The 108,293-nt window shown below is 41.1% G+C and overlaps 5 protein-coding genes and 1 long non-coding RNA gene across 9 annotated transcripts; 1 reads left to right on the top strand and 5 right to left on the bottom strand.

Moving 5' to 3' along the window:
• Positions 1 to 4,530: 4,530 nt before the first annotated feature.
• On the bottom strand, positions 4,531 to 6,594 carry LOC116053611 (phosphoinositide 3-kinase regulatory subunit 6-like). Its single transcript, XM_031304695.2, has 4 exons — positions 6,440 to 6,594; positions 6,255 to 6,344; positions 4,802 to 5,138; positions 4,531 to 4,660 (listed from the first exon to the last, which is right to left on the bottom strand). Exons 1-4 carry the CDS (start codon positions 6,570 to 6,572, stop codon positions 4,546 to 4,548), a joined length of 675 nt encoding a protein of 224 aa, XP_031160555.1. The 5' UTR covers positions 6,573 to 6,594; the 3' UTR covers positions 4,531 to 4,545.
• A 5,087-nt stretch (positions 6,595 to 11,681) lies between these two features.
• On the bottom strand, positions 11,682 to 60,995 carry ncapd3 (non-SMC condensin II complex, subunit D3). The gene is made up of 35 exons (XM_031304693.2): positions 60,805 to 60,995; positions 59,082 to 59,254; positions 57,964 to 58,126; positions 56,000 to 56,166; positions 52,742 to 52,906; positions 52,590 to 52,651; positions 47,895 to 47,982; positions 47,518 to 47,651; positions 47,186 to 47,258; positions 46,417 to 46,542; positions 41,152 to 41,404; positions 40,823 to 40,861; positions 40,142 to 40,228; positions 39,902 to 39,975; positions 39,608 to 39,742; positions 39,233 to 39,450; positions 38,761 to 38,952; positions 38,548 to 38,645; positions 35,645 to 35,754; positions 34,180 to 34,287; positions 32,192 to 32,306; positions 31,082 to 31,177; positions 29,514 to 29,752; positions 28,090 to 28,169; positions 25,339 to 25,476; positions 25,082 to 25,215; positions 24,578 to 24,786; positions 22,652 to 22,762; positions 20,948 to 21,115; positions 19,990 to 20,102; positions 18,186 to 18,244; positions 16,662 to 16,709; positions 14,129 to 14,191; positions 13,921 to 13,969; positions 11,682 to 11,921 (listed from the first exon to the last, which is right to left on the bottom strand). The coding sequence occupies exons 1-35, from the start codon at positions 60,854 to 60,856 to the stop codon at positions 11,852 to 11,854; spliced, it is 4,209 nt and encodes a 1,402-aa protein (XP_031160553.2). The 5' UTR covers positions 60,857 to 60,995; the 3' UTR covers positions 11,682 to 11,851.
• On the top strand, positions 28,933 to 44,474 carry LOC118493226. The gene is made up of 3 exons (XR_004895215.1): positions 28,933 to 28,943; positions 41,031 to 41,038; positions 44,306 to 44,474. It is a non-coding gene; the product is annotated as an uncharacterized LOC118493226 (long non-coding RNA).
• Positions 60,996 to 65,670: 4,675 nt separating the features above from the next.
• On the bottom strand, positions 65,671 to 73,411 carry LOC116053632 (calcium homeostasis modulator protein 2). 3 transcript variants are annotated; one of them, XM_031304724.2, is made up of 3 exons: positions 71,665 to 73,411; positions 70,840 to 71,453; positions 65,671 to 66,527 (listed from the first exon to the last, which is right to left on the bottom strand). In XM_031304724.2, the coding sequence occupies exons 2-3, from the start codon at positions 71,383 to 71,385 to the stop codon at positions 66,114 to 66,116; spliced, it is 960 nt and encodes a 319-aa protein (XP_031160584.1). In that variant the 5' UTR covers positions 71,386 to 71,453; positions 71,665 to 73,411; the 3' UTR covers positions 65,671 to 66,113. The 3 variants fall into 3 exon arrangements, with proteins under 3 accessions (XP_031160584.1, XP_031160583.1, XP_035848575.1); XM_031304723.2 differs by having other exon boundaries at positions 71,712 to 73,411; XM_035992682.1 differs by having other exon boundaries at positions 71,849 to 73,411.
• Positions 73,412 to 74,164: 753 nt separating this feature from the next.
• calhm3 (calcium homeostasis modulator 3) lies at positions 74,165 to 76,101 on the bottom strand. Its single transcript, XM_031304725.2, has 4 exons — positions 75,815 to 76,101; positions 75,475 to 75,602; positions 75,226 to 75,353; positions 74,165 to 75,095 (listed from the first exon to the last, which is right to left on the bottom strand). The coding sequence occupies exons 1-4, from the start codon at positions 76,099 to 76,101 to the stop codon at positions 74,646 to 74,648; spliced, it is 993 nt and encodes a 330-aa protein (XP_031160585.1). The 3' UTR covers positions 74,165 to 74,645.
• Positions 76,102 to 80,473: 4,372 nt separating this feature from the next.
• Positions 80,474 to 103,004, bottom strand: hells (helicase, lymphoid specific). Of its 2 annotated transcripts, none has more exons than XM_035992439.1 (23): positions 102,616 to 103,004; positions 100,330 to 100,427; positions 97,957 to 98,075; positions 97,226 to 97,348; positions 97,076 to 97,117; positions 96,959 to 96,986; positions 96,741 to 96,799; positions 96,614 to 96,655; positions 96,241 to 96,462; positions 95,111 to 95,293; positions 94,521 to 94,664; positions 93,906 to 94,102; positions 91,760 to 91,853; positions 90,916 to 91,077; positions 89,319 to 89,461; positions 88,025 to 88,169; positions 87,207 to 87,290; positions 86,370 to 86,489; positions 85,096 to 85,212; positions 84,815 to 84,974; positions 83,325 to 83,421; positions 83,114 to 83,190; positions 80,474 to 81,260 (listed from the first exon to the last, which is right to left on the bottom strand). In XM_035992439.1, exons 1-23 carry the CDS (start codon positions 102,621 to 102,623, stop codon positions 81,172 to 81,174), a joined length of 2,553 nt encoding a protein of 850 aa, XP_035848332.1. In that variant the 5' UTR covers positions 102,624 to 103,004; the 3' UTR covers positions 80,474 to 81,171. The 2 variants fall into 2 exon arrangements, with proteins under 2 accessions (XP_035848332.1, XP_031160547.1); XM_031304687.2 differs by having other exon boundaries at positions 96,241 to 96,468; positions 102,616 to 103,003.
• Between the last annotated feature and the right edge of the window lie 5,289 nt (positions 103,005 to 108,293).

The following is a 108,293-nucleotide window of genomic DNA, read 5'->3' as shown; positions in this document are numbered from 1 at the left end:
GTGCTAGCTGGCTATATTAGCATTAGATTAATCGTCTATCTATACAGCTAACGTTAACGTTACTAGTGAACTTATTTGCTGCTTTTATCCATGGTCAAAACAATTATACTACTAATAACTTTATGAGCATGATGAAACAGATGCTGACAATACCATCTTATTACCGTACCGTAATATGCAGTGCTACCCATATTCACATTTAACAAGCTGGAATCAGAGAATTTTTAATAGTTGACAACTAATCGAGGAATCTTGGCAGCTCTATTCACAACGCTGTGTGAGAAAGAGAAGCAGCAAATCCTCATAATTCAGACTCTAGAACCAGAGGATGGTTTACACTTTTTCACAAATTTTACTTTGAAAAGTATCAATGATCAAAGTAGTTGCAGTAACACAATGCTTTGTGCACTTCAAAAAGTGTTTACCAGACCCTGTCAAAGCCCACACCACAGCCCTCTGTAGTCTGTATTTTTAAACCTAAAAGATGAATACATATTTTTAATTGCACGAATTTACTTTTTTTTTTACATTTGTTTTTAAATAACGTGTCATTGATAGAATACAGTATACGGTATATACAGCCTACACAATACACTTGTGGTAAAAAATAATTTGTTCTACTTCTACTTTCGACTAATTCTCTTTTTGTGCGACGGCTACTCTGCTTAATTCTTTCTTTGAACGTGTGGTGCATTCACTGGAAGAGTTTAACTTCTAAAACAGCAGCCTATCCACACACACACACACACACATACACACAGAAAGAGATTCAGAAACATACTTGAGAACCTTTCTTTAAGGCGTCTGAACTCTGGGATGTCGGCCTCCAGATGGGACACAAACACCTCCTCCACCACATCACAGCTGGAGCGGGTCATCTAAAAACACAAACTGTAGTCAGTCAAACCAGGAAGTGCATGTCTAGCATCAACAAATACAGAAACACATTTAAATATATGTATGACCCTTGCAGAATTAAGATAAACTGCAGAGTCGGGTGATAATTCTCTGGGGATTCCTCAGAACTACAAGTGATCCTTTTTACACTACTCATGCTCATTTAAAAGTATAGTAAGTGATGGTAATCCAATACACGTTTTTGTCACATTCAGTGAACAACCCCTTGACGGTCATCTAGCTCTTTATTTTCTGTGTGCTAATACACAGCCCTGGCTGTGTAAATGGAAAACAAACAGAAAGGAGTGCACAAAACAAACAACACTTTTCCAGCCAATCAGCATCAGGCTGCGTCAGTTGATGGGAAGGGGGGAGGGGGGGCGGTATGGTGGATACCCGAACCAAGCCCGTCGGGACCAGGTCGGGTTCGGACAGATATTTAGAAATGCTGTTCGGGTTCGGGTCGGGCTCGGTCACATCAGCGCGATAAGGCATTGAACATTTTAAATTTAAAAAAAGCTTATTATGTAGGTGCGCGCCTGTGTTGACGTGCGCTTGTTGGTCAGTGTGCGCTGATGCGCTCATCTGTTGACATTTCTGAATGCCTTCCTACAGTTGCTTAATAAAAGCTTTCCACACAAACAAACTTACGTGTCATTAGTATGAGAAAAAAACGAGATCTTAAACTGTTGTCAGGCTCGGTCGGGCTCGGACATAAATATCATAATGCCTGTCGGCCTCGGGCCGGGTTCGGTTACTGCTCTGTCTAATGTGAATGTGCTGGCAGCCAGTATTTATCTATCCGTGAATCTGGGGGGTCGGAGCTTCAACAATCTTTGCGCAGCATCGCTTAATGCACCTTTAATCAATTGTTAATATAAAGAATATGTGATTAGTGCAGTTTTAAGTAAAAGAGCACAATATATAAACACTGCATTATATGTGATAATTTGATATTTCTGCTGCCTATGTTGACATATGAAAACCCAACTTTACTCGGTGTCTTCGATATTTGCATGCATGTAAAGTTTAATATCTGTACCACTGTACCTTAACTGAATAGAGCGGCAGGTTAACTAGCTGCGTCCCACAGCGAAGATAGTAACACAGGCTGTGAAGAGGTTTTGCTCCGCTGGCTCGCTGTGATTCAATTGCTGCAGTAGAGAGACATCACGGAAGGAAGAAGGTATGGACATGAACACGGTTAACATTATGTCGCTATTCGGATCAGCTGAGAATCCCGACTACACTGATGGGGTACCATCTGCAGTGGAGAACTAAAAGAGAAAAGTACTGGAACCAAAAAAGTGAGTCGAGTTGAGCAGAGCTGTAGCATGCAGTGGAACAGGGTTTCTGCAGGTTTTACCAAGTCAAATTTAAGACTTTTTAAGACCTTTATGAATGGAATTTAAGACCCACTGTATATCACGACGAGTCACGAGTCACAAAAGTACTTGCAAAGTAAATAAATGTATTCAAATTGAATAAAAGTGACACAGAGTAATAATAATCTGTACATATACCACTAATTATATTTGAACGAGCAAAAGAAAGAACTACAACCACAGAATTAAAAATAACAAAAATTTCAATGAGCATTAGAGATAGTGTTACATTGACATAGGAAAATTAAGACCTGTCTAAAATTATTTAAGACCTAGAACACAATACTTCAGCAAATTTAAGACTTTTTAAGGCCTAACATTTAGAAATTGTGGACTTTTTTAGACTTTTTAATAGAGTTGAGCCGGATACTCGGCTGAAACAAGTATCCGGTACGGATAAAGCACTTTTGCCGAGTACTAGTATTATACGAGTAATACGAGTCAATATCTGTGCTCGGATTGAATAAAAATCCTCGTTTGGTAGCTGACTGTGTCTGCGTTCTGTGATAGGCTAGTCGTCACAGCGCCCCTCCCCTAAACACATACAGATGTATTGTGTTGCTGTGTCCAGCTCTGCTCACTCACACAGAACAGCTCTCTCTCTCTCTCTCTGTCTGTCTCTCCCTCAGTCACTCAGGTTCACGGGTCTTTTCCGTTAACGTTTAGGGTTTCTTCAGCTTCAGGTTTGTTTTTTACTTCGGTTTGTAGTACTTACTTATTAACCAGTAGAGTTCTGGTAAACGTGGGGTTTGTTCAGACGTGGTGCTTGGTAGAATGCGACTCGCGTTGCGTCTCTGCCTGTCGGAGATTTTTTTAAACCATCAGCTGGCTCTAAACAGATCTGAAAAACAGCGTCGGACTATTTGATCTGTAGAACACAGTCCCCCCCGCCCCCCTCTCTCTCTTTCTCGCTCTCTCTGTCTCTCTCTTACTCACACACACACACACACACACACACACATACCTGGTGTGGAAATACAAAAAAAAAAAAGAACCAAAAAAAAAAAAAAAATCACACTGATCATAAAAAAATTAAAAGTTAAAAAAAGAAAGTTATGTTGAGTATGAAAACTCTTGTTCATTACATTTTACTTCATAATTGCAACCGCATGTGTTGTATTCATTGTTGCAAAACTTGTTCTGTATATATAGTTTGTTTGTTATCATGATCAAAACCATTGATCTGAAGCTCAATGCTGATGCTGTCATGTAAATAGTTTTCTAATCAGCAATAAATATAACAATTTCTGATCAACCCATATCAATTGCATGCTTAAAATAACATACCGGTTAAAGCCCCGCCCATTTCAAGACAATCCGACCCACTTCCGGGTTAGGCCCCGCCCAGTCCGAGTACAGATACAGATAATTCATATAGTTTACAGATACAGATACAGATAATGCTGTACTCGCTCATCCCTACTTTTTAAGACCCAGCAAAAACCCTGTGGAAACACGGCATTAGTCTTATTTAATCTACAGTTACCGTTTCAACCAGTTGTGAGATTGCAGGTCCCAGACTGTTGATGTTGCTGTTGTACCATGGATCCACTCTTCCTCTGAGGAAAAACAGCTGTTGCAGGGTTATATAGTCTTCTACATTCATACCAATCAGTCAGTATCGCTTTGAGTGTAGTCTGGATGAACAGAAGCACATTTTCCAGGATAATTGCCTGACATGCGGCATTTGATGTCCCTCACCTTCCGCTCTCGTCGTGTCGCCGTTCTCAAAACCCGTTCCACTTCGGTAAACAACAAACTTCGAAGCTAGCAAGCTACACGCTGAAAATGGCAAGTTTTAAAGTAAATTTGGATCGTGCAACAAGGCAGGTTTGCTTGGTTCTTTCGGGGAATGATTGTAAAGATTAACAAAGAAAATGTTTACGGCATTACTCTCTAACTGGGACGTTTTGGGACCGATTGGTGGGATTGCTGGGGATGTACACATGGCGATACACTGGTAAGCGCTAATGACGTTTAACCATGTATCCACCTAATTTAAATCACTCACATTACTGTGTTGTGGGAACAGTTAACTTCAATTAATTTTGAATGTGGCATTTATTTTGCGGGGTGCACATGTTCCTTCCTGATTTTGCACAGCCACCGTCGCTGCGTCCGGAGCTTAGCGCTGCCCAGGACAATTGTGATTGGTTTAAAGAAAGAGCATTTTTTCCTCCTATCCCAGAATGAATCTGTGGTGTAGCCAGACTTTACTCCACAGCGCTGTGGAGATAGAGCTGGCAATGTGAGACTACCTAAGTCAATCAGTGTAACTTACAGCTGAACTGAGCGAAGGCTGCACATCAGTGACTGGGATGTAGTACAATCGTAGGTTCAGTTTCTTGGTCAAAATAAGATGTTTTGACTCTCTTTCTCTGTTGGGAAATACATGGACAATGAGTTTACTCATTCACAAGTGCACACACACAATGCAAATGCAGAAAAGGTTTGAGGAACATACACTACTTTGCTGTAACATCCATTGAAAGAAGATCCATTACAAACCAGCTGCTCACCGAATCGAGTAATACGCCCTGGCAAGTCTTCCCATCGCACGATCGTCTCCCAGTACCACGACCCGTGCTGTGTGATGCCTTGTGTCTTCTTTAATGACGGTAGAGCTTCCATGAACTTTGTTTATCTTCTTTATGGACGCCTTAAAAGCATTTCTCCGTGTGAATGCCGGCACAGGGTTTTTGACTGGAGACTTCACTGTGTCATGAAAGTCACTGTCCTTCAGATCTCTCTGGATCCCACTGTCGTCAGCGCGAACTGAATCTCTTTTGTCCTTCTCTTCGTCATCAACACTAGCTGAGTTACAGGAACTCACGACGAAGTTTGCCAGCAGAGTCCCTTTAAGGTAAGGTATTTTTTATTATCCCCGAAGGGCAATTTGTGATACAGACAGCAACCAACACATACAAAGATTACAAAAGACAACAATTAAATAAAGATGAACTATTAAGTGCATGTATGGATATGTTTTTAAATCTGTTAGTTCTGCATCTAGGAAGTTGAAGAACTGAAATGCCTGTGACAGAGCAACGCATTCTCATGAAGGGGTTTGTATGAGGTATCGTATGAAAACTTTTGCACACCCATTCGTATAATATTCTACGAAATTAGGCGACTGCTGGCTGGTCACATGACACTGGTCAGGGGACGATCACACACAATGACGGTTAAGTTTAGCGGTGTTTAGAGTTAAATTTAGCCCACAAAAGGTAGCTAAGGTGGCTGTGAGACGGCTACAGAGCACCATGAGCTGCTGGTCATTTCAGCGCACATTACAGTTAAGTTTAGCCGACAAAAAGTGAGCATCGTGCAGCGCCGACAGTTAAGTGTAGGCACCAAAACGACTAGTTAAGATTAGTAAAAAGATCGTGGTTTGATCAAAACACTCCAGGGAAACGAACACGTGTTTCCTGGGTCAAAGTATTTTGTTTTCCCGGGGACATGAACTCCACTCTAGGGTTGAAAGTACTGTGTTTTATGACCCACCCGTCAACCTTGACCTCCTGTGCATTACTTTTCTTAGCTATATGTACGAATGGTTCATGAGAACAGCCTGGACAGAGCGTGGTTGTTGTCTGCTGAAACTGACTCCGCCTTCTGAAAAACTCTCACTTTAAAAGAATTGGAAAGATCTTTCAGAGTAGTGCCTGCAATTTTCCTGCACACTTTCACTATCCCCTGAAGTCGTTATATTATATATTTTTGTTTGAGTAAACCATACCGACTTACAGTATGAAGGTAAAAGCAAGAAGCGATTCAATGAAACAACACTTAAACATTCTCATTAGAGTCGCATCCACGTTAAAACTTCTAAGCTTACAAAATACAGGCGCTGGTTGGCTTTCTTACACACCGGGTCGACATGATACACAAAGGTCAATTTTAATCCAAAACTTTGGGGAAACATTTAGTGTACGTGTAAGTGTAGTGGCAGCTTTTGTTTGGCTGACTCACATAGATCCTCTTTGTCTTTCCACAAGAGGAAGTTGATCTCTGGAAAGGGCATTGAAGTGCTGCACGCAGAACCGTGATCTAGCTTGGTTCCTTTTGAGAGATCAAGGTAAAGGTAACGTATCAATCTTGTCACAATCTCGGCTGCCACCAATCTGTGCTACAACAGCATTGTGCAGAACACACACCTTCTTTAGAGACAGTCACGATGTCTCTGTATATGTGTTGTAGTTTTTTCAGATAGTTTGCACGACCACTTGCACCATGCTTCAAACTCTTCTCCACGGCTAGAACCACTTCCTGGAAATATTTCTCTACCATATGTTCCTGAGCCTGAAATACAGAAAAGACACATGGTCTGATTTAAAAAAAAAACAACAAGGAAAAATACTGAATACAGATAAAAGTACAAAGTACAGCAGTTATTTGGGCATTAGCCAAAAATATTGGAGTTAAGGGATCACCAAAGCTATCATTATTCATGAGGGCTACATGAATGTCTGTACCAAATTTCATGCCAATTTATTCCATAGTTGTTAAGACATTTCACAAGACCAAAAATGTCCCCCTCATTGGGCGCTAGAGGAAAAATCAGGGGAGCACCAAACCAAAAGGATCCCTCTTCTGGGAACCATGAATGTCTGAAAAAAAAATGTTAAGATAAGTTAAAAAATGTACATACTGGTTGTGTCAGATGTAAGGTTAGGGGATCACTGAAGTTATTAGGACTCATCCTCTCTGGGGACTATGAATATATGTTCTAAATTGTAATGACAGTTCATTCATGTCCAATAGTTGTTAAGACATTTTAGTCTGGAAGAGATCAACCGACAGTGGCCATCAGCGTCAGATACCGACGCACAAATCACCCTTCAGCGTCTGTATGGAACACACCGGGCATAGCAGCAGCTTGTCCGCGGCTCTGTAAGATGATGTAATATGAAGAGTGACAATGGTAGGGAGTAGTATTAAAGATTGAAACTCTGCATAAGGATGGTTATCTGGTATATCTGATTATATGGTTGGTTGGGGTGGTGGATGGGTCAAACAACACAGGACTTTCACCCAGGAGACCAGGGTTTGTGTCCCGTTCTTGTCCTGTGTGTCACTTAAACATACATTTTGTAACCCCACCCACAATCTTTTCCTAAACCTAACTAAGGGTTTTACCCAGTACATTGAAAAATTATGCCAAATCAGTCACAACCCAGAGCGTCGAATATCTCCACGAATGGGATTACATTACGTTTACCTTTTATATTTTCATCTTCTTTCCTCATCGTCAGATTTTCTTCCCACGTAACGTCAGAATCAGAAAAAGGATTTATTGCAAAGTTGAAACTGTCGTCCCCCAAAAAATGCTCAAATAGGTCATTTGTTCAAGCAGTAACTATGACTCATACTTACGTTAGTGGCGGCGCCCTCTAGGGGCCGTAGTAATTATGACGGGAGCAAAGCACAAAGTAAGGTGACGAAGTAGAAGAGCACGAAAATGTCAACATAAAGAGGCAGGTTGGGGTGAAGGACGGGTCAAACAACCACAAGACTTTCACCAAGGAGAGCAGAGTTCGAGTACTGTTAGAAAGTAAAAGGCGATTTTTTTTTTTTTTTACTTTACGAATGTCACGTTCGGCTTCACATGCATAACAGGAAGTGAAGTAACGTTTTAACGATTTAAACCCAAACCACAATCCTTTTCTAAACTTAACTTAGTAGTTTTTGTGCCTAAACATAAAGACATGTTTAAATCACGAGTCCTTACCTAGGTACTGTCAGGGCATGCCCTCATACTCTGCTCCTGACTGGCTAGTAGTCCTTACCTAGGTACTGTCAGGGCATGCCCTCATACTCTGCTCCTGACTGGCTAGTAGTCCTTACCTAGCTACTGTCAGGGCACGCCCTCATACTAGGTGGCTAGGAGGTGAAAAAGTTGTCGCACGTGACGTTGCGGGGGCCCGCCAGCCCCTTGGTCAGGTCCAGCACCACGCAGGCGCCCTGATTCCTCTCGGACGCGCTGCTCTCGGACTTGCCCGTGTACATCTGCATGTTCCACGCGTAGCTGGACCCGGCGTCGCAGGCCACCCACGCCTTGAGTCCGTACCTGGTGGGTTTGCTGGGCATGTACTGGCGGAAGGCGCATCGACCTTGGCAGAGAGCACGACGACGTTTAAAAACACACACACAGGCACGCACGCACGCACACACACACACACACACACACACACACACACACACACACAGGCACAGGCACGCACCTCGAAAGGGAACCAGCGAGGCAGCCGCCACACCCAGGCGTCCCACACGTCTCGTACGGCCGCCAGTTTGTCTGTGGCTCGTCTGGCGGCTCTCGTCTCGCGGTCGTTGAATCGCAGCAGTCTCGAGAACGCGTGGAACCGTTTCAGCGGCATCGTGGCGCGGAAAATGGCCCTGCCGCTCTCCTCGTGCCACAGGCTCTCCAGGGCCTCGTTTCGGGAACTGTACACGCCGGCAAGGATCAGCAGCCCGAGGTAGCCGCGCAGGTCCGTGGCGTGCATCGTTTTCCAGTCGTCACCGCGTTTCCTCAGGCCCTCGAGGTTCGTGGCGGTCACCACCATCTCTTCTATTCGCCACGTGACAAACAGGTCGAACGCGGAGACTATGTCGTCGACGTGCGTGGCAGCGTACTCCGTGGGTCACGGGAGGTCCTCTGTGGAGGAGCAGCGCGTCCGTGGTCTCGCTCTTGTTCTTGTTCCCAGGTCGACGGGGATGATACGTTTCCGAGGACCATTCGATTGTGCCGTTTTTTGACACAAACGTTTGCTTCTCCTCGTCCTCCTCCTTGTGCTCCTTGTGCTCTGCTTCTCCCCTTTCTTCTCCTTCTCCAACCTCTTCTTCTTCTTCTTCTTGTACTACTTGGTCGACTTTCTCGTCGTCATCGCCGTCGCCGCCATATTTGTCTTCATCCTCTTGTGACGCACACCCGCCAGATTCACCTTTGTGGTCCTTGTCGGAGTCATGGTGGTCGTCTTTTTTTTTTCTTCTTCCTTATCTCCACCCTCTTGTTGTTGTTGTTGTCCTCCTTCTTCTTCTTCTGGGACATTGCGTGCGGAGCCAAAGATGAGCTGATGCAGGTCCAACTTTAGAGTCGACCAACGGGCCACGCTGGCTTCGCACCTGGCTGCCGCACCCAAAGATCCAAATGAAGACAAAGTAGAACAGGGAGATTGTTTGTCAAAAACAAATCAGTCAGACATGCAGACACATGGGTACAGTATGTGTGTGTATAATAAGTAGGTCGAGGTCAATGCCTTTGCCTCCCCCCCTTATCTCACTACTACAAGCCACTGGCCAGGGTCCCCCTAACCCCGAAGGCCTAGGCGAGTGTAGTGGGAAACGCGTTCGACTGCAGCGCGGGTCTCTGGGACCCCGAAGGCCTAGGCGAGTGTAGTGGGAAACGCGTTCGACTGCAGCGCGGGTCTCTGGGACCCCGAAGGCCTAGGCGAGTGTAGTGGGAAACGCGTTCGACTGCAGCGTGGGTCTCTGGTACCCCGAAGGACAACACAAGGGTTAATGCCTGTTGGGCTCGGTTACTGCTCTGTTGGGACGCGGGACGGGCTCAGACAGAAAAATGCGGCCCGATCCGCACTCTAATATATATATATATATATATATATATATATATATATATATATATATATATATATATATATATATATTAATATATATATATATATATATATATTAATATATATATATATATATATATATATATATATTAATATATATATATATATTAATATATATATTAATATATATATATATATTAATATATATATATATTAATATATATATATATATATATATATATATTAATATATATATATATATATATATATATATTAATATATATATTAATATATATATATATATATATTAATATATATATATATATATATTAATATATATATATATATATATATATAAATATATATATATATATATATATATAAATATATATATATATATATATATATATTAATATATATATATATTTTAATATATATATATATTAATATATATATATATTAATATATATATATATATATATTAATATATATATATATATATATATATTAATATATATATATATATATATATTAATATATATATATATATATATATATATATATATTAATATATATATATATATTAATATATATATATATATATATATATATATATATATATATATATATATTAATATATATATATTAATATATATATATATATATTAATATATATATATATATATATTAATATATATATATATATATATATTAATATATATATATATATATATATTTATATATATATATATATATATATATATATATATATATATATATAATATATATATATATATATATATATATATATATATTAATATATATATATATTAATATATATATATATATATTAATATATATATTAATATATATATATTAATATATATATATATATATTAATATATATATATATATATTAATATATATATATATATATATTAATATATATATATATATTAATATATATATATATATATATTAATATATATATATATATATATTAATATATATTAATACATATATATATATATATATATATATTAATATATATATTAATACATATATATATATATATATATATTAATATATATATTAATACATATATATATATATATATATTAATATATATATTAATACATATATATATATATATATATATATATATATATATATATATATAGATATATATATATATATATATATATATATATATATATATATATATATATATATATATATATATATATATATATATATATATATGTGTATAAAGAACGTAAACAGAAAATAAAGGATATACTTTGATGAAATCACATGCTTGCTTGGGTGCTTAGTGAAAAGTTTCCACTTTCCTCTCCTGAGGAGCACGGGGGGTTTACGATGCAATGTGTTGAAGCACCACCTCCTCACAGCAGAGGTGCTTTCCTGTCCTTATTATCAGGCATTTGGATAACTAACATACACGTTAGTTTAAGTGTGAACATCAGTGTCTTTTGGATCTAAATTAGAATCTTCAGTTGTGTCCTCTGATGTAGTCTTTACTCTTCTGAAATGGAAGAGCATTTAGCAGATCTCGGGGTGTTAGGGGTTAAAGAGCTTGTAAAGAGGAGTTCCTGTCCTTTCAAGGTTTTTAGAGGACGCTTTGCCCATTTCTGGAAGGGTTTAGAAACTTATCAGGAGTTTGCAATATTTCCACTGAATCTCACTTTGAAAGTTGTGGAGCTGAAAAATGAAACAGAGTAGGAATAATATCTTGGCACAAAAGTACGGCAAATCTTGTTTTTACAAGTGTACACGTGCAAGAATTTGGCCACAAAAACTATTCTGAAGTTGAGGTCACCTTTATTACCAAAGCGTTAAAAGACAAACAGTAACACAAACATAATTAAGATGAGAGCATATCAATTGGGATCACATAGATGGAAATGAATATGTAAGGAGTAGTAAGTAGTTGTAATAAAGACAAAAACAGAAACAAAGACATGAAGCTGTTAACTAAACTCTGGATGATTTTTTCTTCTTGTGGAGAGGAGACTGCACGTTCCACTGCCTTAGTCCAGGAGCTCTGCAACACACACAAGAGAGCTGAATCACAACTTTTCTACAGAAAAACTCCTAAAACACACCTTACACATGGACTATAAAACATATTAATGCAATGTCATTCTGGACAAGAGTCACTATTTAAATCAAGATACAACAATTAAAAAAAAAAAAAAAAGAATTAAAATGTCTACGACTCAAAGGGACCCAACAGAAAAAAAGTACTGTGGGCACCATAAACTAAATGCACCTCCCTTGTACTGTGTAGACATAAATCTCATAGAAAGATCTCTCCACTACTGGAGGAATACAACCAGAACTATTTGCATGGAGAGTTACCACTGGAGAGAAAAAAAAAATACATATATTTTTGTTTGTAATTTGGGTGAACGAACCCTTTAAGGCTGGTGATAATTCATATTTTTTTATTATATAAAAACACAAAATAAACAGGATAAAAATAAATATATGCATGCATTATGAGGTGTCACAATTAGTTCCACCTTGGCTAGATAAGATACATACATACATACATACATACATACATACATACAATATGTAAATGCCAATTGCCTCAGTGCTTGTTTTAGTTTTTTTCAGAACCAAATTGTACCCCAAAATTACTTACAGAAGGACCCCAAACTACTTAATATGCAACTCCACTGTATAGCCTACTACTGACTTACAGTGTAATTCTACATCAGAGGAAGACATTGTACTACCACATTTACCTGACAGAGAACGGGCAGATTCAGAATGTAATCACAAAATATCACAATAAAAATGTGGAATACTCAGACATTAGCCTCAAGGACTCATGGCAGTGTGCTACCCACCCGGCCCGTTTTTAGAGCTAATCAGCAAAAAGCTGAGTTAATCAACAACCAGAACCGGACGAGTAGCCAACAGAGACAATCTCACATTTAGCCGGGCTCCACTGTGTGTGTGTGTGTGTGTGTGTGTGTGTGTGTGTGTGTGTGTGTGTGTGTGTGTGTGGGTGTGTGGAAAAGAAAATGTTGAAGGCAATGCAAATAAACATTTTAGTGTTGTCTTTTTCGTCAACGATGTTGTATGTTGATATCCTATAAATGAGCAAGATTGGTGAAAAAAACGTGGCCGCCATCAATTAGAGTTACGCCAAGGGTGGGGCTTAGCAGTAAATTGGCCATAACTCACTAATGGTTTGACCAATCATCATAAAATGTGTTACTGTGGGCTGGAACGAGTTAGAGACATGAAAATTGTCACCATAACTGATGTGCTCATGCTCCCCAAAAAATATGATGCCAGTCGGCCTGATGGTGAAGCTATAACTCAGGCCAAAAGTTTTAAAGGCCACGCCCCTCACACGGTGAGTCCAATTGACATGAAATTCCTCACACAAGTCCAGCTCAATGTGCTCTATAAAAAAGAATCTTGGACCATAAACATCCGCCATGATGGTATTTATCTAAGTTGCATAAGGTGAAAAACAATTAAACAGCTCACAAATGTATAGCCTCATTTTTAAAAAGAGCCCTGTAATTTCCTAAAACTACTGGTCACTGTAGTAACTAACATTACTCAAACATGAGGAAAAAGAGTAATTATTGGGTTGTGTTGTGAGTGTTATGCGGCAGATTGAGATTCATTCACATTTGGTACTCAAGTGAGTATTAATATTGGTAATATATTGGGCAACAGGACAGTGTATGCGGGATTAAGTAAAAATAAACTTTTGTGTGTGTGTGTGTGTGTGTGTGTGTGTTCATGGTAATAAAGGACATGTCAACCAGTGCAATAGTGTGGCTCATTGATGTGTTTTTACAACAATGGAGCTCTGTGGCACAGAGGAAGAAGATATATCAGGCTGTGATACACACACAACACTAGAGTACTAGTAGATACATTCATAGTTTAATTTTAAGGATGGAATTACAAATGTTTAATATACCATTTTAAACTACGTTCGAAAGTGTTTGCAGAACTACAACTGTGACTGATTTAAAAAAAAAAAAAAAAAAAAAAAAAAAAACACTCACTGCTGCTCATTTGACCTCACATGAAGAACACTGGGCTCCCCGACAAGACCTGTAAGTACACAGTAGACACAGATTCATGTAAACCTAAATCACCTGTAAGAAAATGCAAACTCAAAACCTGTGTACCTCACAGTTTGACAGACTCCTTAATTCTGGAGGAATTGATTTCTAACGAAAAAGGAGGTCCTTAACCTCATTAAATACGTACTTGTTCCTCTGTCACTGAAGATTGCGCTGAATCCTTCCTCAAAAGTTAAATTGACGTTGACACCTGGATTACAGGGAGGACAGATAAGATATTCTCAATAAAGTAACAACACAAACATAACAAAATCTGCAACACATCAAGATTGAACTGAAATGTTAGATTTCTGTTTGTGAACAGATTAACAAACGAGACTGTGTGTAAATCAGTGAGTTTTAGAGCTGTTGGTAGGTGTAATTTTCAACTTTGAACAGAACCAGGCTAGCTGTTTCCTCCTGTTTTATGCTAAGCTAGGCTAACTATGTCTTGACTCTTAACACACAGACAAGAGATTGATATCCATCTGAACATCTCCGTCTTATGCACTTCAAAGGGGCTGTACTCAAAGTACTGGCGATAAAGTGGGCTGGGGTTGAAGTACTAAAGATAAAGTGGGCTGTGGTTGAAGTACTAAAGATAAAGTAGGCTGGGGTTGAAGTACTGAAGATAAAGTGGGCTGTGGTTGAAGTACTAAAGATAAAGTGGGCTGGGGTTGAAGTACTGGAGATAAAGTGGGCTGTGGTTGAAGTACTGGAGATAAAGTGGGCTGGGGTTGAAGTACTGGAGATAAAGTGGGCTGGGGTTGAAGTACTGGAGATAAAGTGGGCTGGGGTTGAAGTACTGGAGATAAAGTGGGCTGGGGTTGAAGTACTGGAGATAAAGTGGGCTGGGGTTGCCTCTACACAGCTCAGCCTGTTCCCCAACTTGTCAAATACCGACGCTTTGTCCCAGCTCTCGGCGTCTGATTCCAGAGCCCATTCCACCAGACTGGCAAACAGCTTCATTCCCCAGGCATGAAGCTCAACACCCTCCCCCTTTCTCCCTCACCTCACCTCACCTCTGCCCCCAAGAACTCTGGACCCCCCCCCCCCCCCCATCAGGATCAGCACCGGCCACTTCCTTTTATATTGCACATTTCAAGATCTTTATCTTTATTTTTCTGTACTGTTTGATTTTGCTTTACATTTGCACTATTTAGAATGTATTACTGTATTGTACATATTACTTATATTTTTTAAATTGTATATATTATCTTTCTTTATCCTATTTGTATATATTTCTTATCTTTTACATTTGTTGTACATGTCCTTATTGCACTGTGGGTCAGAGAGAAACGTATTTTCAATTGCTCTGTATGTATGTCTGGCACATATTGTAGAATTGACAATAAAGTTGACTTGTCACTCAAGGCACTCACATGCACTAAAATGCACTAAAATGAATGTGTGGCCCAGCTTTCGAAACAAAAAGGATAGAGAAGTTCGGATTACGACACAGACAGGGAGTGTGATTCTGCTTCGGACGCAATCACTCCTACTACCTAGCTACCTCTACTACCCGCCGACCAAGCGATCGATGGGGAAAAACAGTTCCCTTTAGATTTACTAAATCAGCCACAGAATGCAGTCTATCCCGGCTGAACGCTGACTGTAATGGCAGTTTTTGTTTTCTGGCCACTGAGCGCTGATAAATGCTTTACTTTAGGTAAAACGCTGCACTTTTTACTCAGCTGTCCAATCACAGTGGAGGGGAGGTGGGAAAAATTTTAAATTGCTGGCCACATAGACCAGCGGGTCCATCTTTTCTCCCCATGTGCTTCAGCCGTCCCTTTATCCAGAGCTTGTGCCAGCATTTTTACTTCCACTGATATTCAGTATCATAGCAACCACATGCAACCAAAGCATCTTAGCTAAAACAACCCTGCCTGCTTCCAAAGTGCTGCCAGCTGGACACAGGGTTCATACACATTTTAACCAATACTTTTCCATGACTTTTTGGCAAATTTCCATGACTATGTATTCCTGAAACTGTCAGTCGACATTATACAATAAGAATAAAAATCTGTGTTAAAGTTTACCCTCAGAGGTTTAACAATAAAAATAAATGACAATTTATGTGGTTCATAGTGAGAGTCGTAATATCGCGTCCCGAATAGAACATTGAGGTTAGGACGACGTGAAATACATTTATTAATCACATATTATACTGTGTTAAAATAAAAAAATCCATGACTTTTCCAAAACTTTCTGGGTCTTTTTATGTTTCCAAAACCTTTCCAGGCCTGGAATTTGCATTTTATTTTTAATTCCATAACTTTTCCAGGTTTTTTCAAAACGTATGAACCCTGTGGACATTTCTTGTTTGTTTTTTGGTGTGAAAACTCTTTGGTGAACATACAGCCTCATGAAAGTAACACCAGCTTTTGTTCAACCAAAGAGAATTTGGTTGGACAAGAGCGCATCGACCAACCGACCAGAAGGTGTCAGCCCTAGACGAAATACTGTCTGGAGTCTGCAGTCTGGAAATAGGACCTGGATAGATTTTCGGTAAGGATTAGCAGTTGTTTTTTTTTTAAAACAGTTCATAATTGAGTTCCATGGCTTGAACAAGACACGAACACAGCCAATGGTTGTGTGTTCAATTCCAACTGGGAGCATTTATGTGGATGACAGCATGCATGTGTTGAAGAGGTTCAGTCGGCGCTGTGGAATCGTACCTTTTGGTGTGCTGATGGCTCTGTCATTCATAGCTCCTTTGGGCATCACTGGAAAGTAAAAAAAAGACAAGTGTTAGAATTAGACAGTAAAATCAAACACGCTGAAATGGAGATTAAGCAAAGAATGTCCTAAGAAACCTGACTCAATTAAAATTCCAATATAATAATATTCTATCTCAGAGGGTTGAATTAAATTTATTCAGGGCAATACAAAATTATTTTGAATTGGGCGACAAAACAGGAAAATTACTCGCTAGATACATAAAACAGAGTGAATCAGCTTCCACTATTTCTGCAGTTAGTTCCAATTTTGGAGATGTTTTTACAGCAACTGTAGATATTAACAAGTAGGGATGTCCTGATCACAGAATCGGATCAGAGCCGATTTTGGCAATTTTTCGACTGATCAGGGATTGGCATTCACCCCATTTACCTTACTCAGATCATGTACATCAGCTTGTAGTGATCGCTGCCTTTAATCACACACGCCCTGCGCCAAAAACGGACCACTAGACTACCTGGATGCTGGCACCTTCAAACCAACATGACGCGCGGCCACTAACCAGTGTCTGTTTGGAGAGTGTCCCGTAGCTTGCCAGCCTTTGGCAACAATTAAAAAAAGTGTCTTTCTTAGGGGGCTTTCACACCTGAAAGTCCCAACCATGGTTCATGTTTTTGTTACATTGTATACATTTGTTTCCGCTAAGTTTTGGCTTCACACTGCAGTTATGCAGGCACACTAAAAACTATACATGACAAAACTACGTCCTATCATCATCACATACGTAAGCTGCGTCTCCCGACAGTTGTAATTGATTGGTTTGTAGACGGACTTCCCCGTCCTCTCGTATCTTCTGTTTTTTTCAACTGACTGCTGCTCTCCCCGTGCTACCGCGGCTCTTGTTGTTTTGTTGCGTTGTTGAGAAACAAGAAACGGGAACTTTACTTGGGCATTAAGGAGCTGCAGCATTTATTCAGATACAAACTGAAACCTACAACGTACATTTACTACCACTTAACAAGTAAACTGCTGATTTATTCTCTGCTCTGAGTGCATTCACCGCCACACTCTCTCACTACGTACACACTAAGCACTGAGCTATTCCTTAAAAAGGAGCTTCCCAGGTCTTATAACATGAACATAGCCTGCCAGAGCTTCCTGTATTTGGTCTGAAAGTCCGAACAATCCAGAAAACGCTTTCACACTAGAAACAAACCAGACCACGGTTCAGCTTGATCCGGACCGAAACTACCTCTTTTGGTCGGGCCAGATTTGGGCTCTATGGTCCGGACCGTGGTCTGGGGGAGGTTTCACACCTGTAATTTTGGTTCCAATCAAACTGAAAAGTCTGAAAGCCCGGACCAAACGAAGTAGGTGTGAAGGGGGTGTTTGGTTTATTCTTTTTCTGGGTGTTTTGACCTCTGACCTTTGAAATCCTCACTAAAAGTTACACCATTGCTGTTCTCGTGAAAGTTCAGTTTCTTTAAATATGTAAATTGTAGTTTTAACCTCCAGTGACGTACCTGTTTGTTCCAGAGCGATTGACTGAGCGTGTTCCTCCTGCCTGGATCTGCGCACATGCCTGATAACAAACACACAGACAGAGACAGAGACGGAGACAGAGAGAGAGAGAGAGAGAGAGAGAAACCAAAGGAATCTTACAAAGTGGAAGTGGACTGGGCACCCTGGAGACTGAGTGTAGACGCCTATAACTGCAATGTCCCTGATTCAACTGTTGCATGTCGTACTCCCTCTCTCTTCCAATGTTTCCTGTCTGTATCTGCACTATGAACTAGGGGTGTCACGTCATGGGTGTCATGTTTTTTTCGGCACTGACGGCTACATTGTTGTTAGACTATCAAGTCTAGATCATATAAGTGTAAAAAATAGTTGTCATGAAGGAGGAACTTCTAAAGCTATGGAGACAAAACCGTTTTTTCTATGGGGATTGACTTCCTTTTGGAACCAGCTGCAATTTGTCACTCGAACTGAAGTTTTGGGCACTTCCGCTTTGGCTTCACTGTTAAGCACCAGAGGTTGCCGCTTGGTCTTGCTTTGTAAAGATTAACAGATTGTTGTTTTGTCATTTACATACTTTAAAAAGATAGGCTGTAAGTGTCCAAGTGTGATATAACCTCCATATATTTTTTGGAATGTACCACACTAATAGCCTGGCATAGCCATAGAAGCAGGAAAGAAAATGGCAGCTGGGTCACAAACCGGCTGCACTGTTGAGCAGCCAAATTACAGCTAAACAGTGCACTAAAATGTGTTTCTGAAACCATTTTAGGCAAGAAATAGGCAATACAGTAACAGAATCTTGATTCATATTTGATCTCAACCGCCTTGTTTGACAGATTCTGAGCCTGGTGCGTTGCGCTGGACAGAGAATGCCAGTTACGTCCAGTAAGTATGTTTAAACATGACGCTCCTCTGTCAGTCATTGTCTTAAACCCGTCCCATGTGTGATAAATGGTTGCGTTTTGGAAATCTGTTTTAATTTGAATGGAAGAGGGGCCAGACGTACCTGCCAGAGCAAAAGAAACAGCCTAGCCAAGCCTCGTTTTCAGGCTACTGCCATATGGTCAAATTGAAACAATTCATTTAAAAACGTAATAACAACTTATACAAAAATGGAAAGCCACTACATAGTAGAAGAGTACTTTACAAGAGCCTGCAAAAAGCCACCAGATCCTGCTCTAAAGGAGGATGGAAGAGTTAATGTTCCCAGTCAAATATATTTGTTTATGATGCCTGTGAATATGCCCTGCCATATTTGTCGTGCTGCCTGTGGGGGCATATGGTACCTGTAGGATAGCCTACAAACTGTACTGTTTGCAAAACTCTTCAGTAAGGCAAAATAGTACCACTCCGGGGATTTTAGGGAAGCAGAAGGCCATGGTATTCCAAAAGTGCAGCAGCAGGCTACCACAAAGCTACGTTGTGCTATCTACACATGTCGGTTTCTTTTAGTAAAGAACAAAAAATGACTGGGAGAATCGCTGATCCTGCTTTTTTGATTGATTTTCAATTTAAATTTGTGACACCCCTACTTTGAACTATCTGGCGTAGTCCTTTAACTTCCTTGGTATATCCAAGCTGAACTGTTCAACAACACCTGAATACAATACTGAAGTCTGATTCAGTTTGAGCAAAATGTAAATGCTTCAGTCTGCAATTACGTAATGATTATTGGACACATTAAGTCACTGAACTGAACTCTGTGACCGACTAAAGAAAATGGATAATCAGTAGTCATCAATCAAAGGACAACAAAACCCTGCAGTGAATCCTTCGTATCGACCAGCTGCTGGGATGGATACCTACCTGTCAGTGTATACCAGCCTGGCAGACATGGGGTTTGGACGTGGCAGCTGTGGCGTGGCAAAGTTAAACGGGAGGAGGGGCCTGGACCTGATGGGAGAGCCCTGGACTGAACACTGAGGAAAGAGCAAAATCACCATTTCAACTTTACTGTCTTGACTGTGGAGAGCTCCGATACACTGGCCTACACTGTTACTGTAAGAAAAGAAAATCAATCATTCTTAAACATTATAAAAATAATGCTTCCAGAAACAAAACTAAATAAATCACAATAGCGAATGTAATATTATCATGCATTGTATTTATTTTTCATTCAATCTAAAAAAGGTGCTATATACGTCATTCAGAGTATGGGCCGGGATTGCATGCCTTGCTCACGAGCACATTGGCAGTGCTCAGGAGGTGAACTGGAATCTCTCCAGCTACCAGTCCACACTCAGTATTTCGGTCTGTACGGGGACTTGAACCAGCGACCCTCCAGTTCCCAACCCAACTCCCTAAGGAACTGAGCTACTACCACCCTTAATTTGTATTAAATCCATTTTTAATGCTGTTCTGTGTACTTCTGCACTACATTTTCATATTTGAGATAAAGGAGTTTACCTTGAAAAATAATTAGTAGCCCTAAATTTTGTACTTCTGACTCAAATGGTTAGACTGCTACCTTTTTAAAATCTTGTATTATGTTTTGTCAAATAAAATTGGAGGTCTCACCAGTCGATAAAAGCTAGTCCATATCTTACCCATGTCTAAATGGGCCAGATCTGGAATCAGTCTACTGGGTCATTTGATAAAATTAAGAGTGAGTATAATCTTGGTCAACAGGATTTTTGGTTTTGATTATTTTTTCCCATACTTATCTAGACCTGGAAATTACTAAAAAAAAAAAACTCCATACTTTTCGATACTGCGTAGGAACCCCGTATTATAAATACACATTTTGTATGTAGTGTGAACTGACCTGTGCAGTTGGAGCCATGGCTTCTCCTGTCAAGCTGCAGTTGTCCATCTGCTTCTCCATCTCTTTCTCCTTATCAGCCATCTTCAGAGCAAACTCCACCTCAACTGCCAGCTGCTCATCGCCAGGGAAAAAGTCCTTGACCTTGTTACGGTAGTCTTGCATGGTCACCTGATGGGAACAACGGCATCATGGAGTTTAGTTCCATTATCTTTATTGTGACTAGAATTGCCACTGCTCATCGTACCCCCAACCAACTATAAATAAAATTGAATTGATTAAGCTGATGAATTAAGCGGTTTTGTTCTAGGCTACAAAAACCTGCATGCAGGCTGTTTTGTCGGGATTAAGCTATAAGCAGAAGTAAACTCCGTTAGCTGCTAGGCTAACGTTTACAGTGTAAAGCGCAATGGTACATCACTGCAGCGGTAATGTGTCCACCTCAGCTGAGAAGTGAGAAATGTCCTTCCCTACCATGTATTATACTAAACATTACCTGTAGATATCACAAGTACTCAAGCATAGAAATAATTCATTATAAATCGGACACACAAAATAAAGTCCCTAATATAGTTAATAGACTGTCAAAAATAAAAAAAATTCTTTCCATACTCTCTTTAATGTAGGCTAGAAGACAGCCAATGATGATAACTAAACAACGATTATTGTGTTCATTATATTTCACATCATATGACATATGTACTACGGTAACTTTCGCCAGCAAAAATTTAAATAAATAAAACATGCGATGATGATGTCATCACCGCGGTAGTGTCACGTCACCGCCGGTATTGCGGTAATGCGGTTATCGTCACAGCGCTAAATAGGAGTATAAACTCCTTTGGTCTTTTTGCAATAACACTGCTTAATTTGCGCATGTAATTTTAGAATTTTGTTAGAGATTGCTGCTGTTGTATTGTGTAAAATTGTGCTTGTATATTGTATGTACAGGAAACATTTTTGTACTTTGTTTTTGTATTGTTGTCTTTTTGTTTATTTGTACATTTTGTATGTTTGTCTTGCACTCCTGACTACAGATCAAGTTTCCCATCTGGTATAATAATATGACTAAACAGTAGTGGTGCAACGGATCGTCATTGATCCGTGACCCGTTCGGATCAATATCTTCGGTTCGGCACACACGTGATCCACGGATTGATTTCTGAAAATAAAAAAGTTTTGCACATATTCAGTCCCAACACAGCGTGGTCATGGCGAGCGGAGGAACGGAGGAGCTTGAATGCCCCGCGTCATTTAAATCCCCTGTATGGGAGCATTTTGGCTTCCCTGTCAAATATAATGATGAAGGAAAGAGGTTAGTGGATAAAACCGTGACGGTGTGTAGGCACTGTGGCACAAGAAAGCCATATGACAGTGGAAACACATCAAGCGTGGCCACGCATTTGAAGCGACGTCACCCCGGTGTTTCACTGACAGGAGTGAAAACGAAAGCTGCTCAACAACCGCTTATCACCGCGGCATTTAAGCAGCCCCTTGTTGCACAATCAGACCGGGCTAAAGCCATCACAAACGCTATCGGTGTGTTTATAGGTTAATAAACAAAAAGATCCAATCCAATCCGTGACTCTGATCCGAGAAACGATCCGAACCGTGAGTTTTTTGATCCGTTGCACCCCTACTAAACAGAACTGAATTAATCAAATGAATATGAAAGAAAGCATCCACACGTCCATGCTGTGGTCTTACCTGAAGGTAGGACATGAGTTCTCTGAGCACAGGAGAGCGTTTCTGCTCCAGCAGACTCTTCAGGCTGATGATAAGAGGAACGGTGTTCTCTATGAAGGCCTTCTTCTGGACCTGTGGATTAGAGCGGTTAGCTTAATTTGTATTGATAGCAGACCAATTAGCAAGCAAGCGAGCAAGCTAACATTAGCCACCAGCTAAAACCACAATAGTTTTCAGTACCGGGGGGAAAGGGCTTTGTTGTAACGTTACTTCGCGGGTGCGGGTGGCTGGCTGAAATTCCGCGGCGGGGGAGATGTCCGAAGGCCGACGTTGTGCAGTAGAGCACCCCGCCTCTCGGAAATATCTCCCCCTTCACTTTTTTGTAATCATAACTAGTTGTTTTGGTGCCTAAACGTAGCGGTCGTCGCCGCAGGACAAGTTACCTTTTGTCGGCTAAATTTAACTGTAAAGACAGCTAAACGTGAACATTAAAATGTCAGCATCGTTAGCAACCAGCGCTGGAGTTTGTGTTGGCTGGGATTCGGATTGCTGTAATGATAGTGGCTGGGTGCTAGCTGGCTGGGGGCTAACGTTAACTATGTGTCCCGAGGCTGTTGTCCACTCTAATCCCATAAACTGGATCGATCGATATTGAAATGTATCAATAAATCAGGTCTCTGCTGTAATACTATGCTGCAAAGTGGCGTGTCATTAGTGAAAAAATGATGCATGTGGCAGAAAAAAAGCTGTACTACGAGTACAATTCTGTAAAATATTTACAAAATTTACAATTATTCTCGAACGTCCGTATCGCGGTGCACCGATTCATATCAACACCCCTAGCAACTAGAGGTGTCAAAGGTTATATGATGCCACTGACAGGCAACCAAACAAAACGTTCCGTGTCATTGATATAAAATTTCAGATTTCTCTGGGGTTTGAACATTGTTGAAAACATTTGGGATAATGTAGTACAAAACTCAACCAAATATATACATACCTGCAAACTCAGAAGGGCTAAAAAGGGGACACATCTACACGATTCACGTGGATGACATTTTCCCATTCAAAACGGCGATTTTTGCCGAAAAGCGACTAGTTTGCAGGTATGTCTATAACATAGGTTTAGTCGTTTTTAGACATTTAAATGCAGAAATATTATTTATTTTACCTTAAGATAAAATACAATTTCAGTTACACTTTTGATAGGAGGGCACATGTTTAAGCAGTTTGAAAAATATTCCTGTATTTATATAATCATTTTTCTGCAGCTCATTCTGTTAAAAAATCGTTCCGTGAACTTAAAATCGTGAATCGTAACTAATCGTAAGTTGATCGCCGTAAATGACGTCCCTGCTATCTAACCGAGAGCTATACGTAGGGTTAATGTTAGTTTGGTCTCTCTGCGTTCAGTGGACAGACCGGTCCAGGACGTGCTAACTTTGCACAGGGGCTTTAGGTGGAGGGAGGTAGATAGCCTCTGCCAAAAGAGGAGACACGTGACTCCTGGTAATTCCAAAGTAGTCTTACTCAAATGTTGTGTGATCTTAGCTGTCTCGCTAACGTTAGCTACCGGTACGCCTAAATTCACACCGTTTTTTTTTTTTTTTTTTTTTAAAAAAGCTGTGGAGAGCGTGTGAACCTAGCAGCAGGTCAGACTACTGAAGGGCTGTGTGCCGTCACCAAGGCTAAGCTAGCTGTGGCTTGATGGTCAGTAAATCCCTCCAAATTGTAGGTTGGCTGCTTGTTTTCTATTTCAACACGCGTTATATAGAGAAGATGTGACGTGTGGGTGTGGAGGATTTGAAGTTGTAGGCAGCTAAGAAATTAAAGTAGAGTAACGAGTCATGTAATGCTACTTTTGCTGCTGAGTAATTAAAGTAGTAAAGGATAAAATAAAAAATGGATAAGTAATGTATTACAAGTAACTTGGCCAACGTCGCTTACCTGCGACACCACCTTCTTCTGTGCGGCCTGCAGGACAACCTTAGCCATAGTGGCCATGTTCTCCTCCTCAGGTTCCTCCCCTGAAGCGCCCCCTGCTGGAGTAGATATGGCCTGCAGCTTCATCTCCTTCAGACTCAAGATGTTGAAGGTCTCTGATAAAATTTCAGCCCCATCTGCATCCAAAGGAAGCTCCTTGTCTGCAAAGCATGCTGGGATAGGAAGACGTTACAAGTTTTTTTTTTTGTTTTTTTTTCTAGGAGCAAATTGGTTGTTGTTAACAGTCTAGAATTCACAAAGAAAATTGGTTAAGATGCCCCAAGATGTTTAGTGTTCATTAACCAACTTTAATAAAGAAGAATTTCAGTTAATTTTATCACTTAAAAAAAATCATCAGCAAAGAAAGAAAAACATTTAGACCACACAGAGCTGGAAAATGAATTGGTGGTTTTATGCATGAGAAGCTTTCCAGCTTTGGTTTACTTCTCAATCTACACACATGTTCACCTAAAACGGTCTGGTTGATCTTGAGACTGATGTTGAAGCGCTGGGTGTCCGTGAAGTGCTCCAAAAGAAAGCGGTAGATCCGAAAACGCTTCTCGCGGTGCTGAGCTCCTTTCAGGGAAAATTGAGCCTTTTCTCTGAAAAAAAAAAGCCCAAAAAAGAAAAATACATACAAAAAGTGTCATCTGGGAAAATAATCAAAGCAAAATGAAGTCTAATGTGAACTGCATGACAGAAACAATATCCACACAGCTTCCTACCTCTCACTTTGAGGGAACTTGTTGTAGGACTTGTGTTTGTTGTAGGAGTTGAAGTGAAAGATGCACTCGATGAAGTGCTGGCTGAACATTTCGGAGTTCTTCTTCAGCAGCAGGTGGACCAGGCAGTATTCACACAGACTGGGACAGGAAACAGGAGGCACTTAGTTTTGATATTATGGTGGACTGTAGGTGCTCAGAGCAATATTAGATCAGAGCGCTGGGTGTTTGCTCATTTGTTCATGTGCAATGCCTGTGGAAATCACAGTATGCACTGCAGATAACACGGTATGACTGGAGAATGTGTGTGTACTATAATCTTTGTCTTGGACATTGCAATGGTAAAAACTGTCACTGTGCTTGTTGTACATTCTACCTAGAACCCAAAAAATAAATACACATATGCTCCTTATTACAGGCTGTTCTCATGAACCATTCGTACATATACTGTAGCTACGAAAAGTAAAGCACTGTAATTCATATGTATTCAAAGAATTTATTGCTGTATAAACCACATTAACTGCTATAAGAACGCTGTGGACCGCGTAGGGAGGAGGTCCCTAAACTTAAAGCGTAACTCTCGCCAAAATGCAACCTAGGGTCTTTTTGTGAATGTACCCGTCAAACTTTCGTTTAAAAAGCATATTTAGGACGCAAGCGTCACTTTTAAAATGTACCGTATTTTCGTTTTTCAGTCAAATGGCCTTTTGAATGGGAGTGCTAGGGGCACTTTTATGCTAGCTTCAAAATAGCTATTTTTAAACCACTAAGAAGACTCGACACAACATGAGACTTTGCTCCAAGTATCACCAGGGTCTCTACACATGAACTCCAGCATTGACAACATAGTTTGTGTACCCAGAGTTTACTAAAAAGAAAGGTTTTGACAACTCACCGTAGCTCTTGTTGTTTCCGGCCGCTACCACCTCGGCAGTGAAAACGAGTCGATATCCGAATGCGAATGAACGGACTTCATATGAGGCTCCTTTTTCAACTACGAGGTCAATATTGTTTTTCAATAACGATAAAATAAGAAATAATCTGTGCATTTATATGGAACTAAGTTTTAGGAGCTTTCCATCTTTACTCTCCTCCCTGTTCTGTTGCATTCGGAAATCGATTGATTTTGACTGACAAAATGGCTGCGGCCGGAAACAACAAGAACTACGCTGAGTTGTTAAAAACTTTTTTAGTAAACTCTGGGTACACAAACAATGTTGTCAATGCTTTCGTTAAGGTGTAGAGCCCCTGGTCATACTTGGAGCAAACTCTCATGTTGTGTCGAGTCTTCTTAGTGGTTTAAAAATAGCTATTTTGAAGCTAGCATAAAAGTGCCCCTAGCACTCCCATTCAAAAGGCCATTTGACCGAAAAACGAGAATACGGTAAATCTTAAAAGTGGCGATTCCGTCCTAAATATGCTTTTAAACGAAAGTTTGACTCAGGTACATTCACAAAAAGACCCTAGGTTGCATTTTGGCGAGAATTACGCTTTAACTGTCGTTGCATGACATTCACTTTTTTATGGGTTGAACTCAACTGCCACGGCCCCTGAAAGTACGGCCATCTCACGGTGCTCTGTACTAGAGGGCTGCATTGGGATTGGGTCCCGCCGGGAAATACCCAACGCAAATCTCGCGGGAGCGGGCGGTTTTAACTTTGCTGTGGGCGGGAGCGGGCGGCTAAAAAAAACACTGCGGGATCGGGTTGTAGCCTGGAACCCCCCCACGCCAGCAGAAACCATAGATATACATATATACTGACTGAGTATATACTGTATAGGCCATCTATGAGCAGACACCAGCGTGTCTGAGCCTCCCAGGACGGGGGAGCTCCGAGCCAAGGCTCCGTCCACCGCCTGCTCGCTCCCTCATCCTCGGCTCCTTCCTCCCCCTCTCTCCTCTCTCCCTCATCCTCGGCCCATTCCTCCCCCTCTCTCCCTATCCTTCTGCTCCTTCCTCCCCGTCTAACAGCAGCAAGCACCTGCCTTCTTTGCCTTCATCTTCTCCCTATTAACCTATAAAATCACGTGTTTTCTCATGCGGGACGGGAGAAGACACAACGTCAATGCATCTCTATTATTGTGCGGGCATAAATTCTCAGAGTTTTGCGGGTGCGGGCGGGAGTGGACGTACACATTGCGGGAGCGGGCGGGAGTGTAACACACATGTTGCGGGTGCGGGAGCGAGATGAAGAAAACAGTCCCGCGCAGGGCTCTACTCTGTACCTGGCTCAAAGTCACCTTTTGTCGGCTAAACCCGGCTAGCAACGGCCTCTGAAACGGCCAATAGCGCATGCTTTATAGCCGGCTCCCAGTAACCTAGTGTCGGCTAAACTCAACTACCAACGGCTGCGGATAGGACCGCCAGCGTCACGTGACCGGGTTGGTCGGTTGGTCGCCTAATTTCGTAGGATATCATACGAGTTGGTGTGCATATTTTTTTCTTGCTATATCATACGGACTTGTTCATGAGAAAGAGTTGCTTATTATCATGTCATGGATATCCTTCAAAACTGCCATTGTGATATTACAGCCCTATGCTATGTTTTTATTTTGGAAAATCATACAATGCATCATGCATTGCACAATAAAGAGATACAGAACAGGATGTTGCTGCTGATTTCCCAAACACTGCACACTACATTGCCTACAGGTATCTTAAGGTCAACATAGTTTTAAAACCAGATGGTTATATGTTAAGTCCTAAAATTATTTTCTTATTCATCACCTTTCTATCTATGCAGTGTGGTTTACCTGGCGATGGCAGGGACTGGGTCAACCAGCGCCACCATGAAGCGAAAGAAGAGGGAGCCCTTCCATTTCACGAATTCCTCCTAGAAATAAATAAGAAAGGCGATTATAGATAAACAATGAAAACACACCGTGCTTAAAGATTCCCAGAGCCGCCTAGCAGCATGAAGGAGGAATGCTGAGTCGATCGATGATCGCTACTGGAGCCCTATTGTTTTTGTTCTCATTACGACCCAAATTTGGTTGGCATAACCCTCAGACTAATGTGATGTTAAATTGCAAAGCAATGGTCTATACAATGATGTCATAGGTCATGTGAAAACATGCCATTTGAGTCAAGTCTCCCTAGAGGATTGAACAGATCTCTCTAAATTGGAGAAAAGAATTTATGCAGGTGGGTGGATGATTTTAAGCCTACACGCAGATTCGGATGAACAGCCGATCTAAATATCAACAATGGATGGAGCGCCTTTGCATGTATACTCTACAAATGTTTGTATGAAAAGAATTATCCAAATATAGTGTTTTACATATACACAGCGTATAAATGCTATATATATATATACACGTATATTAGCCTATCTATTGTGTATGTACATTATAAATGTGTTTGTGTGTTAAATACGTCAAAAAAAGCTGGTGCTTTCTCCTGTTTTTGGCCACCTGTTGTGAAGTGTTGTGGTTTAAAAGTTGACATGCCATATCTTGTGCTTCTTCATCAATTTCCAAACTCAAATTCCCAATCTCCTGTGACAAATCTCAAGAATAAGTTTAATATAAATCGGAAAGTAATTATTCCACTCAAGAAACTCAAACTTCTTAAGCATGTCCCTGGATCTGATCTGCTCAGTAGCCGAGTTGTAAGGTGGTTGTCTTTCAAAGGTTGAGTTCAAATCCTGTTTTTGCCATTCTGCACGTGGTTTGGATCTTTGCATTTTTCAGGATAAGTTCTGACACTTCTCACATCGTAGCAGTATTACTATTTATAATATGTATAAATTAATGGACATGGGATGCCTTCCAGATCTTGAACAAAATAAAAATTCAATACAAATGCAGACATGTGGAACACTTCTTCACAGAAGGTATTAAGCTACATCAAAGATGTATAAATCTGAACCAAACATCAGCATATAGTTGTGACCCTGATGAATTATTTTATTTATTTATTTATTTTATTTATATATTTTTTTTTTTTATTATATTTATTTATTAATCTGCTTGGACCCTGATCATTGCCGCTAGCGTTTGTTGGTATATTAAGTCAACTGAAAAAAAACCCTGTTGTATTTGTGGGTGCAAAAATAGCTTTGGACATAATTATATATGTTGATATCATCCCTTTTCTTTTTTTTTTATGAAACTACAATGAAATACATTTTTCAAACTATAGCCTAGTGAAGAAGAATGTGTAGAAGAGTTCCCACCTGGAGCAGGTTGGTCAGCATGATGAGGGTCTGCTCCCTGATGACAGCCTCATTGTCCCGCAGACAAGCAGAGATGTTGGGGATATAATGATCCACGATGTTGGTGTATCGAACACACAGGTCACACATAATCACAACCACATTGTTGCGCACGGCAACCTCTGTGCCAACCTCCAGTTCTCTGGCAAACACCGGCAGGTACTTTTGGACGAGATCCTCATGCTGCAGACACAGTTTACCTAAACCAGACGCCAACGGAGAGGAAATGTTAAGAGAGGATTGCTTCGAGGTTACTGTCCAAGTTAGGTGTCATCTTGGACAATGTCACCCACCCACTCCATGACGTGCGAGTCAAGCACAGGAATCAATGGACCTTGTTTCACTCCTGTCAGCAGCTATAACCCCATAATTTATCATTTCTGTGCAATAATCATTTAATGTGCAATAATCTTGTTCACTTTGGCATTAATACTGTACATTTCATACCTGCAAACTCAGAAGAGCTCATCATCCCCCCCCCCTCCCAAGAAGAAAATAAAAAGGGAAAACACAACATTATCCTGGTGCTAAAACGATAATGTATTATTATATTGTGTATTGCTGAGGCCACAGGGTCAAAATTAAATGATTTATTAAAAATGGAATAACAATAACTTATTTCACCAGTAAATTCCTGTTAAACGACAAAAACAACCATTGGATGGGAAATACAACAACTTTGAACGAGGCTGGCAAGGCAAATTTCAAGTGAACGCAACATCGGTGTTGTTTTTCAGACAGCGGCAGCTACACTGTTGGAATCCTCTCCAGTGAAATACAGACACACTTTTACACCGTTTAGCTGTCAGCATTTTAACCGTGTTTACTCCAGCTGCTAGCTAACGGTAGGCTAACGTTAGCTGCTGTCAGGTGTAGTGTTGACTAGCGTCCCGTGCGGCGATGTTTCAGTTCCCTCTAACGTCCGTTTTCGGAGCATCAGAGAGAAGCGTAGGCATTTAAGTGACACCTAAATAAGGCACCGAAATCCGTGTTGCTATTTGGTCCGGTAGAGAACGGTCGTTAAGGCACCGGTGCCGTATTAGCACCGGGTTTTGGACACCCCCCAAAATAAAAACTCTTCGGATCTACACGATTCACGTGGATGACATTTTCCCCTTCAAAATGGCGATTTTCGCCAAAAAGCGACTAGTTTGCAGGTATGACATTTCAACCAATATTCTTATTTATACTGTTATTGCATTTTGACAAACTAATCATAGATCCTATTTTTCAGCATTATTATTACTTACACTAGGCGTTTTAGTCCTTTGTTTTGTTTCTTTTTATAAATATAAGCCATAACAGGTTTCGACCACACTCTCAAATGCATATTATATTTCTTAAGTGTGAATTGTATTTGTGTGTGAAACAAAAACCAAAAAATGTGACCAAATTTTTACCTGGGGATCAAAGTATTGCTGATTCAGATTTTTGAAATGTATGAGACAGTAGAAATGCATGGTAGTTAAGGCTATTAACAATGTTTACCATATAGAGGAGGCAGATATAAACAGAGAAGAACAGGTTACCTAAAGCAATGACTCCGTGAGCTCTGACTCTGGTAGGTAGAGAGTTAGCTTTGAACTGGGACAGAGGCAGTGATGCTGGCAGCTCATCCCCACACTCTGTCAATGACCAACATAAAGAACAAGTCAGCCATGTTACCAACAAAGTAACCTAAGTTACCTACAAAGTACAGAAATGTAAACCAGGTTTGAGGTCATTTAGAAATAGCTAAAACAGTGTTTTTCAACAGATTTTTACACAGTAAAATGCTTAGTAGCTAATGCTTAGCATGCTTCTTGGTCACAATTTAAAATAAAACCAAAGACTATGACTAAATATATATATAAATAAATAAATAAATATAAACATATAAATAAATAAAATATAAAGATGAAGTTGCATCTCCGCTTTCTCCCACTATTCAAAAATAAAGCCAAAATATCCCAGATACGGCCGCTGCCATCTTGCGCATTTTAAACCCATACATTGGCCGGACACATTTGCAAGTCAATCACAGACGTTACACCCCATTTTTGTAGCTTCAAATAATTTATTAAAACCAAATTTTATAGAACAATTAACACTTGAACAAACATCAGCTTGATCTGAACTACCCATCCTTGGGAAGAATTTATTTGACGTTTACTTTGATTTTATAGTTTGGCCCATTTCCCATCCTCTAACATGGAGGGGGTGGGGTTTATGGCCTGTACAGCAGTCAGCCAACAGAGGGCGATCGAAATGTTTTGGCTTCACTTTTGGGGAACTGTTAGGCGGTCCATCTTTATATACAGTCTATGCTTTTAACACAAAACTTGTTTTATTAAACGGGATTTCCTTTATCATATTTCATTGTCCTCCCAGTACCTTAAAACACGTCCCCACCAACACATCCCTTGGTGTTTAAACGCAGGGCAGATTTTAGTCTGAATCCTGGCTTAATATAACTCAACCTGGGCCATATTAAGACTTTAAGGCCTTGCAAACACCTGACACGATTTTACCACAATTGACTGTAATGGGAGCACTCCTGATAACACCACTACTCTCACCAATTCTCATTCTTCTAACCTCCAAACCAGGATAACCATATTGTATCACAGTATCTGTTCTTAGATGTCCATCCTCCCTACCTGCCAGTTTGTCAGAATGTGTTGTGAGGACAGATTCCACCAGCAGCACCGTCCTCTTGCCAACCTTGGCAGGACAGTTAAGTGACGCCACACCCAGAGTGTGGAGGTGTTTTACCTAGAAGAGAGAGCATTTTCAGTTAGATTACAAGCACAGCTATCCCACACCTGAGATGGTGCAGCACCCTGAGACAAATAAAAGAGTGATGTGCACATCCACACTAATTTGCAAACAACTTTTTCTCTTAGTTTCAGTCCTCCGTCGAGACCATAGACTGTAAAAATAATGGACGTAGCATTAGTGACGTCACCCTTTGGTTTAGGGATGTCACGAGAACCGATACTTCGGTTCCAACTCAGTACCAAAATTCTGAAAACATGCCGGTACTAATTTTTCCAGTTACCGGGGGATGCAATCCTTCCGGACCCGATGGGGGCAGTATATACGCCTAACGTTAAAAATGTTCTAGCCTGCCGCTAAATGCTGAAGAAGAACACTCACCAGCACGGAAAAACAGCGAATAGCCCCTCATCTCCCTGTACGGCTTGACCGCATTCAGCTTCTGGCTTGTATATCTACGGCGGCGGCATTCACGACTTCACCTGGAACTCCCAAACCGCAAGTGAGTCTATTTCTCTCTGCCGTTGTCTATCACAACCTAACGTAGGCTCTGATAGCGCTTGTTTTACCAGACCTCTATAACATCAGTTAACTTTAACCAGCCCGGTTCTTTGTGAAAAACAACAACGGCAGAGAGAAACAGACGTATCTAAACATGCTTGCTGTCTGGGAGTTCCGGGTGAACTCATGAAAGACAGTACTGTACGCTGGCTGTGTGGTGACGCCAGGCTTCAAAGCAACAGGCTATGGGGTCCAGAAGACTGAAGTTTTCGTTTTTGTAAATCACGATCTCCTTTCCCCCTCCACACCATAACAGAAAGTTGAAACTAAAAGAAAACACTGAAAGAAGAGTGACCGTTTTCAATTCAATTTTATTTATAGTATCAAATCATAACAAGAGTTATCTCGAGACACTTTACGGATAGTGTAGGTCTAGACCTCATAATTAATTTACAAAGACCCAACAATTCCAGTAATTTAGTCTGTACCATAGGCTGTAAAAAATAATGGCAGAAGCTTCTGGGTCAGTGACTGTATTGTCAATTTTGGCAACCAAAAGCTGATGCCTGGTTGCCAAGCCGGCAACCACTTAAAAGTTAGCGTTGAGCCCTGTGGTGTTCCGCAAGGTTCTATACTTGGGCCACCATTGTTCAGCCTATATGTTAATGATCTGCCTTTGGTTTGTCCTGACGTAAAGAACCAGTTATATGCAGCATACAGTATAACTGTAGCTGTAGATACACAGCTGCACAGAGCAGCAGGCTGCTTCAAAACGTATCAGTGCAATGAACGATATCATAAGATGGCTTGACAAATCATGTCTTAAGTAAGTAAAACTGTTAGTATGTTCTTTTCAAAGCGACCATGTAGCAATCCAGACCCAGATATAATGATATCAGGGAAAACCTTGTAAGTTGTGTCGAAATACAAGTATCTGGATTGATTCAAATCTCTCCTTCAAATCTCATTTAAAAAGTATATGCAAAAGAGTTAGATTTAATTTAAGTAACCTTAGATTTGTCTGACAATCACTCAGCTTTGAAACTACTATGATATATATGGATGCCATGATTATCTCGCATTTTACATATTGCTTGACTAGCTGGGCTCAGGCTAACAAATCCACAAGGAAGCCACTTGAAACTACATAAGCGTACTCTCAAAAGTCTAGCTCAGAAACCCAATAGCTTTCACAGCTGTCAAATTTTAAATAGTGCTCTCACAGTCGTTTATTTGCTTTACTACAGTTTTTAGATGGATTGGCTATTCAGTAGATAGCCGATGCGTGGCGACGGTGCGGAACACATTGCAAAAACTAGGGCAACTGGGCATTAAAGCTGACTTTGAACCTGCATGGGAAAGATCTTACCATCAGCTCCTCATTGAAGTTCTGGGCTCCATTTTCACTCAGGATGATGCCAGCTAAATAGGCCTCGCAGACCGACACCAGCTCACCACAGTGGTGGTTCAGAAAAGCCTGAACAGAATAAATCACATATAACATGTCAGAAATATGTCAGAAACTACAATGGGAATTGGGGTTGAGTTATACTTTAGCTAAATCATGATGTAGGACAGACGCTGATGTGATGAACATCATATTGAGAGAATATGAATATTGGCTGATGAGTTGTGCCTGCTCCGTGCTGGAATTTTACAAGTATAAAGCAACCTAAAACATTATTGAGGATTAAAACAGTTTAAACCCTACACTGAGTCATCATTTAAAACATATCATCATCGATATCAAATTGACACTGGTCAAGCCCAAGAACATAAATACTTAAAGTGGACATATTATGCTTTTCTGTATTTTCTGTCATATCTACAATGTTATGTCGGATTTTCATGTTAAACGTCAGGGTTTCCCGCAGCACTTTGCAGCTTGTGCGGCCGCCTAAGCTGGTGAACCCTACCGCCTTAACTAGGTCGTCAAAAAAAAAAAAAAAAAAAAAGTCCGCTGCACAAAAGGCCGTCAAGTGCATCTCGGACAATAGCGCGGACGTGCTTCACACCGCGAGCGGGCACGCGCGCCACACGGCCGAAATGAGAGAAAGAAAAAGAGACGTGGTCCGTCGCTGTCTGGAGGAGAACTAGCCAGTTGATATCGCGCGTGTGTGTCCTGAGAACAATCGCCATTTCACCGTCGCGTGATGAAATGTGCGGCAGCTGGGGCATGCCCGGGCAGAGACGGGGTGAGTGGACTTACCGGAGTGTTGGCATACTCTCTGCCCTGTTCTTCACATCAGTGAGGCTTTCTTCTCTTGTTTCAACGAAGTGAATACATGACGAAGTGACTGGAACTATCCATCACCTATCGCGCGTGGATTCTCAATGTCCCGGCTGTTGCCCGGTCTTTGAGACACAGCTGTTGTTTTTTTAATCACTACACGCGGTTCACAATACACGGTTAGTTAGCGTAGTTACACCCAGTGAAATGACGTGTCCTGTTTTTATTTCATACTATCTGCTGGAGTGAGTGAAGCTGTGGGCTGAGCTGTTATCTCAGCGCAGTTTTGGAGAAGAGTTGTTGGGAAAAGTGGAAGAGAGCGTGTCACGGAGGATAATGGGAGCAATGCCAGTGAAACTGTTACAGCACTTTTTTTGAAAATAGTTTAATGAGCTTAAAGTTGCACATTGCAACTGTTATTTTGAAAAGCTGGTTATTTATTAATTATTTAAATGTAATATTTAGTGTAGTGTGTAGTACAGAGTCTGCACTACAGAGATGTATTAATTATATATTTAAATTTGATATTTAGTGTAGTGTGTACTACACTAACACTGATTACCGTATAACAGCAGTTTTAAAGTGAAAAGGCAAGATCACCAACCTGAGTCTCTTTGATGTTTTCACTGCGGCCATATTGACAAAGAGTCTCTACAGCAGCACAGATCACCTCCAGAGACAAAGTAAAAGTCTTCAACCAAGACATCAGATCATCTAGAGAGACAGATGGTTGTTTACATACAGAAGACCGGAAATTGCGTCAGACAATGCCTATGTTAAAAAATCTTCACCGCAGAATAAACATGTTTAGAGCTAGTACAAGAAACGGTTTGTCATTATAGCTAATATAACCCTTCATGACAACTGTACAGGGGGTGAAAAATTATATTAACTTAAGCAAGAAATTATTTTAAATGGTGGATAGACCCAATGCCCAGATAGACATACATACATTAGGTGGCGTGGCTTGTCCGTCCCCATATGGAAGCTGTGTCAACATATCGCTCCAATTAACAGCAACGGCCTCCTAGTATAATAACCTAGATATTGCCTAACATCAGACTGAATTTGTCATGTTAAAGTAATGGACTAGTTCCAGGGAATCTTATACACACTTACACTCTTGCTTTCATGCCACAATTTGCCACATCACCTTTATGAACAAACATAAAACAAACATTTTTTTCTTGGGATTTACTGTTTTATACAACTGTAATAAGCATTGTTGGAGGGAGCCTGAGACCGTGTTTTTGTAGTTGTTGAGAATCTGACAATGAATAACTGAAAACTTGAAACTAGATCCTGATTAGCTGAGATTAGTACGCCTTTGTACTGAATCAAGAATTGATTTTAATTAGGGATTAGGAATCATTTCAATCAAAATTCGTTTTTGAATTTTAATTAGATTACACCTATGGAGGAATGTGATACCAGCTTAGTTGTAGTAAAACTAAGTAAACTTGTTTCAACATTGTAGTCGACTATTCAATCCATTATCAAACATTCTACAAATAAGATTAGATTAAAATAGGAGAACTCTGGAATTGTCAACTCTGAGGAAGAATGGTTGAATATGCGCACTGTACAGTCTACTTCCACCAGGTTGGGTCTTTGGAGAGCATTCTGTTGGTGGAATTTGATTGTATACTTTATAAACCCCAAGTCAAAAAGTGTACAGACAGGTTTGATGTGAAGGGGCCAATGTTGGAGGAAATGTGGAGAACAGCTGGCAGCTCATTTCCATATATTTTGGAGCTGCCCAGCTGTTCATCATATTGGCAGGAGGTAATACAGAACATTTCTGGTAATGGAATAGACTCTTCCTTTTCTACAACCTATTGGGGCAATATTGCAGCTAATTTATTGGGGCGAGACAAATCTACTAAGATACTGTTAGCAGCTAGCAAGAGAGCTATAACACGAAAATGGTTACAGACCTAATCTCTAACAAAGACTGACTGGATAGATATTGTGACGAAGAAGATGTTGATATAATTGTATTGACAAAAACATGTCAACATGATTTGCTCACTCACTGTCCTTCAGCATATAATGAAGTCATTGTGGATTTTTGTAAAGCTCCACTTTTTTGATTTTCATTCATTTTATTTTTATTTTTTTACTTCCGCCGAGGTTATGATTTTGCCCGTCAGTAGATGCTGTTACAGAGAGTGCCACAGGGTATCAAGAGTCATTCTGCTGCTGCAGCATAGATGTCAGGAGTCAGTAGGCGTTTGATTAAGGTAGCCTAGATGGTATTAGCACCCATGTGTGAGTAGTCAACAATGCTATTTGCACCCAGTTTCGTTGCCTAAACCTAGCCAAACTGAAAATAATAAGACAGCTAAATGTAAAAATAGGTTTATCATGGGAGGGACAGTCTGTTTGACCCAGTCATCCACTGGGATCTCCTGCACGATGCTCTTTATACTACCATTAGGGTGGATGGCTCTCTGTCAGAACAGCGCTCCTCAGGGCTGGTTCCCGTCCCCGTTGCTGTACATTCTTTACACCAATGACTGTAGAAGTCAGCACGGGGACAGGGACATCCTGAAGTCCGCTGATGACACGGTCATCATCAGCCTGCTCCGTAAAGATGAATCTGAGCATGGGCCAGTGGTAGATGAGTTTGTCCAATGGTGTGATGAGGCCTTTCTCAGATTAAACGCCACAAAGAACAAGGACATGATCATTGATTTTAGAAAATTATCCCTCCCGCCATCTCAGACCTTCATTAAAAAAAAGGTACGGTCATGATTTTGTGGAGACAGATGCTCTTTTCTCCTCCTCCGCATTTCATTCATTGCATGTGCAGCACCGACTAGAGCCTTGGCATTATGCACGGCCTTACTATCTATACCTTTATCAAATTGCCTGAAATAAACACAAAGCAGCTACAGTATAACCATACAGACATCTACACACATCACACTGCTCGCGTGTAACTCAACATTGTTCCGTTCTTGGCTGAGATGGACGACATAGCACTGCATGAATTAGCGTGTGAATTAGTGTCTAGACATTTAGTTAGCGGAATAATTACGACAAAACACCATGGTGAATTTCAGCCTGCATTCTCTTTTTTCTTCTTAAAAAAGAAAAACACATACTCAACAACCAATCCAACGAACGAATACCCAAATAGTCAAATATTCGAGTCCAGCCTTACTGTATAACAAGAGGTTTTTCAGGTAATAACCAGGGGTTAAAGACCGGCAAGTGGGCCAGGACGATTCAAAACTGTGTTCCGGCAACTTTGATTAATAAGTAAACTAATCGGATTTGTGGTTTCATACATCTGGGTTTCATTCTGCAACAGCAGTGAAATGCCGCGATGCACAGCTGTGAGTATAATGTGAGGGACTGGTTGAAATGGGCTTGAAACTTTCATGGCAATAAAGCCTTTGAATTTGAAATTTCAATTTGAGAGACAGAGACAGAGAGATTATGACAATTCCAGACTCATCCTGAAAATTTCTCCCATCATCCCACACTTCATTTACTTACTAACTATCCTGTCCTTGGTATCTTCGTTCAAATGTGCGGCGATGTCTCCCATCACACACAGGATGTGACAGCAGGTTGTCACATTTACGTCCTTTGAACTAAGAGCAAAATTAAATAAACAAAAACCATCTAGGTAACACTGACATTCTTAGCTGAAGATCAAACGTGACCTGAATTGTAAATGTCAATAAATACTGGGTGTCCCTCTCTCACCTGACCATGCTGTCCCAGGCATCCAGGATCTTCCCGTAGGGCAGTCTGGGGGACGAAGCAACAACCTTGGAGAGCAGCAGCCAGGCCCCGGCGGCGTGGTCAGCCTCAGTGTGTGAGATCAGGTTAGTGATGAACGTCTGTGTGAACTTGTTCTGTTTGGACCAGATGGTGAAGGCCCTGCTGAAATATCGGCTGCAGACATAGAGACAAAAAAACAATATTAGCAACAGCAGTGGGGATGTGATCATTTCCCCAGCAATGACACTATTTGAAGGTCAGTAAAGGAGAAATAATGATTGAAATGACTGCTAATACCTAATATTTTGTGCTAATATTCAGTATTCATTGTGTTCTGACTAGTTTCAATCTAAATACAAAAATACAAGTAGTTTGTACTTCACATAATTTCTGCTGTATGACGTGTTCTTGTTTTGTATGAAACACAAACTGGACTGAATGTACTTTTCCCCACCCGAGGTGCTGGCAATCATGACAGAGCAGGCCTAGCAGGTCCCAGGTCAGCCTCTGACTGGCATCCAGGTAGCGACTGGCGTACGGTTTGACCTGGCTTAGCAGCACTTGGTCCAGAGCCTCCAGGGCCTTGTCCTGCACTGAGTTTTCAGAGTCTACCACAGCTGGCACCACGCCCTGCAGCCATGCCTTCTGCACCACACTGCACTCTGGTTTAGCCTGGTGGTCAGAGAAAATATCAAAAACATTTTTTTGTGTACTGGAAATTGTGTAACACATTTTCTTCTCTCTTTTTCTTTCGTCACTAGATTGTTGGGAAAAGTAATCAGTATGCAAAATGTTGTACTGTCTCTCAGAGCTGCTGGTTGAGACTTACAGTAAGCAGCTCTCCTAAACACTGCAGGGCCTTCTTCTTCACAGAAACAGCTGGGTCTCTGCAGCGCTCTGACAACGTAGCCAGGTTCTCCCAGCTCATGGGGATTACGTTGTGTTTCAGGAGACCCACAAGGGCCTGTGGAGGGACGGCAGAGCACAGAGGTTAAAGGATCATCTGTGCATCGCTTTGTATACTGCACAGAAAGCTCATATACTGGTGACATATCAGTTATTGTACTCATTATTATTTGGATTTGAAACATGAAGCTGTCTGGTGAAGCTCAGTTTCCAATACCTGCAATGCCGATTTTCTCACGTTAGTCTTCACGTCTTTTACACGCCTCAGGAGAAGAGCCAGGTTCTCTTTAGCTGCATCAAAAATGTATAATAACACATCTCTTGTCAGACTTTGAGGGTATAAATACCTACACAAGCTTGTAAACAATTTGTGCCCATGTTTTTACAAAATGCCGCCCAATACCCAATGCATGTCATTAAATTCATTTGAATGGTAGCTGAGGTTGGTTTGTCTCACCGTCACAGTCGGAGCCGTCAGCGGCGCTTATCTCCACAGTCCTGAACGGCAGACTGCGGTAGGTTTTCTGACTCTGCTGGGAACTTCCTGAAACATACAGTCATATCTATAAAACACCAACACTTCAAACAACATGCACAAAAGTGAACCAGGCCTGGCTATCAAAATGCACTACATAAACAAAAAAAGGTACTTAAATGGGGGCCCTGCCTGTGGGTAAAGCCCCAGGGCCCGATGGCTTCACAGCAGAATTTTCTAAGAGTTTTGCAACTGAACTGGTCAAAGCAAGGTATTGTTTATCTGGGTATCTTATTCCCTCCCCAGTTAAAAGACCTAGTTAAAGTTAATTTGGATCCATTCTTTAATAAAAACTCTCAACCTCTCAATAGCAGAAAAGGTCAATGTTACATGGTTTATGTTTCCAAGCTGAATTACCTTGTCCAATCTCTTCCTCTGGTGGTTTCCCTGTCATATTTTAAATGGTTTGACATGATAACAAAGACATTCATATGGAATGGTAACATATTATATGGTATAATATTAATATCACTTTAAGGGTACTAGTATTGGTACTGGTATTGCAGTTTTTTTAAGCGATACCTAGCCCTACTCGCTAAACGTGCCTGAGTGTGTACTGTACTGTCAAACAGTAAACTCTGTAATAAAGAAACAAGAGTGTACCTTCTGTAATTTCACCTTCCAATACGGTCTGGGTTCCAGCTAAACAGAGAAAGTAGACAAGTTACTTTAGTGGAAATGTGACCACAAAAACAGTTTAAGATACAAACACAGCAGCTCTAAACATGTACAAACTCCCCCTTACATTCTCTAATAATTCAAAGAGTTATGTATTTTTATTCTACGGCTCTACAAAGTGGTCTATTGAAAGTGCTCCTGGTTTCAGATGCAAAATTAGCCCAAATTCATCATATTGACACTAGCTTTACAGGAAAAACGTCTATTTTCAAATACAGATGTTTTTTACAATTCCATTGTGTGCATTTTCTCACTAGCAGAGAAGAGGTTGTGGACAGCCCGCGTGACATTGAAAGAAGGCAGCTCCAGACACTGGGCCAGGCAGGCAAGGGCGTGGCCTTGGACAGTGGGCGAGTCGTCCATCCGCCGAGCAAACAGCAGGCTCTGGATCAAGAACTTGTGTGGCAGGAAGCAGGTGAGCTCTGGGTCCTGACACTCTTCCAGCCTCCTCTCTGGCTGCTCCAGCAAAACCATCACCACATCCACGGAAAACAGCCGGCACACCATCTACGTAAGGCAGCAAAACAGATCACACACACACACACACACACACACACACACACACACAGATACCACTGACAGGATGTAATGAAGCCTGACTGAAATATAGGCTTGATGGTGTTTTAAGCCAACAACGTCGACTTCAAGGCACCTAACCCAACCATAGCCCCTAGTGCCTTCCAGACAGCGCTGCCTGGAAGGCGACTTTGGGGGCTTAAAACACCAAACACCGAAATTTAGACTTGAGCTGCACCGCCTACCTGAGCAGCACTTGTGCATTTCATTGCAGCGCCCATTTTAACCTGTGCGAGCAGCACGGCTCAGCTGCAGCTGATCTAGAGATCTGCAGTGTCCCCTATTTTTTTATGCGTGAGCTACTGATAGCTTATATTCAATGGGGGGTATTTGCAGCCCTTTAATTGGCATTAACAGTCAAATTTTGTTTGTCTATATGTACTTTAAGGCTGCACTGAGGTAGAAAAGCAGCATTGCTTGTTCATTTTCACGCAGTTTTACCTTTTCTGTTTCTCCACAGTGGCCTCCTGCTTTAATATGTATTTTCCTGTCTTTTATTGGCTTACTTATTGAGTAGGCATATTAGATTGTTGTTTAAAGCAATAATAATCTAGTCAAAAGGAGTTTCAGGCCTCTAGCTTTAATATGGTTATGGTCCATATTAAAACTAGAGGCCGTATGTGTGGTGATTGTGATTGCGTGGATGTGTTATTACTGCCCACTCTATTCAGCTTTGGCTACTACAATAGCACCTGTGACATCAAACTCTAGCCATAACCCCCTCGTTAGCTGGAGAGCATCTGGACAGGATGCACAAATCGACAGTCCTTAAAATATTGTACGGACATAAACATCAGAAACAAACTATTAAGTAGCTAGCTGCTTACATCTGAATGTATGTTCCTATGATATGATAACAAAGGGGATACACAAAATATCAGGCCGTTATTTCACCTGATATTTTGTGTATCCCCCTCCCCTAACATGCAAAGGGTCTATCCTGCAATCATGTGTGTTGTTTTCTGTGTTTTCCAGGATAGACCTTTTGCATGTTAGGGGAGGGACGGGTTAGCAAAGACAGGGTATCCTTGTCAGACCACACCCACAGAGAATGGACAGAATGGAGGTAGCCAGGAGGTAACGTGCATGTGATGTCGAGTCACATAGACAGGCCTATCAGTAGGCCTATATGTAGCTAAGGTGCATGGCAATATGGAACTTGGAAAACACTGTCGATTAATCCACAATACTAAATGACACGAACAATTCACACGTCGCCTTAATGTAACAAATAAACATATTTCTGTAGATAAATGAGTCCCTTACTATGGAAAACCCTGTCGATCCATACACTTCCGCATCGCTATTTGTTCCATTTAAGAAGTGAATTCGAAGTGCAGCAGTTAAACTCCGCTTTTCTGAGTGCACGCATGCTCCCGCGGCCAGGGGATACAAATCCTGGTGGGGATAAGTAACTCGGCATGACACCGACTGCTGCTTGGCGTTATGAAGTAATTCACAATATTTCCCTTTTTCGCCAGGGCTTGGGATTTGACTAGGGATGCACCGAATATTCGGCCACCGAAAATGTTCGGCCGAAAATGGCCCAAAAGGGCATTTTTGGCCGAAATACTTTTAACACCGAAACAATACGGCCGAAATGTTGTGATGACGCAAACAGAAACCGCGACCTGCACGTGCTTGTCTGAAGCAACATGTCTGCGGTGTGGATGTATTTCAGTGTATCTGTCAAAGACCCACGGACAGCGATTTGCAAATCATGTAATGCCGAAATTTCAAGAGGGGGTGCATCTGCAAAGACTTTCCCCACGTCGGGTTTAATTTATCATCTTAAATTCAAACATTCCGATCGCTACGTTGAATATGAGAGGAACGCGGCACAGAAAAGGAAAACGCCTCCGAGCACGCCCACTCCGTCTGTGGCGGATGTTTTTGAAAAGGCAAGGAAGTTTCCCAGTGATGGTGTCAAGGCAAAGGGCATTACACAAAAGATTATGGAATTCATTGCCTTAGATGATCAGCCATTCTCTGTCGTAGAAGATGTGGGATTTCGTAGGCTGATCGAGCACATTGAGCACCGTTTTGTCATGCCGAGCAGATGACATTTCTCAGAGGTGTGTTTACCTGAGCTGTTTAATGTCGTTGCAACTCACGTCCATGAGCATATAGCTGCAGATATTTCAGCAATCAGTTTCACGACAGACATATGGAGCTCAGACATCAGCATTACCAGTATGCTCAGTCTAACCGCACAATGGATCGACGCTGATTTCCAGCTGCAAAAGATTCTACTCCATTCACAAGAGTTTCGAGGGTCACATACAGCAGCAGCCATTTCTGATGCATTTGCCAATATGTTCGACACCTGGCATATCGACCAATCTAAAGTGCATGTCATTGTCAGTGACAATGCAAGACATATGACAAAAGCGATAGAAGACAGCCAGCTGAAGGGAATACGATGCATGGCCCACACACTACATCTGGCTGTGAATGAGGGAGTGTTGTCTCAACGCAGCGTAAAAGACATACTGGCTATAGGCAGACAAATTGTTGGCCACTTTAAACATTCTCAGCTGGCCTATTCCCACTTGCAGTCTATGGAAGATCAGTTTGGAACACCAATAAAACGGTTCCAGCAAGACGTGAGTATGCGGTGGAACAGCACTTTTTACATGTTGCAAAGCCTCTTTGCGCAAAAGCGAGTCTTGGCTGCATATAGCGCAGACCACGAACTCCCCGCGACATTCACTTCACACCAGTGGGTCTTAATAGAGAACATTATCTCTCTTCTTGCCCCCTTTGAGCAGCTAACTAAAGAGATCAGCTCCTCTGATGCATCTGTAGCGGACGTTATTCCTTTAATCACAGCACTAAAGCGTCTCCTAAGCAAAGAGGTTGAGACGGACCACGGAGTGAAAACAATGAAAAGTACGCTCTTAGAGTCTGTCAGCACACGTTTCAGTGAGATCTATTCAGATCCTCTGCACTTCATCGCGACTGTACTTGATCCGCGTTATAAAGACCATTACTTGGATGCGGAAATAAAGCAGCGCGCACGAGAAATGATCCAGGCCGCGATGGATGCGGAGAACCCGCGTGGAGACGGAGCAGCGCACGGAGCAGCGCACGGAGCAGCGCCCAGCGCCCAGCGCAGGACAAGGAGATCAGAGCGCAGAAAAAAAGACTCGTCTCTCTGCACCAGATGAGGGGCATGCACCCTCATTGTCTGATATGTTCAGTGAAATCCTGCAAGAAAGTGCCTCAAATAATAATAATAATAATAATAATAATAATAATAATAATAATAATAATAATAATAATAGGTAAGCTATTCTGTTCTTGGGCTACTATATACTGTATGTGACTATCAGATTGTAGCCATATTTCTGCTAGATATTTTTTTAATTTGATAAAAATGTTTATTTATGCACTGGCCCTATTTAAATACACTCTCTTAAATCTTTCTCAAATGTCAGGCAGATGACCAGCTCAATCGCTCAACAGCTAGATGGTTATCTGTCTGAAGTCCCCATCCCCAGAAGTGATAACCCTCTTGCTTACTGGAGAAGTAATCACGGCCGCAGTCACTGACCTGGCAAAGATGGCACGCAAGTACTTGTCTGCTCCGTGCACAAGCACTGACAGCGAGAGACTGTTCAGTGCAGCAGCACATTATCACTTCACTGTGTTAAAGCAGAGAAGCTACTCTTCATCAAGAAAAAACTGCCACTTTACCTCAAGAAGTAGAATGGGCTTGTCTAGTGTTTAAATATTTATTATCCACTTTGCACATCTGCAATTGAGCAATTATTGGTGCATTTGTTGTTGTTAAAGTTCTACAGTTAACATATGGGCTATGGCAGTCTTTGTTTTGATGCACTATTATGTTGAAGGCCTACAGAGAAAAGATTGTTGTATCTTTAAGCAGTTGCACTTGTTCTGAATGCACTTTCTTGTAGTAGTACAGAGAAAAATGTAAAATGCACTTGACCTAAATGCACTTTTTTTTTTTTTTTATGATGGAACATTTAATTTTAAAACCTTTCTGCAGGCCAGTAGGCCTGTACATTATTATTTAATGTACACATGAGTGGGGTCAAGTTAAACATTTAAGTTTGAATTTTATTTTATACTGTGCATTGTTGCAATGTGCTAAATAAATATTTGCATAATTTGTAATTGATTTATTCTTTGAAACTTTAATATTAATTTATACAATTGCAATGCCTTGATTTTAGTAAAGTTAGTACACAGTCATAGCCATAAATGCAATGGTACTAATAATTACTATAATTAAATAATTTCTTTCGGTGTTTCGGTTTTCGGTCTTGGTTCCCTCTTTTTCGGTTTTCGGTTTCGGCCAAGAATTTTCATTTCAGTGCATCCCTAGCTTTGACTTTTCCGCTTGCCTGTCGCCATTTGTTGTAAATCTACGCTAGTCTTCTGCATTCAATCAGAGCGAGAACGCGACATGTAGTTTTTCCTTTATCGCATACGTTACAGCTAAAGGCATTTCTAAATGAAAAAATATGATTGTTCATTGTTTTAATAGAACAAACGATATGAAAATCACTGTACCTTATTTTAACACAATTCAAATTGTGCAGAGGGAATTATTTCCACCGGTCATTCTGACAATTAGAATTTTCCGTCCTCATCATTTTTTTTCCAGTCAGTGACCAGACAATGGAAACCCAGGCACACTGTGCAAATCAGACGAACTGTGCTCATATACATTGAAACCCGTAAATATTGTGCGCCCTTGATGGTACTTTTTGATAGGCTTCGTCAATATTGTGCAGTGCATCTTAAAACAGTTTGGTTCAAAATCAGTGTTGTATTTAATTTTCATGTTTGCATTATATACAAAAACCTGCAATCATCATATATTGGGGTGTGAAGTGTGAACCATGACAAAAATATCAAATACAGACTATATCAACATGTAGCGTAGTGAGGTGACAATTGGGACTAGTTACCTTTGAGTGTCTGGAGTAGTTAAACAGCCACTTGATGAAGCAGGCGTAGTCTGTACTTGCCATCTGAGACGTCAGCATACCCACAGCCTGGGCTCCATGGCTTCGAAACTCACTCTTCTCCACCATCTACACATCCACAGCAGAAACACTATAAGCTATACTGATGCATCAGTAGGGTTGGGCATTGTTTGGATTTCAGCGATTCTGATTCCAATTCCGATTCTTCCTTTCGATTCCGGTTCTTATCGATTCTCGATTCCGATTCTTTGAGGGGTGGAGTTGAAACGGGTCACATGCTCATTTTCACAAATAAGAGGAAAGTTTTATTTTGATTCAATGGTGGTTTGCAGTTTTACCGCTTTTTCAACGTAAAATAAAGCCCCACTAGAGCGCTGCTTACTGTGCTCCAAGGCTGCAACACAATAAGAGCCTGGCCGCTTCGGAAACCAAAACTTGTGCATATTAAATTGGGAAGTGATGATCGGATTTGAAACCAAATCCTCTAAACGATTCCAATAAAGAAACGATTCCGATGGAATCGTAACTTTTGAAACGATTCCAAGTAGGAATTGGTTCTCGATGCCCAACCCTATGCATCAGCATAGTGGAAAACATGCAAACATCAAACTGTAAACTGCAAAAACATCGGTAAATAGCCATCGATGGGACTGCTTTCCGTATCTTTAAGAGATGAACAGTTGACACAGACTCTCTGAACTTTACACAAACAGGAAGTGCATCACTGCTGAGTGTTTGCAGGAGGATTTACCTGGAAGCAGATATGCTGCAGGAGGATATGCAGGAAAGGCAGCGCAAGCTCTTTCAGCTCATCCACAAGATGACTGCAATCACAAATCACATACAAAGTCTTATATTGTTTGCAACATTGTCTACAGTTAAATGGCTAGAAATATATCCAAATAATCAACAAGAGATCCTGATGTGAAGTGGGGGGGAGAGACAATAATCAAAACTGGCCAGTTCAATTGAATTAACTAAAATTTTCAACGTCTTCACTTGGTTCAAATCTCAGCAAAATTGCTATGCACCACATTAAGATATACACGAGTAATTCTACAGTTGATCAAAACAGCTGTTCACCAAACAAAATGGATGGCCAGGTCACGGGTGGAAAGGATGGCTTGGCTGGGTACGAGGAGGGAGGGCTTCCCTCGTTTGCCTTTATTCATCATCAGGATCACGTAGAGAAGCTGGTGGAAAACCCTTCGCAGAGACTGGACAACAGAAACACCAGTTAGGATTAGAAATATCCCCACTTTGGCATTAAAACAAAAACTAATATTTTTCTTCTGAACCCGTCTTATGAGATCCTTTTGAATACTTTTACAGACCAGAGGAGTTAAAACTCCAGTATTTGACAATAAAACATCAGGGAAAAATATCAAGAATCAACTCCGCTACCTTTTAGTGAGATCAGATGAGTTTGCATACTATGGACCATGATTATTGGATCTTACGTCTTTCTGGTCTCCGTGTGTTGGCGAGCAAAGCAGCTGTAAGCCATAGAAAGACATCTCAGGAACACTCCTCAGCTTAGTAATATCTCTGCAAAAATAACACAACCAGGGGTTTCACAATTCAATTCTCGAGCAGCTCGAGTGATTTATTTCACGTCACCGCTAAGAAAGGACAACAGGCTGACATGCAGCAGCCTGGATCACAAGCCTCTCAGAGGCTACGAGTGGAGGTGGTCGCGCTAAGCTTGAAAGGAAGGCTGCAGGATTTTCGAAAGTTAAACACATTATAATCTTCCACACTGAAGTTGCAAAAACACCCCGATCCTGTGAACTATTTCTATAGTCTCGCATTGCCAGACCTTCCTCCACAGCGCTGCAAAGGAGGGTCTGGCTAGTCTGGTTAGTCCACACAGCATTTTAGTCGTGCAACAGAAAACTCAGATTGGACAGATAGTCTAGCTAGCTGTCTGGATTTACCCTGCAGAGATCTGAGGAGTAGTTAACCATAGTCCTCAGAAATCCACCGGAGTTTAGAACACCAACACAAAGAAAGCGTTAGGTAATGGACATCAGACCGAAAAGAAGGACATACAGCGAGATTTATGGCAGCAACGGAGCAATCCCAAAAGTGGGAGGTCATGGATATTGACTACTATGTCTAAGTCTGCCCAGTTATATATCACTTAAAAAGCCTGAATAATGAACTTTTACTGTGGTGATAGCATAAGCTTACAGTGTTACAGTAACTAACATTACTAGACCATTAGCATTAAAGGACTTAATGAATGTGGAGCGACAGTTAAATGTTTAATCTAAATAACATTGGTTCAGGTGAAAAATGGACTTTAAGCATGCATGGTCCACCCTGCAAATGGAACATTGCTCATCCATATTTTTTACGTTATATGCAACCTTAGCCAACAATAATGTTGAGTCTCACCGCTAATTTGAACGCCTTAATAAACGTCCATAAATCCATTTGCTGGTTCATTAGGCCTATAGCCAAATGACTAGAGAAAAAACCTGAAGGGGCAGGTCTACATGGACTGTAGAAGGTTACAGTTCTCAGAGAAAATCACCTTTTTTGCTGTTGTAAATACTCATCTAGTTTAATAGAAATAAGTAGTAGTATTTTTGAATAACAAGTTTACGTCCTCTCACATGTAGTTGCGAGTTAACATAATGATTACACCCCAACTTTAATTTCTCACTCTCTCTCTCTCTCTCAAAGAAAAGACGACAAAGTGCAGTATAGTAGTATTTCTATCAAACAACACCAGGGACAGCAGTCTTGATTATTTATGTTTACTTGGTTTACTTTGTAAAAATTCAGGAAGCTATTTTTTTTATTTATTCATTTTTATAAAGGTGTTTTATGGTGAAAGTTTCAAATTTATTAAACTAGTACAGTGCCCGTTGTTTGGAACGGGCACATTTGCTTGGCCTGTGGTATTGCTGCTTGTAGAATTCTTCAATACCAAAAATTGTACCCAAAAATTACTTACAGAAGGACCCCAGACCACTTAATATGCAACTCCACTGTATAGCCTACTACTGACTTACAGTGTAGGCTACGTCCACATCAGAGGAAGACATTGTGCTTCTATATTTACCTGACAGAGAACGTTGCAGATTCAGAATGTAATCACAAAATATCACAATGAAAATGTGGAGTAATCAGACATTAGCGTCATGGAAGTGTGCTACCCACCCGACCCGTTATGAGAGCTAATCAGCACCTATCTGTGTTAATCAACCACCACAACCAGACTGTTTGTTTGTTTGTTTGTTTGTTTGTTTGTTTGTGTGTGTGTGTGTGTGTGCAGAGAGAGGTTTAGGTTTGTGGTTTAGGTTTAGTTACAGGTTTAGTGGCTTGATGGTTAACAGCGAAGTATGGATTTGATTTGCGGGGGTATTTTGGCGGAGGTAATGTTGTTAGTGTTGCAAGTTAGCAGTAGACTTAATAAACCCAAGCCAGAGTGAGTCTGATGAAAAGTGCTGTGTCTGCCCGGTTCAGCTCTGAGATTTTCTCACATTGCACGGCGCTGTGAAGGAGTAATCTCTGAGATTACGTATGTTCTGCCTCCGTTTACAAGTGAATGTAGGCTACAGCTCACAGCAAGTTAATGCTATATAGTGCCTGGGTTATACAGTGAGGAAAATAAGTATTTGAACACCCTGCTATTTTGCAAGTTCTCCCACTTAGAAATCATGGAGGGGTCTGAAATTATCATCGTAGGTGCATGTCCACTGTGAGAGACATAATCTAAAAAAAAAAATCCAGAAATCACAATGTATGATTTTTTAACTATTTATTTGTATGATACAGCTGCAAATAAGTATTTGAACACCGGTCTATCAGCTAGAATTCTGACCCTCAAAGACCTGTTAGTCTGCCTTTAAAATGTCCACCTCCACTCCATTTATTATCCTAAATTAGATGCCCCTGTTTGAGGTTGTTAGCTGCATAAAGACACCTGTCCACCCTATACAATCAGTAAGAATCCAACTACTAACATGGCCAAGACCAAAGAGCTGTCCAAAGACACTAGAGACAAAATTGTACACCTCCACAAGGCTGGAAAGGGCTACGGGGAAACTGCCAAGCAGCTTGGTGAAGAAAGGTCCACTGTTGGAGCAATCATAAGAAAATGGAAGAAGCTAAACATGACTGTCAATCTCCCTCGGACTGGGGCTCCATGCAAGATCTCACCTCGTGGGGTCTCAATGATCCTAAGAAAGGTGAGAAATCAGCCCAGAACTACACGGGAGGAGCTGGTCAATGACCTGAAAAGAGCTGGGACCACCGTTTCCAAGGTTACTGTTGGTAATACACTAAGACGTCATGGTTTGAAATCATGCATGGCACGGAAGGTTCCCCTGCTTAAACCAGCACATGTCAAGGCCCGTCTTAAGTTTGCCAATGACCATTTGGATGATCCAGAGGAGTCATGGGAGAAAGTCATGTGGTCAGATGAGACCAAAATAGAACTTTTTGGTCATTATTCCACTAACCGTGTTTGGAGGAAGAAGAATGATGAGTACCATCCCAAGAATACCATCTCTACTGTGAAGCATGGGGGTGGTAGCATCATGCTTTGGGGGTGTTTTTCTGCACATGGGACAGGGCGACTGCACTGTATTAAGGAGAGGATGACCGGGGCCATGTATGCGAGATTTTGGAGAACAACCTCCTTCCCTCAGTTAGAGCATTGAAGATGGGTCGAGGCTGGGTCTTCCAACATGACAATGACCCGAAGCACACAGCCAGGATAACCAAGGAGTGGCTCTGTAAGAAGCATATCAAGGTTCTGGCGTGGCCTAGCCAGTCTCCAGACCTAAACCCAATAGAGAATCTTTGGAGGGAGCTCAAACTCCGTGTTTCTCAGCGACAGCCCAGAAACCTGACTGATCTAGAGAAGATCTGTGTGGAGGAGTGGGCCAAAATCCCTCCTGCAGTGTGTGCAAACCTGGTGAAAAACTACAGGAAACGTTTGACCTCTGTAATTGCAAACAAAGGCTACTGTACCAAATATTAACATTGATTTTCTCAGGTGTTCAAATACTTATTTGCAGCTGTATCATACAAATAAATAGTTAAAAAATCATACATTGTGATTTCTGGATTTTTTTTTTTAGATTATGTCTCTCACAGTGGACATGCACCTACGATGACAATTTCAGACCCCTCCATGATTTCTAAGTGGGAGAACTTGCAAAATAGCAGGGTGTTCAAATACTTAATTTCCTCACTGTATATAGCAATCATGTAGCTAACGTTGGAAGCAGGAAAAGAGTCACGGCGGTAACCCCAAGCCCCCAGGAAGAGCGCCATGTCTTAAAGCCACCATGGGCTTAGCGGATAAGGGTGGAATTGCACCCAATGGCGCAGAAAGACTTTTCCCATAGACTTTGCATGGCGAAAGACACTTCTATATTTCAGCGGATCATTTTTTTGGGGGTACATCAACTTACCAGCCCGAACACTTAAGGGTTTTTAACATTTACTAGTAGCCGAATCCAGAGTTATTAAACTAGGCATGATGAACGTGCATAATGGACGCGAGCAGACTGCACTGCGCGTGCTCATATGACTGTTATCCCGAGGTCCTGTAGCCATAATAATGGATAATGGTAACGCTAATGGTTGTAATTCACCATGTGTTCTATTAATACATCCATGGTATGTATGCTGTAAATGTATGTATATGTAATGTATGTATGCCCCCCCCCCCCACTGTTGTAAAGGGTTCTGCATGTGGCGTGCAGGTTACATACAGATACATCTCGCTCTATTAGATAGATAATTGTTTAAAGCCCTGTGTTGGAGTTTGTAACATTCCAAAATCATAATTGACTTTAAGTTCTTCATTTTTGCTGTAAATGCATATTGGTTCCAAATACTGGTTATCGGTTTCATGAACTACTAATAATCGGTATCAGCCTTGAAAAAAACAGTATTGGTCGACCCCTAGTAAGCTAACGATACCCTGTGTCTGTAGCTACATGCTACCAGCCAGCAAGCTACTCTGTGTTTTCTCCCTTCAGACCTGCGCAAGTAGTGGGTGTGGAGAGAGAAAAAATAAATACTGGTGGGGGGGATTTGAAATCGTGACACCCTAAACACAACTGTCCACTCTTCCAAATCCTGGATCCATTCTTTAACAAGACAAAGAGAGAAGGAAGAAAACTCACTTTCGAGCAGCAAAGGTTATCTCTCCAATGACCGGCTCGAAGTAAAGCAGCTTACTAAAGATCTGCAGGGGAAAAAAGCAACAGGTTAACTGCCCACACATTAAGACACTGATGTGGTATGGAGTGGGTGTGATGATGGCATCATTAGTTACCCGTGTGCAGTTGCTGGCACTCTGTGGTCGGTCTTTGAGTGAAAATGTCTGCAGGAGTCTGAGAAGGCTTTGGACCAGGAGAACCACAGCATCTCGGATCTTCGTCAAGTCATGGCCAGAAAAATGAAGCGGCTCTTCCTCCTCCTCGTCCTCATCCACTTCCATCTGAAGATAACAGAGACATGTACACTATCATTTCCAGACACCCCCTACTCTCTAGTTGCACTACAGTCGCTGCTCCCTAAACGTTGCGCTCCCTGTCTGTGATGTTCCATGGAGCACCGCTGGCCGTCCAGAGAGTTCGCCCTGAGTGTCCGCCCTGAGTGTCCACTCAATCACTGATGACGTCAAACGCAACATACTCAGTTGTTTATCCTTCCTTCCTTCCTTCCTTCCTTTGACACACTGAGCTCCTCTCTGCTCTCTCTTTCCATTTGTGTGCATCCATGTCCCACAAATGCTTGTTACTAACCTAGCTCTGGAGAGCTTATTCCCCGAAGTCCCTATGTTTTTTTTGTTTGTTTTTTTCGCCCTGCTTGGTTTCCTTGGATTCAGGTGGCACCCAAATCATGTTTGGAGCTGTCGCCGTGGTCCTGCTGCACGCCCTGCTATGCCCTGTTACACCCTGCTGCACCCTGCTGTGCTCTGCGGTGTCCTGCTACGTCCTGTAACGCCCTGCAGTGCCCTGCTATGCCACGAACTGCTACGACTACTATTTCTAGTCACTGTTCCATTATCTTTATTGTGACTGTTAGTGCCACTGTTCATCACACCCCCAACTGGCACCGCCAGACACCGCCTACCAAGAGCCTGGGTCTGGCCCAGGTTTCTTCCTAAAAGGCACTAAACGCTTGCTCTTGGGGGAATTACTACAATTGTTGGGTCCTTCTATATTATAGAGTGTGGTCTAGACCTACTCTATCTGTAAAGTGTCTTGAGATAACTTGTTATGATTTGATACTATAAAATAAAATGTAATTTAATTAATGACCAAATTACAAACCAGACACTGTATCGCGGTCATGCGTGCACACAGAACCGCCGGCTGGCTAGGCAAGGGCAAGCTATCCTGACAGAATTACAACATTATGCTTATTCCAGACTTCTCCAGAGCGACACAGATAAAGCGTGACCGATTCAAGGAACGTAAGAAAAAGCGAGGTGAAAAAGAGGTGAGATTCCAAATCCTGTATCCTGCCAAACTTAAAATAGGAGCCAAGGCTGGAGTTAAGACATTTCAATGCCCCCGAAAGGCAATTGCATTCATAGAAAATATGGAGTGATTTGACGGCTCTCTTATTGCACGGACTGGTGCTAATGTGAGACACCGGCTGGGATCCTACTTGGATACATTTCCTTTTGTATTACTCTGGTTTTACTTTTTTCCTTCTTCTCTCGGTAGCAGTGCACTGGAGACGGAGCGTGTGAAGTGTTCAACGGATTACGGACCGAAAAGACAAACTTTAAGGGAGTTAAACTGTGCACTGTTCAGGTGCACATGGACTGTTCTGGGAGTATTTGGGATTTAGTTGCGTTTAGTCATCACCACTTTGTATTTGTTGTGTGCTCAGAAGATGACTGAAAAAAAAAAAAAAAAATGATATTTTTGCTAGAACATGTTGATTGTGGAATCTGAAAAATTGCATGGAGGATGGGTTAGGTATGTGTTTCATAGTGTGGGGTCTAGCATGAGTAGAAGGGTCATTACACTGATTACCAAGCACCTGCAAATTAAATGTGTTAAACAAACTAAGGATAATTCTGGAAGAGCAGTGTTTCCCATACCTAGGTTAGGATACCCAGGTAGACTGAGACCCGCCCAAGTAGATAACATCCGAATTACATTTTTTTTCCTAAATCAACAATGTATTTTTTTTACAGCGCACAAAGACCAGTGGCCTCCAGCCCCTCCTCCTCGTGAAGTTGCGCTCCGCGTGTATGACAGCCTGGAGAATTTTAAACCTAGCTGGGAGAGACTATACATTTCTACGATTGACTTTATGTCCAAATCACTGGCTCCCTCTGCTATAGGTTGTGTGACAGGAAATATCGTAATCTCTGACCATGCGTGGGTGTGCCTAGACCTGCTGCCTCAAAGTGAGAGAAGGTGCTCTTATAGGTGGCGCCTTAACTCCTCCTTTTTACAGGAGCCAGAAAATATAGAATGGCTTACGTGTGAGGTAAAAGATTACTTGGCGATCAATTGTTCCTCAGTGTCAGCTTCAGGGGTGGCATGGGAGACAACATGCTTCATTTCGTCAGAGGAATAGTGCTAAAGCAATTTTAGAACTAGAAAGTAAAATCAAACATTCTGAAACGGAGATTAAACGAAGAATGTCACAGGATGGCCTGAGAAAACTTACTAATTAAAATACCAATATAATAATATTCTCAGGTCGAATTCAATTTATTCAGGGCAAGACAAAAAATTGCTCGCTAGATACATAAAACAGAGGGAATCAGCCTCCACGGTTTCTGCAGTTAGATCCAATTCTGGAGATGTTTTTACAGCAACTGGAGATATTAACAAGATGTTTAAAGATGTTATACTGCTCTATATAGGTCATTATCTACCTATACTGATGAAGATATGTGTTCCTTCATAGAGCCACTAAGGCTTCCCAAACTGACAGAAGAGCAAGGAGAACTTGATGCGGATTTGACAATAGGAGGAAATTTAATGGAAACATTTTAATTTTTTTTTGCAACTGAACTGGCTCCACTTCTGTTAGAGGTATTAGAGAGCCACTGGAGAAGGGCACACTGCCACCAACATGTAGGCAGGCTTTGATAACATTAGTTTCTAAAAAAGGTAAAGACCCAGAAGACTAAGAATTACCAGCCCATTTCCCTAATGCAGTTAGATGTTAAAATAGATAGATTAAATAAGGTTATTACTTCTCTAATTCATCCTGATCAGGTGGGGTTTATTCGCGGGCGTCTCATTAATATTGCATGGCCTGTAGCTGATAGACAATCCAACGCTCAAAAAGACATGGGAAAGGGATCGGAGTATTACATTACACTGGATGATAAAGAGTGGGGCAGAATCTGTAGGAATATTAAAACTATGTCACGCGATCAAGACAAGAGACTCCCTCCAGATTTATGGTTTGTTGTCTGAAGGGCTATTTTGAAAATTCACCCTTTGTAGACGTCATGGCAATCCAGCCAGAAGCCATTTCAATCGGAACTAAAAAAAAAAAAAAATTAAACTTCTAACTGGGTTTGAGTGATTTCCGATTTCCAGGACTTTACCTCTGGAGTGTCTGGTCGCTGTGGTTTGGAGCGTTTGCCCTCTGCCTGAGAACTCTTCAGGCCGTCCTTCTTGCGCTTCTTTCCACAGTCCTGAGGCCAGCAGTGAGAGGTCAAGTCTGAACACGTGTCCAAGAAAACCTCATGGAAAACCTTGTTGGCGATGCTCCCTGTAAGCAATAAAATGGTTATGCATCATCAATAGAAGACCTTTAACCTACTATACTCACTGTAGTTCACTGCACTCACTAGGGGTGGAACGGTACATGTATTCGTATTGAACCGAAACGGTACGGGCGTCTCGGTTCGGTACATGAATTTAGACGGAGAATACACGGTATAAAAATAAATAAAACTTGCGTGCAAATGAATTAATGTAATGTGGAACTACTGTTACATACGCGTTTCTTAGGGACACCTAATCTGTAGCCCCGCCTTAGCTCTGAAGCTCCTGAGCTCCGCCTACACGTCAAGTCGGTCCAGTGAGTCCACACCAGAGCCATGTCTTTCTCCATCACTCTGGTCCACACGAAGCAAACTAGTCCCTTCCATATACAACCAAACACGGATGTACTGTAGCTGTATCCCTTCTTGCCTCGACCACAAATGGCTTCCAGGCCCATTTGCTTCGCCGTTAGCTCCGCCTTTAGCTCCACCGTCAGCTGTTAGCTCCGCCGTTAGCTTCGCTCTTTGCTGCTAGCTCCGCTGTTAGTGTGTGAAGCTAACACCACAATTCGCCAACTGCTCTGTGTAAGAAGCTGCCCTTTTAACACCCTTGCTCTGTGCATTCACATATGAGAGCAGCGCTTGTCTCCCATATCACACTACTAGCTAGCTGACATACTATTTTGTTTACAAGTTCCAGATGGAGTCTGGAGATGATGTGGGGTAGCCTACTTATTGTTTAGGCTACTGTTTACATCTTACTTTATACGCTTCAGGCTGGTGCAGCTAGCTCAGGGGAGAGACTGGATCACACTAGGTGGTACAGCCTGAGACATGCACAATAAAAAAAATTGCCCTCTGCATTTTTGTTTAGCTTTTCCCTCCATTGTACCGAACCGAACCGTGATGTCTGAACCGAGGTATGAACCGAACCGTGACTTCAGTGTACCGTTCCACCCCTCGCACTCACCATAACATTTCGAAAGAGCTCTCTCACACTTTCACTTCAAAATAAAGGCGTTTCAATGATCTGATTTCCGGCTCTTTCTGCTCTTGGCTCTGGCGACCTCTTGACTTTGTTCTAGTGATGTTATGTTCCTAGATCTCAGCAATAGACTTGATCGGTACAATGTTTTCATTACTAATAGAAATAATAGCCAGTGCAACGAAAATAAGATTACTAAGTTGCAATGAACTATCCATATCTTTAAGTCCTAAGAGTTATAATCCAATCTGCTTTCTAGTATGACAACATAGGCGAAAACAATACAATCCTTAAAATTAAGTGTTTTTGTTCAAAGTATTTTTCATTACTCAACTGTTAATATACGATACAATGGGTACTGAATCACACACAAGCAGTCGAGTAAAAAACCAAACTCAGTGTTTCCCCCAGGAGGTTGATGCATTGACTGTATAAGTGTGCCAAAACATCTCGACCCCGCCCTGGTATCTGGCTACGGTATAGGTCATAATACCCACCCCCTCCATGTTAGCGGATGGGACATGGGCCAAACTTAAAAAATAAAAATAAAAAAGCCAGTCTCTGTCATTTTAGGTAGTTCTTATCACACTGTTTCGAGGATGCTAGAATCTTTGTTCTTAATGGGATGGAAGTTAGTCCTGGCTAGACCACTGGCAGCTCTCCTGCTGAGTGGGACCATTTTGGTCGCACATGCCACCAACAATCTGTCAAGTGTGACTAAAAACATTTTCATTGGTCACACCGACGCACCTGCAGGTCTGTCTGTGCGTGTGTAGCTTCGGGTCCAGAGGGGAGGCGGATTTTTAGATTTCCTCACCTGGGATTCCTAGCAGCAGCAGGTAGAGTGAGGCAGCATGTAGACCGCTCACCCTCTGCTGGACGTTGGCCGCTTTGGCTTTTCCCGCCAGGACAAAGAAGGACAGCACAGCCACCAGACCCTCGATCGACACCTCGTTCTCCCCCAGAATTGCCCAGATACTCTGCAGTGCAACATGGTAGACAGACTGTGCTTACTGCCCAGACAGAGGACATTTCAGGGAGCCACTAGCTTCAGTACATTTGGTGCTGGAAGCCTGGCAGGCTTCCAGCACCAGCACTCTGTTAGTGGGGGAGGGGCAGTGCACGGTCTACACGTGAACTGCAGCGTCTCCAACAACACAGAGCTGCCTGTGGACGCCTGTCTGTAAATAAGGCCGGGGAAAAAAAACTATCGGCAAACGCAGCAGCCGCATATCGATAAAATCGGTCTATCACTACTAAACATGTATCAGGATGCAGGAATTGAAGTCTTTTACGCTCAAAATATCCTGGGGGAGGACCCCCAGACCCCCCCTGCTGATTCCGAGCCAGGAAAACCCCAGTTTTTAATACTTTTTATTTACAGGTTTCCACCATATTGAACTTCTTCCTACAACCCAAGGGGTTATTTTGTTATGCATTTAAACTTGGCAACAATTATGTATTTTCTATTATAATTGTCATTAAAGAACATGGTTCGTGTTGTATTTTAAGTGTTGCTTAATAAATAAAAAATTGACAATGAACTCCCTGTAGAGCTGGGCGATACGGAGAAAATCAAATATCACGATATTTTTGACCAAATACCTCAATATTGATACTGCAACGATATTGTAGTGTTGACTATTGGTGCTTTCACAAAATATTTACACAATGAGATTTTTTATAAATAATCATCGGTAATGTGGATATAATGACTAAGCGGGTAATGCTAAATAATAGAACAGTTACAACAGTCTGGTAAGTTCAGAAAATGACATCACTTTAATGTAATGCAGCCTTTAAAAACCAGAAAAAGACAATACTTATGTCATATTACGATATCCAAAATCTAAGACCATATCTAGTCTCATTGCCCAGCTCTAACTCCCTGTATCGTGATTTGTGTTCCCTGGAGCATAGGACAGAAAGTTGTACCTGCGAAGCTCCATCTCTGCCTGCAGACTGTTGTTGGTCAGCAGCGTGGTCCAGTAGACACTGGTACAGGGTTCTGAAGGCCTGGTCTCCACTGCCTGCCAGTTCCTCCGCTATGATTTCATCCAGGGGGGTTCTCTCTGTGAACTCCAAGTCCCACACTGCGTCCACCCAGGCTGGAAATCACAACAGTTAATGTAAGGTAAGTGTTTGAGGGCGATAAATTGCTTTTAATAACAAAAAAAAAACTAAACAAAAAACACAAAATTTATGACAAATTCACTCTCAGAACAATGACAGGTGTGCTTTTTGATGAAAGCGAATTTACCGCTGCACGTGTCCCAAATACAGTAACTCACTGTGTCCACGTTCGGACACCACCCGCTGCTATTGGCCATATTCGGACACTTCCGACCTGACGCACTTCCCAGTCATCACCAAAAATGTTAGAAGAATTAATCTATACCCATCTAACAATCTATCTATGAATTTTCATATATGTACATGGACATTTACACTTCTAGCTAATCAGTATATGAAAGTGACTTTGATGAGGGAAAGAAGTAAGAACGCTCTGGTGACGATCTTTCCCTCTGAAAAGTTTCTATTTTTACTGTACTGGAAACTAAGGAGCTTTTATTGCATAATTCAGAGTTGTTGAAGTATGTCATTTTATTGTGAAGGACGGAAGTACCGATCCGGTAGTGTTGACAGCATTGATGGGACTTAATAATAATAATACCATACATCCATGCTTAATACCCCCGAAAAAACAGCAACGGCTAGTGTTTAAACTTTACAGCGAGGAGATAGGGGTGTCCGGTTATGGCCAAGGGCAGCGCACTGCTAATGGACCTTTTTTTTTTGACTTGTCATAGTAGGAAAAGCACAGCTGAGATTGATAACCTTAACGATGGCTCAATTCCATCAAGTGTCCCAGGAAGCTATTTCAGTGAGTCATCATGAACAATACCAGGGCCTCTCCTAAGTGGAATGTAGCCATCATTAATGGGTTTGAATACACCTGTGCTTTTCCTACTATGACATGTCAACATGTCTGCCGTGAAAAAGGTGGCGTACTTTAGCCGGCTCTTGTAAAGTAAACGCTAAAATAAACAGTTAAAACGATATGCCGTTACAAAGGTAAGAAGTTATACTTTAGTTTTAGGCTTACGTGCAGTTTAGTGTCACAAATTATTTTCCAAAAACTGAGTGTCCCAAATGATGAGGGTCTTATTTATTTGAGACAGGTTAAGGTTAGGGTTAGGCTAGCACAGGTGGTTTAGCAGGTTCATAATTAATTAAGGACACTGTATGGGGAATTTGGGACACTAAACTGCACGTATGCCGAACGTTAGCCAATAAGTGTCCGAACGTGGACACAGTGAGGGAATTTTGTAAGAGAAGTACATAATATTAACATTTAGCTAGACAGTTGTATGCCGAAATCGCCACCGGCTCGCAACGATTCAGGTATAAGATCTAACAGTCGTTATAAAAAGGCGTTTTGCTTCCAAAGCAGGCGGCAATAGGTAATTTGCTAGATATGTGAATGGGACTCGGGAGTGCCGTTCTTACTGTACAGGACGCATAACGTATAGCTAACGTTAGCAATCAACTTTGCTTGACAAACAGCCAGGGCGGCCTGAAATATCCGAATTTATTAAATCGCCGTCAGTCGATAACGTTACAACAGAAAAAGACGTTTACGACATTCATAATTTACCTTTTGGAAGTTCATTTAACTTCAGAAACTGCAGCGCAGATATTAGATCCATCTTGTTTATATTTTGAATCAGCCCGCCCGAACGTACAGACTTTCACACATGCGCAGTGAAAATGTCTTCTTCTTCCTATCCTTCTAGGATTCCGGCCGTGTGAACTATTGTATTACTGCCCTCCACAGGTCAAAGTTTGAACTAGATTCTTACATACAGTCTTTTTTTTTTTTTTTTTTTTAAACTCTTTATTATACAACAGTCATACAAACAATCAAGGCACAATGTGTTAGTACATTTGTCCAAAACGTGTTTACAGCTTTGAGGTAGAGACAATATATATAGCAAATCATAATAAAGAAAATAAAAATAAAATAAGATGCTAGGGGTCTTTTAGTCCATTAGGGAATGTAAGTCCAACAAATACAAGAGTCTTTTGTTTTCCTCTGTCATGTATTGTAAAGATGTAGCAAAAAGTTTAAGATCATTCTTCCAACCATTGATGTAGGGTTTGACCTTTAAATATTTGCACCTATGAATAAAATGTTTACAATACTCAATCAAGTTATTTATCAAGAATAAGATTTTTATCCTTTAAAAATATTCCATATTTTAGTTTTAATTGACATTTCATTTAATGGGTGTAGCAGTATATCTTTAGATTGAAGCCAGCATAGAAAAGACTTCATTAATCGGTTCACACTGAAAGAAAATATGTTCGACCGTCTCAATATCGCTCTCACAGAAAACACAGGAGTTACTCTCCCAATTAAATTTCACATGTAGGAAGTGATTTGATGGATAAATATCATTTAATATTTTAAATGTCACTTCTTTGGCTTTTGGTGGGAGAGGATACGATAAGGATCGTTTCCTAATCTTTCTTGCCTCTTCATCACTGTAATCTCGGAGAATATATTTTCTTTTCAGTTAAAAGGGTTAATATTTTATACATAATACACTCTTAACAAATTTGTTAGAGAACTGTTTGCTGTTCAAACTGACACCTTCAACACAAAGAAGCCTCATCTCTGATATAACATTTGCATGAACCAAAAGTAGTTTGGTCATTGTTTTAAAGGGAATTGGAATGGCTTTTATTACTTTAGTGTATTCTCTAAACGAACATTGAAGACTGAATTTGTCACAGAATTCTGTATGGTTTAAACATTCTCCAGAATCATCCATTAATTGAGACACATTCCAAATTCCTTTTTCCATCCAAGTGCCTAAAAACAATGACTTCCTATTGGATAAAATGTATCGGTTATTCCATAGGGGTGTATTCTGGGGAGTAAAATTGTGTTTATAAATCAAATTCCAATAGAGGGGAACTTGCTGGTGAAAATCTGATAACTTCGTTGGGAGTTTACATAGATCATAATCACATCGCAATAAAAAATTAATACCTCCCAACTTCTTGAAAATTGCATCCGGTATGGTGAACCAAAAGGAGCGTTCGTTAGAAGTGTATGAATTCAGCCATTTTAATTTAAGAACACCGTTCATAACCAAAAAATCAATTGCATTTAGTCCACCCTCTTCAACACTCTTAATCACATCCGCTTTCCTGATATAATGACATTTATTTTTCCAGATGAAGTTAAAATTTGTTTGGTTGATAAGTTGAGCCAATGATAATGCAGGATATATAACTCTTGATATGCCTTCCATTTTAGATAAAAGGACCCTTCCAAATATGGTAATGTCCCTTTGTAACCATGAATTAAGAATGGTTTTATATTGCTCTACTCTTTTACAAATATTTTCTTTTTCTCTTAATTCTTTATTTCTGGTAACAGTTATACCCAAGTATTTGACTTGTGATTTAACCTTTATGTTACAGATTACGTGAGCCGGCTGATCATGTAAAGCGAATAATTCGCATTTATCAATATTTAATTTCAATCCTGCTGCTTTAGAGAACTGATTAATAGAGTCTAATACTTTGGGGATCTGCCTTTCATTTTTCAAAAATAACGTAGAGTCATCCGCAAATTGACTGATGACAATTTGTCCAAAATGTTTATGCCTTCCGTACCATTATTTTTTCTAGAAGTTCTCAAACCAAACAAATGAAATCACAAGACAAATCAGAAAAAGCCTGAAGTCCAGCCAGTCTAACAAAGAATACTTTTCTTTCTGCACTGTACTTTTTTTTTTTTTTTTACATTCTAGGAAAACATGCTTCACTGTCTCAAGACTTCCACATTCACATAAGCCAGACAAATGTTTTCTTACAATGCACAAAGAGTAATTTAACCTAAATCCACACAGTTTAACTGAGTCCCTAGAGGACAGAGAAATGAAGAAACATCTTTCTTAACTTCAGGTTAACCTTTTCCCACCCTCTTTTGTTTAGCCCTCTTTAATTATTTCTCTCAGCTCCACTCTCCCCAATGATACATGGACATCTACTTCGCAATGAGGTCCACCTGCTCATCCCCCCTCACCCCAGTGTGCAGCAGAAAGGGATATTACAAATAAACCCAATTCTAAGAAAAAAAATAACACTCAAGATGTCATTTACAATGTCAAGACGAGCTTTAGATTCTCCTGCTCTTAAAGTTTCCAAAGCAGCTGCAGAATCAGAAGAGTTCTCTGACTTCCCCAATCCACCATGGAGCCCATAAAATGGACCTTTTTCACAGTAGACATGTTGACTTGTCATAGTAGGAAAAGCACAGCTGAAATTGATAACCTTAACGATGGCTCAATTCCATCAAGTGTCCCAGTGAGCTATTTCAGTGAGTCAGCATGAACAATACCAGGGCCTCTCCTAAGTGGAATGCAGCCATCAGTAATGGTTAGAATACACCTGTGCTTTTCCTACTGACATGTCAACATGTCTGCCGTGAAAAAGGCCTATAACCATTAACTCAGAAGTGAGAATAGAGCTTTCATTAGACACTGGTTGGCCAGTGGCCGGTTAGCTCAGTTGGTAGAGCGGGCGCACATATGCAGAGGTTTATTCCTCGACGCAGACGGTCAAGGGTTCGAATCGGACCTGTGATGGTTTTCCTGCACGTCTTCCCCCCTCTCTGTCCCCTTTCATATCTCTCTGCTTTCCTATCAAATAAAGGCAGAAATGCCCAAAAAAAAGAAATTGGTTGATATTGATCCGTGTGTGCAGTTTCTAAAACCGAGGGCACTGATTATGAACCTGTGCCCTCGGTTTATAAATCTGTGCACTTTTATTTGTTTATAAAACAGAGGGCATGGATTATGAATCTGTGCGAACAGTTTAGAAAACCGAGGGAACGGATTTTTATTCTGTGCGCACGGTTTAGTTTTTTTTTCTCAGTTGACCCCAGGGAGGCTCCGTAGGACCTTTGCTCAGGTTGAATGTGGGCCTGAACTAAGATTGGAATTTATTAGGTCACAAATCTTTTTTTACCAAAAAGAATGGTAAAGCAAGAGTAAGAACTATTAAAGTGTGGATGATAGAATGCCCACACACAAGATAGAGACAGATGGAACTAAATTGTGAAGAAGAACTGTTCTGCCTATCTCCAAATATAAGAAAATGTATGTTAAGAATCTAGACAATAGATGGCTAGTTGCAACACTCCAATTTGAGTTATAAATTCTAAACTTCACGTAACACATCACATAAAGGATGTGATGATTCCACTATATATTTAGCAGGAACTGATATTGGTGATTTAATTGGTGATACAGAGAGAGCTACAGTAGTGGTGGACTGGATAAGGACTAACAAATTGATTCTACCTGTTTAGTGGTACTCCTTTTTCTTTATGTTCCAAACCGAAACTTGAACTCAGCATAGAGCAAAATTCTGTAGAGCAAAGAGAAGAGGCTAAACTTTTGGGAGTGATGATTGATAATGGATTGTGTTGGGATAGACATGTTCAGAAACTGGTAACTAAAATGGGCAACACTTTGTCTGTTATTAAAAGGTGTGCAAAAAACTTTACGCTACAGACCGTTAAACAAGTACTTCATGCTTTTTTTCACACCTTGATTACTGTTCTGTGGTTCGGTCCAGCACCTCAACAATTATTATAAGAAAACTACAAGCGATTCAGAATAAAGCGGCACGTGTGGCTCTCTCATGTGGGTTTAGATCAAATGTTGAGAAAATGCATGAAAGCCTCTCATGGTTTAAAGTTAAAAACAGATTTGTGTATTCACTAATGTTTTTTTTTAAATAATGTTATAACAAACAAAACACCTTTTATTTTATATACAAAACTATCTTTTAGTACTGATATACATCATCCAACAAGGCATGCAGTAGGAGGTAGTTTTATTTTACCTAAAGTCAAAACCAAATCAATTCAACGTTCAGTTAGGTACAGAGCAATGTGTGAATGGAACTCTCTTCCAAATACTATCAAACAACAAAACACTCAGTATGGTTTTAAAAAATCACTTAAGAAATATTACCTTCAAAGATATTTCAATATTTAATATCAATTTAGAGAGATTCTGTCATAGGGCTTTTCTTTATATCTTATTTTTTAAAAATCTATTCGGGGTAACGTAATCTTTTCAACTTCTTTTATAGGCTATTATTTATTTATTTGCATTTTTTCTTTTTTTGTGTGTGATTAATTGCGTTAATTGTAAAATATGATTTGTATTTTCAAATGTTGTGTAATCTGAATAATGTCTTGTGTGTATGGTGTGTAATGTGATGTCGTAAATTGTATTGTCACATGATAGATTGTAGGAAACACCCACCCCCAAATCCTTCTTGTCGGTTATTGGCTAGAACACTGTTTGTTATGTTTCGTGGTGCAGGTTGGCGCAGTTTGTTTTTGTTGGCGTTCGTGGAGCCTGGGCTGTCTACAGAGACCGCGTTTTTTCAGTGTGTTCAGGGGACAGGCAGCTCGCGGATAGTGAGGAGATGTTTGCTGTATGTGACAAAAAATGTTGTAGCCTAAAAAAATGCGTCATGTCGCTTAGTGCACCTTTAACTACTGATGGTAAGCTCCTGCTAACACATCAATTACAACCTGTTGTCCTTTATTTGCTCTTCCACTAGACTCTAGTTCTGTGCTGCTTGACCTTTCTTTTGCTGCTTTTGTATTGATAAATAAAGGGTTCAGTATGCTTCAAACTGGGTCTTATGAAGTATGAGTAAGTAGTATGAGTCTGAAGACGGAAATAGTGTTCGTGATTGTAAGATTTTTACTAAAATTGTAAAAGAGAAGGTTCTGAAATAGTAAAGGAGTGGAGGGAGGGGGTTGTATTGCCGACTATTTGATGATTGAACAAGCACTCTGTTTGAAGCACACTGAACTGAAGCATTATGGTTGCAGTCATTGGATCATCTTCCAGAAGAATACTGTCAGCTGAGCATGTCCATCTCTTTCTCCATGGCCTCCACGTCATTCTCCAGGCTGTATGTGGACCATTTATTGAGCCTGCTGTACAGAGGCAGTCCATGCTTCTCCCTGTAGAGGTAGACACCAGTCACTCTGTTCCAGTTAGTGCTGCAGATAGGACTAGCATTGTGGTGCTCAGCCAGTTGCTCTTTATCTTCCTCAGTGCCTGCCACAAAGCCAAAGAAGCTCTTAACATTCTCTGCAGCCAGGAGGCGGGCATGGACAGCTGCCGTGTGTTGGAAGAGGGCATTTTCGTTAGAGCGGTACTGGGACCAATAGTCCTCCTGCAGGTAGCCAAGTGGAGATGAGCAGCGCTTCATACACAGCATCAGGAACACCGTCAGACACATTCCTGCCACCAGCAGCCAGCCTATCAGCTGAAAAGAACAGACAATCTTGATGTCATCACCTAAGGCACTGGATCAGATACATTTGTGTCTGCTGTTTGCTTATTAATACCTTTGTTTGCCCCACCGTATTTAAAGGGATGGTTCGGAGGAATTTCACCACAGGGTCCTTTGACCCATGACCTCGAACAAACACTCCCCCAGAAGCTTTTTTCCCTTGGTCTAACATTGGTCGAGTTAACGCTATCAGCCAAATGGCTTAGTACAGGTGCTAATGGATCCAAGGGTGTATCTCGTAAATTACCCTACTAATAACGCCCGGAATAGTACCAAACTTCTTCAGTACTACAAATAGGTTCTGTAGTCATAAAACGAGGCATTGAAAAGTTTGTAAGTACACTAGGAGTTTATGTAAATAACACTTGCCTGATGGCTTCTACTCTCTGCTGCTACTGCTACCGCTGCTAGCTAGCTCGCTCTCTGATTCTCCTCCATTAGTTGTAGCTCCTCATCCGTGTATTCAGGCTCGAATAGGTACGAGCGACCTTCAAAATTGAGCCACTCATCGTCGCGTTAGGGTGAAATTACTCCGAGCCATCCCTTTAAATCTGAGCAAACAAGCAGAGTACTAACGTTACGAGGCAAAGAGCTATGGCAAGCCGTTTTAACATTTAATCAAACCCCACATCAATCTGTAATTAAATATTAGTCATCCATAGTAGTATTTCTCCTAGTCAAAATTATATTTACTCGGCAAAATGGTTATCAAAGATTTCCACAATAACATTCTTACTAATAAAAATTGTATTTTAAGATATCTACAACTTTGATTGTACTAGTAAAAACTAAATTGAAATCCTTAAAAAGTATAATTGGCCGTTTTCAAAATTGAATAGCTTGTGTAAAAGCCAATTAGCGCTCAGAGGATAAATAGGAACCAATCTTTGGTTGGTCAGGTGTTCTGACCAGAAGCACAGACCTCACAACACCATGTACGCCACACGCACACACACACATACCTATATATGCTTCAGTCACCGTTTGTTTGAAAAAACCATAAAGCTGAAATGGAAATTAATGGAACTACAGGTTTCAACTGCAAATACGACTTTGACTACAGCTAGACTGGTTATTTATTCATTCTTCCTAGTCAAAAAGAACATTTCAGATATCCACAACGTCATTCTTCCTAGGACAAATGGTGCCACTTTTGCCATTCATGTGTATTGGACTCGGACAATTTCAGATATCCACATACAACATCATTCTTCCTAACCAGAATCAACATTCTATATATTTGCAATAGAGTTCTTACTAAGAAGAACTCAAATTTCAGATATCTACAATCCAATTGTTAGTGGTCATAATTTTAGATATGCATGGTGTTTATTCTCTACACGCCAGCCTCGATGCCTCCTGCGATGTGGAAATGGAAACAGAGATGGTCTCGCTTGTCCATATAATGTAGGGGGGGGAGGGGGGTTCATCTTTCCTACTTTTTGCTCAGTGTTTTCTTAGATGTTTACATTTCAAAACTCTCGTTCGGCCAGTTAGCAAAATCAGCAGGAGGAGAGTTCACGCAGTCGTGAGTTGATTTTCCTGTCCTAATGCCTTGTGTCTCGTGTCTTGTGGTCGTATGTTATCATCTTGTCCAAAAATGCTGCAAATATTGTAAAATGCATACATTTAGCATAAATTGTTCACAGAGCTGGCAGAAAGGCAGCTGGAAAGATCAGGGCCTTCTACTTGTTTATTTTTGTATCTTTCTTTCTCTATTGCCGTCACTCATCTCTCCAGCTGTTTTCCCCAGTGTGTATTTGATATCCAGATCTATCTGCTCCCAACTACCTTGCCCCACAGTAAATATACTTGCCACTTAGCCGTAGTCCCCCAGCCCCCTGTGTGCATGTTGCATTTTCTGTGCACTACTCGGTGCTTAATACGGAGGCAGAGACGTTGGTAGTTGTAATTGGTTTTGTTCCAAAATGCAGACATTTATTTTATGGCTTATTGTTCACTCCATTCACTGCCGTTTAAAAAAACAGATGAACTTGGATGGCCAGAATCAGTGATGAAAGAAATATTCCAATTTCTTTAATTTAAGTGACAAAAATACATAGTAAAAATACTCTGTTACAAGTAAAAATCATGCATTTAAAATCACACTAAAGTACAAACGTATCAGCATCTAAAATGACTCATTATACAGAATGGCTCATTTCAGAATCATATAAATGATATTACTGTGATGCATTAAGTGTTCATCATTTCTTATGGCTTAATAGCCAAGAGATATTAAAGGTTTTTAATCATTGTCCTCTAACGTGCCTCAGATTCCTTCAACATTTCTGAACTAGCAGGATCCTAAAACTGAAGAGCACCAGAGTGACACTTTCTACACACTCGTGCAGCACTTCACGCAGACTATTGTCTGTTTATCACTTTAATGTTATAGCTGTTGTATTGCTTAATTATCGTTTAATTATTGGTACGTTACAGGTTTGTTGTTCTGCTTAAAACCTTTCACAGTTTCTACCTTCAGCACAAACGTGTCCAAGTAGATGATGTGTTTGTGCTTGACCGTGGAATTCCACAAGTTGCTCTTCCCTCATAGTCAGAACAGGTTTAGACAAGACTCCCCCCCCCCCTCCCTTGGCTTTCAGCCTTGTAGAAACTAGATAAGGATGCTGCTCTCCCAAAAATCTTGGTTTATTTCTCTCAGACTCTCCTGATGGACTAAACCTTCTTTGCTCAAAGAATAAATACTTAAAAGACTTGTTGACCGAACCTTAAAGGTGCAGTAGGTAAGACTTATAAAACTAACGTTCTGTCATATTTTCTGAAACTGACCCTATGTTCCAGTAGAACTACATGAAGCAGGTCATTTTAAAAAAGTCTGGCTCCTCTGGCTCCACCTACAGCCTGTAGTGAGATTTGCAAAAATCCACAGCTCCCTGTTCAGATGCACCAATCAGGGCCAGGGGGCGGTGTCAAACTGCGTGTCAATCACTGCTCATGCACACATATTCATTCTCCCTTGTGGGGGGAGGGGCTTAGGAGACCGTTTTGGGCTTTAGCGGAAAGGGGGGGAGGGACTGAGAAGTTGTCGATGTTCACATTTTTTGCCTAAGTCCTGGATCTTCACAATTCTACCTACAGCACCTTTAATTTCAGATTTCACCCTATGTATTAGAAATCCCACCACACTGTCTATAATAATACATTATCAGTTATTAGTTATTATATTTTGTATTAACAATCTAAATCTGCAAAGTAACCTAACTAAAGCTGTCAAATAAAGGGGTGGAGTAAAGAGTACAATATGTATAGTAGCAGTAAATGTAAATCAGACCTTTTCAGATTTGTTTGAAATTGAAATTGTATATTTTAACTTTAGACTGAGCTGCCTTCCTCCTGCTTCAAGTCTTTGTGTAACTAGATTAAATAATAAAGCTGGACCAACTGGACCCAAAGGTAAAACTGATATTGATCTTCATACTGTGGGCTTCACACAGTGACATCATGACATCACCACAACTGCAACTTGAAATTTTTGAGGTTAATTTAAAAATTAAATCATAGCGATTACATACTGCAATAAGTGGACACTCATGAATCATTGGTCCACATACATTGTGCTAGAAATACAGTTCATTTTGGTAAAGAAATAGTTCAACATGTTTCAATGGAGATTCACTGTTCATCAAGAAATAGTTCCAGCAAGTAACGTAAATTGGTGCATTAAAGTGTATCCCAATACAGGAAATTAAGTCGTTGATGCTCAAAACTTCCCTACGGGAGGACACTCAGACCCCCATCTCCCTCCCCCAAAGGCAGATTCTGGCCAATATATACTGTGGTACAGTATAGCCTACCCACTAAAATACATTAGACTACAGCACTGCTCTCAAACCTCCTTTTCATGTGTTCCAAAGTGACCACGTTTGTCTCTGAAGTAAAGGCTGGACTACAATAGAGCTGTTTGGAGCAGTTGGTGAACAGTGTTTTCTGTTGGAGATGGTAAGTCCCTTTGGGGTGGACTTTGGGCTTTTTCACTTAATAAACCTACAGTATAACATGCACAAAAAAGATATATAACACTATAAAGGAAAAAGCCAAAAAGCTTAATATGAGCACTTTAAGAAAGCAAATATACGTACTTTCCAAAATTTCCTTTAATGGGTTTTGATGGCAAATACGATCAAATGTAGCGACTGTAATTTGAAAATTTGATTTGATAATTGATTGATATTTTACATTAATACTTAACCAATGTTTATCAAATACACAAGGGATAAAACTAAGACAATCCCGCAAAAACAGAAAAAAGTACTTTCAATACCTGAGATTCATATTTCAGTCTTCGGTTAATTTCATCCCAGAAGTCTCGCAGCTCTGTTGGAACGCTTTCTCGACACGGGAATTTCGCCATTACCTCTGGCCCCTGATCTGAGGGAAAGCCCTCCAGTGTACTGGGGTCAACAAACTCACTGAGGGCACACGTGTAGGCCTGGCCCTGCAGCAAAGAGATAACTGACCAGGTTAGTGGAGCCACCACACCTCGACCGGTGATTGTTCCCAGCACTGCAAAGGCTGCGGCTCCCGACAATTTCCAGCACTTTCTGAGCCGACACTCGGACACCAGGTCCCAGGTGCTCCTGTTCATCATTATTCCTACGAGGAAAAATACCAGCGCTGGAACACCAATGGCAGCCAGGCCATAGCGGTAGTTCCTCCCAGAGGAACATGGGCATTCAAAAGCAAAAACATTGTATGCAGTCTGGCTGGCCACAGTTCCCAGAGCGATCAGACCATTAAAGATCATCACATCTTTGCTCTTGAAGAAGAGTGACACAAACTTAAAGTTCTCTGTGATGAGTGCAGCCATGTTGGGATGTCGAGTCTTCACTGAGAATAACACTGAAGAGCTGTGAATTTGGTTTTAGCAATGTCAGGCTGCAGAGAGAGAAAGAAAATGGAAATAAATATACTATATATCTTGGCATTATTACATTTGTTAAAGTTAATTATGATAGGATTGATTATTACTGTAGTCTAAAGTGTACGTGACTGTTTTGTAATAAATAAAGTTTAGTTGCAGAAAATAAGTGTTACACTTATAGCACTTTTAGGCAATCAAAAAAGAAGCCAGAGACAAAATTCCTACCGCTTGATTTAAAACGGTAACAATGGAATGCAGTCATGCAAACTCACGCTCTGGCAGTGTCCTGAGGCGGGGCTTGTGAGTCAGCCTTTGTAATCCAATTACATCATCCAGTGCAATAACATCTCAGGAAAAATCCAGTCCAAAACATAAAATCTACTTTATTCAAGACTGGAAAGAGAAGTACCTCTTTTTGCGTACAACTTTGAGTCTGTGTTAGCAGTCTGGGCACCAGTGAGCAGTCACAGTCAGGAACTGCCCTCCGGTTTCCTCCCCAGTGGAAAAAAATGTGGTCTGCAAGTGAAAACATGTGCTGCTGATCACAGAGCAATATGACAAAAAAATGCAGGACAGCCCAGGAACTCAGAGACTGGATGAAACACACATCAGGAACATAGCTCTCAGTTGAAACTAAACAGAATAGTTTCATTCAAACTTCCAAAAACAGTTTTTGAATTTTCTTTAAAAACAGCCAAGGACAGCCAAAAGCATCAATAAGCAGATTTTCCTTATAGCCTTGCCAACTTACATGTACTATTAGACGGTAATAATAAGGGAAGTTACTTTCCATCTTCTGTACTACACTTCCTTCTCCTTAAATTCTGTGTTTCATCCAAAGGAAAAGGGCACAGCTCAATGTCATTGCAGTGAAAAGACAATACTTTATTCCCACTATGTTGTTATATTTTTCAAATGAAAACCAAGCCACTGTGGTTTCGAAGATAACAAAGTAAAACTCACTCTCACAGCCAACAGTGGTCAGCAGGTAGTAAAAGTTCAGTAAACATGCAGGTTGTTGGCAATAGTTAGTAATAGAAACTTGGCTACCGCTGTCGGTCACATAAACCTGACCTTGCAGGTCCTAGTAGTCCCTTGAAAGTCATAAAACACATATAGGCCCTGTCACGCTTACTTCTGTTAAGTCATTAGGGTTCAAACCCCGAAGGGGTAGAACCCTATTGTTTTTGCTCAGATTAATTATTATTTGTTGTCTTCCGCCGTGGCGCAAATTGCCATGAGCTGGAATGAGCTAGAAACAAGAAACTTGGCCGAATGCCTGGAAATGATGTGCATAAGGTTCCCAAAAAATACAAACCCAATTGGCCACACGGCATATTCAAGGGTTAAAAACGCAATTTTTCATAAATCAGATTGACTTGAAATTCCTCACACGAATGCAGCTAAATGTGCTCTACAAAAAAGCCTCCGGACCTTAAAGGTCCAACATGATGGATTGTTTGTTAATTTGCATAATGTGAAAAACTGTAAAATTAATAGAACAATTTTGATTTTATCAACACCGAAATTGGTTTGCAGCCTTGCAGGACTGAGATACACATTTCTACTATAAAAGAGCAAGAGTGGTAAAAGAAAAACATGGCCGCCATCAATTAAAGAAATTTGCTTAGTAGGAAATTGGCCATAACGCAGTAACGGTTTGTGCAATCATAAAAATTGTAACATATGTTCATGCCTAGGCAATGATTTAGGGTTTAACCATAGGGGGCACCAAAAACACCACAAGTACCGCAAAACCTGGTGGATGGAATTTCCCCAAAATTGGTACACATAGTCTGGGGGCGAGTAATAACCAGGGTCTAAAGTGTCATATTGATTGGTGCATGTGGACGTGGCCTATTTAGCATTATATGATAAATTATGCCTTTTCTCAAGTTACTGTTGGCTGAGTTAGAGACATGAAAATTGTCACCATAACTGATGGTGATGTGCCAATGCTTCCCATAAAATATGATGCCATTTGGATTGATGGTGATGCTATAACTTCTCCTCACACGGTAAGTCCGATTCACTTGATATTTTTAACACAAGTCCAGCTCAATGTGCTCTACAAAAAGGCCTCTTGGACCATAAACTTCCACCATGATGTTTTTTTGCTAATTTGCATAATGTGAAACTCTGTGAAATGACTAAAACGTTGTGGATTTTGACTCTATCAACACCAAAATTGGTAAAGAGCCTTGCAGGACTGAGATACACATTTCTACTATATATGAGCAAGATTGGTCATAAATCATGGCCGCCATCAATCAAAGAACTTCGTAAAGAACTGGGATTAGCAGGGAATTGCCTATAACTCAGGTTCTTCCCATCTGCCTAAAACTGATGGAGACATCTGACACCTTGACCTGAACGTACATACCAAGTTTCATTAAAATCTGATAAAGATGTGTGTGTGATGTTTATGTGATAAGCAGGTGGCACCTTATATGGCAGCCTAGGCCACAGTGTATGAATGTGTGTGAATGGTGGGACACACTCTCAAGGAGAGTCTGGGGGGTCCTCCCATCAAAAATGTTGAGCTTCAAACACTTCATTTCATGCATTCTAGTGAATTTTTATGTAAAAAAACCGTGCTTTTTCTGCATCCATTTATCCACAAATTGTTAGAGAATGAGACCTTGTTAATTAGCTAGCTTTAGAGATGGCAATGTTGGTGTAAATTGGTGTACCAGTTTGGTCCAGTAGTAGGGTAGGGAGTTATTGATAATTATTTGTGGTTGTAATACATACACATTGTCAATGTAAATATTTATAAGTGCATCTTTAGCAAACTACACAAAATAAAGTAGTAAACAGAATCTTTGTGAGTCTGTTATTTGGTTCCAAATGTCCATTTGCATGTTTCCATTCATCAATGTGGGTGAGCCCCATGTCAACAACCTAAATGCAAACCAGCCAGACCACACCCAACAGCCAAATTACCCTAGCAACATGGTTTGCTCCAAAGAGTAAAAAGCATTAAGTCAAAGAACTCAATCATAATATAAAGTCAGATCAAAGTCATACACATCTGACTGCATTGGCAGTCCACCCATATACAACCACCTGTTAAGTCTGACTTTAGCAAAGCATACACTTACTCTGAGGTAGCCTACATCTAACATGTTTCTAAAGCGTAATGTTAGTGAACTGATCATCATGACATGATTCATCCTGCAACTATACAGCACTGAGTGTGTGCCCTAGACATCAGAGTATAAAGTCTTCCCATCACGGTTCTTCCAGGTAACACACATCCTGGGTCTGTGGGCTATCCTGGTGACGTCCAGTTCAGGTTTACTGTAATACCACTTGTTGAGCAACTGGTCCACCTGTTCCTGCTTTGATACCCCATGAAGTCTCTCCTCTTCTTCATCCTCCCACTCCATCCGAGAGTTTGTGATAAAAAGCGGGTGGGGAAGACTAAGTACGGTGTCCTCTCTCATGTCCTCAAAGAACTGCACCACACATTTCCGGGCAAAATCGCGAGCGTGCAGGACACAGGTTTCATCGAAGAGCTTTTGCTCCACATCGAGGTAGTTGCTCCAGTAGCGTGTCTGCAGGGAGGTGGCATGATTGTCAAAACAGGGCTTGATGAGGCGTCCCAGTGCTCCAAGTACAATCAGGAAGAGGAGGATGGACCAGCCAACTGCCTAGACAGGGTAAGGAAAGTTAGATATACAAAGCCAACAAACTATTTCAGTCATTTGCTGCAGTGACTGTGACGAGCACACAAAGAGCCATCAGTAGTGGCAAAATCCAGCTCAGGTTGTAACAGCTTACTTGTGAATAGCAGCGAATGTAACGAGAGACTGCTTTTCGGAAAGAGCTGTTATTAAAGATAGTGTCCTCCTTGCAAGGCACTTTGGCCATGATTTTAATCACATCCAGACCTGTATTGTTGGGCAAACCTGAGGAAACATACCACATGATACATCATACAGACCAATAATGTGCCAACAGTAACAGTATAGATTGTACTATGAATACTCATTGAATATGTATTTCCCTATGTAGAATGTTGCATGTTACCTGAGAAGAGTACAGGGTTTACGCTAACACTGAAGGCACAAATGAAGATCTTTCCATCCAGCAAAGTGACCAGGATCCATACCATCGGCGCCAGCATGGCCCTCTGGATCATGGAGGAGAACAGGTACCTGCAGAAAGACATAGGACCAGTTGTCATTGTAATGCCACACATTCACTGATAATAGTAAGAACTATATGTAATCCAAAACCAAATGATGACGTTGAAAATAATACTAGTTTACAGTCAGTGCTTTAATGTAGAAAAACAAAACATTTTTATTTTCCATATGCCTCTGCTACACTGATTAAGTAAATTAAAAAATGTCAATCTTTGACTCACTTAACCACAGCAGGATTTTTGGATCTGTTTCCAATGGGTCTCATCCACTCGTCCATCATGACACCCGCATGTCGGTTGACCAGGACCCCCAGGAAGAACAATATGATTGGCGGGACAATCATCACTCCCAAAGAGTACAGTTTGTTATACTGAGGAAGGCACGGGCAGTTAAAGTCAAAACTGGTGTAGAGTTTGACACTGACCAAGGCCAGGATGATACAGATCCCATTGGAGATGGACTCAGAGTTGGACTGAAAGTACTGCATGACTAACTTCAGACGCTCCATGACTTAACGGCAGGTAATGTTCAAGGTAGAAGTAAAAACAGAAAGGTGATCCAATTGCTGCTGTTTCCTTCAAAAACTGAAATAGTTCAAGTAGTAATTTAGAAAATGTTTTAGCTTCTGTAAAAAAAATGCTTTTCAGAAGACAATCTGTGGCCTACATGAAATGATTCAAAGCTTACCTCACACTACCAATCCTTTGTGAAGAAAAGTCTTAAATCGGTCTCAGCAAACAACCTGAGCTTTCGTTAGAAGAAATCAGTTAAGGAGTGAGTTCTGCAGTGTTCCAGCGAGAGTCTGAGAATGCATGAATACACCTGAGCAGGTGACTGGGCTGTGTGGCCACACCCTGCCTCACATCACAGGCTTACAGACAGAAAAGTAGTTCCTGGTAGGGCTGTATTGTAATCAGAAACTCAAAGCATATGGGACTGTACAGTAGATCAACCACTACTGTTGCCATTATATTAAAAAAATCTATTTATTATTAAAGGATAATCCCTTAAGTTCATAGTTAATTTATCTTGGTTATGATCCAATGGGTCAAGAATTTTAGTCTTAGTCCTTATTTAGGATCCTTTGGCCTGACTTGTGTGCACACTCTGATAGAATAGAATGCCTTTTATTGTCACTATACACATGTACAATGAGATTAAAACCAACTCCTTTCCCAGTGCCAACATATACGTAAAAAATATAACAGCATGAAATAAAATAAGTAGTGCAAAAAAGGGGGGAGGGGGAGGTAAGGTGCACAGTTAAAACACTATATACGTATGAAAAAATAAGTATGGTTTTATATACAGTGTGATATGCAGTGTGGGTTATTGCACAATATTTGAATATTTCTGAGATCTGAGAAAAGGTATTTTCCTAATTCTTGTGCTCTTTTGCATTTGTTGTTGTGTTTTTTTAACATGTAAAATATATTTGCAGAAATCTGCTTGTAAACATTCTGTGAGACGTTTGTCCCAACAGGTATAGCTCTGATGACTGAGTGGACCCCATACTTGGGCTGGATACTATATAGATTTTTTACATCAAATTTTAATTGGAATTTGGAAATTATATAATGTTCTCTTATTGCATTTAGGTATCTTCAACTTTTTTATTTTAATACATTCCCCGCCATGTTGAAACTCCCTGATACTGTTGTGGTTATACCGAGGTAGGTTTAACTCATGCTATAGTAAATTGGTGTTAGTTCTCCTGACATCTGGGGAGTTTTTGAAAGGTCACGATATTAGTTTTCATATCTTCATCTTTCATATTTATTGCCAGGGCTCAGTTCAGGCTGTAGTTGATTTGTCCCCACTCTTATGGATTTATTTGAATGCTGTCTGGACCACGTTTTTCTCAACTGAAGAGATTTTGTCTGTGGCCAATTCTTCCCAATAATTGGGAAATGAAGGGGGGTTTGGTTGTCTTTAATTGTTTCTTCTAATGGTTGGAGTGTTTCTGTTATAATTGATCTGAATTAATTTGATTCATTGGCATTTCTTTGTACAGATTTTCAAAATGTGCTCTCCAGATGTCATCATTTTGGATGGGTAAGGACTGTTCATTGTAGAACTTGTTCCACATATCCCAGAATAGATTTTTGATTAATGGCATTCTTAATATCTTCAAGTTTCACGTGGATATACTTTTGTTTTTTGTTTCTAATTGCACATTTACATTTCTTTAAAATGTCATTGTATCTAATGCGTTATCAGCATTTTGCCTTTTAATGGGCTTCCGTTATTGTTTTATGAGGTCAGCTTTTATTTTTATTTTTGTTTAAGATTATGTTTTGTGGGCTTTATCCCCCTTTATTTCAGAGCGACAGTGGATAGACAGGCAAGGTGGGAGAGAGATGGATTCGAACTCAGACCGCTGCAAAGGCCTCAGCCTACATGGGGCGCACGCTCTTACTGGGTGAGCTAGAAGTCATCGCCCCCCCGCCATGAGGTCAGCTTTAATGCATTCATTTCATATAAGCTGTTGAAATAATCAGGGTCTCCACTCCTCAACCTTTGAACTGAAGTGTGGAAACCCTGACTTCATTAAATCTGTAATAGAAATCCTAGGCATAACTGATAGGGATCTACTGTATATCTCTGCGCAATGCACATACCCCTAGTAGATTCTCTTTATTTTGAAGAAGACATTTTTGATACTCTTAATTCAGAAATCGCCTATTTCCAGGCCCAGGGAAATGTGCTCCTAACTAGAGACCTGAATGGACTAACAGGAATTGAATCGGATGTCATCTACCCAGAGGACAACAACCACATTTTTGGTCAAGTGAACGCAGTAAACTCATTTAAAGTTAAAGTTCGCCTTTTTAGATTTTTTATGCCTGCTTAAAGGCTAAAGTGAGGTAATGTCTGAGGCCTTGGTTAAAGTCTGCATGCACTAAAGGTGAAGGTTGCACACCCATGCTCAACAATGTCCCTACTCCCTATCACAGATGGTGTAAACAAGGTCATTGTAGAGTTTAGATTCTCGGCCCAAGCCCGAGTCCGACCCGAGCCCGACACGACCTCGGGTCGGGCTCGGGCCGTTATTTCCGCCACTATCCTCGGGCCGGGCCGGACCCTTCATCAAGCATTTTTTTTATTTATTTTTTTATCCATTACCTATTTAGCCTAATTGGGTGGGGAGAAAGCTATGCCATAATCAGAACTATTATAAATATGTATATATAAGCTATATAAAAGTCACAAATGTGTACAAAATTTAGGCTGCAGTTACAAAATGCAGCACTTCATGCGCGGAGGCTCCTCCTCTCGCACCTCATCACACCGGGCCTGCTGGGCTGTATTGTGTATCTTAAGTGCAACATGGAGCTTGAAGAAAAACAGGAGAATTAACTTTGAGCAAGTGTGGAGGAAAGTCGGAGGTATGGAAACAGTTTAAACAAGTCGTGGGCAGTGACAACAATATGTTGTTCATCATTGTTTCTTTTTTCTTCATTCAGATCCATTTGCGATCCGTTCCATTCTGAATAAATAAATAAATATAAGCGCAGTTTACAGGCTTCGTCCTTGTTGCATTATTCTATATAATAACAGATTTCTGCAGTTCAAACAACTCTGAATTGTAGTTTTGAACGTCAGTTATAACGGCCCACTTATTAAAAAAATGTCGGGTTTAAATCGGGCTCGGGCTCATAATTACAGTTAATGTGTCGGGCCGGGCCGGGCTCGGACGCAACGTGCTCGGGCAGGTTCGGGCTTGATTTTTTGGGCCGATCTAAGCTCTAGGTCATTGATGATACTTTTCATAAGGCAGCTATTAAAGGACAATTCCAGCGCAAAAACGAACCTAGGGGTTATTAACAGATGTGTACCCACTGTTGTTCTCTGAGACATGTTTTCATGCTAACATCATGTGTGTTTGTAGCTTGAAAGAAGCTAGCGCGGACCGCTGGTTAGCTTATAACGCTAGTATTCGGGGCACAGGGAAAGTAAAAACAAATTGCTATTTATACCACTAAAAAGCATTGAGAACTTTGTAAGTGTACAGACAGTTTATTGAAAAGAGCACTTCGCGTCCGGGTCCTGATCACCCTGTCGGGGTTGTATTCACTCTAACAACCGCCTCGCTCTAGCTACGTTAACCCTTACATGAATGTGTGTTTAGCTGTGCTGGCAGGGTGTCACGGAGTAACGTTAACGTTATTGTTTAATGCATGTTCACGTCCAGTGTTTACTTGTTGACAAGTAAACTAAACTAAAAACTACTAAAAACAAATTTATTCCCCCCTCCCACATTCCATCCACACCCCCAAACCAGAGGCAGGGAAACCACTCTTAGTATGCATTGTATTGGGTTTTGTCATGAAGCTTAGGGGTTATTAAGAGGAGTTAAGTCAATGTTCTGATTATTTGGAGGCTGTAGTTTGTGGTGCTGTTAAATTATTTGTCCTGTGTTTTTTCTAAAAATGTTTCTAATATTTTATCCTAAACTGATTGTAAATAAGTTTCGTATTTTTTCCATCAGTTTTCTACAGCCTACGGTGACGTTTTTATATTTTAGAGCAGACAATAGAATTAAAAGTCTAATATCAATAAATGAATGAGTGGAGTGCATGTGAATATGCGGGACGTTACAACTCAATACACATGTATTCAAAGTAAATAATGCGTTACCTCAAGCAAAACAGTTACAGTTGAGCGAGCAGTTGATAAACAGTTTCTGTTCAGCTTTCATATGTCAAAGATTTTTTATGGATGTAAAAGGTGGGACTGTTTGTCGATATGTATGGCAAGAACCAATGCGACTCAAAGTGCACTGGAAAAGGCCTTCCAGTAACGCATCACATTTTTTGGAAGTTTGAAAGTCAAGCATTTCTACTCAATGCTAGAAAGAGAACCTGACAGGACAACGGTTTTCAGCAAATGCTGGGGAAAAACAAAGTTATATCAGTTTATTTATATAAAAGAACATGTATGCTTAACTTGCAGGAAAGTGCTTAGATTACAACATTGTTAAAGATAATAAAGATCTATTTTGAATGGCTGACGGTTTTTGAAGTGAACATGACTAGACCACGTCACTACAGCTTTGTCTTGTAAAACCGATGCACTTACAAGCATGTTAACAGTCAGAAGACAGTTTACGTGAAGGCCAAAGAAAACTTCTTTTAAGGAAAATATGTGATAATAATGTGAACAGCATTATAAAAGTCAAAAAAAGCATCTAGACCAGTCAGTCTACTGGTCTAATTTACATTTGGATGGCTTTTAATAAATGGAAGGTTGTCTTGTGCGTTTCACTGGCAGGTTCTAATGTCCTCTGATAGTCCTAATGCCACTGCCAGCATCTGGGCAATATTAAAGAAACTAATCAAAATAGCTTGACGGCCATCAAAAACCCAAATGATAGTGAAATAAAAAAATTATACAGTAGTTAAAACAAAAAGTTCAATTAACAAAAGACTAAAAAGGCAGTTGAAGTAAGAGACAAACAAAAAAAACACTTTTAAAGGTCTACAAACAGCAGTTTTTAGGAGGTTTTCTATACAACAAGTGACAGCAGTTGAGAGCCATCTAAGGACTGGGGTCATAAGTTCATATCTGAAGCGGTTCAGGTCAACGTGATCTCTGACGTGTCTTTGGCCTCGATCACTCTGAAGACTCCCACTTTCTCTTTCTTCATTCTCCCCTTTCCTTTGTCTGAAAAGAAACAACACATGCCTTCAGCTCACCAGTTACACCATGGTCAATTCAGATAAGAGATCAATCCCAATGTATACCTGCAAGTAGTCAATACACAGAAGAGTCAATGTCAATAGAAAGTGTACTATGGCAGTCAACTGAAGGGACAACGCAGAGCGCTAAACATCAGATGCGTTAAAAAAGCTGAACTCGTACGACAGGCAGCGGACGGTTCCTATCCTACAATCCGAGTGGAAGTTAGTGTTGCTATGGTACTGATTAACAAATCTGAATTTTTAACTTTTAATTAAAAAACAGTGTAATTATAGAAAGGGGTAAAAGGTCGATTCATTTTGGAGTATGAGAAAATTCTTCCGTGCAGAAACAATGTATAGGATACCTGCTATGGCTAAGTTGGTTAGCAACAGACATCCAACTATTGACATACCGCTATATCACATTAAACCGACCTGACATATCAACATCCCGGGCAGCAGCAGCCTTTCTGTTTATATCACTATAGCCCTCAGATGAGGTCATAGAGAATTGGGCATTCGGACACTGACAGAATGAGTTGTTCTCTGCCATTTTTTTATACTCTCTTCCGACTTTCAACTAGGGCTGAACGATTAATTGCATTTGCAATTATATCGCGATATGTTAAAATGCGATTTCCTAATCGCAAAGGCTGCGATTTGGTCACGTGACTTGCAGAGCAAATCAGTCTGCACCCGCAGAGAAAGCATCAATTTAGCACGCCAACGCTACGTCGTACCTTGAGCAGATTTCTGTCATTCAAACAAATTTGAGTTGTAGTTTAAAACTTTTACAGCCATTTTAATAAAATGAAGGGTTTTATTCGGGCTCGAGTCCATACATGCAGTTAATGAATACAGGCACACAGAACTGAAGGCTCGGTTAGCAACGATTAGCTCTGATTAGCGGTTAGCTCCAGTTAGCTAGCTCCGTTATAAATCTGTGGAGTGGAGGAGAGGGCCAACAACCAGACTGATAAATGACGTTCGGGGAGTTTTCACAGCAGCGTGGCCGCGTTGTTTCAATGGTTTTATTAGTTAATCCCACAACAAGACCAGCAGCAACAAGTGGTCTCTTGAATCAGTTATCTGTGTAATTTCATTCTACTCCGCTCAAAAGCGGTTCTTTGGATTTAATGGAAATGCAGACAGAAATGTGCTACTTTTTTAAAGGGCTGGTTCGGAGTAATTTCACCAGCAGCAGAGAGTAGAAGCCAGGCAAGTGGTATTTAAATAAACTCCTGGTGTACTTACAACCTTTCCAATGCCTCGTTTTATGAGTACAGAACCTATTTATACTACTGAAGAAGTTTGGTACCATTCCAGGCGTTATTAGTAGGGTAATTTACAAGATACACCTTTGGATCCAGTAGCGCCTGCACTAAGCCATTCGGCTGATAGCGCTAACTCGACCAATGTTAGACCAAGGGAAAAAATCTCCTGGGGGGGCTCGAGGTCATGGTGCAAAGGACCCTAGGGTGAAATTACTGCGAACCATCCCTTTAAGCTTATGTGATGGTGGAAAACTAAATGAACACAACCGTTTGTTGGAATGACTATGCTTTCTGGTTCTGGGAACTATTTGGTTGAAAAAAAACTATTTGAGACAAATAGCCAGACAGTATTCTGTGTTTTGCAAACATTGAGATGTTCATTTTAAAATGTAATGTGCATTCTGTATATTTAAAGGCCTTCAAGAGTTACAGAAGTGCTTTTTACTGTGAAACACATAAGCCCGTTAGTAGGGGAACCTAAATAACTAGAAACTCTGCTGCCCTGCAATCTGTTCTTCTGCAAGTCCCCCCTGAAACCTGAAGGAGTGGTGCGTCTCCTCACCCAGCAAGTCACTGCGATCCAACAACAGCTCCAGGTCCTGGTCGCTGATCACCTTCCCCCTTGATGCTTTCACCTGCCTGAGTGGAACAAAGTTACAGCCAAATGTCACTCTCCACTCATGTTGACATGTTTGTCCCAGTGAAGAACCAGCTTTGGTTATTCTTTACATTCTCTAAATATAGAGTATATAGAGTAGAGGATGATTTCTTACTTCTCAGTGCCTCTGGCTTTGAGCAGCTCCTTCAGCTCATCCAGATCAATGCAGCTTTTACTTTGGTTCAGCTCTGCCCTTCCACCTTTGAACTTATCTGTGGAGAAAAGCAACAAAAGAAATCAAATCATCAAAACTCCACATTTGGAATATATTTCAGACCACCCTTGCAGAGAGTGTACATCGGTTTTCCTCACAGTGGTGTACCTTCCACCTACGGTTGGCTACCGAAACCCGGTGCCAATATAGCACTGGTGCACCAACGACTGGTATCTACCGGCTAATTTCGGTGACACTGAAATGTCTGCGCTTCTCTCTGATGGTCCGAAACGGACGTTAGAGGCAACAGAAGCACCGCTGCATGTGACCCTAGTTAACACTACACTTGGCAGCAGGTAATGTTAGCCTACCGTTAGCTAACAGCTGGATTAACCATGGTTAAAATGCTGACAGCTAAAGTTAAAACGGTGTGACTGTGTGACTGTATTTCACTGTACAGGACTAACAGCGGGACGTAACAGACTGCAGCTGCCGTTTGCAGAAAAACACAGACGGTGCGTTCACTGAAACTGGTAGACTGAGTCTCGTGGTGCATTCAATTATTTTGTAAAATACCCTTTTCCCATCTGGTGGTGGTTTTGTAGTTTAACAGCAATTTACTGGTGAAATAAGTTATTGTTATAAATTATTGATATTACATTATTTAATTTTGACCGTATGGCCTTAACAATAAACAAGCTGTTCTTTAATGTCGAAGTCTGTCGTTTGGTGCTCTATTTCTTTTAACTTCTTAAAAAAGTATTGGTTTAGGCACCGTTTTAAAAATCAGACTGATCTAATGAAGTGGCGTATGTATGACACGCCAATTCGTATGCCATTATTGGCGTGTTATCAAGACGCACGCTTTTTTAAGCTGTATAAAGCTTAGACATACAGGCGGATAGCTCAAAATGCGTACAGATAACACGCCACTTGGCTTTAGGAAAGACATGAATTGACAGGACAGAGACTTTAACAGCACCAACCTAAGGGAAGTCAGAGTGGTGTGTGTTTAAGGAAAACAGACAGAAGCTGTCATTGGATACATTGGCAAATGCATTAATGTCATACAAAGAACTGCTCAACGTGCCAAACTTAAAGCACAGACCAACGTTTCCGGCTCGGAGTAGAGCCGCTGCTCCTTTGTGTCGAAAGGAGCCAGTTGAGGTGGTTCGGGATCCCCCAGTCGGAGCTGGTTAACGTGGCTCGGGAAAGGGAAGTTTGGGGTCCCCTGCTGGAGCTGCTCCCCCCGCGACCCGACCCCGGATAAACGGACGAAGATGGATGGATGGACTTTACTCGTGATTTTTTGTTGTATACAAATTGAATTAGCGTTGTTTGAGGGAGCCTGAGATTTTCAGTAACAACGGCTGCTTGTGAAATAGTTGTGCATCTGGCAAAAAACTTGAAAGCTACACATCTAGGTATCCCATTAAAGTGAAGCCACTCACTCTTGTGAATGACCATCTGCTCCAGTTTCCTTTTGGCTGAGGCCTTCTCCAGGATCTTTTGGTCGATAGTGTTGGCTGTGACCAGGCGGTACACCACCACAGGTTTGGTTTGCCCGATTCGGTGGCAGCGGTCCTGAGCCTGCAGGTCTGCCTGGGGGTTCTGAGAGGAGAGTGAAGCATAAACACACACACACTGACCAACAAAACACATGCACAGGGAACACTTGGCTTCAGAAAACGGGTTTACTATACTTTTCTTAAATTTTTAAATCTGCACCCACCCAGTCGCTGTCGAAGATGATAACAGTGTCAGCAGTTGTCAGGTTGATCCCAAGTCCTCCCGCTCTGGTGCTCAGCAGGAACAGAAACACCTCGGGATCTTTGGCAAATTTGGTCATCTGGGGAAGAAGAACCTGATGATTAGTAATTACGGACACAATCTAAAGTCAACTGAGGGCAATGTGCCAATTCTTAATCCACACCATCCAGAGCCTCAGAATTGTATCTCTCCTAATGAGCTCAATATACTCAGAGTCATCAACAGTAACCTGCTCAAAAAATGCTACAATATACTAGGGCTGTCAATAGAGCAAAATATTTAATGCCATTAATCGGCATGATTGTCCAGAGTAACTCGCGATTAATTAATAAAATGTATCTTTGTATTTTTTATCTGTTCCGAGTGGACTTTAAAAAAGGGAATGCCAAGGAATAAATGCAATAAAGAGATCTCTTTGCAGCCTTATGTCCCACAGGTGGTGAAGAGGAGTAAGATAAGTAACGTTAGGTGGTAACGTCAGCGACATGTCTGAGCTGTTGCCGCGTTTTGACTAGTACGAACGTAACGTTATCGTCCGCTTGCTCACCGTAAATGCAAACGCCGCGTTCATGTTGCCAGTGTTTTATATGTTTCACAAAATCACAAAAAAAAAAAAAAGCCAATGGAACTCATGCATTACAGCAAAAGACACATTGTAAAGTACACTGGTCAGCTAAATGGAACAATGTAATGGAACTATTGTCATTGTGTTTAACCTCACATTAAAATAAATATGGCTCACAAAAAAATCCCCTTCTAATCAAAACAGGGTGATACAAAAAATGTATCTAAAGTATGAGCGAAACTGATGAAGTGCTCGGTGGAGGCGCTGTGTGCCGCAAGGCATATGGTCGAACAGGAGTTTCCTGGCTGCTGTAATCATGCTGCATGCACTGTTGTCAGTGTACTGACTTTATGTTCAGTGTCCCTCTGTCTGGCTACTTGTAGCAAGTGGTCGACGTAACAGTAAAAGCATTCACCCGAAGTTCCCACTGTTGGTCAAAATAATGTGCTGTGACCCCGAGGTAATGGATTACTGAGAAAAATCTCAGGTGAGTGCAGTGCATAGATGCAGCACTGCATCGCTTTCTGACTTCCCAAACTATGGATCGGCGCGCGGGACCAAATCAATGAACCTGTGTGCGTTAAAATGTGTCCAAAAAAAAAAAAAAAAAAAAAAAGACAAATAGCACAAAGCCTTCCTGCACAGCCTTCTTCAACTTGTTCAAAACTCACGTTTTCGTCTCTTTCGGGGTAGGACATGTTGCCATCAAGTCGGCTGTACTGGAAGCCCCGCAGATAGCAATAATCCATCAACAGATCCAAGATGGTCGTAAACTGACTGAAGATCAGAACCTGGATCACAACAACAATCGCACGTACAAGTCAGAAATACGCTGACATACTGCAGAATATAACAGGACAACAAACAGCATTGGCAGAGGATTGTTCACACACCAGCAGCATCAATCAGAATCAGAAAGGGTTTTATTGCCAAGTACGTTTAACACATACAAGGTATTTGTTTTGGTGTTGTGGGTGCACGTCACACATTCTCTAAATGGAATATTAAACAATATAAGCAAGCCGGAGCGCTCAGCAAACTGTGACAACAGGAATTTCAAATTGAGCTCCTGTCAACTCGTCTGGTGAACGTTCGTGGTCTGGGAAACCAGATGGGCGAGATGCTGCTTCTCAACAATCACAACTCATAAAACTGTTTGTTTACATGTGTATATGTATGCATATGTACTGTAAATACTTGTGCGGCTGTGGCTCAGGTGGTAGAGGCTAGGTGGTCATCTACTAATCGGAAGGTCAGAGGTTTGATCCCTGGGGTGTTCACGTAGCGAGTTGTATGTTTTGTACGTTATTCACAAAAAAATACTTTCTGGTGGTTCACAGCAGGTGATTTCTCTTACAGTAGATAAACCCTGAACCACCAGAGGTAAAATGTAAGTACTGGGACCCCAACTTAGCAGATCTACTCATCATTAATAGTTGATGAATAGTTACTTACACAGTAATAGTACTTCACTTCGGCTGACATTTAGCTACTGGTGTCCTTCTCACCTTATGTCCCCTTTTCTTCAGTGCAAGCAGCAGTCTGTCCAGTATGAGAAACTTCCCGGAGCTCTGCACCAGCTGCTCATCAATCTGCAGGAGGACAGCAGGATGGACAGTATGTCAAGCAGGGAACAGGTCACAAACTGGCATAGCAACTGTGCTTCTTCAGTTTCACTACTGACTACATTCTAGGGGGCGGGGGGGGGAGAAAAATCATATTTATCGTGATTTTTTTTGCGACGATCTCTAAAATCGATTCTTTTCCCTAGAATAAATGCTTTATTTTTATTTATTTTTTAGCAAAGATTCAGCTTAATATGTTCTGTTTACACGGTACCGCTGATGGCGACTACTTCATATCCGTTTCCAGCAAAACAGAGCAAAAGCAGAAAATGCAGACAATACTTGTTATGTACGTTTTTTTACAAATGAAATAAATTATCAGACTGACTTGTGTCTAATGACATGTCTCTTGAAGTATATTTGTTTTTGATTAAAAAAAAAGCAAAATAAAATCGAAATACTAAATACTATCGAATCGCAATACTTCTAGATTCCCAATAAATGAAAATCGCAATGCGAATCAAATCGCCACCCACGTATCATGAAATAATCGAATCGGGACAAAAGCATATCGTCCCAACCCAAATACATTCCGTTCATCTACTCAATTCCTGTCCTTCATCTACATGTACCTTCGTCCTCCTTGAATAAAAATCAACAAACTGTACAACTTCTTTGGGAATACTCTCAAGTTAAACAGCACCTGTAGCTCCACGTTGCTACACCAAACCAGTAAACCAGTAAAAGTGACTGTGCGCTACCTTAAACTCCTGTGTGGCAGGGTCGAGGGGGTACTCCAACAGGTAGGGGTGGTTACAGCATTTCTTCAGCAGCATGAGAATGTTCTGCAGCTTCAGGTTGATTTGGGCATCCAGCGGGCTCTGGACATCCAGCACCGGGGGGGGCCTGGAGGAGATAGGAGGACTCAAGTTAGACTGACACACAGCCACAGGTCTGAGATCCTTTTTTGTCTAGAACGGAGATAATCATCAGGGGGTGCGGGACCCCTCAGAGTTACTGCAGGAGGACCACCAAATTATTGTTAATTCTTTGAAAAGTATGCAGTAGGGGGTCCCTCATCCGTCTTTCACTTAAGGGGTCCCAGGCTTAAAAAAACAAAGACCCTTGGTCTAGAACATGCTTTCAAAACATGGCAAGCTTTGTTAAACAACCAGTACTTAAAGGGTACAGTTTTACCGTAAACAAACCGGGAACTATATTCTCAAAAAGGCTTGCTGCAAAGCAAATCACTCCACCCAAGTAGCAGAAGTAGCAGTGCTTTGCCTTTCTGAGAATATAGTTCCCAGTATGTATACGGTTAGAAGATGTCTGTGTGTCATGTGACCTTGTTATTTGTACACGCTGTGACTATACAAATCACAACATGTAAATAGGAACATGTTGGCGTTATTTTGTCACTTATTGGGAGCAGTAGGCTAGATGGAGCCGGTTACCTCCAGGATCTGTGATAGGCTAAGCTACCGGTGGAACCGTCGGACAGTGTTACAACACGCAGCGACACGAGAAGGGTATGTATGGACTTATCTAACTCTGGGGGATACGGTGAATAAGACAAAGTCCCAATAAGTCGGCGTGTTCCTTTAACTTACGTTCTGGGCTACAAACGTCACTTCAACAAGTCCGAAAACGGGAAAGGAATGATAAAGGAAAAAAAGTCTGTTTACAGCTGAGCGGCTGCGTCCTGTCCTCTTCTCCGGTCTGAGCGCAGTGCAACTTCAGGAGACTTGGATGAAGCTGGAACACGTGGTTTCCACACCGTGGTAATCCACCGTGATAATGATATTTTAAATGACAACGGTAATTGTTATAGTCAACATTTTTACCGTGGTTTACCGTTACCACGGTAATCGTTACATCCCTACAGCAGAGGCAGGGATACGTAAGACCAGAAAGGGGGAAATCCCACACATCCCTGGAAAAAAAAAAAAAAAAAAAAAAAAAAAATCGCACCCTGGTTGCAAATGTATAACACAAGCTGAGAACAAAAACTAAATAATAAGCAAGTGAAGGTGTGTGTGTGTAGGCAGTGCTGACCTCTCCCCCTGCTCCTTGTAGAGCGCCTCCAGATATTTCTCTTCATCAAATTCTTCGCCTCCATCCGTTTCTTCATAGTTGATCACCCTTCGATTGCCACGCTTCGGCCGGCCACTTGACGTCAACGCTACAGGAGCCTCCGTCTAAATAAACCAAGAGAGCAGACGGTTTCCATCAGTCAGCTTTTACTGGCTCTTTTTCTCATGGTGATTGACATTTCTGTTAAATGGAGTCTGGTGGGTTAGGTGATGGTGATTACTGGTGGTGGATGGTGGTTACTCTTTAACAAAGAGGTCTCTCTCTGACAGCATTATGGGAAGGATCCCTACAGACACTGTCAGCAGCAAAAACAGCACTTTTCATGGAGGCTGACTGACACTGAACATTCGTCCTATAGGGTTACATTGCAGCCCGGTACATGGCTGCTAGTTTCAGCATTCTCACTCAATACTAGACCAAAGATTTCAAGGCTTTTGTTCACATTACTCACTTAGACACCAATGCATGGGAAAATAGGAAAAATACCGAAACATCTTTATTTATGGAAATTAGCAAATATTTAATTAAATGTCTCATTTGCATAATTAAACATACAAGTTCAGAAAACTTGTAATACAAAAAAAATGATGTCTTAATGTAAATCAGCTGGGGAAGTTTCATGGTGATATGTTAATTAGAATATTTGCCCTATTCACCTGTAGTACCTCCCCTTAACATGGGGAGGCACTACAGGCACTACAGTTTTAACAATAGGAAATTGGCATCACCAATTTCAGCATTTTTCAATACTGTCCGCCACTTAGGCCGGCTACACACTGGATGCGTGGCGCGAGTGTGTCAGCTGCGTGGCGTGTCCGTTTATATTTCGGCTCCTATGTTAACAGGTTAGAGCGTGCACACTGCCTGCGTGACACGCGCGTCTCAGAAAAACCAAAAACGCGTGCATGCTAGAAATAGATCCAACACCTATTTTTCACGCGACACGCAAGCGTGTTGGAAGCGTTTCCAGGCTAAATAGAATAGGAAAAGGTGTTTAGATGTCATTTTGACATGAATACATTTAATAAATGACATGTTGATGTTTGAAAGTCTCTAGGTTTTGATATAAATGCAGATATAAATAATAAAAAAAAATAAAAAAATCGATTTTCTAATATTGCACCTGTCAATACAGAACGAAATATTCTGTAGCCTATTTTGCCGTCAATACTGCCGACGTTGTCTTTGCTGTAATCAAATCAGTATATATTTATGTTTAACGTGGTATTTCATTTTATCAATGGGAAACATTCATGTGTCCAGACAAGGCTAGCAGCAGCAGCAGCACGTCAGACACCGTTCTGGTGTGCAAAGACATAGAAAACGCCACGCAGCCGCCACGCAGCTGACACGCAACAGAAACGATACGCTCACGCCACGCAGCCAGTGTGTAACCGGCCTTAGATCTCGTAGGACTTTCTATACGTTATAGAGGAGACTTTTATGAGACTAGATCAGTTGAAAGAGTTTCTGTTGCAATTTGTGTGAGGTTATGTTGCATAATGCCTGTACCATGACGGAAAATAAACAAACAGATCAATTTATAGTACAGACAGACCTTTTCCTTGCCCAGCATCTTGGCAATGGTTTTGTTGACCACAGCAGTGTAAAAGGCCTCCTGTTTGGCTGTCAAAGGAGCAAAAACAACGATCTCCTTCTTAGGAGGAACATCGAGCGTAACGTCGGACTTCAGCCTCCTCAGCAGGAACGGAGTCAGAATCTGAAACAAAGAAAACCTTTAGAAAAATGCACAAAACTCTTACAGGCCCAATCCAAGTGTTATCAACACCATTGATGAAAAAAGTGTGTGTGTGTGTGTGTATGTATGCATATAGATATATGATGGGATATATTGTATGTTTCTTATATTACAACATAAAACATGTCGGTGTCTGGGGGACAGAAACATTACTGGATAGAAGAGTCATGATGACTGTGATAGACTATGGAGATATATATATACATATATAGTATATACTCTCATATATACACACACACACGCATTTATACTTTGTTGTCACTCAAACTTAAACAACTTGATTTAGTTCATCGTTGTGATTTGTGTTTCATTGCGGGAGATGGACTCATCACTGTGTAACAAATGAAAAAGGATGCTGATCCTTATGAGCAACAAGAAGACATTCTATCATTTTTAATAATGAAGGTCTTCTGCAGAAGCTGCCTCAGTACATCACTTCTCTTCTCATGAGAGCAGATCTCTGATTCAGACAGTTTAACTCTTGGGAATACTTCCCTCCACTAATTTGCACCTTATAAATGGAATTAGAAGATTTTTACATACATACACTTTTTTATATATATCAAACACACTTATTTAATACTTCTATAAGTGTAATAGTCTCTAATGATTGTTCAGTGTAGTGATGGTTTGGAGGACTGACCTGGTGCAACATGCTTAGGATGTTCTGCTCGCGCTCAGTGGCCACCACACTCTCGGCCTCATTAATGGTGTCGATGTCAAACCACGACTCAAAGCTACACAGCAAACAAACAAAAGGTTAAATCTGAGCACTGACTTAATGTTGAACAACTGGCAAGAGAAATGTCACATCTAACTGCATATACAGGGTATTCGCTACCATTATACAGCTTAGGGGCAGCGCCTAAGTGTTTTTGCGCAGAACCTAAGCGTACGAACTTAAAAACAATGTGGACACTGTATAGGAACCGTACTGCTACTGCCAGGGCTCCAGACTGTGACAAAGTCATTTTTAAAAAACTACTTGCACCATGTGTGACCTGCAAATTTGATGACTTTATATTTTTATTTCATGTTGAAAAGGAGGAGAGAGCGAGTCTGCCAGAGTTGGCCAATGTGGGTGAGAGGGGGAGGGCCCGTGAAACATGGTAACAGCGCTGTTACCATGTTTCCGTGAAAATCACGATGTTGCAGTCCATAATACACTTACGGGTGGTGATCTGCAGCCGAAGATCATCCATTTTGTTGACTAAAGACCGTACGTTGGCGAAGAAAATGCTGCGTAGCGATAGCCGAGAAGTAGTTCGCTTTAGCCTAACGTTAGCCCTGCTCTTTTTGTCTATGGTCGGCAGAGCTGTGTTGATAGACCTCGGCAGTGCTGTTGTATTATATATACCCCCCCTTTCCATGGACGTCTAATCACCTTAGATATGATTGCCATTTCAGTGTAAACAAAGAAAAAGCAGAGAGGAGGGAGACCCTGTATGGGGCTGAGGCAATAATAATGTTATAATTGACAATACGAATGCAGCGTTTAACTGATTTCACTATTAACCGCGCTTTAAAACGAGATGCAAAAGAGAAGGTAAGAGTAAATGATGCCTAAACTACATGTGCTGACTCAGATATAATTAGAAAAGAAGATCTAAAGGAGAATAACGCAATACAGAAAGCCTGAGAGCCTTACTGCAATATATCCCATTATGTTTTTATATATTTGGATTGTAATCTGTTTCCCTTTACATTAAGATATTTCCAGCATATTGATTCAGAAAAAGGTAGAAATAGGTGCATACAAATTCACCAGAATGCAGGAAATGAACAGTTTAATGCTCAAAATTTTCGGGGGGTGGACCTCCAACATCATAACACATGTTAAGCATGTTTTGTTGACTTGTGGATAGGCCCACTGACTTTATGATGAATGATTTTAAAAGTAGCCTCAATTAGGCCCTTTTTTTGTCGACAACGCAAACGTTGTCAACATAACTCACTGGAAATCCAAAATACTTCCACACCGGCGACTTCAGTGAAAGAGGAGGGGGTTTAAGTTTCATCGATGGGTCTCCTGCATCTGCAGTTGCCATGCTAACTTTTGACTGGCTCTAGCTAAGTTAGAGGAGGTTGACTCGCAGCACTTCAACACGTGTATTTTTCCGCTTGGCAAGCCGACCAGACGTGACATGGGGGCTTGGCAGCATCGACGATTCCATTTTTTTTAATTCGAAATTTGAGATTGTGACTTAATTTCGGTGGATTTCGATTTAAAATCGAAATCGTGACACCCTTAGTGTTGAGCATTCCGTTTTAGCTACAGAGTGACGCATCTCACTTCTGTTCCATCTTTGCTGGGAGTCGCACATGCGCAGTAGCTAGGTAAGGACTACTAGCCAGTCAGAAGCAGAGTATGAGGGCGTGCCATGCTAGCAGCTAGGTGAGCATTATAACGTGTGTTCCAAAGTGACCACGTTTGTCTCTGAAGTAAAGGCTGGACTACAATAGAGCTGTTTGGAGCAGTTTGTGAACACTGTTTTCTGTTGGAGATGATAAGTCCCTTTGGGGTGGACTTTGGGCTTTTTTACTTTGTAAACCTATAACATGCACAAAAAAGATATACAACACAATAAAGGAAAGGGAAAAAGCCAAAAAACATAATATGAGCACTTTAAGATTTTCTAGTTTTGCTGTACAAAAGTCAGCGCTTGCAATAATGAATAAACACCAAAAACACTGATGGAGTTCACAGGTACTAACTCTGCAGTGCGTCTGAGCAGTTGCAGTATTGTGATCAGCACTCAGTAATCAAGAAAAATGACATGGATCCATACCTCTTGAGGTCATCAAAGACCTCTGGCAGGAGGAAGTTGAGGAGGGACCAGAGCTCAGCCAGGTTGTTCTGTAGCGGCGTGCCAGTCAGCAGCAGCTTGTTGTCAGTGGGCAGCAACTTCAGCTCCCGCACCAGCCGACAGTTGAGATTTTTGATCCTGTGGCCTTCGTCCACTATCAGGTACTTCCACTGGAAGCGCTGGTGCACAACACAGACATGAGAACAGGAGGGGGGGAAAAAAGGCTTAATATCAATTAATAAAACTATTGTTTTCTCGATTGATCACTTGTCTGTTAAATGTCATAAAATAGTCAGGGATGCCTGCTATAATAAACAGCCCAAGATGATGTATTTTGTCCAAAACAAACATATTCAGTTTACAATCAGATATGTGAATGAAAAGCAGTAATATCATCACATTTGAGAAGCTTTGGGATTTTTTGCTTGACAAATGACTCAAAGGGTTAATTCATTATCAAAATAGTTAGACAAAATAGATTACTTTGTTGATTGACTAACAGATCTAATTTAACTAATGCATCTCTATAGTTAAATACTGATCTGTTGATAAATGCGAGACTATTATTGTTTAGTAAACGATGAGCAGGGATCCTACCTGTAGGTATTTTCTGTCAATCATGGCGATCTCAAAGGAGGTGACGACCACAGGACACATGCTTAGGGGCCCCTGAGGCCTGCGCATCTGCTTCAGCAGCTTGGCCCTCTCTGGCTGGGTACCATGGTAAAGAAGCACAGACACCTGGGACAAACACATGGCGCTGCTCAGACATTGACAGACAAGCTGCAAGACTATTTCACTCAACAAAAAAAGTCCTGTCAAATCTGCAATGAAAGTTAGCTGCAAACTTGACTTAAAGCTAGAGAGCGGAACCTTTGTCTCGCCCCTCTGCCAGTGAGAGTATTTGCACAAACACTGTTGACATGTTTAAGAAAAGCAACTGGAGTCCCAATACTAGACACCGCAACTCCGGTATACTGAGAAATACAGAGCTTTCCCTGGCGGCGATAGGCTTGATTAGCATTGTGTGACCTCGTTTGGCTCAAATGTAACGGACGTTCATTTATGTGTTGAAGTTCTGCAGGCTGGCTTTAACTCGCTGAGGTGGGTATGTGTTGCAAGGAGCGGTCCGACAGGAAAGTCATTCAGACTTCTGCGCCTGGTGAGATAATAACAGGTCCTCCTACCTCTGGTGTGAAGCGCTTGAATTCGTTGATCCAGTTTGGCACAGTGGAGAGAGGGGCCACCACCAGGAAGGGGCCCAGCACTTTCTTTTCTATCATCATGGCGATGTGAGCAATGCACTGGATGGTCTTTCCCAGTCCCATCTCATCAGCCAGGATCCCGTTGATGCCGTTCTCCCACAGCATCTGACACAGAGGGAACACCACAGGGCTGCTGGTTTACACACAAGTATCTCTTGAGCCCTTCATCAAATCTACTTCACACTTGCTTTCCTGGGAAGCCAATGTACTTGGAGTTTGGATTTTGGAGCAATTTGGACAGCATCGGTTCACTTTTTGCTGCTTCCAACGTTACATGATTGCGGCATATACCAAGCAAACTTGTATTCACTTTCCTGGAGCACGAGCGCATAGCTGACAGGAAAAATCCCAACCGTTTGGTTGGGAAAAAAGATTGGTGCTACGTAACGCTGGCTTTTCCGTGTCTATTATTTCACTCAGATGAAACTCAATAAAAAGCCAACATTTGCCAACGCTAAATATCAAACAAAAGCCAGACACTATATTGTACAAAGTTGCTGTGAGCTGTACATTCACAACTTCTAAACAGAGGCAGAACAGAACCTAATCTTGGAGCTTCCTCCACAGCGCGGTGCAGAGCAGACTCTCAGAGTGGCCGGGTTGCTCAGTGGGTAGAGCAGGCGCACTTATACTGAGAGGTTTATGCCTCGACGCAGAGGTCCAGGGTTCGAAACAGACCTGTTGATGATTTCCTGCATGTCTTCCCCTCTCTCTCCCCTTTCTCACTTAGCTGTCCTGTCAAATAAAGGCGGAAAAGCACCAAAAATAATCTAAAAAAATAAATAAATAAAAAGCAGACTCTCAGAGCTGACTGGGCAAAGACAGCCGTTTTCATCAGACTCACCCTGGGTCCGGTTAATTAAGTGTACTGCTAACTTATAACACTTATAACGTTACAGTCTGCAAAATACCCCTGCGAATCAAATCCATACTTCAATGTTTACTGTCAAGCCACTAAGCCTTTCCCAATTTTGGAATTGGGAAGGGCTTAGTGTCTAGTCTCGATCAAACAAACACCACCTTCCACAATCTCATTTTCATCGACTACTCACCCTCAGCCACTCGATTCCTTCGATCTGGTAGGACCTCATGACCCCTCCAGTGAAGAGCTCCGGCTGCTGGGCGGGGACCGGCTGGCCGTTCACCTTCCTGTGCGGATGGAGCAGATGCTTGGCGTTGTCTCGCACCGTCTCCGACAGACGGTTCTTGATGTCTACGTTGGAATCGCTCATCTTCTCGATATCCTCGGCTTCTAGTTTCTTCTGGGCCGGTGCCTGGTCCTAATCAAAAGTTTGATACGCACACGTACAGTTGGATGTGTTGCCTTCAGTGGCCCTAGTTTTCTATAGCCAATGTTGACCCTTGTGGATAATTAAAATACCTGGACATCTCATGACATCTCGTAAAAATAAAATGAACCATTACCATTTCCTCCACTTTGGTTTTCTTAGCTTGCGACAGGATTTCCTGGAAGACAAAATTAAGCAGAACCAATGAGCAGATCAGTAAATGCCAAGTTCCAAGACAGAATAAAAGTCAAATGAGAGCTTACTTCTTTTGACATGACATCTGCTATTTTGTAGTCTTCATCCCTCCTCCTCTTCTTTTTAGCTAGTTTGACAGGAAACAGAGTCAAAAACTCCACACATACTTATACGCATTTGAAGTTTACATAAGCATATTCCTTGAACTGTTAGTTTGTAAATATCAGTGCGTATTGCAGCTGTACATGCTGTATTTAGTATAAGAGCCAATAGACGACCTGCTCACCTTTCTCAGGCTCTGCACCGTTTGTGTTCTGCGTTTAAAAAGACAAAAACACACAGCTATGAATAAGAGTACTCTAATTTTAAGCTGAAACAAAAGCGTCAGTAAAACTTCCCTTACCTTCTTGGCCTTTTTTTCACATTTTTCCTTCCTGAGTTTCTCCTGCAATGGAGTGTGAGGTGTTAGTAGTGATTTAGCCTGCAGACACAGCGCAGGTTGTTACTGGCATTCACACACAGACACACACACACACACACACACACACTGTACCTCATTATGTTGTTGCTCCATTTTAGTCAGCAAGAATTTAGAGTAGATGTTGCTCTTCTGAAGCAAATGCTGCAGTCTCTTGAACCGCAGGTCATGAGAATCCTTCTCCCGCGATTCCCGGGCCTTGTGGTAAGCGTTGCACAACAATCATACATTAATGACATTTTTTGTAATACTACTGCCAATACGATAGGATTCTTTGTACCTATACCTAAATTACTTTTTTCAACACCCAACTTTGAGGAATATGTTCTCCTCCAAAACCGTTTGTACTTAACAAAGCTAAAAGGTGTCGAATGTTAAACCCTGTCGCAACACAAGCAGCCGTACAAGAACTTTGTTAACATACAGGGCCCTATCTCACACCCGGCGCAGCACAAATAGCAAATGCACCCATCTGTGCGCCCATGGGCGTGCTGGTCTTACAGGGAGGTGTGTTCAGGTGCATTCTGGGCATATTGCTATCTTGAGGCAGCTGGAAGTGATCGCACCAGTGACCAACAAAAACCTGGTCTAAAGTCAATAACGCAGCATTTCATCGTTATTTTAACAGCGAATTAGTAAAATGCGCCTAGGCTCGTGCACAGCGCGCGCACACTATGCTTGTTACACACACAGGGACGCGCAGCAGCACACACACATGCAGAAGATTACAAATAAAAATATTAAGGTGCAAATTGTAAAACACAAGGGAGAGAACACACATCCGGAAGAATGAATGAGCAACACACCTTTTCCATCATCTCCTTTTCTTTCCTCTCCCCTTCCTCCATCAGCTGCTTCTCTTCTTCCTCCATTGCCTGAGTGATGACCACTTCAGACGTCATTTCCTCAGATTTCACATCGACATCTTTAAAGAAACAAACAGCGAGAGTCAAGCTGGGTCACTGCCTGAAGAAGTCCACATGGCCTCATCATTTTCCAAACAGTTCCATATCTTTTCAAACTAGGGCTGAACGATTTTTGAAAATAATCTAATTGCGATTTTTTTCCCAAATATTGCGATTTGATTATTTTTTTAAGCTCTTTGTCTTCTGTATTATTCAAAGACAAACAATAAATCATTTTAATAGTATGAACAACACACAATTACACACTAGACAGTTAAAAAAGTAAAAATATAGTGTACACACACACACACACACGTGTATTTTTTTTACAGTGCACAGAGAGGAGCTGCCTCCAGCCCCTCCCCCTCGTGAAGTTACGTGCTGCCGTGTGTACTTGTTCAGAGAGGCTATCGTTGCGTTAGCTAGTTGCTGGTGTTCTTGCCGTGGGATTAACTGTACTAATAAAACTGTTGAAACACCGCGGCCACGCTGCTGTGAAAGCTCCCCGAACGTCATTAATCAGTCTGGTTGTTACCCCTCTCAGTGGCAGCTCCTCCACTCTATATCTTTATAACGGAGCTAACCGCTAACCGGAGCTAACCGCTAATCAGAGCTAGCTAACCGAGCCTTCAGGTCTGCGTGTCTGTATCCATTAACTGCACGTATGGACTCGAACCAGAATAAAACCCTTCATTTTATTAAAATGGCTGTAAAAGTTTTAAACTCAGAGTTGTTTGAATGACAGAAATCAGCTCATGTTACAGCGTAGCGTTAGCGTGCTAGTTGATGCTTTCTCTACGGAGTGCAGACTGATTTGCTCTCGCGAGTCATGTGACCAAATCGCAGCCTTTGCGATTAGGAAATCGCGTTTCAACATATCGCGACATTATCGCAAATGCAATTAATCGTTCAGCCCTATTTCAAACTTAACCCAACTCCCATTAGTTCCTGCACAGGTAAGTTTACTCGTGTAATAACTGTTCTCCACAGGTTGGGGGGGGGCACAGGATGTGCAGGCACGGCGTGTGATGGCTGGGTTCAGTAATAAACTAATCAAACAAAGGTTTATAAACTATTTATTGAAAAGAAAATTAACTATAGATTTTTTTTTAACTATTTACATATTAAACCAACTAGACTAGAAGATGATACAGATGAAGTGTAGCTTATGTGGTGTTTTTTTTTGTTGTTTTTTTTTGTTTTTTTTAAATCAAATCTGGTTGTATTGTCAAACTAATTTCATGGTTCGGCAGATAAAATACCCGATTCCCCGGAGCCCAAATGTTACATAGGCCTATATTAACAACTATACTATGATTCCTACAGACAGTTAGGCTACATGTTAACACCGTCTCCTCCTAAATCCTGTTAAATCGTGTAAGAGTGAGACTATCTGAAGTTAGTTCTGGTTTTTGTTTGTTATGGATCATTGTTCGTTCTTTAAAGTGTTCTAATCTGTGTTTGGGGGATCCTAAACATGCTGTTTTGTACTATGCATGTCTGTGTTGCAGCCATTAAGATCTCATCTGAACATATTTCTGTCATTCAAACAACTCAGAGTTGTAGTTTAAAACTTTTACAGTCAACTTAATAAAATCTTGGGTTTTACTCGGGCTAGAGGCCATAAATACAGTTCATGGATACGGGCACGGAGAACTGAAGGCTCGGTTAGCAACCATTAGTTCCTACTACTACTACTACTACTACTACTACTACTACTACTGCTACTACTACTAGAGCTGGGCAATATATCGATATTATATCCATATCGTGATAAGAGACTAGATATCGTCTTAGATTTTGAATATCGTAACATCGTAATATGACATAAGTGGTGTCTTTTCCTGGTTTTAAAGGCTGTATTACAGTAAAGTGATGTACTTTTCTGAACTTAGACTGTTGGAACTGTTCTATTATTTAGCTTTACCCACTTAGTCATTATATCCACATTACTGATGATTACTTATTAACACTCATTGTGTGAATATTTTGGGATAGCACCAATAGTCAACACTACAATATCGTTACAGCATCGATATCGAGGTATTTGGTCTAAAACATCGTTGATTGGGGGAAAAAAAAAATGTAATACGGATTTTATCTACCTGGGCGGAGCGCCTGAGTAGAACCTATGAATAAAATACATCATCTCCTCATTATGTCAACCTTAAGTTAGGACAGTAACACTATTAAAGTTGGTTTGGCTCAAGGAAATCCCCCAGTTAGCCCCTTGGGGCCCCTTGAAGTCACAGATTGGGGTCCTTTGTGACTGACCGTTCTCAGCTCCAGTCTCCATGGCTGTGCCCAGCGGCTCCTCAGATTCATCAGGTTTGGGGCAATGAGGGGAACCACTTCGAGTTTCTTCCTTCACGCTGTCGGCACGAGGAAAGAACACAAAATCAAAGCCAGAGGGTGAATTTTTTTCTTGCTGGTTTTACAGGAGGCAGGACTAACTCCATTCACATGTTGGGAAAATCACTTTGCAGGACATGACTGAGACCTATAGTCTGTAACCAGGGAAGTTAAAACATCTCCGGCTTTTCTTCTCTCAAATGTTGTGCACAAATGTGTTTAAATCCATGTTAGTGAGCACAGCTCCTTGGCCACCATAATCCACCCACCTGACAGGCGCGGCATGTCAAGATGCTGATTAAACTGCATCATTGTTACACAGGTGTGCCACAGGCTGTCACAAAAAAGGCCACACTAACACACCAAAAGCAGACTAAAACCAGGAAATGAGTCTGGGGGGAAATGCAACGCTACCAAGCCACGGCTGAGCGACGTGCGTCGCTGCGATGTGTAGTTACATTTTTTTGAGAGGTGCAGGTCAGGCTACGGCGTAGGGTCCGGCGTAGGTCCAAGTCTCCTCGTACCTACGTACGTAGTCACGGCGTACATTTTACGCTGAAGCATAAATCACGTAGCATGGATGCCAGCCGAACTTAGCCCCGCCCACAACATTTGAAGTCGGGAGGCTCGGTCTGGACTTGATCCATTGTGGAGAAACTATGCTCCAACCAGAGCTGTTCGGACCAATCAAATTGTCAGGGCGGGCTTTATACGATGATGGACAGATGATCAACAGTAACGTAATCAACCACGTCACCAAAGAGCGCTTGGGTTGAATTTGTTTACAACAAAGATGGCTGCCGCTGGAGAATTGAGATGTGTAGATTCCGCCATCGCGTCTGTTATAGAAGATATCGACAGCGCATTCATTTTAAAAGAGGAACAGAGAACTGTGATTATGTATACACATTGCCACAACCGTCCGCACGACACAGAAACTGCCGCCTCTGCCTTTGCTCTGCTGAAGCCTGCCTTTGACTTGCAGCTTCTGTCAACGTCTGTCTCCGTTGCTCTGATTTGTAGGTCTATCCAATGGAGTGCAGAGGCATTTTCTTTCCTGGTTGGGTTGAAACACGCCCCATAATCACAGCCCAATGGAGACTCATATTCTGACTAGAATCTGAGTATGACGACATCAGGCTATAAATCACGCTTAACTCTGAAGGTTTGAGATAAGAGAAGGAGGCGGAAGGCTCAAAGTTCCTTCTAGACAACAAACTAAGGCTCACAGACCCCTGTCCCCTGAGGAGAACGCAGCCACAGAGAGCCAGAGAGACAATGTCTGATTCTTTAAATGAAATGAGCTGGTTTGACCATAGATGCAAGAAATATGCACTAGTCCAGAACACAGGACCTTCTTCCTGCATTTACTTTCTTGCCCAGACACAAAAGTAGTGCTAGTAAACACAAATGATCAAAATGTGATCGCGTGATCAAACTCACTCGATTGGCACTACACAAATATTCCCTTTGAGCAAGCCATTAGTGTGAACTTGTACTAGGCTAATTATGTAGATCTACCGTTGGGTTTTGCTCGATGGACCTTTTTCACAGCAGACATTATTTTTGACTTAGGAAAAGCACAGCTGAAATTGATAACCTTAACGATGGCTCAATTCCATCAAGTGTCCCAGTAAGGTATTTCAGTAAGGTATTGAGTGAGAAAAACGTCTATAGTGTTTTAAGTGGCAGATCAACTGCAGTTGAATATCTAAGTAAGAGACATCCTTTGTCCCAGACAAAACCTAATCTTTATGTGGAGGAAAACTGGCAATTTAATATAATAATTATAACGTTACCACGTGGTAAACCTATGAACCTAATTCAACTTGAAGGATAATGGTCTCCATGTTACAACACACACACACACACACACACACACACACACACACACACACACACCGAACTGTTAGATGAAATGTACGCCCATGGTTACTGAATTACGGCCGTTTAAATACATACTGTATTTGTGTGCACAACATTTGAGAGAGAAAAGCCTTGTATGTGCTTGGAAAGAGTCTTGGAGTGCAATAAGGAGAAGGCGTGCAGTATTTAGCTAGCTAACGTTAGGCCTCCGTTATTAGGAAAACACATTTACAGTTAACGTAAAAGAAAAACGAACCCTTCATGCATGTCAATCCGTGATGTTTAGCAGATAAGGTTAGCATAAAAACGTTACACCTTGAGATGAAAAACAATGTAACTTACCTGCTCATCTTCGACCAAAGCAAAGCAACCGACTTGGATAATGTGGCTAACTTAATTTAACGTTTCGAGGTAACGTTACGTTAATTTAGCTACGTTAATAGAACAGGTAGCTAAATTTTGCTCCACAAAATAGCAACTGGTCGCAAGTTAACGTGACACAAGCAGGTTATTAGTAATATAAAGTTACCGTTAACGTTAACGGTAAAGCTCTGGCTTGGCTAACTACCTAGCTAGCTGGCTAGAGGTCGTTTCTGAGTGAGAAGGGTCGCAGTTATCGCAATAAAATAAAAATATGTAACGTTATATTGCCTTAGCTCTTAAAACTGTACAAACGTCTTACATAGCTAGTTTGACTTTACTCATTCACTCTGCTGAAGCACTGAACAGCGTGTTTCCTGAAGCACGGTTCGCAGCAAAAATAAGGAATCTACATCCGGTCAATACCTTTCAAAATACATCTAGTTACGCTGGCGAGCTGCCTTGAGAGTGCGTGATTATCTTTTATTTCTAAGCAAACTCTCTTTACTTCCGCTATTTTCTACAGGAGTTAGGCTCACTTGACGCATCTAGTAGTGTCCATTTCGCGCCAGTTAGGACGAAACTACTACTTGTAAAATAGGGTGGTGTATGAACAAAGTGTGGGTATTGCAGTATTTTAACAGGAAATGCGAACATCAGAATGAAGATAACCAGTGGAAAGTATTTAGAGATGAAGTCAAAAACATATGTACATACTACAGAGGATTTCATGTACAGAGAAAACAATGTCACATTACAACCACCCCTCTGAGCGGAAATATGGTCCACACCTAATCTGATTTTTCCCGCGAATGCCGGTTGCCGGTAAAGGTTTAGCCGCATTATCCCATAGAAATAGAATACGTAGAACAGACATTGGACTGTTTGCCTTCATATATAAATATCAGAGGAGGCTGGTCCATATATATATTTCCATTCCACTCCATTACAGACAGAATACCAGCTGAGATCAGTTGCATTGTTTTTTTAATCAGGGCAGCAGATTTCAGATTACATTATGTGCTTACATAATTGCAAAAAGGTTCTCGACTGTTGTATAAAGAAATGGCTGATCAGGAAAAGGAATCGAGGGAAATGCAACGCTGCCAAGCCATGGCCGAGCAACGTGCATTGCTGTGACGTGTTTACATTTTTTGAGAGGAGCACGCCAGGCTACGGCGTAGGTTCGTGTCTCCACGTACCTACGTATGTAGCCACAACCTAGATTTTACACAGAAGCATAAATCACACTTAAGTGGCCTGATGTTTATACTTGTGCGCTGGTGTCTGCGTCGTTCTAGCGTATCTCAATAGGGCCGGCGTGTGTTCATGCTGGGGAGTGTGTGGTAGAGTGAGTGAGAGAGTGACGGTGATTAGCTTCGTTGTGAGCACCGACGCTAGAGTCATAGTGAGAGAAATAAAGTGTCACCAAAGTGACGTCAAAATGAATGGGAGTCAATGGGATGCTAACGGGAGATGATAGCTTCGTAGCATTAAAATGGCGCCATAGGAGGTTCGCGGTCCGAGGAGAGGCTTACCCCCTTGATTTAGCCCCATTGTACGAGTTCTCTTGGGGGTGATATGGGTAAAATGAATGGGACTCTATGGAGCTAGACGGCTAAATTTGTCTCTTTCGCCTGATTGTCGTTGAGAAATCTCAGATTTGATTGTAGTTTTTGGAAGTTCAACATGGATTATAGGTCGAAAGTTGAATGAACGCGTACTTATGTCCTTTTGATTTCTTACAGGTTAAGTCATTAGCATTCTGCTATTGAATGCTGATTGGTCAGTGAAGGACTGATTACGACCAGAGATCCCGCTTGACGGCATCCAAAGCGGAACCAGAATGTCAGAGTGAATATTTCGGCGTGGTCGATGCTGTCGGTACACGATCCGTTCTGCCTGCACATGCGCAAAATGTTCGCGCATGCGCGGTTGTACGAGGATTTACGACACTGCACGATCTGTTCCACGCTTCCGGTCGACAGCCAAGCTAACGTTAGTTTAGCTAACAGCTAATTCGGCTAACCGCTAGCTGATTGTAGCGGTCTGCCGTTAGCCTCCACAGGCAAGCTAACGTTAGTTTAGCTAACAGCTAATTCGGCTAACTGCTAGCTGAGACAGCATGTAATAACTTTAAAAGACCCTCAAAATAAAACTTGAAAATAAACATTGACATATATAACAAACACCTAACATATATAACAGCTGTTACGTCAGTTCTACTTTACTTGTGCTCATTTAAAATACAATCACTCAATACTTGTCTTTATTGTTATTACTGTGAAGTCTTAATTTAGCTGTAGCCTGCTTTTCCCATTACGCTTGAGTTAACGTTATTTTAGACTGAATCTAGCTGTCAGCTAGCGGTTAGCCGAATTAGCTGTTAGCTAAACTAACGTTAGCTTCCCGGTGGAGGCTAGCCATAGGCTAGCGTGGAACAGATCGTGCAGGTCGTATCCTCGGTAAAACAGTATTATCAAAGCCCGTCTACGGAAAGCCGTTCCACTCCCTATTAAGCCCCATTGTACCTACTTTGGTTGCAGTTCCACCAGAGTTCCACTGGGGGTGATCACGGTCCAGTGCAAAATGAATGGGACCCTATGGAGCTAGACGGCTAAATTTGTCTCTTTCGCCTGATTGTCGATGAGAAATCTCAGATTTGATTGTAGTTTTTGCAAGTTCAACATGGATTATAGGTCGAAAGATGAATGAACGAGTACTTATGTCCTTTCGATTTGTTACAGGTTGAGTCGTTGTTGCCCATAACACGCTAGCATTCTGCTAATGAATGCTGATTGGTCAGTGAAGGACTGATTACGATCGGAGATCCCGCTTGACGGCATCCGAAGCAGAACCAGAATGTCAGAGTGAATATTTCGGCGTGGTCTTTAAAACATTAGCAAACCTCTTTCTAGCCCGTGTATTAACAGGGAGAGTCTAACCTGTCAGCTGTGTTGTCGATGCCTCGAAAGAAAAAAGGAAGCGACTCAAAGCTTGCCGTAAAGCAGAATCTCTGGCCGTATATGTGTATGACGTCATTGACATTTTAAAAGGCTTTTTAGAACAAAAAAGCCACTTTAAAAAAATCTAACACCCAGCAGTGTGTGTTTTCTTAGCCTCCCCTTTCAAATGCAACATTCAAATTACTAGACAAAAAATTATATCCTGAGAAAAGTGGATTTTGAGGGGTATAGCTCCATAGAGTCCCATTCATTCTGCACTGGCCTGTGAGCGCCCCCTATATGGAACTCTGGTGGAACTGCAACCAGTTCAGAAGCCGGAAGTAACGAGAGAGTGGAACTTCTTCCCTTATTAGAAATTCTTTGGTATTATCAAAGCCCGTCTACGGAAAGCCGTTCCACTCCCTATTAAGCCCCATTGTACCTACTTTGGTTGCAGTTCCACCAGAGTTCCACTGGGGGTGATCACGGTCCAGTGCAAAATGAATGGGACCCTATGGAGCTAGACGGCTAAATTTGTCTCTTTCGCCCGATTGTCGATGAGAAATCTCAGATTTGATTGTAGTTTTTGCAAGTTCAACATGGATTATAGGTCGAAAGTTGAATGAACGAGTACTTATGCCCTTTCGATTTGTTACAGGTTGAGTCGTTGTTGCCCATAACACGCTAGCATTCTGCTAATGAATGCTGATTGGTCAGTGGACAGATTACGATCGGAGATCCCGCTTGACGGCATCCGAAGCAGAACCAGAATGCCAGAGTGAATATTTCGGCGTGGTCTTTAAAACATTAGCAAACCTCTTTCTAGCCCGTGTATTAACAGGGAGAGTCTAACCTGTCAGCTGTGTTGTCGATGCCTCGAGAGAAAAAAGGAAGCGACTCAGAGCTTGCCGTAAAGCAGAATCTGTGGCCGTATATGTGTATGATGTCATTGACATTTTAAAAGGCTTTTTAGAACAAAAAAGCCACTTTAAAAAAATCTAACACCCAGCAGTGTGTATTTTCTTAGCCTCCCCTTTCAAATGCAACATTCAAATTACTAGACAAAAAATTATATCCTGAGAAAAGTGGATTTTGAGGGGTATAGCTCCATAGAGTCCCATTCATTCTGCACTGGCCTGTGAGCGCCCCCTATTTGGAACTCTGGTGGAACTGCAACCAGTTCAGAAGCCGGAAGTAACGAGAGAGTGGAACTTCTTCCCATATTAGAAATTCTTTGGTATTATCTTGTGCAGAACGGATCGTGTACCGACAGATGCCTTGAGAAAACAAAGAAAGCGTCTCAGAGCTTGCCGTAAAGCAGTATCTGTGGCCGTATATGTGTATGACGTCATTGACATTTTAAAAGGCTTTTTAGAACAAAAAAACGACTTTAAAAAATCTAACACCCAGCAGTGTGTATTTTCTTAGCCTCACCCTTTCGAATGCAAAAGGGGTATAGCTCCAAAGACCTCCATTCATTCTGCACTCGCCTGTGAACGCCCTCATATGGAACCAGGGTGGAACTGCAACCAGTTCAGAAGCTGGAAGTATCCTGAGAGTGGAACTTCTCCCCTAATTACAAATTGTCTGATTTAACTCAGGAGCATATATTGGCCTTAAGTTACAGCCCAAACCGATGTGCTGCTCTGCACTCCCCCGCACCAGACGGGCGACAGACTGCTGCACGGCATGGAGGAGGATGTTTAGGTGAGTCAAAGGGTTAATAAGTTACGGCATGAAATACTGTCTTCTAATTTAATTTATTGTGATTTTGTGATCACGTTACAAGATTAAGTTAAACCTACACATCGCTTCAGTCAAGTGTTTGGGTCCAGGAACACCAGATTCCGCTGGGCAAAATAGGGAATATATCACAGCAATTAACGTTATATTACAATTTATCAAATATTATTTCAATAACAGACAAGGGATTTATGAATTGTGATCATTTTTTAACCCTGCAAATAAATCAGACTAAAGTCAATCCTAAATAAAAATGCCAGAAATGTAAATGAAGGAAATACATTGGTAATTGAGTTGATATTTTACTGACTAGACTTCTTCTGACTTTACTATCCACAGAAGACAGCCAGCCTTGAGGATGCATCAGGCCTGCCAGCAGCTACTGTATGAAGATAATCTCCCAACATGTAAAGTGACTGGAACCCTCCCACAGGCAGAAGAACTCACTTAATGTTTGCTTTGTTTTGAATAATTCCAGATTTTCATGTTTTTTTGTTTTAAAACTTTAAATCAGAGGTTGTTGTGTAAAGGTCCCAATGTAGCATACTGGGTGCTGCATTACCTGACAGGCTTCTAGTGACAAATCATACCAGGTTTATTCCCATCCAGAGCCCGCAGTGATCGTTTTTAAGAAGTCTTGTAAGCCATTTCTTGTCAATGCACCAAAACACCAAACCAAATTCCTTGTATGCGGAAACATACTTTGCAATAAACCGGATTCTGATTCTGATAATTGTTATACTGCTGCATTTTTCAAGTGAACTCAAGAAAAGTAGAGATAAGTAGCCAACTTGTATAAAATAACATGACGGCGGGGGGGTTTCCTTGGGTTCTCTTCAATCAGAAAGCTATAGTGTTATGTTTGTGTCTCAGCTTGCTAATAATGTTACAAGCTAACCCTACTAGCGGCTAACTTGTCCTCTTAAGCTAAAAACATGAGATTTGAACGTGTCCGAGGATTATTTTAGCAAC

The sequence above is a fragment of the Sander lucioperca genome, chromosome 15 (assembly GCF_008315115.2).
Source record: "Sander lucioperca isolate FBNREF2018 chromosome 15, SLUC_FBN_1.2, whole genome shotgun sequence".
Classification (NCBI taxonomy): domain Eukaryota; kingdom Metazoa; phylum Chordata; class Actinopteri; order Perciformes; family Percidae; genus Sander; species Sander lucioperca.
Note: the sequence above shows the minus strand (reverse complement) of the source record. Positions and strands in the feature narration are given on the sequence as shown.

Coding starts and splice junctions, on each gene's coding strand:
- LOC116053611 (XM_031304695.2), bottom strand. CDS start 6,572: ATGGTAGAGAAATATTTCCAGGAAGTGGTTCTAGCCGTGGAGAAGAGT. Junction 6,345..6,439: donor CGTGACTGTCTCTAAAGAAG/GTGTGTGTTCTG, acceptor ATCTCTCAAAAG/GAACCAAGCTAGATCACGGT. Junction 5,139..6,254: donor GAAAGACAAAGAGGATCTAT/GTGAGTCAGCCA, acceptor CTTACCTTAAAG/GGACTCTGCTGGCAAACTTC.
- ncapd3 (XM_031304693.2), bottom strand. CDS start 60,856: ATGGATCTAATATCTGCGCTGCAGTTTCTGAAGTTAAATGAACTTCCA. Junction 38,646..38,760: donor GCCTGGGACAGCATGGTCAG/GTGAGAGAGGGA, acceptor TTTTGCTCTTAG/TTCAAAGGACGTAAATGTGA. Junction 34,288..35,644: donor AAAACATCAAAGAGACTCAG/GTTGGTGATCTT, acceptor TATTCTGTTCAG/GCTTTTCTGAACCACCACTG.
- LOC116053632 (XM_031304724.2), bottom strand. CDS start 71,385: ATGGCTGCACTCATCACAGAGAACTTTAAGTTTGTGTCACTCTTCTTC. Junction 66,528..70,839: donor GACTGAAATATGAATCTCAG/GTATTGAAAGTA, acceptor TGTTCTTTTCAG/CTGATAGGCTGGCTGCTGGT.
- calhm3 (XM_031304725.2), bottom strand. CDS start 76,101: ATGGAGCGTCTGAAGTTAGTCATGCAGTACTTTCAGTCCAACTCTGAG. Junction 75,354..75,474: donor AAACCCTGTACTCTTCTCAG/GTAACATGCAAC, acceptor ATGTTTCCTCAG/GTTTGCCCAACAATACAGGT. Junction 75,096..75,225: donor ACATTCGCTGCTATTCACAA/GTAAGCTGTTAC, acceptor TACCCTGTCTAG/GCAGTTGGCTGGTCCATCCT.
- hells (XM_031304687.2), bottom strand. Junction 94,103..94,520: donor TTGACAGAAAATACCTACAG/GTAGGATCCCTG, acceptor GTTGTGCACCAG/CGCTTCCAGTGGAAGTACCT. Junction 87,291..88,024: donor CTGCCACACAGGAGTTTAAG/GTAGCGCACAGT, acceptor GTCCTCCTGCAG/ATTGATGAGCAGCTGGTGCA.